The sequence below is a fragment of the Scardinius erythrophthalmus genome, assembly GCF_964197995.2.
Source record: "Scardinius erythrophthalmus genome assembly, chromosome: 6".
NCBI lineage: Eukaryota > Metazoa > Chordata > Actinopteri > Cypriniformes > Leuciscidae > Scardinius > Scardinius erythrophthalmus.
Window position 1 is genome coordinate 4,901,281 of NC_138226.1, and position 121,896 is coordinate 5,023,176.

General features: G+C 36.4%; 1 protein-coding gene across 4 annotated transcripts; it reads left to right on the top strand.

Moving 5' to 3' along the window:
• Positions 1 to 49,637: 49,637 nt before the first annotated feature.
• Positions 49,638 to 121,416, top strand: b3galt1b (UDP-Gal:betaGlcNAc beta 1,3-galactosyltransferase, polypeptide 1b). 4 transcript variants are annotated; one of them, XM_081367888.1, is made up of 4 exons: positions 49,638 to 49,658; positions 75,096 to 75,167; positions 114,767 to 114,799; positions 119,329 to 121,409. In XM_081367888.1, the coding sequence occupies exon 4, from the start codon at positions 119,542 to 119,544 to the stop codon at positions 120,535 to 120,537; it is 996 nt and encodes a 331-aa protein (XP_081224014.1). In that variant the 5' UTR covers positions 49,638 to 49,658; positions 75,096 to 75,167; positions 114,767 to 114,799; positions 119,329 to 119,541; the 3' UTR covers positions 120,538 to 121,409. The 4 variants fall into 4 exon arrangements, with proteins under 4 accessions (XP_081224014.1, XP_081224016.1, XP_081224017.1 ...); XM_081367890.1 differs by lacking the exons at positions 49,638 to 49,658; positions 75,096 to 75,167 and adding an exon at positions 109,147 to 109,214 and having other exon boundaries at positions 119,329 to 121,416; XM_081367891.1 differs by lacking the exons at positions 49,638 to 49,658; positions 75,096 to 75,167; positions 114,767 to 114,799 and adding an exon at positions 118,343 to 118,486 and having other exon boundaries at positions 119,329 to 121,416.
• Positions 121,417 to 121,896: the final 480 nt, after the last annotated feature.

Here is a 121,896-nt window from a genome sequence, read left to right on the forward strand (position 1 = left end):
AGTAATTCACAAATATGAGTTTCAGAATTTTTTTTAATGTATTTAATGGATAAAGTGGGCTAAATAAGTGGAAGAATTTGCTTTGCGCTGTGACAAAAATAGGAATAAGATGTCCATCAACTCAAGTGATGTAGTTTTGTACCAGATTTTTATTTTGAATGGTCCTCGATGCTGCATTTAATGAGCACATCATTCCTCTGATGTTACTAGTTCCTGGTTCAAGACCAGCATGCACCAGGTAGTCAAGGTTTGGCTTGTTAACAATTAATCATAAGGTCATTTATGCCTTCAAAAAAAAATAAAAATCATTAGCAGTTATTGCACAGCTCTTGCGTACTTTATACTGCACTAAAATAAATGCATTTTAATGTCAGTTGCTGATTTTGGTCTCAATTTAGATTAGGGTCCAATTCTCACAATTAGCTACGACCTTTGCCTCAATAAACTCTTTATTACTGCTTATTAATAGTTAGTAAGGTAGTTGTTAAGTTTAGGTATGGGTGGATTAAGGGATTTAGAATATGGTCATGCAGAATAATGCATTAATCTGTGCTTTATAAGTACTAATAAACAGCCAATATCCTAGTAATATGCATGCTAATTAATTAATAGTGAGAATTGGACCCTATATTAAAGTGTTACCGTGAGTCTAAAATGCAGGGGTCTTCACAGTTTGAAAAGCACCTATTATTCGATGGAGCGAATGCTCATCGGCATTCACATCCCTGCATGTCCTCTGCTGCATCGTGCTGTACACTATGACGACATCACTTCCTGTCCCTGTCCTCTTTCGCAGAATGACAAGCCATGTCTCTATGTGTCTCAACAGCTTCTCTGATAATCCTCACAGCTTTAGCTGCCTCAGCCTGTCTCACAAAGCACTAACACAGACAATTCAACACCTCCAGGCTCCTGCAGAAGCTTCATTCGGGATTAGGAACGGACTCAAATAGGCAGCGCTCTGGACAAAGATTAAGCCTAGTGCTGGATTAGATTTCATTGTTAATGGAGAATGTTTTTTTAGGTCAGGACAAAGTTTAATCTGAAAGAGAAACACATATCAGATGTCATCAAATAAACAGGACTTAATGGACATCCATTGGAAAAAACTTTAATCCAACATGAGGTTTAATGTAGCTCTTCAAACAATCCACAGGATTGTTCAAACTATTCCATGACAGCATTAGAGATTGGGATGCAATCAATAGTCATTACTGAGAACGCAATCCACAACACACCTGTCATTTATTTCATTACTTGTGTGTTTTTTTATTAAGAACCCAGTGTATATCTCTTGCCCATTATTATCAGTTATGCAGGCAAAACTTATTTATCACTCATGCCTTTTAGTGCCAACAGCAGTCCACATTTTTAGTTTTGCTTATTAACTTTTGTACTCGATGATCTACAAACAATTCTTTAAAAAAATAATGTGGCATTTAAAATTTTTGGAATATTATTTCAGATTCATTCCAGAGCTTCCATTGGATAAAGTTTACTTTTTTTTTTTAAGTGTGTGTTAAATATTTACTAAAATAGACTCCAAACATAATCACATAAAAAATGACATACTGTTTTTTTTGGCACAAATAAAGGCACAAAAAAATGGCACAAAACATATTTAGATATATAAACCGATTGTGTCCACTCGCACTGTTACTAGATCCCTATCCTCCGAATATTGAACTGCTGGGTTCTTGGACTTCATTTCCCAGAATCCTCCATATACAGGCTCATTATTTACATGTACATTTACATTTATTCATTAAGCAGACGCTTTTATCCAAAGCGACTTACAAATGAGAACAATAGAAGCAGTTAAACTAACAGTAGGACAACATGCAAGTGCCAGGACCCTTCTCAGTTTAATCTAACGCACTACATGTAAACACATTTTTTAGCGCAATTTTCCCCCGGAATTGCGCTTGTTAACTCATGATTTCTGTTCTGTGCGTCTGTTTATTTTATATCATTTAATAATTTTATCATATATATATATATATATATATATATATATATATATATATATATATATATTATGGGCTCCAGCTGTCTGTCATTGCCTTTGGACTATTTATACACCCTCTGTTCTCTCGTTTGATGCGAAGTATTGTTTTGCTGTTGCTACAATTCTGTGCCTGTGACTGTTTAGTTGGACTGCTTGCCTGGTTTCGACCTGTTTGCCTGCCTTGGACTATTGTTGTGCTTTCGATTACGTTTGCTGGTTATCCTGTCACCGACCGGTGTTTACTGTTTCTGCCCTTTCTGCCCATTTTCTGTCTTGAATTCCCAGCTGACAATCTCTGCCAGTGTGTCTATTGCATCGTCACAAAATATATATTCAGTATTAGGGCTGGGCAAAAAATATCGATTTCTCGATTTTAATCGATTCTCATTTTTTCGAAACGATATCGATTCTTAAATCCCAAGAATCGATTAGTCATCCTGTTTTCAGTTGATGAATGAATGGAGCATTGTTGCGCGCATCCAATCCAATAAATCGCAATCATCTTTGTGCTTTGTTATTATTGATATGAAATAAAGTCTCAGATTTCAAATTACGTACATTTTCTTACGAAATTCAAAAACATAATTACAGTTTTGGCGCTTTGGCGTGAGATCGCTCTGGCGCAGCTCAGCTCAAGAGAAGCAGCAGCACGTGATCTTCTCTTCCGCCTTAATAACACCAGTTACAGCGCGAAATAAACATGAATGAGCATCTGAAAGTGTGTTAAAAGATAGAGTAAAACTTATCGAAGTCCGTATCATGTCACATGGAATCGCTCAATCACTGTTTCAACCGTGGAAAGACGTTAGTAAACAATGTCATGTAACGTCACATTTACCTCAGAAAAAACATATCCAGTGACCATAAACTCGTTAGTCAACTAGAAAAATTAGCTCTAGAGAGGAGCATTTTGTTAAATATATGCACCAAATTACATATTCATTATAATGTTAAATGTTCTTCAATATTAATGCATGTTTGAATAAATCTGGAAAGTTTTTTAGGACAGCCACTATTTAAATTTTTATATAATTTCATATAACTTTATTATTATAAAAATAAATAAGTGTATTTTAAGTGTTTGTATACAAATCAGTTAATTTTTACCTTCAATATTATAGTAGGTTAATGAAGCCTATAGGCTACAACTGACTAGTTACAATAATAGTTAAGAGATTTGTTTTCCTTGAGAAAATTTGCAATGTATTATACCTGATATCCAAAATAATCGATATTGAATCGAATCGAATCGTAATCGAAATCGAATCGAATTGCAAGCTTGTGAATCTTTATTCTTTACTTTATTTAGTTATTTATTTTGAAGAACACCCTGAAGAAACATATATATGAATGAATATATATATATATATATATATATATATATATACATATTTAAACTAAAATCAAATGTAAAAGTTAATAAAAAAAAAATAAATAAAAAAAGGAAATAATAAAAACAAGAAAAAAAAATTACTAAAACTTTAACTAATAATAAAGCACATTTCTCTATATATTAACGCAAATTTCAAGTTAAGTGTTTTCTTTATAATGGTTTTCTATGGGAAAACGGTTAACATGACCTGCTTGCCTGCACATAGTATGTTTTATTAATGAGATGTATACTGAATTTGGTCTTTTATGTCACTGTCTTAGTGCATTTTAACTTAGTACAAACCTAGAAAAAAAATTATAATATTGACAGACAGCAGGACAAAGCCTTATTTTGCCCTCCAGATAGGCATTCCAGTAAAGGTGGGAAGTCACATGAAAATCATGAACTGACTGCTATTCAGATAACCATGTATTCTGACTAAAACTATGTGTCCAGAAAAGAGCAGCCATAAGCCATAAATCAATCAAACACTTATTTAAGCTGGACAGTGACTTTCTTCTAGAGCTGCTGTACAGCCAAAACAATCTTTGTTGCATTATATTTGTCCTGTCACTGTAAAGCTGCTTTGAAACACTCTGTATTGTAAAAAGCTCTACATGAAGCTGACTTAAGCAAAGATGTCATTCTGGGAGGTCCTACAACACTTACCTTACGGATAGCTTTCCCCTGATATTATAGACCATCTAGTTTCAACCTTACACTGTCAAAGATGTGCTGGACTCCAGTAGATGCTGCTTGCAGCTGAATGTGTTTCTGTTCCTCTATTTGAGCAGCTGTAACTTTGTTCCCCTGTGGTGAAAACTCACCAAACTTTGCATGCATGAAGGCTCTGCGACTAATTGCCTTTTGTGTAATTTTGGGATCGATGGGAGGTATAATTGCCTAGCAGCAGTTAAATTTGCAACTTTTAGAATGTCAGCCTCACCAACCAGTTTGAGCTGGAGATCTGAAATTTCCCAGGAGACTCCCACTCCTCAAGGGAAACAAAACTTGCCTCAAGCACCCTTAAAGACCCAGAGGCAAAGAAGAAGAAGACCCCTTGCATGCGCTAACAGCATATATATTTGAAATATTTTTTATTAACTTTTACTTTTGATTTTGGTTTAAATAAGTATATATATATATATATACAGTGCTATGCATAAGTTTAGACACCCATGCTAAAGTTGACTAAAAAGAGGAATAAAAAATCATCTTTTGGAAATTGAACTTAATGCCTTAATTAAAAAAATTAGGAAAAATCCAACCTTTAAGGACACCATTTTTCTTTGTGAATGAATAATGTATCGAAAATAAATAAATGTTCTTCCTTAAAATACAGGGTGCATAAGTCTGGACACCCCTATGTTAAATTCCCATAGAGGCAGGCAGATTTTTATTTTTAAAGGCCAGTTACTTCATGGATCCAGGATACTATGCATCCTGATAAAGTTCCCTTGGCCTTTGGAATTAAAATAGCCGCACATCATCACATAGCCTTCACCATACCTAGAGATTGGCATGGAGTACTTTCCATAAGATCATCTCTCAATGCAAATCAAACTAGCTATTAGGCTAACTGAAATAAAACCATGCCAATCTCTAGGTCGTGGGTTTGAATCCTGTGTGGGACAACTTTAAAATTGTGTATAAAGTTGTCATTTAAATTCCTTCTGGCTCTGCACTGCTGTTGGTGCTTAAATGCTATTGTGCTTGATGTACATTTACATGTATATTCAATTTGTGCTGTTTTTGTTCTTGCGGCTCCGCACTGCTATAGTAAGAATACTTTGGTTATTAAAGTTTCTTATAAAGTTTTGAAGGCAAAGTATTTTTAGCTACTTTTTGAACCCAGGGAACCATTGGAGGGCTTGGCCCCTTTGAGGCTGCTTGCAGCTTTAATCGCTTGTTGAAATTGCTAGCCAATTTTCATAATACATTTCACACAATTATACATTTATACCTTTATTATATTATACCTTTATTATATATAGTAGGCTAATAATACAAAAAATATTATTAAAATAATTACAAATATATATTATTAGTAGTAGTATTATTATACTTTTTATATTATTATTTATAACTTTATTAAATTATTACATTTATACAATTATATTTAACTCTGCTGGCCATTGAGAGGACACTGGTCAAGTCACTGGAAAAGACGCCTAGATGGTACGACAGGGTCACAGAGCATTTTCTTGAAAAGGAACGTAGAATTTACGTATAAATAAAGGGACAATTTTTATGATGTAGTCCGAAAATGAGCTTCCCCTCTTTGAAAGACCAGTAGACCATATTTATATTACTAATATTTCACTCTATATAGTAGATGTTTTACCTGTGCCTGATGTTTTTAGAGGGCTCTTGAAATGGACCCGTCTTCTTACTTTTACATCACAACTCGGGATTGTCATTAGTGAAAGGCTTGTTATTAAAATGAATTGAACTGTTTGTTTGTTTTTCTGATTTTTCATGTTGATCAGAAGGTATGTTCCTGTTAAGTGAGGGATTTAGGCCAGAGTACGATGCAACCTGGTCGTTATTAATTAATTATACCTGACACTAATGCATTAGAAACTGTGTTTTTTGTGATGACTGCAGACGTGGTTTTCAGCAGTGTATTCATACTTTATTACTGCACTTAAAGTCTACAGGAAACGCCATTCGCAACCCATTTTACTTAAAGGGATACTTCACCTCTGGAAAGATGAATGTGTATTTAAAATGGGTCATTTATGCTGTAGAAATGTGAAATTATTTTAGAAGTTGGTGCCTTCTAGACTGAGAAAAGCCAGAAAATGTATTTTTGGCTCATGTGGATGAAAGACAACAACTCCCAGAATGCACTTGCTTCGCTGCCCTACGAGGACACTCCCAAGCCACGCCTACCAGTAAGAGCGCATAGTTAAACAACTAGGCTAGGCTACTAGTTGACTCGAAACTTAAAAGACGGCGTTTTATCGTGAGTCTCCATGACGAGTCTGCCCCGGATTTCGAGATCGCCCAAAATGTCCGGGATTCGGCTTCTGCGTTCTACAGTCGCCATTCATTGTGTTTACTGTGGCGAGCAGGACGAGGCTGAGGGGCGCGGGAGAACGGCGCGAGGCCGTTGGCGTGATTACTGTTGACTTGAGCGACACCTGTGAGACATACCGGTCTCATAGGCTATCTCTCGCGGAGGAGCGGGAATTTTCTTAGCAATGCTAAAACGCACATCAACCGATCACTTGTTTAGTGTTCATGTAAACACTACATTCAGATTCACCAATCGGAATGAATTCAGTTAGATTGAAACAAAAGGTGTGCATGTAAACAATGAATGGCGACTGTAGAAAGCAAAAGCCGAATCCCGGACATTTTGGACGATCTCGACGGCCGGACATGTCCAGAAAAAAGAGGAATGGAACCCCTGCTACTCAGCTTTCTCCACAGAACAAGAGCCTGTTAGCTTAGCTTCCAAAAAAAATGGCTGACACTATTGTTGAAACCATGCTGAACGAGCTCCTACTACTGGCTGTAGTCTCTTTCCTCTGGACAAAAAAATCCTCAGATGACGCAAAATGACGATTTTTGCGTCATCGGAGGATTTTTTCCAGACAAAAAATACATAAATCTCTGGTCTCAGGGGGACATGAGAGAGGGAAGCACGGTCATTCGAAAGTACTACAGGTTTTCTAATGATACAAAGCTTAATGCTAAATGCTGAAGTATCCCTTTAAGTCATCTGATTCTTTTTTTTAAGTTTTGGATATTCAACAACTAAAGATGGCTGGACTTATAGATTGAGAAGTGATTTGATTGTGAAAAGTGGGCGTTGTTTACCAGAATGGAGTCAGGTGATTGGAAGGGAGGGAAAAGTACGAGGGATTTGTGATGTCAGCTATAAGTGTTTTCAGAGGCAGAATAATTTTGTGGAATAACGTGCACTTACTGTATGAATCGCTCACAGTAAGAATGTGTATTAAGAAAGTAAATGGGGTCATTTTGATTCATGATCTCTTTTGGGTCTTTGTACTTGATTATTGCTGAAACTGAATATTCTTAATTAAAATTTCAAGAGCAAAAATCCTTCATTCAATTTTAGTTTAATCTTCAAAGTACATATTACTTACATCTTTTTTGTCTGTTTTAGTGAGCCAACAAGCCAATTAAATCCTCTGACTTGACTTTTATTTAAAACATTCAGTGATCATTTATCCTTGTGAAGAGGCGTCCCATCAGTCACCGCAACACGAGTTTTTTTTACCTGAAGCAATTGCTTTAATTAATGAATTTATGCATTCTCATTATAAAAATTGATAGGTGAACTTGACTTTGAATTAATGATCACTCTTCTCTCACAACTGCTGCTGAATTTAAAGTTGAACATGTTCTGGTTACAGGTTTCAGGATGTAAGTTTAGGTTTAGTTCAACTCTGTCTTACAGTGTAAAAAAAAAAAAACTTATTTATCAAATAATAGTTTACAGTGTACAAAGTTTCTATTGTGATTGAACTGGTGATTGAATTTTCTTGATTGAGAAAATCCTTAATGCCTCTTCATTAGTCTGCTTTTGAAACTTGTGTGGAAACTTTTTACTCCCATATTTTTTGGCAAGATGCTTTGACTTTTAATTGAGTTAAAATTTGAAACTTTACATTAACTTTAGTAGAATTCCTCAGTGCTTTTTACACTTCTGGTAGTTTCATAACGGGGAATGTGCCTAAATTGGACTGAAATACACAAATCGCTGCAGAGGCAGAAACCTTTTTTTTGCTTAAATTAAAAAGGAAGTTGGAGTGTAAAACACACAGTGCTTGGATCTACAAGATTCATAAATTATTTCTTCAGTTCGTTCATTCATTGAAAAGCCACTGCTGAAACGTGCACTGTTTAATTTGAGCGCAGCACCCCGTCCTACAAAAGACTGACCTTCATTTGCTCAAATTCAATTATCATACAACTCAAATCACATTATAGAGTAATTATCCTCCTGTAAGCCTCCTTGAGGTACATGCAAAGATTTGACTTGGCCGTGCTTGGGACCTACTATACTGGTGTAATGTGAAAAATGGTAATGAATCAATTTGATCTTCCCATGTCCTTGAATACTAAGAAATGATGATATCCTTATTGTCTTTGAAAAGAAAAGTGTAAAGGATTCTGGGTAATGCATGCAAATGAAGGGGCAAACATGCATAGCCGGTCCTCATGTCCCAACACAGTGTTCTAAAGCTCCTGGGCTGTCATTTAGATGAGATATAAACATTTCACGTCGTTCAATTCATTAGTGTCATCGGAAAGACTTGGACCTTTCAAAGGACTCTCAGTCATCAGATTGGAAATTAAGAACTGGTTCTGAATAAGATTTCTGAATGCCATTTTTTTTTTTTTATAGTGGAACTGAATGATTGAACCATCTATGAGTGTGCAGTCTGAATTAAATGTCGAATTGAACAACATATCTTTATTTTGTCCTCATTGGTTGCAGGCAACAACAAACATAGTGTGGCCTGATTTGCAAAGAATTGACTCTAATGAATTGATTCTTTAAATGAATCAGTTAAAAAGACTAATGAATCAGTCTGGTTCATTGGTTTTATTTTAGACTTAATGTGATGAATGTTTCTTCAAAAAACAAAAATATTAAGATAATATATATATATATATATATATATATATATATATATATATATATATATATATATATATATATATATATATATATAAAATAATTTGTGTATTTTTCTTTAGTTTTTAGTAAATTGTTCAAAGGAACCAGAATCATCACAAGGATTTGCAATCAGAACCAAAATTCCTTATAAATCCCGTTCATATTCCCACTACTATTGTAACGTCTCAAGGTTGAAGAAGATGAAGTTCCAGGCAAAGAGATCCAAAATATTCAATATTTATTTAAACTGAAGAATATACGAAACAGTGTGCATGCACAGACAAAAGAGTGCTAACACAAACATTGACCGACAACTGAATGATGAACAGAGAGAACTTAAATACACAGACAGATGAACACAAGACAGGTGATGCAAATGATGATGATGATGATGATGATGAACAGGTGGGTAATGAAGGGAGTGAGTTCAGGTGTGGAAACAAAGAGGATTCTGGGAACTGTAGTGAAGACGAAGACAGAATGGTGAATGTGACAACTATATTTTTTTGTTAATATTTTGAATTAGTTATGTATATATATATATATATATATATATATATATATATATATATATATATATATATATACATATATATCATTTATTTTATTTTTTCCCCAGTTTTATCAGTTGATGTTTTAGTAATTCTTTTGTCATTATTATTAGTCTTTTGATTTATTTAAATAGTCTGTTTAGTTTTAAGTTGTTTTTAGTTATTAGTTTTAGTTTATTAACTTTTAGTTATTTTAGTACTTTAAGTTAAACTAAACAAAATTAAGAAATGTTAAACTAGCTGATATAACATAAAGTGTTTTATATATTTTTTTTTTAATCAAGTAACTAAAATGCGATAATAACCCTGTTCTGGATATGAATCCTGGATTTGACTTTGGATTTGCATCTCATAATGTTTGGAAAACAGAATCTGCATTGCTGCCTCTTATCCTTGGTAAAGGTCAGGGTTTAACATGCAGACTTCCACTCTCCATAACAGTAAACATCTGAACTTCTAGATGAGCTCTCCAAACATGCAATACCAGCATACGACTTATCGGCCGCTGTAAATATTCTTTGAAAACATGGAGAAATGCGATTATGCTGCAGCAAGGCTCTCAGCCTTTTGGTGGATTAACAGCTGCAGTGCTTTGTGTGTGTGTGTGTGTGTGTGTGTGTGTGTGTGTGTGTGTGTGTGTGTGTGCGAGCTCAGAGATCATGCAGAAATGACAAGCTTCTACAGAGTCCAGATGCTCAATTATGAGACATGTCCATAATGCACTCTCACCCATTTCAGCAAACGGCCCACAGGGTCAGCAAGTGTGCTCAATATCCAGCTGTCATTTTAATGAGGCAGGCCACATCTGCTCGCCCGTCTCACACACACACACACACACACACACACACACGCTCCCTCATCCTGCAGACACACGTGAGCATGTATGCAATGGGCTATCATGTTAAATTAAAGACCTTTGCCCAGCCTGCTCTGTTTTAATATGACTTCTAATATTTATTTAACCTTGTGTTCAGTTCTCATCCCGCCTGCATCATTTCCTTCCTAATAGACTCTCTAAATGTTTGCAGGATGATTGGAGTTAAAGTGTAACTTTAGCCGATGTTCAACCCGCTGTGTACTGTGACACTGTCAGTATTTTGTCATTGAACAATGTTTGAACTTTGTTAACTGGACTGAGAAATTCCCATTGATTTGTCAGCAAAATTTGATTTGACAGCTCTTTTGTGAAATCTACAGATTGTACTTCCGCATTTTTGTATCCTATCCAAGCCTATCCAATAGGACTGGGAGTGGCCTTGGATGGCAACATATGCTTAATGGGTGATACTTGCTTATATCTGATATTTTTCCCATCAGCCCTGTTGTCTAGCAACCCATATATTATGAAAACATGCATTTTAAAAGCAGTAGTTTAAAGCAGCATTTTACTAATCCTTTCCAGATGATAGTACAGTGCTATGCATAACTTTAGACACCCATGCTAAAGTTGACTAAAAAGAGGAATAAAAAATCTTCTTTTGGAAGTTGAACTTAATGCCTTAATTAAAAAAATTAGGAAAAATCCAACCTTTAAGGACACCAATTTTCTTTGTGAATGAATAATGTATCGTAAATAAATAAATGTTCTTCCTTAAAATACAGGGTGCATAAGTCTGGACACCCCTATGTTAAATTCCCATAGAGGAAGGCAGACCTAGAGATTGGCATGGTTTTATTTCAGTTAGCCTAATAGCTGGTTTGATTTGCATTGAGAGATGATCTTATGGAAAGTACTCCATGCCAATCTCTAGGTATGGTGAAGGCTATGTGATGATGTGGGGCTATTTTAATTCCAAAGGCCAAGGGAACGTTATCAGGATGCATAGTATCCTGGATCCATGAAGTAACTGGCCTTTAAAAATAAAAATCTGCCTGCCTCTATGGGAATTTAACATAGGGGTGTCCAAACTTATGCACCCTGTATTTTAAGGAAGAACATTTATTTATTTACGATACATTATTCATTCACAAAGAAAATTGGTGTCCTTAAAGGTTGTTTTTTTCCATTTTTTTTTTTATTAAGGCATTAAGTTCAATTTCCAAAAGATGATTTTTTATTCCTCTTTTTAGTCAACTTTAGCATGGGTGTCTAAACTTATGCATAGCACTGTATGTCTACGGTGGATAAGATTACTTTAGTCAAACAATATCAAACATGTTACACTTCGAAAATTGTCAGTGTGGCCAGTGTTGGATTGAATTTGAGTCTCTAGACTTCTCCGGCTTTCTCCATCTTTCTCTTTCCTTCATGCTATACCACTTTCTTTTTGAACCCGGCAGAGATTCATAATTAAGCTGGCAGCGACATCTCGTCAGATGTTTCGCAGTCATTTGTGAAGTCACAGAGCAAATGAGTGAAGCTTGTGAGAGCGGACGGCCCCGAGGGACTAAACACTCGCCTGTCTTCTCCTGCCACGGCCCCGCTCCAGCGCAGGGTCCCTCGGCCCCTCAGAGCCCCGGCTGGATAAATATTTCAGCCGCGCTATCGCTTGGTTAGAGCCATTATCAGTTACGCACCGCACCTCAAAGATTTGACTGCTCCTCGCCGGTCATTCTTTCATCTGCGTAAGGGGTGGATCACTCTCTCGCTCTGCTTCCGGAGAGATCGTTCTACTCTTTTCCTTTCTCACTAGCTTTATACCAGCATATTTGGTCTGACTCCCACATGGCGGGTGAGTTTGAGCCCTGCTGTGTTTAATGACTCTCTCTCTCTCTTACAATATCTGTCTCTGTCTGTCAAATGAATCTGCCTGGTTGAGGACGGGCGGCTCTAATTGCAGTGTGTAACGGTTTTAGATATGATCAACTCTCTGACAGCTGGGATTTGAAAGGTCAGGCGCTCCAAATCTAATGACAGCGAAAGCAAGAGCGAGCTGTCGCCTGGAAACAATAGAACTCTGCCGGTTGTGCCCAGGTTGCCGTGGCAAAGTCACGCGTTCCGTTTCAAACACTCAAACTGGATTCTGTTTGTTCTGAATGATTCTCACAGCTGGTTGGGATGTTTTGTGGTGATGCTGTGACACACAAGAGGCTCTTTATATCTGTTTATGCTTGACTGAAGCATTTTAATAAAGCAAATGATTCCCATTGGACGATGTTTTAGTCAACAGCAGTTCCGCAGAAACTTCCCCAATACGTATATCGCTTTTCCCCAAAATTGTCCAGGAGTTGTTATTGTAGATAGTGCTTGGAAGAAAACTATAGAACATTTTTCAAATGCATATAATTTATGAAAGCTTACTTGTACGTTTATGTAAACAGAGGAAAAAGTTGAATGCTGATCCATATGCCTTTAAGCTAGAAACCGTGTAAACATCAAATAGAACTGGAAAATGAATTTACACTGGACCTAATTTACAAAAAAACAAACCCTGCTTCTTCATTTCAGACGTCCACCGCACGCCACACAAGTTCCACAGAAACCTTTCCTCTACATCTCACTGTTTTTTTCTAAATGTCCAGGAGTTATTACTGTAGTTATTGTTTGCAAGCAATGTAAAAAATAGTTGGAAATGTCATACAATTGATGACAATTTTATTGTACATTAAACGGATAGTTCACCCGAAAATGAAAATTTCATTTCATTTACTCACCCTCAAGTTATTCCAAACCTGTATGAGTGTTGAACGCAAATTTTTTATTTTATTTTGAAGAATATGGGTAATCAAACAGTTGATGGACCCTATTGACTTCCATAGTAGTTTTTATTTTCCTACTTTGGAAGTCAATGGCTAGATTACCAACTCTTAACTGTCTGGTTACCAGCATTCTTCAAAATATCTTCTTTTGTGTTCAACACTCATACAGGTTTGGGACAACTTGAGGGTGAGTAAATGAAATGAAATTTTCATTTTTGGGTGAACTGTCCCTTTAATGTGAACAGAGAAAAAATATTGTAGTTTGCCTGTTTAGTCTAGTGTATAAGTTAAAAGCTGATCCATAAGTCTTTAGCCTAAACGCCACGTAAACATCAAATAAAACAGGAAAATGAATCGACAGTGAACTTGCCAAAACTGCCTCCTCAGTTCAGACGTCCACTGCATGACAGTCTAGAGAGAGAGTGTTTACTCAAATGGCCCTTTATTTTTATTTTGGCTGTGACCATGTTTGAGGTCTGTCGGTCAGCGAGGAGACGGTGTGTGAGAGTGACGCAAGAGTCCAAACACAGCCTGTAATGACAGACACCAGAAAGAGAAGCAGGGATAGAGGAGCTCTTTGAAAACCTGGAGAGCTGCCATTTCTGTCCACGGCATACTACTACTCTGCCTTTGTGTGCTATATTGGATTTAGTCTTCCCACTGAGCATGTCGCAAACTCACTGTGCATCATGGGATTGCCTCACGGTTGATTTGTTTGGCTAAGCTAATAAATTAGCGTATTATTATATAAATTAGTGTATTGTATAATACACTAATAAAGATACATAGTATACAAGTATTTATGAAATACTTGTTGAGCTTATTACAATGCATGTGCTATACAATTGATTTCAAAATCAAGAGTATTCAATATTTTGTTAAGCTAATGATGCAATATCATGTAAAAAATACACAACACACTTGAATATTGGGTGAAAATTGTGCATTTTTAATGAACATGTGCTGTTTTCTACATTTTGGGTGTTTCATTAATCATAAGTAATCCACCAACAACACATTATGGTACTGTCCATATCTGCAAACGATACATGCAATACCTGAATTGTGCAAAATGAAAGCGTCCTCATTTTTTCATAGTGGACCTATGATGTCTAGGCAGCTCACTATAGGTTTTGGAGCATTTTGAAATGAGTGTGAGAATGAAAGAGAGAGAATAAAGGAGAGACTCACTGAGTTAGTAAGAAAAGGTGAGCATATCGAGTTACGGTGGACTGATTGAAAAAAAAAAGAATGGAAAAAGAGGTGAGAATGAGAATAAAAAGGAGGGAGAGAGAGTATTTGATGTGAGGCGGGCAGTCTCCCTGCAGTCTCATCTCATCAGTCCGGTGAAAGAGAAAGGGAGGATCAAAGCTCCGGTTCTTGCCTCGGAGGCACCCGGAGAACTATCCCCAAACACATCCTACCTCACACACCTTCTCCCGCTTCACGCAACCACACACACATACAACACATCTGTCATCTGCTCCAGAACACACACAGGAAGGAAGAGCTCTCCCGAAAATAAAAACCTTCTCATCATTTACCCATCCTCAGTGTCGTTCCAGCCCTGTGTTATGTTCTTTCTTCTATGGAACACAAAAGGCGACAGGAATATCTGAGCTGATCTTTTCCGTACAACAGAAGTGGATGGTACCGCCAACACGCAAAAGGACCATAAAAATAGTCCATGCGACAATATATTCCAAGCCTTGCACAACATTTCCTCACTCAAAGCTGCTGAATTGCTTCAGAATATGTTGAGGAGAATTCCTTTTGTCCATTTTAGTTGTATGGAAACAGGGAGTATGAACAACATGAGGGCGAGTAAATGACAATTTAATGGTGAACTGTTCCTTTAAGGAGATGAAAGATTAATCCGCATTATCTTTGAAATCCTCTTTCTCAAAACTCCCATTAGAAATCCTTGACTGACCCAGAGTCTGATTTAGCAGAAGGCAACATCAGGCCGTATGCTGGCAGACGATCCTCATTGATCATTTAATGTTGTCTTTAGGAGGCATTTGGTGTGAATATTACAGTCTGTTCGAGGTTTTTCTGGCAGCAAGACTTACATTTCAACAAATCTGATGTGGCAGCTATCGGTTTCATTCTAATAGTTTGTGAAATTGGAGAGGCTGTGTAGAAAAAGCTTGGTATGTGTTACAAAACCATGCTGTACTTCAAGCTTTTAACTCCTAAAATAGTTTTTGATAGAATCAGACTATTCAGCAAGAGATAATGTAATTTTATTTATAAGGATTTGATCGGAATTGAAAAATGGGTCAATGGATATTCATGCAAATTGAAGTAGAATTTTAAATTGGTGTGACATCAAGAGGAATTTGCAATTCAAAGCAAGGGCGTAACTTTGGGTCTACCATTGGGGGGGTTAAACTCGCTGCATATTTATTAATTTATTTATTGAATAATTTTCTTGTGTAAAAGGTAATTTGCCGTTCCTGTTTTAGAAATACATTGTGATACTTTTACTGATTTAGGCTACTTAACGTAAATGCAGTTGTTCACTTGACTATTTATGCCATAATGACACAGTGTTTAAGCACTAGCCAGCAGTGGCAGCTTCCAATTAATTGATTTTTTGTGTGTTCAATATCTTATAAAAAAAAAACTAAAAAAAAAAAAAAAACTTAAAGATTAATCAATTGCATCACTGTATTGGCACCTACATGCAGCAAATGTATTATGCACAATTCAACTCTCAATATTACAATATAGGGTGGCACACTGGAGTGCAGCTTGCACCTTTATTCTGAACAGATTTCACATATTGGTGGGCATCACCAAAACTCACCATCCACTAACAAAATCTTTAAGTTTATCTGTTAAAATGTATTTTATTAACATCACATTTTAAAAACTTAACATCAAATAACAGCATTAAAAACTTTCAAAGAGAGAAAATGAAAGTGCAATTATATTATCACTTTGCATGAAATAAGACTCAAAAGTAGATAAAAAAAAATTGTGTTTGCATTTAGCCTCTGATAACATCAAATTCAGAAACTGGGAAAGTGTGGACTAGTTGTGCTTTGATTCATTTTGTCACTTTGCAAACTGCAAAAAGAACAAAAAAATTATAAAAAAATAAAAATAATGATAATAATCTCAAATTGAGCCGGAGGTGGTAAATTCCTAATAATTTACGTATTTTTGTTTTTAGGTATTTTAAGATAACTTACCTAAAATACGTTGCGCATACAACTAACGCGATCGTTATAAAGGTGTTTAAACAACAAAACACATCCACTTGCACATATTTGACAATCGGAATATCAGATATATCCTGCTATAGCTAACAAATTTGTGAAATTTTGAATAAAAAGAAATAAAAGCAGATCATCAGTCATTCATTCAGCGCTATTGTGGCTGCGGTGTGACAAGCAATGAATGACGCGTCTCCATGGGAACCATAAAGTGATAGCCTAGCTACTACTTTTAAACTTACGTGTAAAAAGGTTCAGCAAGGCTTACATTTAAATGTGTCTTTGTTTTGTTTTGAGTGTATGGTCAATAAATAAAGGAATTAAAAAGATGGGCACAAAACCTGTTTGTCGCGCCCCATTTGTCATGTCTCTATTCCCCCCCAGCAGTGGGCCGCGCCCGCGCCTCACACTTTGAGAAACGCACCTCCGTTTGGTCAGGATTTTTCCTCTTTTTGGCTGGTGTCGACCATAGACTGTAAAAAATGGTGTCGACCAACAATGAAAAATCGTTGTCTGGCTGCCTTTCAGTGTCCTTTTTCATCTTTCCATCCGTTAGCATGCACCGTCAGCTTTCTCCAACCATTCATCCCAGCGACTGCGCAATATAGTGAACAAACTTGGTAGAGAAAGCGGGTTGGGTAATACCAAGTAGTCGGCGGTGCGGTGGGCGGGAAGTACATTACAGATTATTTAAAATATGATACTATCTTTCTTGCTGGCAAATGAAATAAAGAAAACGAACAAAAGTATTCATTCGGAATATTTCATATTTATTTTAATATGGGGGGGGGGGGGTTATATTAGCTGGATCAGATTTTTGGGGGGGTCATAACCCCCGTAACCCCCGTGCAAATTACGCGCATGATTCAAAGACAGTCACACAACAGTGGAATTTCACTAATCCAGTTTTGTGCTGAAATAAAATAGACTTTATCAATATATAAAATAGAATAAACTGCTGTTCAAAAATTTGGGGTCGGTATGATTTTCATGTTTTCGATAGAAGTCTCTTCTGCTCATCAAGGCCGCATTTACTTGAATACATTAAAAACTTGAATTAAAAAATGATTACAATTCAAAAGAGCTGTTTTCTATGGGAATAGTTCAAATGTAATTCATTCTTGTGATCAAAGCTGAATTTTCAGCATCATTACTCCAGTCTTCAGTGTCACATGATCCTTCAGAAATCATTCTAATATGCTGATTTGCTGTTCCAGAAACATTCAGTCACTTTTTTATTAAATAAGTACAAACAACACAACATAGGGCCTCGTTCATAAAACACAAACAGAAGGAATTTTTCCTTAATTTGTTTGTAAAACCATTCTTGCATGAATGTCACATTGAATTATGATTGTACAAATGATTTCGTTCTGTTTGTGTGTCATGAACGAGGCTCATCACCTGAAAGCCGTGTTCGGTGTTGTGAGTGGCTTATTTGGATTGTAAACCTTTTTAACTCTTTCAATGAGATCAAGCTGTTTCTGATTGCTATCGGCAGATTTAATTCCCAGACCTCATCCAGCTCCATCAGATAAGAGTGATGCCTGTGTGTCATCCCGGCCCGTGGCTTCACCCCCCGCGGTCAGATCTCAGGCCAGGAGCGCTGTAATTGATATTCCGGCAGCTGTTTGGTAGCGCTGGGCCGACTGGACAGAAAATCTTCTTGGCATGGCTCACGGGGATGAGGAGGACTTGGCGTCAGTGACAGACGGTGCGCTGTAAGCCTCCATCATCCGCTCGGCGCGCCGGTCAAGCGCTCGCTGGATGAGGTTCTCTCTCTTTGAAATGGAGCTTGTTATCTCCGGCCTGTGATGGTGCCGTTCGCGTTTGCACCCTGAGGCCTGACTCTGCTCTCTTGCGTCGCAGGTTTATCAGTCAGATATGTTGTAGATAACCCTTAACAGCCTGCTGATTTGATTCTGCTGTAACAGTTTGCTTTTATTGGGTCTGTTATTTCCTGTGAATTCTCTTTTCAGTTGATGGTTGCATTATCTCAGCATAAACTAACCAGTATCTGTAGCTAGTGGTAATGTCACTGTGCAATTTTCAGTGAATGGCATATGAGCAATTCAGTTTAGAGGTAAACGGGAGTGATGCTGTCTGTATTAGCCAGAGGGTCTCGTTTAACTGGTTAGCATGGGCATTGCAACTTTTTTCCCATTGACAGCCATTCAAAAGTCATGCTATATATAAAGTTGGATGTACAGTATGTATATATATATATATATATATCTCTATATATATATCTGTCTATCTATCTATCTATCTATCTATCTATCTATCTATCTATCTATCTATCTATCTATATATATATATATATATATATATCTATCTATCTATCTATCTATCTATCTATACACACACACATACACATACATACATATATACAGTATATATATAAATATATACTGTGTGTATATATATATATATATATATATATATATATATATATATATATATATATATATATATAAAATTCATGTACAAAAATATTTTTTTATTTTGTTGAATATTTCATAAAATGTATCTACAAAAATGTGTCTCTCTGTATATATATATATAGAATTAATTCTATTATTATATAATTAATTCATTGACATATGTGACAAATATTTCATGATATTAATCTCTATATAAATATGTGTGTCTATCTATATATAATTCATTAATTCATTATCTATATAGTATTTAAATTAAATGTATTTCAGATAAATAATATATATTAATAATATATATTATATAATATATATTAAATTAATTAATAAAATAAATTAAATGTTATTTCATATACACATATATGATAAAATACATATTTAAAATTCATTATATATATATATATATACTGTATATATACATATATAATAAAAAACATATATAATGTTTTTTTTCCTCTTTGCTTTTTCCACATAAAACAATGATTTAATTATTTAATTAAAACAATGATTTAATGATTTAATTACTTTTTTCACATAAAACAATGATTTAATTATATATATATATATATATACTGTATATATACATATATAATAAAAAACATATATAATGTTTTTTTTCCTCTTTGCTTTTTTCACATAAAACAATGATTTAATCTCAAGTATATATTTTTATGTTCATGTATTTATTTAGTAGCCGTATAATGAGCAGGATAATGTGCAGTCAGATGGTCATTATCATAAAATAAACTCCTTCGGGATAATACAGATCAAATCCCTCTTTTATTTAGCTTTATTTGGCAATAATGATTGGCTGAATGTACCTTATCCTTTACTAACTGTGCATTTCGCCTCAGTCCATAATCCACTGTTCTCATTATTCTTCATTTAACAGACACATTATATAAAGCAACATACAGAATGCCTTGATTCCCCAGAAGCAATGTGCAGTTAGGTAGCTTATGAATTGCTCTTTCTATAGTTTGAAACTGCAAACTTCAGCATATCAGCCCAGATGTTTAACCCAGATGTAGTACATCAGAGGAGAATCGTGTATTAACAAGGCGCTGTAAACAGGCTCCGTTGTGATTTCATGTTGATTTTAAAGAGACAGTCTGTAATAATGATGAGTAACTGGGGAAAATCTGAGTTAAAGACTTCTGTCAGCCACAGACAACCCTAAAAGTAAACGCTGCTGTGTTTAGGCTAGTTTAAACAGCAGTCTTTGATTGAAATTACCTGGTGGCCTGGAATTGCTATTGATTTATTAAGAGATACTGTTAAAGGAATAGCGCTTAATGGAATTGAATTCAAGAGAGGAGTGCATCGCTGCTTATCTTCAAAGCCTCAGCAACCCTGTTTGGGCTCTGAGCGAAAGTAACCTTCGAGATCTTTCAAAGCAGTGAATAAAGTGCAATTACCTGCCATGTGAGCCCTGCGTGTTGTGCTAACTGTAGCTTCCACATAATGTAAACGCTAACCAGCATGTAGTTATCACTAAACTGCAAGTTATCAGCAAAATTTGCTAATTATATTGCAGCTATTTATTATTTTAATGTCTTTTAAACACATACTGTATACCTGTTTTGATGATATCATTTTTAGCAATCATCGCAGTGTTTATGCAACACAGCGTTAAGCAATAAGGTTGTCGATTTGCATTAAAGAATAATGTTTTACCCTAAGTAAGACCAATTAAGCTTGAAAACTGTATATTAGAAGTCGAAAGCATAATGATAGCATGTACAGTATTCAAATTGACATCCTTATTGTTTCTGTGTTGCATAAACACTGCTCTGATTGCTAAAAATGATATCATCAAAACAGGTTTAAAAGACATTAATATATATATAAATTAGGGCTGCAGGATATTGAAGACAATTGCGATATGCGATAACATTAAATAATGCGATATGCAATACGAAAATGCTTAAAGTGTGTAAAATAAACTTAAATTATCTTTAAAATATATTTAAAATTATATAACCTACATACATGTTTCACATTCTTTTTGTAACAAAAAAACATCCCTACAGCTTCTGAAAGTGAACATCAGTGTTTTACTGTAGTGTACGAAGTGTTATTTTAACATCAGTGTAAACCACGGGGTTTAGGGTTTCAGGTTATCCTACATTCGGTTTATTAAACAACAGAAACTGAATAATCAAATTAAGCATTATGATTCCTTAAAGGTCCCGTTGCATGCGATTCCATGTTTCAAACTTTAGTTAGTGTGTAATGTTGCTGTTAGAGCATAAATAATATCTGTAAAATTATAAAGCTCAAAGTTCAATGCCAAGCGAGATATTTTATTCAACAGAAGTTGACTACAAAAAACGGCTCGATTGGACTACATCCCTCTACATCCTGCATTGGTGACATCACCAGAACCGTTTCTTGACTAACCTCCGCCCACAGGAATGCTCCCTCAACTCTACTGGCTATTTGCGCACTTCTTATAACTTAGGCTACTGTGTTTACTCAGCTCTTACGGTGATTTTCTGAAGTAAAACTGACGCTTCATCTTTTGTGTGATGTACAATAAACTTTATTATACTCATCAGTACATGTTTGATCATCATTCAGACAGCAGACTTGTAGGCTATTAATAAATAATACAAGCAGATGACAAATACGTTATAATAACCGTAATTAAACTACTAAACCATACCTGTTTCATCTCTATACAGCACTCTGACTCTGTAGGCATTATTGTCCGACTCGAAATGAACACCGTTACTGAGAGTTTCTGATATTATCATCATTCCGTGAGATGAATTTGTCCTGACAGACTGAGCACGAGCTCATGAAGCTCCGCCCCCTGTGTCGTCCAGCAGCACCTCATTTGCATTTAAAGGGGACACACTGAAACGGCTCGTTTTTCTGAGCCCCAAAAAATGTCAATTTAAACATGCTGTAAAAAATGATCTGTTGGGTATTTTGAGCTCAAACTTCACATACACACTCTGGGGACATCAGAGACTTATTTTACATCTTGTGAAAAGGGGCATAGAACGGGACCTTTAAAACTGTCCTGTGGCGCTCCACTGCAAAAAAAAAAAAAACATCATGTTTTCGGTGCACTATTTCTATAATTTCGGACCAGTACGTCAAACCGTTCCCGTTCCTCCTCCGTCCTGCACACCTGCTTTTATCTCCCCACCGAACAGACGCTTCTGCTTTCCCCCACACTGTTACTAATTGATGCAATTATTGCTCTATTTTTGTGACGGTCTGCTAAAAGCAGGCACATTTTGACGGATGAGCGGTTGGTGAGGAGCAGGGCTTCACTGACTATCTTTATCCCTAATGAGAACAACACTTTATGATCTGGGTAAACTGCTTTATGCCTTATGTGGTTTGAGAGGGGAGAAACAAACTCAAGTTAGCGCCGCCACTGACTTAACAACATATTTCAGTAGCGTGACAGTGCCTTCACAGTTTTTATAACAGTGTACCTTTTACAGAAACAAGCAATAGCATAGCGTGTTAAAATGTCACGTTGCTGTTTTTTGTCACAGTGCCGCTTTACAGCCGAGCTGACGTAATAATCAAAGATGTTCTGCAGAAATGTCTTTTCTCTCTTTCATTTTAGTGAATAAGTTCTTTTGAAACAGTTACTATAAATAAACTGGTTAAAAAAGGTTCACAGTCAGCAAATTAACAATCAATAACAAACTATTCAACTACTATATCCAACCTTATAAACGGAACACTCGTGTTAAGTGTTATATACTATGGGCCCTATATCTTGCACCCAGCAAAATTGACTTTGTACACCGACGCATATATCATTCCTATTTTGCACCCGCGCACAGCGGACTTTTCCCTCCACAGACGCACGTCGGTAAATTAGGGAATGCACCTGCGCTCCCGGGGGCGGTTCGGCGAAAAGAAGAGGGGTGTTCCGGCACAAACGTTCCCTGGTGCTATTTTGCAGTTTCAGAAAACAATTCCGCCACTGACCGGGAGAAACCTAGTTTAAAGTCAGTGGCGCGTTGCTCATGTTATTCATATGCTATTTTAAGGGTGCATGCTTGGCCATAATCAATGTAGCGTGTGCACAACGTGCATACACTTTGATTCTCTCATCTACACACTACACAGAAGCAGCAGTTTTCATTTTTGCAAATCATAGGCTACATTATTACAAGGAAAAATATTAACACACGAGGGAAATCATTGTGGTGTCCATGAAGATGTGAAAAAATAGGCATAAATCTAGCTTACACATTTACCCAAATGATCATACGCCTGTTTAACCGACGCTAATTTGGGTGGGTTTCTCCCATCCCCATACAATGTCACTTCTCTGTCTTTTACAGCCCTGATGAGAACATCGGTCTCCTCAGCTGTGAACCGATCCTGGCGTGTGCCTGGCGAATCCGCCGTTATAATAGCAATCCGCCATGGAACAAGCACGCCTGCTCTTAAAGGGAATGTGAGATGACGAGTGATGAGTAATGTAGCTACTTCAGACCAACCCATTTTAGATTTGCATCGGGCGCAATTTATCCCGCCGGTATAATAAAAGTTACCTGAGTTTGATACTTGCATTTCAGATCGTTAAAATAGGGCCCTATAAAGCAAATCTCAACTGCATGATTGTTATATTGTCAAAACTATAGTAAAGCCTGTTATTATATTAAAAGTTTGATATAACTTTTCCTGTATAGATACAGCAAACTTGTGTAACGCAATATATACAAATCTTAACTGTTTAATTGTTTATATATTCGCAAAATGTAAGTTGCATTATCTCACAGCTCTATATATAAAGTTGGATGTACAGTATGTATATATATCTATATATCTATCTATATATATTTATGAAGTAAAAACAAAACACTAAACTTGGTTAGCTGGGTATTTATCTGACAAAACTGTAGGTGACAGGCAACAGGCACTGTTTTTCCATTGAGCCTGCATGGGTTGTTAAATTCTCTTCATGGTGTTCACAAACCTACATGACTTTTTCCCTTCTGCTGAACACAAAAAGAGATATTTTGAAGAAAGTTGGGGTCCAAAACAACATTTAACCCCTTTGACTTTCCTTGTATTGTGTTCCACAGAAGTCAGGCTTGGGAACGACAGTAAACGATGACAATCATTTTTGGGTGAACTATCCTTTTGTCAATGACAAATTTATTTTCCAATAACAATTCACATGAAATTTATCAATAGCAATGATAAATTTCATGTGGATTGTTATTGGAAAACGGCAGAATCATTCTTTAAAATTACTCCTTTTATGTTCCACAGACAAAAACGACTGGGTTTGTAACACCAACGGGGTGAGTAAATACAGGCAGAATCTTCATAATTGAGGGAACTATTTTTTGAAAAGGCTCTTTCACAAGTGCGCTGTGGTGGTCATGGATTGTCAGGGTTGGATGAAAGCATCCCGTTGCGGACTTAAGGGACCGGAGACAGAGAGATGGAAAACAAAAAAAAAGCAGAATGGGTCTGATCGGACCCTGCAGCAGAAGGCCAAGAGGCCAGGCTGTCTGAAAGCCAAATTGGCAGCAGAAGAAAGAAGCCATTTGGGACTTCAAAGGAAAGAAGCGAGCGATCCGTCCATCCTGAGAGAAAGCACGTCTGGTTCCTAGAGGCATGATGAGGTGTAGGTTTAATGACGGAAGAAGGTTGCCTTTGTACAGCTAGCGAGCTGGAGGGAATCCAGCAGAAATTGGATCTATCAGTGGCGTGTGAATGTATGCATGGGCTCCACGCGGGACGTCGTCACTTGTTAAAGGCTCACTGCCGTCGGAATGGGCTTTTATCTGAAAAATAAAATGAGGAGCTAAAGAGAAAGTGAGAAATGGCTTGCTGCACTTGTCCTTTCATTGAAAAGACGTGCCTTGCCAATAGGCTCCATTTAGCAGAAATGACTGCAAACTGAATGTTCCTCTATCAAGTAAAGCATCAGCGCGCCATCCTGTCGGAAGTGTTATTATTTGAGCCGCTGGAGAATAACGCTGCATTTTTAATAAATCTGAATTAGGACTGAATTTCTGCTGTGATGACATGAAAATTAGCTTTACCAGTAAAGCCCAATTCAAGGCCTACTTTTTTTTCTGTTTTATCTTTTGGGCTAAAACACTAAATATTTTTCATAGTAGAGTGTATATATGTATATATATATATATATATATATGTATATATATATATATATATATATATATATATATATATATATATATATATATATATATATATATATATATATGTGTGTGTGTGTATATGTATATATGTGTATATATATATTTCTAAAAATGATGGAGTGTAATCTTGGTAAATATGTTCAGCTATTTTCAGTCAGGCAAGTACAGTTACTGTCTACTTGGATGAGGAAATACTATAATCTCTGAAACCATTTGTGAATAAATAATAATATATTTTTAAATAATATTTTAGGAGAAATAAATGATAGCAGTTGCATTATATATTTGTCCTCAAATTATTCAAAAAGAGATATTATATTATATTATATTATATTATATTATATTATATTATATTATATTATATTATATTATATTATATTATATTATATTATATTATATTATGATTATTTTAATTCCTTCTCTATGTAAAGAACATTGAATGACCACTGTGTATGAAATGTGCTATAATAAACTTGCCTTTATTATATTATATTATATTATATTATATTATATTATATTATATTATATTATATTATATTATATTATATTATATTATATTATATTATATTATATTAGGCTATATTATATATTTTTTTAAAAAAATATATGTTTTGAGATATGCAAAAAATATTTTTAAATAGTTTCCTCATATTTTTAGACATTTTACAAATATTTTAAATCTAAATATATTTATATTATGCAAAACTTGTGAAAAAGGTTTTTTTTCAGCATTTACCAAAAATCTTTTTTTCACAATTTGAAATATAATTTATTTCCACTAAAAGTACATTTTTTAATATATTTTGCCATTCGAAGGTTTGAAAATGATATTTCCTTCCCTAGCTCCGTTCACAACATATTTTTAGGATATATTTCAAATATATTTTGGCCGGAATTATTTATTTATTTTCTGAATGGGGAAGACTCCAGCGTTACATGTGTGAACTGGACAGTAGATGGATTTATTTGAATCCTGCAGTTTGACTTAAACCATGTAATGTAGCGGTTCCTAATAAAGTTAGCGGCCAACTGGCGAGTAACTCAGTTTTTTCCGCCCGCTAAAGCCAATTTTAACTCACATTTGCTGGCGTCTGCGGCTCTCAGATAGTTCCCCTCAGACTGCAGGTTTCTTCCTCAGAGAGAGGTTATCCGTCTACCACAGCCACTGTAAACAACACTGACAGAGCTTCATTCAGAGATAAAGCCTATATGAAACGCTGAATCAGAGCTTACGGATAGCAGAGGAGGGTGGCCGTTTTCATCACACACCTCGTGTGCAGGAGTAGAACGGTCATAACACGCACCACTGCGCTCGAGAGAGAGAGAGATAGAGGGAGAGATAGCTCACTGTAATCATAATGCTATTTTCTGAGCTTCTGAAGCAATACCCATCTAAGCTCAATCACAGTTTTCAGTGATGGACTTTCACACACTTTACACAGTAAAAAGTTCACTCTTGGTTGTATGTGCGTGTGTGTGTGTGCAAACATTGCCGTGTTCACTAGCATTTTGGTGAGTTTGAGCTTGCTTGGTCTTGCATGCCAGACGCATAGGGTGATGCAGTCAATATTTCTTTCATATTCCTCCCTGAAATTGTCTGCCTTCGAACCCCTGACAAGATAGATGTGAATTTTTATTTTTTTTACTTTGTGACGTTAGGCAGATTGGCAGAATGTCCTAGCTGCTTTTTCTGTCAAATGAAAGCAGACTATGACAAAAAGCACCATATTAGTGCATGTGCAAGTCTTCTGAAGTGACTTAAATTTCAGTCTGTTCCCCGATCAAATCCATCAAATGACCAAATCATATGGAAAATAGTACAATATATTGGTATGGATTTTATGGTGGCTTAACAGCCACTGGTCACTCGCTATGTTTTCATCCAAGTTGTAGAGAATTTTCATTTTTATTTTGATCGTCGACTTTAGACATTCTATTAACCATGGGTAACTTTGTAACTACATGTCAACTAACTTTCATTAGAGTATTAGTAGACTGTCTGCTTAATATCTGATAACACTTTATTCTGGTGCTCCCCAACAGACATTATAATGACTAGAACATGTCAACTTATTCTACCAACCCACAACATATTTTGGAATAACAGGGGTGGGACCTAATGAGCTACCTTGCTGTCTACATAGTCAGCGACCTTCTAAGGTAGCATCCTAATCATTACTGAGCATCATTAGTGAAAAATCTGGAATTTACCAGAGCTTTTTACCAAAAGCTCACAAATCCGATGCAAATACATGTGCCATACAAAAAGTGCACAGGAGATTCAACTCTATTGATTACTGTCAGACAGGTAAAGGAGAAGGCTGGGAAGCGGATCCACAGGCAGGTTTAGGTTTATTAAAATAATCCACAAGGTCATAGAAAACAACTGGCGTAAACAAATGAAAACACGGACCAGGAAGAAACACAGTAAACCAGAGAATGTGCATTCAACGACTGACAGAGAACGAGTAAAACACAAGCGCTATATATACACAGGCAGACGAGATAAGAAGGGGGCGTGGATAATAAGAAACACCTGGGGAGACTAATCAACATGAAAAACTACAAAACATGGTGCGCAGGAACACAGGCTGGGATCATAACAATTACAGTAGAGTTTTGCATTAGCATCTGGATGTGATAAAGTAGCAAAAAAATACCTAACACAAAAACATTTTTGGTAAAATAGTCAAGTTATTAACTTAAAACTACTTTACAGTAATGTTCAAAAGTTTGGGGGTAGTTTTGTTTAGCAATGATGCGTTACAGGAATAAATTACATTTTAAAATATATTAAAATAGAAATTTTATTTGAAATTGTAATAATATATCTGCTTTTACTGTATTTTTATAAATGCTGCCTTGGTGAGCATAAGAGACTTACATTTTTTTTTCTTTTTTTTTTTATCTCACCTAACCTTGGAAGTCTGAAGTGCACAGTATTTTTCAGTATTTATAAAAGACGTTTATGTTTGTACAGTACAGTATGTGTGTTTCCTGCTATACTTTCTCAGCTCACTTATTAGCAGTTGACATCTCCCTCTTTAATAACCCTAAGGTCGCTCAAGGTCACTGAGGGTCATTGTGATTCACAGTGAGAAGGGCCAACAGGGGCACCGCATGCCTTCTGATTAGACAAATGTTTCCCCTTCAGCAAGGTGACCGGCTACGCCTGCACAGCCCAAGTGAGCAATTAGGAGACCTATGATTTATTGCCTTTACTGACGTCCTTTCAATCCAGCACATATATCACTAAACCATGAGTGATTCACCTTTTACTGATTGATTGTTCCTCAATATATGAAATAAGCTCATTAGAGTAAATGGGAAAATGAAATGCAGTTTAGAGCCTTCAAATAAAGCAGCATAGCAGCCGTGCCAACAGGGATTTGAAGACTGAATTTTCCTCAGTAATTGTCTTTCTCTATAAATGCTTTTCACAACGGAAAAAAACCTCAGACTGCTGCTGAATCACAGAGTGTTTATGCTTTGTTTTGTTTTTTCTTAGTCCTGTATTGTGGTACTTAGAGTATCATCCAAATTTTCCTGACTTTCAAAATTCCAACCCCATAGGAAAGCAAAATTCATAGATGAGATCTCTTTAAAGTGTCTTAAAAATATTATGCTTTTTCAAATTTTCCCTTTCATGTAGTATTAAATAGCTGTTTGTGAATGAAGATGAAATTGCACGACAAATACATGTAATGCCTCCTAAAAGAAAGAATCGATTCTGAATAGGTTCTGAAATCTATTACATACCTTCTTAGGTTTGTAACAAATTTGCATAATGCCAGCCTATGGTCTTAATTGGCTGCTTGCGAACAACGTCTGCTTTGCCCCGCCCTCAAACACTGGAGCTGTATCTGAGACTGGAAGAGTTTGGTTCGTGTTGACGAAGTGTTGAGAAGACGTTATTTTCAGCGCTGCAAATCCACTTTGACTCATTTCAAAAGGGTGAGGACTCAGACTGGAATTGATACGGAAATACAGACGCCATTTTTACTGGTTTTATCACTGTGTATCAAACTCTAAGGAAGATCTGGAGCTGAAATTCAGATATGGTTATCGGCGTTTGATTTCTGACACGTGGTAAGTGTTAGACCAATCACAACATACTGAGCTGTATGACCAATCAGAGCAGAGTAGATCGTGGAAAAGAGGGGTTTAGAGAGACTGAATCTTCGAACGAACCGCTTTCAGACTCTTTGAGAAATGAGGTGATGTGCAATGTATATAATGAGAAAATTAAAGTGTATTTTTTAGCTTGGATTCATGTAAACCTATTGTAGGAGATCTCCAAAATAACATTAGGAACATTTAAAATAGCATGACTTTAATATCTCGAGATTAAATAAGTGCTTTTCTCCTGTTTCACAGGTGTTTCTTCTGAGGAAAGACATTGATCTCAAATGTGTCTTCTCTAGAGTTTCAAAACAGATCTCAATTCAAATTTGTCAAGATACCGAAGTCTGGATTTAAAGTCAGAAAATTATGAGCTCAAAAGGTCTCATCAGATTCTCCTGAGAATAAATGAACTCGAGTCATGCTGTTCACATTCATTTTTATAACTCTATACTTTTGCTGTATCATTATATTGACTACTTTTATTTCTCCAAAGGAATTTTAGGAGTAACGTTCAAGACAAAGCTAATGAAACATAACTGAAAGACCCCAATGATCAGAAATCGGTCTCATCTAGACTTCCAAAAGAGGTCTCAATGTCTCGAGCTGTGCTGAGTTTTGTCAAAAGAGCAACGTCTGTAATCGAAAGTAAGAATTCTCGATATGAACTCAGTTGCATTTCTCTTTGCTTTTGTAATGTCAGCTATTTGTGTATTTTTGTACTCATTTGTGTATAGTTGTATTTCTCCAAAAGAAGTTTAGGAGAAACATCTGAGACAAAGCTAATGAAACATAACCGAAAGACTTGATCTCAGACTTTTCAAGATACCAACGTATGCAATCCAAAATAAGAAATTGAGATATGAAAGTTCATGTATTGCTTTTTGTATTTACTGTGTTGATGTAACGGTCTGGAACCGTCGAAAATAGGAATATATTCAAAATTGACTTTAATCATGAATGCAGGAGAAACACACTTTACAAAAGAAAAAACACCAACAAGGGACTGAACAAAACAGGGAGTTTAAATACAAGACGAACCAAATAACTGAAAGGTGATAATCATACTGTACATAATCATACAAACAAATGAGGAGATAATCAGTAACCAAAACTGAATGGAGAAGAAAAACAGCAGCTAAACAAAACACAACAGAGTATCAAAATAAGAGCCCAAGTCCGTGACAATTGACTGACTTGTGTCTATTTCTCCAAAGGATTTTTAAGAGAAACACCTGAGACGTTAACAAAACAACTGACAGCTCTTTATGTCTTGTTAGCCATAAACAAAGTCGTCTCTAGAGTTTTAAAATAGATCTCAATATCAAACATGCTCAGATTTGCAAAAGATTTCAGTACGAACAAAAAGATTTCAGTTTGTTCTCTGAACGAATCATCTAGTGTGCTATGCACATGACATGAACCCTATACTCTAACTGTATGTCAATAACTGACTCATTTGTCTCTATTTTCATGTCTCCTAAGGTATTTTAGCCGATTGATTCTTCAATGAAACATAACAGAGAGCTCCATTAAATCCCATGAGCTATGAACGAGCTACCTCTGAGCAATAAAATTTGCCTCTGGTACAGTATTGATTTTCCCCCCACCAACACAGGACCAAGGTATCCATAAAAGATAATTAAACAAACACCCAGATCTTTGAGGTCCACTGCAGGTTTCATAAAAGTTTAGTCGAACACTCATGCTTTTCTCATGGTTTACTAACTCCCTCTAGACCATTTGGTATCCGCTATAACAGGTTTCATAGGTGCGATTACAATATGGAACGGTGACATGAGCCGTTGAATTGCGAGAAGGTCTGAGCTGTTGAGTGTCATCCATCTTTGCTCCCGTCTGCGGCGTAATGATATCTGTCAGGCTGCAGCAGAGGAAGAGAACTGAAGGTTAATCTCTCCGTATCCCTTCGGTGTTCTGAATGCTTAAAGAGCCGTCGGGCCTAGCTGACCGCGCCGTGTTTACGGGTCCCTGTCTCCGCTCAGAGATCACAAAGACAGAGGTCTGACACCTCTGAGGCACTTTCAGAAAAGCAATGGAGAGAAAGTGCCAAAGAAAAGACTCTTTGTTTTTTATTTTCTCAATTAGGTCCGTTGCAACCCAGGCTCATTGGGAATACGTGCCTGTGGCGACAGTTCTGCAAAATGATATTGCGTTGCCTCTTGCACATTTCACCTCAATTTCAATAGTAAATGTCTGGTGAGCAACGCTAAAAGCGTGTTCGATTTTATGCAAGAGATGAATGTGAATCTGGCAACATTTTATTACATGGGTTGTTGTATGTATCATTGTATTTTGTAATGAAATATCAGGTAAATGGCGCCCTCAAACAATGTAGGCGCGTGGAAGAGTTTGGTTTGTGTTGTCAACATGTCGAGAAGATGCTGTTTTCAGCGCTGCAAATCCACTTTGCATGCATTTGCAAAGGATGAGGACTCTCGCTGTAATTGATATGGAAATGCCGACGCTATAGTTACTGTTTGTATCCCTGTGTATCAAGCGCCGAGGAAGATCTGGAGCTGAAATTCAGATATGGTAATGGCTGTTTTGTTTCTGACTCGGTAACCGGTAAACCAATCACATAAGACTGGGCTGTATGACCAATCAGAGTAGGCTCACGAAAAGAGGGGTTAAGAGAGACTGAATCTCCGAAAGAACCGTTTTCAGAATCTTTGAGAAATGAGGTGCAATGTATATTATGAGAAAATGAAAGTGTTTGACCTTGGACGCATTTAAACCTATTGTAGGAGACCTTCTAAACAAAATTAGAAACCTTAAAGGTCCCGTATTATGCCCCTTTTCACAAGATGTAAAATAAGTCTCTGATGTCCCCAGAGTGTGTATGTGAAGTTTGAGCTCAAAATACCCAACAGATCATTTTTTACAGCATGTTTAAATTGTCATTTTTTGGGGCTCAGAAAAACGAGCTGTTTTAGTGTGTGCCCTTTAAATGCAAATAAGCTGCTGCTGGACGGCACGGGGGCGGAGCTTCATGAGCTTGCGCTCAGTCTCTCAGGACAATTTCATCTCACGGAATGATGATAATATCAGAAACTCTCAGTAACGGTGTTCATTTCGAGTCGAACAATAATGCCTACAGAATCAGAGTGCTGTACAGAGATGGAACAGGTATAGTTTAGTAGTTTAATTACGGTTATTATAACGTATTTGTCATCTGCTTGTATGTATCCATTATTTATTAATAGCCTACAAGTCTGCTGTCTGAATGAGGATCAAGCATATACTGATGAGTTTAATAAAGTTTATTGTACATCACACAAAAGATGAAGCGTCAGTTTTACTTCAGAAAATCACCGTAAGAGCTGAGTAAACACAGTAAGTTATAAGAAGTGCGCAAGTACACTCAAAAAAAAAATTGTGTCTAAAAATAAGATTTATGTATTTAAATTGCATAACAAATTCCCATGCATTTGGATTACATAGTTTTAACATAAACCAATCAATAATCTGAATGTGATTCATATTTTTAAGTCATATCTAAATGAAACAGATAAGATGTATGTACTTGTATTAATAAACTGAATGTGATTTATATTTGTCAGTCGTATGTAAATGAAACAGGTAAGATTTATGTAATAGTACACAGAAAAACGCCCATGTTAAATTAGCACTGCTCAGTGTTCATATGTGTGCACACTACAGAGTTAAAGCGGTGTTGAAGTTATTGAGATAATTAACTGATGATTGAGCATTAATTATGAACACCTGCTGTTAACAAGCAGAATCACTGAAGGAAAGAGAAACACAAGAACTACAACTGACTTCAGCCACAGCCTTAGATGAAATCAACTGAAGAGAAAAGAAGACATTAAATCTGTGAAGATCTCAGCAGAGGAGGATTAAACAACTCCACAAACAGCATTACCAGCTTCACTTATTACTAACCAGACTGACTTTATTTCATTTCCGTTTGAATGAAATCAATAGTTGTATTTTAAAGTCCCCATGATGGTGTTTAGCGTTTGCTTTAGTTGGGCTCTTGACCATTGACTCTTTAATATAACATTTTCTCTGGCTGCTATAATTATGTGTTTATAAAACATGTTTGTTGCAGCGAAAAAGCCAAGAGAAAAAGAGATCAAGTGATTTTGGCTGTTTATTGATGAAGGTGTAATCATCATATTGTGGCCTGAATCACTTATCTTTTTCAGTGTCTAATGCTTTGATTATTGGGGTTATGTGATTTTGTTTTATTTATTATAGTAGCTGTGTGACCTGACAGCATTAGATCCAACAGTTAATCAAATAATATAAAGAATTTTAAAAACATTTAGTGCATTAAACTTTCTCTTCTACATTATTACTTAGACATCAAGAATCAGTGTATGACTCTCAACAATGGTGACAATCAATGAAATGCTTCATACTGCAGTGCATGCTGGGTACCACCAATCAAAACTCACCCATATCTCCCAGCATGCATTGCGGCATTAATAAATTATGCATCAGGATTTTTTGTATCTTTTGTCACCATTGTTGAGATTCATATGCTGTTTCTTGATGTCTGTGTGAGTCGAAGTAATGCCATAGATGAAAGGTTTATGTGCACTAACTATTAAAAAAAAAAATATTGTTTGATAAACAACACTGTTAGATTTCATGCTGTAAAATCAAATGGCTTCTGTTATGAATAAAACAATATTAAAAAACATTAGACACTGAACAAGATCAGCGAATGAGGCAATTACATGATGATGACTTTGTCGTCATCATCATCATCAATAAACAGCCAATTTCACCTGATTTCTTTTTCTCTTGGCTTTTTCGCTGCAAGAAACGTGTTTTATAAACACATAATTATAGCAGCCAGAGAAAATGTTATATTAAAGAGTCAATGGTCAAGAGCCCAACTAAAGCAAACGCTAACCACCATCATGGTGACTTTAAAATACAACTATTGATTTAATTCTAACGGGAATGAAATAAAGTCAGTCTGGTTAGTAATAAGTGAAGCTGGTAATGCTGTTTGTGGAGTTGTTTAATCCTCCTCTGCTGAGATCTTCACAGATTTAATGTCTTCTTTTCTCTTCAGTTGATTTCATCTAAGGCTGTGGCTGAAGTCAGTTGTAGTTCTTGTGTTTCTCTTTCCTTCAGTGATTCTGCTTGTTAACAGCAGGTGTTCATAATTAATGCTCAATCATCAGTTAATTATCTCAATAACTTCAACACCGCTTTAACTCTGTAGTGTGCACACATATGAACACTGAGCAGTGTTAATTTAACATGGGCGTTTTTCTGTGTACTATTACATAAATCTTACCTGTTTCATTTACATACGACTGACAAATATAAATCACATTCAGTTTATTAATACAATTACATAAATCTTATCTGTTTCATTTATGTATGACTTAAACATATGAATCACATTCAGGAGTATTGATTGGTTTATGTTAAAACTATGTAATCCAAATGCATGGGAATTTGTTATGCAATTTAAATACATAAATCTTATTTTTAGACACAATTTTTTTTTTGAGTGTACATAAACGAATTTCGGTAGAGTTGAGGGAGCATTCCTGTGGGCGGAGGTTAGTCAAAAAACGGTTTTAATGACGTCATTAAAGAAGGAAGTAGAGGGATGTAGTCCAAACGGGCCGTTCGATGTAGTCAACTTCTGTTAAATAAAATATCTCGCTTGGCATTGAACTTTGAGCTTTATAATTTTACAGATATTATTTATACTCTAACAACAACATTACACACTAACTAAAGTTTGAAACATGGGATCACGAAGAACGGGATCTTTAAAAATAGCATGACTCTCGAGAGTAAATGAGAGCTTTTCTCCTGCTTCCCAGACGTTTCTTACAATATGGAACTGATAGTGTTAACAAAAGCAAACGCTGGCTTGTTTCTAAGTCTTTGAGCTCTTTAATTGTGACTCGTACCTGAGCAAGTGCAATACTGTACAGGGTGAGCTGCTGAGCCAGTCTGCTAGGGCAGAAAAGCCACACATATTGATATACAAATGTGATACAAATGTCAAAATATACTAGTTTACAAATGATGTCCTATGATAAAAGTGTTTTGAGGTCATAAATAGCATTGTGCAAGAAACCATGTGAAAATAAGTATTTCTGCCCATGTAATCCTAATTTTGTGTGAAAAGGAATCAAATTTGTTGGTGTTTTACTGCCACTAGGCCTTACCAGTCTCGCTTTTCTGTCTGCTCTATTTTTAAGTTGTAGGTCTGCTACATCAGTACTCAATTAGTAAATTACAAGGTCCCTGAATGAAGACTAGTGAGCGTGTTTAACACCCATCTGACTCTTAGAACAAGAGGTGCGACATGACAAAACTACAAGGCTTCCATTAAGATTAATGAACATGTCTACAGCACGCATTCTAGATGGGTTTGTTTGATAATGGCTGGAGTGATGTTGTTTATTTGCGTCCCTATGCATCTTGTGTAGATTGAGCTTAAAGGTGTGTTGACAGCATTACTACAGTGGGGATAAGCTTCGTAATAACTTGCCTTAAGTTAAATGAATGTGTAAATAAGATTGTTTAGCAAACAGCTTGCATCTGTGGCAGTGTTCATATTTTAAACTTTATATATATATATATATATATATATATATATATATATATATATATATATATATATATATATATATATATATATATATATATATATATTTATGTGAATGTAGTACTTCAACTTAATAATAAACAATAATGAGAAATGTAGCCTTGGAAAGTTTAAGTTTTTTATATTTTATTTCAGTTTAATTTTAATTGCAAGTAATAAAAATGTTTATTTTATGGTTTTAGTTATATAATGATAATAACCCTAATTCGTGGCCACTGTTTTAGTATTCGTGACACATCGGATTGTCAAATGTTACGTGTTTCTTGTTTGGACGTTTATGTTTAGTTTGATGTAATTTCCTGTTTCCTGTTTCTGTTTTGTAGTCCTTTTTGTAGTTCTTTTGGTTCCCCTCATTACTCCCTGATTGTTTTCACCTATATCTTTTTAATCTAGCTATCCCAGTGTATAAGCCCCAGTGTTTGCTGTGTTAAGCCCTAGTTGGACAGTAACTGAGTCTCATGTGGATGTCTGTATAAATAAATTTGCATGGCACCTCAGTGATAAAATTCATGCACTTGAATGGCAATTTATTCCTGGTGAAGGAGCAAGTTTAGCTCACATGGTCAGTCGCATGATTGTCTGCTGTAAATAAAATGGCAAATGCTTGGATTAATAAGCATAAATTCATATTTACTTTAATAAAAGGAAAATGATATCCTTTATTATTTGATGATTTAATCTCCTGTTTAAAATAGCAAGATAGATGTGCTATACTGTATTTAAAATGTTTTTTGTCTTCTATTTTGTCTCAAAATGATGGATATCATTTTAAAAATGTTGAAACAAGATAATACAGCCTCTTATTTACATGAGGTTAGCATAAAGCTGTTTGGTTTATATTTTTAATGTATATAATTGTTACCTTAATAACGGCCTATTTCAAATGTTTTCAAATGTTTACGTGCTTTCATTCTCTTTCTCCTTTTAACGGTGATATGAAATAATATTGTTCTTCCAGCATTTCAGTAATAAAAGTGTAGGCTATTTTTTAAAATGCATCCAAAGCGCAACAGTTGTCGTACGTGCTCGGCAGTGGTCAAAAAGTGTCTACAGTTTTATATATATATATACGCTTTGGTACTGTTTTCACAAGCAAGGTGTACATTTTCAAAACTCTTAGTGCTATTTACAACAGATCAAACATTTCAGCATGTTTTCAGTTGTGTTAGTACAATACACAAAATCACAAAGTATCCTTTTCACAACACAAAATAAGTGTTTCATCTACATAAATGTTTTATTCACAGTAACTGCCTTTCATAAAGCTCTAAACTATCAAACTTTTGATTTGCATCCAGACAGTTTCTATTGAACTTGTTTGCAATTATCGATTTGTAGAACCAATTTATAATTTTTTTTTTACATAAGTGATTTATAGATAATAACCACCACTGTGTTCAAAGTGTGTGCACGCATGTGTGTGTGTGTGTGTGTGTGTGTGTGTGTGTGTGAGAGAGAGAGAGAGAGAGAAACCTGCAATTTGTGAACATATAGCAGGACAAGGGAGAGGAAACAGTCAATGACTATAACATCAGATTGATCAGAGATGAATCAGTGAGACAGACGGCATCAAACACAGCATGTTTACATTAGAGTATGTATGTCATGTGATACTATAAACAGATTACCATGGTAGAGACCGCCACATTACTGTAACTCACCCTCCATCTGTAAAGGTCAACTACAGATTCAGTCATATGGCACAGTGAAAACATTTACTGTATTGCCAGCAAACTCTGTTCTAGCAGAAATTGAGTTAGGTAATGTATTTGTATTTCTAATGTGGCAACTGTAGCCTGTATTACTGTAATTATTTCAGCAACAAGAGTGATTTGAAACATGTATCTTGCATTGTTTGCTGTTGAATGAACTCATTGTTAAAAGAACTAAATTGAAAGGAGATCATACTGTTGTGTTTCAGTGATTAAACCAAATGTTCTAATTACATATTACAATAATCTTGTGTTTGAAACGGTGATTATGTGGAATGAATTGTGTATAAATGTGATGAATGCATGGGATCAGGTTTTGAAAGATTGACCAGCTGTGTTACAAGTGAGTTTGGATTTTTGTACTAAGAGTTTTGAAAATGAAACAAAAAACTGTAAATAGTGAATTTTTTATTGATCTGTTGTAAATTCAGTGGTGTGGATAAATTGCCGCACGACCTTGGTGTTTTTTAAAAAAAAAAAAAACAGGAGATTTGTACGCGGGGGGGACAGAAAAACGGCAATACAATCACTGACTAGCCCCTGGAAATGTTGAAAATACCTTACAATCCCATGAGAAACAATTACTGTCTGAGTAGGACATTAGTTTGTCAGTTGTTTCTTGTATGCCTTGTATGTTCTATGTATTCCTGGTCTTCGTGTTCCCTGGTTTCTTGTTTTTATTTTGCTATTAAAATTCCTGCACTTGGATCCTCGTCTGTTCCTGCCTTCCTCGCTTTCCTTGTTACTCTGATGTTTTTACTTTCGTCCTTTCTGCTGGCCTCTGAGGTTTTGCACATCACTGCCAACAAGTTAACTTCCTCAGTGTCAGTCAAAACCCAAAGTTAATGTACATAAGAGGGCTGTTGAAGAATGTAATTGGTTTTTGAGCACTTAATTGCATACCGGAGCTGTCAACAATGTTTCAGTGTATGCCACACATCCATTAGGGTGTCTGTTTGGAGAGAGAAAGAGAGAGTGAGAGTGTGCAGAGAGTAAATAGTGTGAGAACTTTGCTGAGGTTCTGGTGAGGAGCCGCAAACATTCCCTGCTGTTATCCATCACCCCGATGTCATAAGAAATGCTGATGAAATCTGTCTCTCCTGTTCAATAGATCCGCTTAGAACAGCAAGATTCCACATGCTTGTCCAGGCTAGTTTGTGCTGGTTTGGTGCAGCTGGTTGACCAATAACTAAATATGTTCTATATGTGTGTGTGTACAAATTGAACATATCTATATTGTGTATGTACACAAAATTATATAATAATTTTTTTTTTCACATATTTTTATAGGGCTGTGAAATGATTAATCGCGATTAATCGCATCCAAAATAAAAGTTTGTGTTTACATAATATATGTGTGTGTACTGTGCATAATTATTTTGTATATATAAATATAAACACATGCATTTATTTAAGAAATAGTTGCTTATATATATATGTATATATATATATATATATAATTTGTATTCTAGATAAATATAAATATTTTATATATAAATAACACATTTTTCTTAAATATATACATGCATTTGTGTGTATTTATATACAAAATAATTATGCACAGTACACACACATATATTATGTAAACACAAACTTTTATTTTGGATGCGATTAATCGCAATTAAACATTTCACAGCCCTTATATAATTTTGTGTATATACAATATTTATGTGTACTGTGTGTGTGTATATATATATATATATATATATATATTGTTAATTATGTATAATTTAATATATATAATTTAAACGGTCAATACATAAATAATTTGAGAGAATATATATATACAGTATCTCATTTTACCTGAATGAACATTTCTAAATATTTATAAAAAAATTATACATAGCATTTGATGTATCCTAAATGCACACAATTAAATAATATGTTCGTGCTTTTTGCATAATGTGACAAAAGTACAGCTTGATTGAATCTGAACAAATGAATAAATATTATTAATAATATTCTTTCTAATACGCTAGTCAAAAGTGATATTCATCTGAATTGTTTTCTTCACACATCACAGGTCTCATATCAAGCATGCTATTCATAAAAGTGCCCGTATAGTTGAAGAACCGCCTGAATATTCGATATATATCACAGAGCCGCAGTGACAAGCTGTCCTGGTCTTTTCTGCACGGTCCACTGCTATTTATAGAGAAAGAAAAAGAACAGGACAAAATATAGTCAGAGAAAAAGAGCAAAAGGACAAGAGAGTCTTCAGTGTTGTGAAAGCACAGAACTCAGTGTCCCGTCCCAGCTGTGAACATAACTAGTCTCCGCTCTCCTGTTAATTTGGTGTCATTTTGATTTGTTTAGTTATCCAGAACTTGCATCTCTTCCGGGCATCTGCCTAATTGCACATTGAAGATGGTATAGTATTTTCTCAGGCCAAATTGAGGGAATAATTATTACTTATTAAATGCTGTCGTTTATTCCTTCACTGAGCACATGGTCAGGACCGATGTTTGAAAGTGGATGCTTTCAAGCAAACATTGCCTGTGTGAAGAGCATGCAAAGAAACACTCTTATTTTCTTTTAATGAACACAGTAATGACAAATTCGGTGGTCTAGATCACTTAATGAGGAGCATTAGTCTAGTCTGAGCATCCCTGTTCGCTGAGAAGAAAAAAGCGCATTAAAATCAGGCCTTTATCAGGTTGTGATTGGTCCATTTACCCCCCCGACCCCAAGCTCGCTTGCTAATTTTAAAGATATATTCCTATTGGCTTCTTCTCAAACGGCTCGCAGTGCTGCTGTGTGTGAGCGTTTGCCAAGTGTCTAAAGAAAACTGTTTGATTTCTGCTAGCGGATTTCTCAATAAAAGCTGCAGTTGTTTATCACCTCTGTGCTGACTTTTACTGTCTATTGATTGAAAGCTAAAGGAACGTTTTCACATGACCATCTCCTGTTACCTTATTAATTTACACTTACACTTATGCATTTGGCAGACGCTTTTATCCAAAGCAATTACATTGCATTTCAAGGTACAAACTATTATCAGTTCTTGTTTTCCCAGGGAATCAAACCCATGGCTTTGACATTGCAAACGCCATTACTCTACTGTTTGAGCTACAGGAAAGCTCAAATTAGGTGCGTGGCATCCAGTTTTCTCATAGAAATAACAAATATTAGCCGCAGGATTTGCTAGGATACCAAAGTCCGCAAATTATCTATATTATCTAAAGCTTTGCATCCTCATTAGCATAGTTTGTTCCTCGTTAGAGTTGAATGCAAACTGAGTAAACACACAATATAGGATGGATTTTGTTTGTTTGTTCCAGTTTTATTATAGATAAATTTATTTATTTTTTATATAAATAATGTCTTTTTGTCTATCTTCATTAAAAAAAGATAAGATACTGTTGTGTGCCAATGAAGCATCTGCATCATTAAATATACTTAGTTTAGCAATAAATTGTGCTGGCTTAATAATAATAATAATTTGTCACATTTATATAGCTTTTCTATGTATAGCGCTTTACATGAGGGGGGGGGGGGGGATCTCCTCGACCACCACCACCACCTAGATAAGATTCAGTAATGGTTTGATTAGAGATCTATTCAATGAAAGATCTGCTCAGCTATGATTTATAAAGATAATAATGATTAGGCTTTATTGAAGTGCTTAGATGTCTCACATAATAAATTGGAGAAGTACATCCTCATTATTATAATTTAAGTTTTTCTCTGCAACGGTTCCCAATTATCCAGTACCCAAATTATATTCAAAAGAAAATAGAAGTTTCTGTACAATGCGGGACAAAAATAATTGGCCACCTGTTTTGTTATTGCTCATGCTGTAATTGTCTTTTTAATTATTTGTATTTGGAACCATAAGTCCCTTTGACTGTGAAAAGACACATTTTGTGTCACATTGTTCCCGTTTCCTTAATTTTCCCTTGGTTTTGAACGTAAGAGAAAAGCCAGATTAATAATGCATGACAGGAAAGCTTAAATACACACATTTGTAGAAATAGGACATGATGAAGCTGGATCTGTCCCAGCATTACCTGCCAGGAACAGTTACTCAGCTGGATGAAATGGCCTGACGAGTGCAGTTTTCTTTCCTGTGTCGATGTATTTTAGGAAGGTTTGGTAACACTTTACGTAAAGCCTACGTATGAAGCATTATAAAGTTATTCATTTATGTTATAATGTGTTATATCTTTCAATAAATAATTGTAACCAAAGTTAAAATGCATTATAATATTTGTTGTCATGTGTTTTAAAGGGGTGGTATAATGCCCGTTTCACATGATGTAAAATAAGTCTTTGATGTCCCCACACTGTGTATGTGGAGTTTTAGCTCAAAATACCCCACAGATATTTTTTTATATACTGTAGCATGTTAAAATTGTAGATTTTTGAGGGTGAGCAAAAACGCACAGTTTTGTGTCTGTTCCTTTAAATGCAAATGAGCTGCTGCTCCCGGCACAGAGGGTTTAAACCTTTAGTTTACTAAACCTTTAGTTTAGGTCTCAGCGATAAAGCATGATTTGGTGACGTTATTAGTGGGAGGGGCGTTCTTATTCTAGAAAGCATTTGATTGGAAGAAAAGTTGGATTCACTGTCAGGCAAGATGAGTCATCAAATTTTGCTCTGTTTTTCCAGAAGAGAAACACTGTAAATGTTTAATGTGTATTTATGCTTAAAGTCAACTTTTTTGGATATTGCATTAGCATTTAGATGACCTTTAAACTAACCAACATGGACTAAAAGCCACAAAGGTCCAGTTTTGATTTCATGAGGTTTGGAAAGAATGAGCGGGAGGTTGCCCACCGGATGTGATTTTGCAATCCATATGTTGCATACCCCATTTTTGTGCCTCTGGCATTACGGCATGACTATTTAATATATTAACCATTTTCTCATTGACTTTCCAGTGAGCACAACTACATTGAAAGAAGTCTCTTATGCTCTCCACCAAGGCTGCATCTATTTGATCAGCAATACAGAAAATACAGTAACATTGTGAAACATTACAATTTAAAATAACTGTTTTCTACGTGTATATATTTTAAAACCGAATTTATCCATGTGGTGCAAAGCTGAATATTTAGCAGACTTCAGTGTCACATGATCCTTCAGAAATCATTCTAATATGATGATTTGCTGCTCAAGAAACATTTCTTATTTTCATCAATGTTGAAAACAGTTGTGCCGCTCAAATTTTGTGGAAACCGTGCCACATTTTTCAGGATTCTTTAATAAACAGAAAGTTCAAAAGAACAGCATTTATTTGAAGTAGAAATCTTTTTTTGTAACATCATAAATGTCACTTTTGAGCAGTGTCTTTTGAGCGTTAGGGTGTGCTGAACTATTATATAAAATATGAGCTATGTCATACTGCCCATCTCCAGGTACAGGTGCATGAGTTGCTGGCTGGAACATGGAAAGATGTGGAAATGGCTCTCAATTATTGGCCCAATGTCCATATGTGGATCCTCTGTGCTCTTGACAGCCATCCCATCATCTTCCTGTCCATCTGTCACCAGGCGGAGAGTAATTGTGTAGCTCAGAGCAGGTGTGCCATCCAGCACCCACTCCAAGCCTGTTTCATGCTTTTCCTTCTAAATGAGCTCTCCTTTGCCTTTTCCCTCTTTCCAGTCACTCTCGTTCTTTTTGTCCTTCTCTGTCAGTTTATCTGATGCCTTCATCACGGTTCTGACTCACTCCTTGCTGTCCGGTGCCTTTCTCTTCCTGTTTTCTGCATCGTCTCATTTATGTGATTTTTCAAGCTCAACATTCATTCAGGTCTGCTTGATAAACATAGATTTCTTTCCTTTTTAGACCTACTGTATAATGTAAGTTCTGTATTCAATATTTAAAAAGGTTTGCAGATGTCAGGTTCACAGACATTTAAAAAAAGGAAAATGCTTGACAAGTCACATCAACACAGAAAGATTGTTGTATTATTTACAAAGTAACAAAAAGCAGAACAGGTTTCTTAGATATTTATAATTTATGACTGAGTACCGTGCAGCTTTTACTTCTTATACAGGCCCGTTAGCCGCACTTACTTTATTTGCGCTAACGCACCTTTTCACCTGTGAATTCACTGTAATCATAACCACAGGTGGCTTGTCTGTTTCAATATAAAACAGCATCCATCCTGCTTGTTTTGACTTTCAGAGCATTGGCTTTTTGTTTGGATAGAAATCCTTATGTTCACTTCTAATTTGTGTGATGTGCAAAAGCATGGAGCAAAAAAAAAAAATCAACCAGCTGCAAAAAATGCAGAACCGCTAGTCAAGCGTGTACTAGTAAAGTGTTTTTTTTTTTGTAAAAATTTAATTGAGTCAGAAACACAGGAAAAACGAGCATGGAGTTGAGTTTGTGTGTTCATGCAAGCTCTAGCTTTTTACCTTTCTTTAGATTCTGTAGTGCATTGGTAATTTGCAGTCATTTGTGGCTTCGCATAAATGCCTGCTTTTTGTGAAAATCTTCTGGCATCTTTATTAGTCTTTTATGGCAGTGCAATCCACTAAACGACTTTGCTCGCACAGCCGTTTTACGTCCAAAGCTTCTGTCTACGTAGCGTATGTGATGCTGCTATCATTGATGTGACATTCAGGCCCATTGTGCATTCCAGCTAGGAGACTGTAAGCAGTTTAAGAGCCGATTTCTTCTCGGCGGGGAATGTCTGCCTATCTCTGGCCTGTCACTTAGATACCACCGGAACGGTAAATATGATTAATCTACCTCCTTAATTACCCTGCAGTTCCATGCCACTAGTTATCAGCTGTCAGGAGCAATTACTATCTCTACAATGACTCTCGATCTTAGCCAGGTTTCCAAAAGAATGAATATTTCACTCTTGTAATTCTTTTAATAGCTGTCGCCATGGAGCCGGTGATGCTCAGACGGAGAGGCGTAACGCTTCGGTTTTCAAAATGCATTTTCATCCGGTCCGCTTTTGTCTCCTAAAGATTGGAAGAAATGAAACACATTCATCATTTCAAAAGACAGTTGGTTTACAAATGAGTGCAGTGGATTTTATGGAAGAGGACAGGGATGTTAAAAGCCAAAAACTCGTTCTCTGTTCGCTGATTGTGAAATGATCAATGCACGTTATAGTCTCATTTGCTCAGATATTGGTGCAGCCAGAACAGATGCTGTTACCCCGCTATAATGTGCGTGTCTTCACCCGTCACAGGCGGAGATGTATTAATCAGGTCAAAACTGTTTCATTAGAAAAGATTCTATCTGACCTTTCTGCAACAAGATTCGCAGAGCTCTAATTTCCCGTGAAATATCACGCATCAGTAAGTCTGACATTTACATCGGCGGAAACTGAGAAACGCGTACGGATGCCAAAGACGTGATGTTGAAATTAAGCCGTGTGCAAAAGTGAGACCCCGGAATGAGGCAAATTAGACTTAATGGGGAAGTGGATCATGGATACCATATTAATTAACACTAAATATTGCTGCTGTTGCTGATCGCTGCGCCGTGGAATGAAGGGACCGAGTAGGATTAATAGGATTCGAGTAGAATCAACTAAATAAAGTCTTTAATGAGGTCATGAATATTTGATTTGCCAGCCGAATCAGATGTAATGTACTTTGTTTTGAACCAGAGGCCAATTATAAAGATGCTCGTCTCCATCATCTCTGTAATCGTCTGGAGGAGTGGTGACTGTAGATGTGCTTTGTGCTTTCATCATGCTGTCATGCTTAAGAGATGGGAGAAACAAAGAAGGCTAGGATAAATGCATAACTTACAATATGAGGAGAAACAAAAGGCTGCTTGCTGCTTCACTGCTCTGTCGGTCAGTGACTTCACAGCATTTTTTGCATGAAGGTACATCTTAATGAAACTGACTCCAGACTAGCTTCCAAAGCAGCATTACATCATGTCTAATGATCAAATTCTAGTGAGCTAAAGAGGATTTTTAAAGATCCCGTCAGAGTTTTGTGGCTTGCGGTTCGTGTCTTGATTTAAGGAACTAATGTGACTATATTAGCATTTAATAGTTATGTGCATTTAAAATTTACAGTCTTTTTCTTTTGACATTGTTAGGGGTTAACAGTTTAGGATCCAAGGACCAGATATTTGAAAGAAGACCCGGAGTCAGAATTATAAAAAATTGAAGAAAAGTTTTACTGAAGATAGTTTGCAGTTTCATCAGCAGATGTTCAGCTTCAAGACTCACACAGGAGTTCGTAGGCCGCCCCGCTTACAGTTACAAAGATCACAGCAGTTATACCATTTCCAAGGTCTAAGCTACGTCATTGCTTACAGGTTCAATGATTCTCATTTGCTAAGATATAGATAAACATAATCATTTTCCACACATATACAGATAGACTGAAGCATATCTCCATAGATTATGCAGCTGACACTCGGACTCTGAAGTCAGGCACGTCGTGACCTTCCAGGTCGCAGATTTGGGTTGCTGGGTGCCAGCATGTCCCGACTCAGTCAATCTCCAATAATACCAGTGGTTCCTTAACCTGTAAGCAAGAAGACTAACACACCGACACACAGCTTTTCCAAGGTTGGATTTGGCCAGGCTCTAACTATAAACAGGAGTCTCGTCTCAAAACATCAAGATAATGCGTTCTTTCTCAAGGAGAGGTACACTTTAGTCTACAATAAGTAAGGCTTTAACAAAGAAATGGTCCCTTAAACTATTGGTTTCAATGACCCCTATGTGTTTTAACATGTTGAAGATCGTAAAAATCGTAAAAAGTAAAATCTCCAGAGAAGTCATTCAACTCATTTGATATTTATAAGGAAAAATATTGATTAATACCTTGATTATAATCACTCATTACATATACATTGAAGCAGCAGTGGATTCCAATCCACCCCCTTCAACATCTTGTTTACAGGGCTATGCACAGAGTTTTGTCTTATAAAGTTCCTTAAAATTAGTAGTTAGTTGTCAAGGCAGCATTTATAATATTTAAGTTTACAGTTTTTCATCTAATTTTATTTCATTTATTTCAATTTACAAAAAAAAAATTAAGTTTAATTTGTATTCACATTCTCATTTGTTCACATTAGTTCATGCATTAGTTAACATGCACTAACTGTGAGCAATATATTTTTGACAGCATTTATGAACTGTTGTTAATGTTAGTTAATAAAAATACAATTCTTCATTGTTCATAGTCCAATAATCCATTAATTAATGTTCACAGATATACAACTTTTGATTTTAAATGTAGAAATTAACATTAACTAAGATTAATAAATGCTGTAGAAGTATTGTTCGTTCGCTGTTAGTTCATGTTAACTAAAGTTAACTAAAGTAAACCTTACTGTAAAGTGTTAACATTTTAGTTTTAAAATTGATTAGCAATACCAACTAATTATTTGGAAACTAGACTATTTGTTATTGAAAAACGAGACAATCTGAGTTTTGCATGGCTGCAATGCTTATTTAACAGTAGAAATCGGTAGAAAAACAGGATTTTTATGAAATAACTTGCAAAAAATGTCAGCGGATTTCTATGAAATAGGTAAACACACACACACAAAAGAAACTTAACATGAAACACTATTAGCCAAGTCTGCAATAAATTAGAGAAAGGGCTGTTTTAATATTATTATTTTTTTAAAGAAGTTATTCATAAATGATTTGACTTTAGATCTTAGGTGTGCTGTCTGACGCTGAGACCATCTGACAGGTTTTGGACAGGTCTTGATAGATTCCTACATCCAGAGACTGTCATGTTTAATGCTGGGTAGATGTAGAGTTATTATGAAATGCACATGGAGGATGGCAGAGAGCATATGAAATGCTCTTCCCTGCACAGCTCTCAGTCCTGTCCCTATTAGACGTGCATCACCTCTCTTAGAGCTGTCCTTATCCGTCAATGCAACTCGGACAGGCCACTGTGGACCTTCCAAACAAAGCGCCTCTAATAATCAATTCTTCCAGTCACAGAACCTGACAGACTCATAAAGGAATGCAACCGTTCATCTCTCATCCATCTTTTTTGTGTCATCTCCTCCTCACTCTATCACCATCCCCCTGTCTTCATTCTTTCTCCTTGACTTCTTGTTTCCTTTCACTCTTTTGCTTTTGATTATTGCTTGTTAGAGGCCGAAGGTGTGTAGGCACCTATTGTATTTGTATGGCAGCTTCTAGAACCGTATGGCAGAATGTCATGATATTTGGCACAGAGATAGGGGTGGGTGTGTACTTCAATCTCAGAAATCTTTAACCCTATAGCGCCATCAACAGGTCACAAATGCACTTACATTTCTGCTCGTAACTGGTTAATCATGTGGTCTAGTAACATAATATTTTTTTTAATTGATTACTTGGCTCACAATACTAGATTTTCTTTAATGGATTTTAAAGCACCCCTATTATGCTTTTTCAAATATTACCTTTTCTGCATGCAATATAGCTGTTTGTGAATGTAAAAGGTCTGCAAAGTTTTAGAGATCAAAGTGCACAACAAATTAAGTTACTCTCTCCTAAAAGATAGAATCGATACTGAACCACTGAAATAAGTCGTCAGCAATTCCAGCCTCACTTACTGTTACATATCTATGTATCAATATAACAAACTTGCATAATGCCAGCCTATAGTCTTCATTGGCTGCCAGCGAACAACGTCTACTTTGACACCCTCAAACACTGTAGCTGAGGCCTGGAAGAGTTTGGTTTGTGTTGTCGACATGTCGAGAAGATGCTGTTTTCTGCGCTGCGATTCCACTTTGCATGCATTTCAAAAGGATGAGGACTCATGAATACAGAAAAACCGAGCCATTGTTCGTATCTCTGTTTATCAAGCACAGAGGAAGCCTCCGGAGCTGAAATTCAGATATGGTAATAGGTGTTTAGTTTCTGACACGCTGTAAGTGGTAGACCAATCACAACAGACTGGGCCATCTGACCAATCAGAGCAGAGTAGGCTTGCGAAAAGGAGGGGTTTAGAGAGACTGAATCTTCGGACCGACCGTTTTAAGTGAAGTGAATGCCAAGTATGGCAACCCATATTCAGAAATTGTCCCCTGCATTTAACCCATCCAAGTTAATGCACACACATTAGGAGCAGTGAGTAATGAACACACACACACACTGCAAACCATGGACACACACACTCAAGGGCACCTCAGTCGTTTCCTGCCAGTATTGAGAATCAAACTGCGACCTTCAGGTTACAAGTCCGACTTTCTAGCCATTAGGTCACAACTGCCCCATTTAGACTCTTTGAGAAATGAGGTGATGTCCAATGTGTTGTTTGACCTTGGATGCATGTAAACCTATTGTAGGAGAGCTTCAAAACAAAAATAAGAACCATTTAAAAAGCATAACTTTAATAGTTTTTCACATACTCATTTTCCCCCAATCTTTACCAAAATGTGTGGCAATGATCTTCAGAGCAAGCCTTATAAATTGGATATCTGATTTTTAAATGCAAATGTAACAATGAGGGCGCCAAAGTAAAGCTGCATCTTTGCAGTTTTGATGTATGGAAATGAAACTTAGTTACACACCAAAGTGATTTATTTTATTTTTTTTACAGAAAAATTTAAGTTTGAACTGAAACCAAAAATGAAGTTTCGTTAATTTAATTTTGGTAATCAAACTCTGAATGCTGTTCAGAGTGTTGTGTTCACAGGTGATAAATTAGCTGTAGTAAAGTTCTCCATCAATGAGTTGCCTCTTGATATTTCAAGCAAATTTTACTCTAGCATGCTGTTTGGTCACAGTGAAGTGCGTCCACACTGCTGACATGTTTACTGTTGTAGCTTGTGTGCACGTTGTGTGCATGAAATAGATGCTGACACAGTCAAAACACGTCATTAAAAAAGCGCTAACTGTTTCGGTAAATGATTTTGGTACTACAAAACTATTTAATCCGATAACAATTTTTTTGTTGTTGTTGCCTTGAGTGCCTGGAGTCTCCCTGTGCATTTTTTGTCGGGGACAGCGTCCCCTGGTGGTCAATTGCAAATCATAATTCTGCTATCTCCTGCTTCTTTGCACGTTGGTAAAACTAAAGCATCTCTGCTGCTGTGCTCAGTCCCGTAATTGCTGCTCGCAGCTATATTTTCTCTTCCTTTTCTTCCTTTTCTCAGCCCCTCTCTAATAACCTCTTGTCTTCTTTCCACAGATGGTTGGAGAAGAGAGGAGAGACAATGGTATACTGGAAAAAGGTCACATCTGAGGTACGATATGGAGGGATGCTTCTGAAGAAGGTTGGATTGTTGTTGATTGCTGTTTTCTGCCAGAGTGCAAAGTTGTGCTATGATAGAAAACAAACTCTTGTTGGCTTCTATACTTTAAACTCTCAAATATATCAAAACCTTTTTCAATAGTTGGACCCAAAGTAGTTTTGGTTTATAACGCTGTATGCTGTTTATATGCCGTATATCTAAAAAAATATGCCCCCTTTAACCACAGTTTTTATTGGAAGAAAAGCGTTGAAGTTTGACCTTCAGATGTAGCCTTGTGATGTCTCGTACATTTTCTCTTGTGTTTTGTAGCAAGCGCACTGAGATACAGGAATTAATTCAAAGACCCTTTGAGTTTTCCACTATAAATTGAAGTTATTACCTCAGGGTACCGGCCAAAATTACTCCCTCTGCAAATTATTTATATTTTCCTGTTTTAGAAATGAGCAGCATTTGCAGACTAGTGCCTGATTAACATTCTTCAGGAGAGTTCACACATACAGCGACCGGAAGTCATTCATTTTCAATAAGTTCAAGAGTTTGATGTTCATTTTGTTCAGGATGCACTTCTGCTGTTTCTATTCAAACATTTCCCCCTGTAGAATGTAAACTTTTATTGCTGAGAAAACAGATTCCTTGTAAAACAAGAAAGACGTGCTATTTATCTAGTCGATAAGTCAAGTCAAATTTATTTGTATAACGCTTTTCACAATACACATTGATTCAAGCAGCTTTGCAGAAAATTCAGGATTTTAATGTTTATAATATTCTAATGTTATTATTCATTATGCGTTTAGCAAATTAGAGCTGGGCGAAAATATTGTTTACATTTTGTAATGATACAAGCAATCAAGCAGCTGAGATATGCTACTGTATATAAAGTATATATCGCCCTATACAAAAAAACCTGTATGTGTGCATACTTATATATCCAACTTTATATAGAGAGCTTAGTGATAATATAGTAAAACTTTGTGACAAGGTAAAAAATCTGGCATTTGAGATTTGCTATATAGTAGTATCGCTTTAGCATGTGATTTATCGGTTGTAAATATATATATATATATATATATATATATATATATATATATATATATATATAGATAGATATAGATATATTTATAGATATAGATATAGATATATAGATATATATAGATATATACGTATGTTGTATATAATTTTCAAAAGCTGAGGCAAGTTGAGTGATGTACATGTTGAAAGCCCACTCCACAATACAGCCAATTGCCAACCTGAAGCAATAAAATCATGGTTGCCCCATTAATCTAGTTGTATATGAAATTACCACAGAGTATCGGCTAAATTAGAGGTTCATGCATTTTGTATTTTATTCTAATGAGAGGGTAAGGAAAGATTTGAGATACTGAATGTGGCTTTGAGAGATCATATAGTTGTAATATATCAGGGCATATGTGATTCGGCTGTGTTCAGTGTGTGTGTGGACACATTTTTATCCTGTGCTTCCACTAAGGAGCAATTAGCATTCATTAAACCGTCAGCCACACTTTAAGCGCCTCACATGGGGAGTGCTCTCATTTCACCATTTGATTTTCCTTTGTCTACAAATAGAACAGCACAATGAGGACTCTGTGGTTTGGAGGCACAATCTGTCAGCTGGGAGTTTGGTGGAATCATTGGGCTACTAGTTGTGCTCATTAAAAACCCTTTGGCTTTTTGTCAATTGGTGGATTTTTATGTGAATGACGGACCATTGTAAGCAATGCCAAATGTTGCATACGTGCATATGTTTTGAGTAAGCTGGCGTAAATGTTTTGTGCACTGAAATGGTTAAAAGTTTGGGTGACATTCTTGACAGAACTTACCCGTTCTGCATTCTTTCATATTAGGAATATAAATGGTCTGCGTCCTGTCATTTCACTCAAAAGTATTGCTACACTTGTGCATGCCCTTGTAACATCACGAATCGACTATTGTAATGCTTTGTTTTATGGGCCTCCTTCCAAATCTCTTCATAAATTGCAGTTGGTACAAAATGCCACAGCTAGAGTGATTACCAAAACTTCCATTTCTGAACATATTTCTCCAGTTTTACAAAATTGTCATTGGCTCCCAATTAAATTCTGTGTAAATTTAAAAAAAATTACTTCTATCTTGCAAAGCACTTAACAACTTGGCTCCTTCATCTTCTAGATCTTGCTCACATACAGTACATACTCCTTCCCGCATTTTAAGGCTTCTGCACTTACACTTGTTCCTCCACGCACTCGGACGTCTTCCATGGGGTCACGAGCTTTTGGTTATGCGGCTCCCTACTTATAGAACTCACTTCCTGAAGAAGTTTGCAACAATTCTAGTCTTTCGGTCTTTAAATCTCGTCTTAAAATGTATCTGTTTAGGCAGGCTTTTATGTGATTTAATGTTTGTTGCTGTACTGTCTGGTTTTATTGTTAAATGTCATTGCTTTTATGGATTTTGTAAGGTGTCCTTGAGTGCCATGAAAGGCGCCTATAAAAAATTTTTGGGAAAAAATGTGCCTATCAGTAATTTCTGGTAATTTGATGTTACTGAAACAGATAATGGCATTAGAATGTGAAGGTGATATGTGTAGTTTCTGTTCAAACAGAATTGCAAATTTAATGACAAATTGCAAACACTCCTACCAGTAGTGCATTATGCAACGACATATGTTTCGAACAGTAGTATGCCACATTGCTGTCACATAACCTCATCACATTGCATTTTTAAAATCAGCAAGTGATGTCATTTTGCATTGTGTGTGTGTGTGTGTGTGTGTCTTGTGGCTGTCCACTCAAATAATGAGTCAAAATAGACACAGCTGACATTACTTCTGGTTCATTCACTACACTGGAAATGGAATGGTCTCAATTCATAATAGCATACTATCATAGTATGTTTGCTATTTCATATAGACTCTTAAAAATAAAATTTCCAAAAGGGGGTTTCACAGTGATGCCATATAGAAGAACCAAATTTGGTTCCCCAAAGAACTTTCAGTGAACAGTTCTTAAAATAATCATGTTTTTCTTAGTATGTAAAACATTTTAATAATCTAAAGAACCCTTTTTCAATGTAATGAACCTTTTGGAAAGGTTCTATGGATGTTAAAGGTTCTTCGTGGAACCAAATATGCCAGTAAAGAACCTTTATTTTTAAGTGTGTAGTATGCTGTAGTATGTGTAGTATGCAATGCAATGCTATACAAGTCAAGAGAACTGCATTGCATTTAGGGATGCAATTTTGCAAGCATTGGGCTCTGTTGTATACTACACATTTTGGCATTTGTAACAGGTATTTGCATTCTATTCATACAGAAAATATTACAACCCAGGCTCATTGGAAATACATGCCTTTGGCGGCATTTCTGCAAAATGGAATTACGTTGCTTCTTGCATGTTTTGCTAAGCTTTCAAAGTGAAATGTCCGAAAGCTTTTTATCCGAAACAGATGAATGTGAATCTGGCAACGTTTTATCATGTTTGTTGTTGTCGGGGCAGTTTGAAATGAAATATCAGGTGAGTGGTGCTAAAAAGCCACACATATGGAGCTGGTTATGTGATGCAAACATCAAAATGTATCAGCTAATGTATCATGCACCAAAAGTGTTTGAGGTCATAAAGTATTGTGAAAATAAATCTTCGTCAATCGATAATCTGTCACTGTAATCATAATTTGTGCGAAGAGACATGCAAGTCTTTTGGTTTTTACTGCCACTAGTGTGCATTTCAGCTGGAAACTGCAGTGATTTGAATGTATAGGTATGTTTTTGGAGTTGTGCATAAATGTATTATAGAGACTAGAAATATTATGCACAGTATGCACAAGATTGCATGCTAGACTGCTATTCTGAACATGTCCACTCAAATAACAGATTGCAGTTCCATTTGTGTTTCCACTACTGGTGTATAATTTATACCCTTCACCTTTAACTGAGCTTAGAGGTTTCTTCTTTGTGTCTGTGCTGTGGAGATAGAGGTTTTCTCGTATTGATCGTGTTCAGTGTTTCTCTCTGCTGGATTGTGACATTTGATAGGTTAAAGGGAAGTCTCATTTCCTGGGCTTGCTTCTCCATTCTTGCTGGGGTTTTTTTGCACTCTAGACAGAGGTTGCTTAGATGGCCTTCAGGACTAATAGTTTTAAAAAATTGGATCTCTTTGAATGAAGAAAGAGGGCCATTTCCTGGAATCAAGGCATTTTACGACGTATCAAAGGACTGTAAACACTCATATCCTTTCATTCGTGTATAAAAGTAAAGACAGTGAAGAACAGTAGGCATGCACAGTCATAATGATCTTCTTTTCAGAAACTTTACTTGGTACACAGTGATGGCCGTCCTATCATGGTCTCAAGAGGCTGATTTGTACTACAGTAAGAGTAATCATCAGAGACTTCATCTCCTGCTTATGCAGAGCTGCTCTGATCAAAGAAAAACAAATTAATGGCTCTCATCGCATGCATAGCCACAGAAATATATATATATATATATATATATATATATATATATATATATATATATATATATATATATATATATATATATATATATATGAGAGTAATGACACTGCTTATTATATTCCAGTATTTTACAAAACAAGCTTCCTGTCACGATTTGACTGGGAATCGGCTAAATGATAATCTGAGCAGTTGTACATTTTCATTTTTACATATTGTTTGAGCTTTTCTTCAACAAATAGCAGACCACTGTGCAAATCTGAACCACATATTGGTGTTGTCACGTGTCAGTGTGTGTTTGAACTTTCAGTTTGTGTTTTGATTGGTTCCTGTTTTCCTTTGTTCTTTTCCAGCCTCTCCTTCGTTTCCATGGTTACTGTCATTATCAGTTCAGTTGTATCACCTGTTTAGTCCAGCCTTTCTCAAACTTTTTTCAGTTAGGGCACCTTTCAAAAGTGCATAAAATCTCAAGGCACCCCAGTGTAAAATATAATTTAAAAACACTGCATAAGCCAAATGCAAATGCAAATTTTTTATATATATATATATATATATATATATATATATATATATATATATATATATATATATATATATATATATATATATATATATATATATATTTATCTAAAATGAATTGACAATTTTATTAATCCGTTCATAATATGTTTAACCCTTTCACACGTAAATTTAATATATTTTGGCTGACCCCCCCAGCGTGAGTTTTTCAAGGGGACCGTTATTTAGAAGTGTCACTTTATGGTTTCCATGGTGACGCGTCATTGCTTGTCACGTGACACACCGCAGCAACAACAGAGATGAATGAATTATGATCTGCTTTTATGTCATTTTTACTTTTTTATTCAAAATATTCACAAATTTGTTAGATATGGCATGAAATATCTGATATTCCGATTGTCAAATATATGCAAGTGGAAGTGTTTTGTTTTTTGAACAACATTATAACGATCGCGTTAGTTGAGCTGTATGCGCGATGGGCGCCGCCATGTTAGTTTGTGCCGCAGACGCAGTTCAAAGAATCGGATCTGTTGGATTTACAACAAGTGAATTCATCCACTTCTCCCGAAATACATAAAAGTAAGTGGCAGGTGAACTGGGAGAAGAATAGAGTAAATTTTAAAGTTACTTACACAATGTGTATCTGATATGAATAAAACTAATTATAATATAATTTATTATTATTGCCTCTTCAGTGTGTATTTTACAAACTCTAAATGTATTGTTTTTTTAGTAATTATGTCTGAAACCTAAAACAAACATTATGTGGATGAAAACACTGAAAAGTTGTGATATATGACAGCTGAGCGCGCCTGTCTCTGGCTCAGCTCCAGCCAACGCGCGAAAGCACATTTGAATTTAGCAGTTGATCACGTCATGCACTGACCGTTCTAATCACACCGGTGCTCCAGGGACCAGCCTAGACTGACCGTACGTGCGAAAGGGTTAAAAGAAGAAGAATGTATTTATGTAAATTCAAATATATTTATATATGAAATGTCAGATTTTTTTTAATTTTTTTTTAGCCTACGTAATTTTTTTGCGGCACCCCTGACACAGTCTATCCAGTCATTCTATCAACATTATATTATGAAGCTGCAGACTCGGAGCCTGCATCTACAGTCCCGCACCCAGAGTCCCGCTTTCTCAGACCCCTCGTTTTTCGAGACAGCGCCTTCTGCTGTTCGGAATATCGTATAACACCCTTATCCAAATGCCACTGAAAACAATAGGATGCAATATTACGGTCTCGTTTTATTTAAAGTTATCCAAATAAATATTTGCGTTCCCTGCTTTATGCATGTGCCAAAAAAACTCATTGTGTTCTCTGACTAACAAATGACCCAGTAGTTATTTTTTGAGCGTGGGTGTAATTGAAAGAAAATTACTGATGGAAGGGATACAATTACAGATTGAACTATCTTCTGAAAAAATATTATGTGATATTATATTGCTACAATGTTTTTTATTTTTTTTTATTCAAATTCCATTTTTTCTTTCAGTTCAACCTATAATGGTCTAATTAACATTATACCATGCTAACATTACAAAACCTGTTTTTTGAAATTTTGAATGCAAAGCAAAACTCAAATAAGAATAGACAAAACACCAATAATAAACAATTCTGTACTTTATTTAACGATCACCTAAACATCATCTTGCTGTAAACAGGACAAAGCAAAGGAAGAAAGAATTGTGTTAGTGACTTTACTTTTCGTCTTCAATTGCATTAAAAAAAACTCCTCATTTATAAGTCGCTTTGGATAAAAGCGTCTGCTAAATGAATAAATGAAAAATGTAATGTAAATGCATAAGGTAAAATAATTACTTTCTGGTAGGCGAATGTTCCTTCTTTTTTCATTATTTTTGCAATCGCTCTGTCAAATTCCTCGACTTCACTAAAATAAAAGATGAATGCCATTGTCAAAAATATTGTGTAATAATAAATACTTTTTTTTTTTTTTTTTTTTTTTTTTGCAAATGCAAATTACAAGCATACCTAAGGTGATAAGTAGGGCCACGGAGGAACACCTCCTCAGCCTCCTGCCAGGATAATGACTGCATCTCATATAGGCCATGAATGATGGCCTGTCCATATAAATAAATAAATGAATATATAAAACATTTCAGTCAATACAAATTAAAAAAAGGAACCCAAACAAAAGGCCAAATGACACATTCTAGCTCACATGTTAATACCATAGACTGGTTAATACATAGTGAAGGCATAGTAAATTTGATTATTAGGCAATTGTATGAGTTGTAAATAGCTGGCAACAACTTCATATCATAGTTAAATTAATATTGATTAATTTTAATACTTACATTTCTAATTTAAGTAGTCTACATAAATTATATAAAGTAAAATAATTACTCTGGCAATAATTAATTCAATTTATAGTTTTAGGAGAAAAGGTCCGGAAATTAAAAAAAGGTCAAAAGGTAAATCTGATTCTGATAAATCTAAATAGTTAATGATGACATTCTTTGATATTAACACACTTAAAGTATTTAATTGGTCTACTTTAATGTCAACTAATTTTAATCAAATTTTTAGGCTAATGTTAGCTATCAAAATATTTTCGGGGAAAAAAGGCTAAAAAACATACATTAACGGCTCAAATTTTGTTACAAACTATCTTTACAAATATTAAATGAACTATTCATATGTTGGTGTATCGATGAGCTATAAAGTAGTTTGATTAAAAAAGAAATCGAATGAGTATGATTCGCTAAATAAAATTGACGATACTCACGTTTCGGCTTAAGTTCTTCAAATGTTTATCCGATCCAATTTGATAGGAGGCGCTGTCTCGAAAAACTAGGGGTCTGAGAATGCGGGACTCTGGGTGCGGGACTGTAGATGCAGGCTCCGAGTCTGCAGCTTCATACTACTCCATTCTATCCACGACTTTCCCGAACTCTGACCTTTCCCGTGATCGCTATGGCAACGTAGAACAAGCCGGTAACGAACTTCCGGCTTACGTTATCCTGAAGATACCGCTAACAGAGAGCCTCAACAAGCCCAAACAATTTGCTTGGATAATTAGGAGTAGAGCTTAGATCGGGCCCAAAAAATCAAGCCCGACCCTACCTGAGCCCGTTGTGTCCGAGCCCGGCCCGACACATGAGCCGAGCCCAATTTAGACCCAATCATTTTTAATACGTGGGCCGTTATGGGGCGGCGCCAGATAATTTTTTAACGTGTGCTGAGGGGGTGCTATATATATTATATATATAAATACTTTTAATAAATGAGCAAAAAATTGCCAGTTGCAGTTTTTTCTAAGTAGAGTTACAAGAAACACTCTTTCTGCGTAGAGGGTCCGTTTATGTTGGAAACAACTCCCATTCATAAAATCCTTCAGTTTTCGCGTGTTGTTTGTGCACCTGACAACGGTACACGTTGAGCCACAAGGAGCCATTGCTTATCTGTCAGCATTACTACTTGTCAGTAATCAGTTTCACCCGTTTGTACCGCGACGCAAGTATCCCTTGTGTGCAAGCTTCATTGAGCGTTACGCTAAACCGGAACTGAGATACCGGCAACAGGAAGTATCGAGTGTCATGGCGACGCCCATTAAGACTCGCAGGAAAGTTGTGGATATAGATCAGTGGTTGCTACCTGTTCTACACACATAATAGTATCAAATATAACTGATAAACTATTATAATATTTGTTAGTATTGTGTGAATTAGGTTATATTTTTATTTTTTCAGTTTTAATTTAAGTTTTAATGATTTTTTGTGAATTTGCCATTTTATTAATTTTTATTTAGTTTTAATTCATTTTAATTTCAGTTTTAGTTTTTTTTTTTTTTTTTTTTTGGTTTTAATCAGTTAACATTTCTAATTTGGCTCTAAGTTTTTCATCTAGTATTTATATTTTATTATATTTCAGCTTTATTTCAATTACCAAAAGAGCTTTTTTTTAGTTTTAGTTTTAGATAACAATAACATAACGGAGTTAAGCTGTCAAAATGTGAATCAATACGTGAACCATATTGTGTGATTCACCACATACAAATGTATATATACAAGAATCATAATTACGAAACATTTTTTGATTCTCGTGCAGAGCTGACAGAAAACAGAGCGTGCTACTGGGTGTCATGACAACAGCAAAGTTTAAGATTTGATGAAGCATTTCATTTACACAGAATCACATTAAATTTCTGTTCTGTTCAAATCCAGTGCCACTTGCTGAGTTGCATTTTTTCTGCACTGCGTGGTACTGGACAATGGCAGTAGTCTTAAAGAGACTACAGTATTTTGATTATTTTTGAGGATTTATGATTTCAGACTTTTACAAGGCATTGTGGCTGCCACTCTAGAAATGTTCCATGAATCATAGACCATTCAATTGAAGTGGCTTCAACCTTCATTTACCATCTCAGCAGCCCTACAAAATTGTGATTGGCTCTTAGACGTGTGCTTATGGGGTCCTCACACTGTAGCAATAAAATCACAAAATAAAATGCAAGCAAATGTGTGTATACATAATATATGAATATAAGGATTATATGTATAATTCATGTGCATATAGAAATTTACATACAATTATAAAAAAATAAATTGCATGTCAACATCCAGTGAAATGGAAGTTGCGATCGTCTTCCCTTTTGTGACATATATCCGAGTGAAATGGCTTCTTGAACAAGGCCCCGTTTACTCGTACATGGTTATTTTGAAAAACGGAGACATTTCCCTTCGTTTGTGTTCTTCGTTTACACGCAAACGGAGAATTTGCGTCTGAAAATGATTATTTCTAAAAACTCCGGCCAGAGTGGAGATTTTGGAAAACTTAGTTTGCACGTTTGCAGGTAAACTGAGAAAAACTGTGTTTTAGGGAGCCAACGTCACAGTACTGTATGTGACTATTTTCGGGATTCTGATTGGCTAACGTGAGCTTGAGATTCTCGTTACACTGCTCTTGATGGCATATACACAGGTTCGTGTAAACTAACACTTTTCTGAAAACTGACAGGTGTGCACAATGTTATTTTTGAAAACGGAGAGGGGTGAGATGTCCGTTTATGAAAATAGCCGGCCACGTGTAAACGTAGCCCAAGACAAAATGTATGGCGGGAGCTGATTTGATTGGTTGGATTTTTGTCATTGCCTATTGGTTAATCTCGTTTGAGTGACAGGTTGCCCCGCGAGATGTTGCTTCAAGTGGAGGGGAAGTTATTTTGAGATTTAAATATTATGAGGGCACATTAATAAAAACAACAATGAAATGCATGGATACATTATTTATAATAAACGCTGCAGTATTCCATGAAAAGATAAGAATTGTCAATTTTGATTTCATGGTGACTCAAACTGTCCTGTTCATAAAACAGCTTACAGTACTACTGTATGAACTAATAACCAATTTTGGCGATAGCTGTGAGAATATAAAAGATAGATAAATACTGTACAAAAAACATTGCTGTTTCTGTGAAAGCATAATAAAGGCTGAAAGCTGCATGCCTCATCTGTAGCTTGGTCAATTATTCTCTCTTCATCCTTTGTTTTCTGCCAAACTGACTAGTGAGCACAAATTAAGCGTGGGTTGTGTGTAGGCGTGTGTTGCGTGAGAATAAGTTGCGAACAGTTAAGCGTTGGAGCATGAGGGCAGGTGTGTGGAGGCGTGGATTGTGTATAAATTACTAAGTCATCGTGGGTTGTGTGTTGTGAGAGTTTTGCTGTGACTGTGGTGGTGCTTTATGGCGAGTGATTTTCCTTCCCCTCTTACTCTGTTTCTCTGAGGTTATTCACAGCTTCTTAGTGGCATTCTCCTCAACACTGAATCCAATAATCAATATTCCTGATCAACTGGATGTGAATTAATATAGGTAATTAAAGAAATGTTGTATTATTGTGGTCCTGGCATAGAGAACGAAAGATTGATGTTGGCCAAATGGAAATCTACACTCACTCTTTATTGACTTCTATGGTTCCATGAAGAACCTTTAAAGGAATAGTTCACCCAAAAATGAAAATGATCCCATGATTTACTCACCCTCAAGCCTTCATAGGTGTATACTGTATGACTTTCTTCTTTCAGCCAAACACAATCAAAGTTATATTAAAAAAATATCCTGTCTGGGAGTGAATAGTGTCTGAGTCTGTGAAGCTCTATATAGTGCATACATCCATCATATAAGTAATCCATACTGCTCCAGTGGGTTAATTAAGCCTTCTGAAGCGAAGAGATGGGTTTTTGTAAGATAAATAGCCATGTTTAAAACTTTATAAGTTAAAACCATTGGTTTCTGGCAACGGAAGTATGACGTAGTAAGTATGATGCATGATGTACTGTACGACGTAGGCGTAGCGTAAGCTTAGGTGAGAATTTACAAATGCGGAAACGGTCAGGATAGAGCAAAACAAAACACAGGTCACAAATTAGAAGTCTAAAACAAGAAGTTTTAAGTAAAATTATCAGAGGATTTTAATATAAGAGAAGAGGAGCTACGTCATACGTCGGGTCAGAGGTCACTTTTCCGGCAAAACTCGACTCTCTCGTGAACGTGCGCCGTTGCCGGAAGCCAGTGATTTATAGTGAGTTCGGTTTATTCATCACACTGTACCGTTTAAGGTTGAATGCATTGCATAATGGAATACAGTATTGCTCGTGATCAGCTCTGCTGTTTGGTCATTTGTGTATTCTGTGCATACAGAAAATGTACATTCTGTAAGTATACTATATACTGATGCAAACTTGGAGTAGTGCAGTAGGAGTAACAAGATTATACATATTAAAGTGACCAGAAGACAGATGTAAAAGCATGTTTTGTCAATTCATATCCTTAGATGGACTTTTACAGGGTTCTAATCTGGGGTCACATACTTAAGTATTACTGAATTAGCTTTTTTGTACTATAAAACTCAAACGACATAAAAAGAAAATTTTGTAATGAATGTCTCTGGGATTTCTTAAACCCTAAACGGCTCTTTAAATTTTCTGAATAGAGTGACTTTGCAGAGCAATTGCCCTTGAAGTCAGATTACATTTAGCAGGGATGGAGAAAGAACAGTTGGCAACTTTCGACAGTCATAACTTGAATGGTTGATAAATAAATCAGTATTACCCTCTTAACCTCTGGAGTAGGAGTGGGCCATGTATGTCACGGTAACGGTTTATATATTCAGTAACCATGTGAAAAGGCCTGTGTTTGGATATTTCAGTAAATAAAATACTTGACTAATGAGAAGTACTTCATCTCATCTGATTGTTTTCTCTTTTCATTTGGAGCGCAAACCAAAAGGTAAGAGTAAACAGTAAAACTATTTTTACAAAATGAATAGTATTAAATCTATAGACCTTGTGTAGCTCCGCCCCTTTTCAGCCCCACCCCCTATTTCCACAGCATGAAGGGAAGATCTTACGGATTTATGAATGAATCACTCGTTTTAAAATCTTCCTGGTCTACTGACATTTGTAGTGAATGGTGAGGTTATGTAATTGTGGAAGCGGTGCATGCTATCTTACAAAAAGAGAGCAGGGCTAGTAGAAATTCAACCTCAACTCCTAGATTAGTTATAAATAGCTTGGAAAAAAATTATTACCTTTATGAAACTACTGCACTTGGATCCTTCTTACACTAAATTGTTTTGCGTTTCGGAGGCTTTCCAGACAAAGGAAATATGTCATTTGTAGATGGAAAAAAATCGCTACCTTGCATAATATACCTTTCTTGACAGCCTTGTAGATGTGTTTTTGTTGAATGTAGTTTACTGGGAGGTTAGGCAACAGAAAGAGAGAGATGTATTTACATTAGTGTTGTGTCGCTTTGAATTTACGGGTGCAGGAAAGCTCTGTGTATTTCTCTCAGGCAAAGAGGCAGTATGTTTAGGCTTTTATGACTGACAAATAACCATACAGTGAAAGAATCATTGTTTAAGCTTCGGATTAGAGATTTCAAATTGAGTCGGAAAGTTGAAAAAATAAACAGTTGTCAAAAAAAAGCCTGCAGTTCTCAACTCCAACAGATCTGGCTGATATGTGTTTATTCAGGAAATCGATATAAAGCGAAGGCAAAGGAGTAATTGATTTAACACATTCCATGCATGGCCATTACACTCCACTAAAGAAATCTTATATATATATATATATATATATATATATATATATATTCCACTGCATTTAATGCATTTTTTATTCCTTTAATAACCTGGATGTTTCATCTGGAACACCATAAATCTCTACTGTGCCAGTTTTTATTCAGTGAACAATAGGCGGTAGACTTTAGGATTTATATGTGTATATAAATACTAATTTCTACACAAAACCAGCGGATCATTTTACAAGAACAACTGATCATTTTACACAGTGTAGGCGAAAACACGCTGCACCTGTAAGGTTTGATTTTAGAACGTCCTTGCCAGTGTAATAAAACAAAACAGTTTTGCAGTCGTGCGATACACGGTAGACCTGTGCAGGGTCAGCCTGAGATCCTGGAGACTGCAGGGTCAAAGGAAAGTCAGAGAGGCAATAAATAGACTACAGTAGGTGGAAGAATAGGGGAGGAGGGGAGGAGGGGGGTGGTATGTTTGTGCAGAATAGTTCTCACTTACTCATTTAAACGGCTGGTTGATTATGATTTCACTTTTCTAACTTTAGTTAGTGTGTAATGTTGCTGTTTGTGCATAAACAACATCTGCAAAGTTACAACGCTCAAAGTTCAAAGCAAAGGGAGATATTTGCTTTTAAAGAAATTGCTTTTTAAGGACTACAACAAACGGCTGGTAGGGACTACACGACATTCCTCCCGGGTTAGTGACATCACCAACCCTAGAATTTACATAAACCTGCCCCCTGAACAGGATTTATAGATTATCAAGACAGAATATGCTAATCAATGACTAGACAATAACTACACATAAGCTACATAAACTCATCAACTAACCATTTAGAAATGTCCTGTTGCTTCTACATGTTGTCACTTCTTGAGTCTTTCCATCATTGACTCCGGTTTGAACATTAAAGGCTAAAAGTTTTTGAAATTTTCAGTGCATGTGTGTGTGAGTGCAAGCTGTTAAAGCTCCGCCCCCTGTGCTGGGAGCAGCAGCTCATTTGCATTTAAAGGAACAGACACAAAAATATGCATTTTTGCTCACCCTAAAAAAGTGACGACTTTAACATGTTTACTGACTCCAAACTTTTGAACGGTAGTGTATATGGGGAGCGGAGGTCCAGGATCTCAGTGTGGGCGGAGCAACAAAACCAGCAGAAATAGAAACCCATCCAGCAAAATGCAGTGTTGCTTCATCATGTGTCCATCGGTAATATATGCTTGTTTTGCTTTAATACGTCCAGCTGGAGGAGGTTGCTGATGAAACCTTCAGGCTAAATGATGTTGTGTTCCCATGCACAGGTGCAGAAGATGCATTTCTCAAGGAGAACGCGTTTCTCCAACACAAGCTGAGGTCACAGATCCTATGGCCGTGACAGTTTATGGTTGTTTGACAAATTGAAGTTGCTTTGAAATTGCACAGAAAGGTCACTGAGTGATTGTGTCGGTTCCTCCTCACGCCGTGTTGTTGTGTCTGCTCCGAGCCGTCTGAGAGCTCATGTGCCACAGGTTTGACTGGCTCTTATGGATATGGAGATGCTGTGTTCTCTGCATGCCAAATTGCAGTTTTTGTCTCTTTTGTCTGCATTTGAATGCAAGCTCTTCTCTTCTCTCTCGGCTGTGCATAAATCACCATTTTAGGCTGAGAATAAGGTGAACGTTGATTTTGTTGTAGCAGGTTGAGTGTGGAGTGTTTCTTCGGAAGGAGGATGAATGGATCTGCTGCAGATCATGGCAGAGCTGTGTGTGTGTGTGTGTGTGTGTGTCTCTCTTCATCTGTCTGTCTCTCTCTTCATGGTATCAGATGCTAATTCCCAGGGTAATTTGATCATTTCTTTTTTCGCCTCTCCTTTTCTCCTCTCTTGTCACCTTGTCTTCTTCTCTGCTTGTATCCTCTTCTCTTATCGTGTCTAGTCTTGTCTCGTCTCCTCTCAATCTGTCTTCTCCTCCCGTTTCATGTTCTCTCAGTGTTTGGCAAACTGCTCAAAAAGTGTAGCAAGATAATCCACTATACTACTAAATGGAATTTACACTCAAAACTATCCTTCAGAAAAAGGTTATAGTTACTCTAAAAATGGATGGAAATTGTAGCTTGAAATCGTAGCTTAGTTTGTAAGAAACCTTTTTTCATAATTTTGACATTTGCTCTCCTAAGCTGCATTTATTTGATCAAAAATACATACATACTAAATACTATACATACTATATACATACTACAGTTTTTCTGAATTGCTAAAACACTAAACCCCATTCTCTGAACCAAATTCTCAATAGTCTAAACCAATGAACAAATCACTCTTTCTGTAAAACATTAAACAAGATCAGGTAGTTAAAACACTGTTTGCAAATCTCATGCACTCTTTTTTCAAACCTCTAAATACATTCTCACTCACTAAAACACATTTTGCACTGTGATGCACTTAATGTTTCAAAATGCTAAACACAGGTAGGCGAAAGTTAAACACAACTGCAACACGGCTGTCATCGTTTACACACAACGACTCAAAACTGTTCACACTTATTTCTAATGATGCGACCAAACCAACTGTACATAATACAAGTCAGTTCATAGTCCCAAAATGTACTCAAAAATGTTGCACTGAATGTCGATACCAACAATGGATGGAAACTATATAAGAGGGAGAGAAGGAGGATGTGTAAGAGGAGGTGAACAAGCAGGAAGAGGAAGAGGACGAGGAAGAGCAAGGTGTGGAGAATGTTGTCAAGGCTGGATCTGCTTTAGGGCTTTTCCCTTTGTCTGCAAAGATGACATTGTCTGAGATGTGGAGAAACTCCTCCGGCCGGACCAACATGAAGACATGATGCTGAAGCAGAATAAAATCTCTCTCACTGACATAGATTTTTCGGTTGCACAACTCTTCTGAGTGTACTTTACTGTAACATGCTTTTCATTTAGAGTTTTTTACTGTAACCTTTTTGGCTTTTGCAGTTGGGTCACTGTATTTTCACAGTATGCAAGTGCTGAATATACAGACATTTGGTAGGCCTACTATTCAATATTCAGTACAGCACTATACTTCCAGTGGATACAGTATACAATTTATTCACCTTACTACTGTAAGTTGTCATTGCTATACTTTTTTACGTAATTGCAAAATGTGTTTACTTTGTTACAATATATATTTTTTGGATTGTGTGTTCTCCATTTTTTGATGCAGTGTCTAACGAATGATCTGTAGTGTTTATAATTTTGACTCGCTGTGTGTATGAGCATTGTTTGATTTTGAGCACAGATAAAATGGTTTTGAGGCAATTGTTTGATTTTGCCAGAAGAGTCAGAGGTTATGTGAATGTGGTTTAAAAATTTGGTTTTGTGTGAAATATTATAACAATTTAAAGTATCTTTTTTTTATGTCTATTTAAATCTATTAAAATTGTTTAAAAAAATTGGAAACAATTTTTTTCGTAAAAACTGTCAGTTTTAATCAATTTAATGCTGAATAAAATTATTATTATAAATATAATATTATAAAAACAAAAATCTGACCCCAAACTTTTTATATAAAGTAAATAAGTAGGCTACACATCAACTTTTGTTGTACTTCTTTTGGAGATGTTTTTCAAATAAACAAATCAATTTACTGACTATTTTTAATATTTCATATTTATACAAAATTCTGTCGTGAAACTCGAGATGGCGCAGGCTGATAGGTCCTTAACTCAATCTGCATTCACATTCTCTATAGGACACAGCTGATTGGTTCCTGGTGTATCAGTAGCCAATGATCTCACTCTCAAGTATTTTCAGAAACCCTCCTCCTTCCCCAGCTCCACCTGTATAGATCTGCTACGGGTAATTCATGTATGCAATATTGTACAGCAGCAGAGTGTCTTACTTGCTCACAGCAGCGTGTTGTGTATGTATTGGCAGTAGCAGCTGCAATAACCAACAGCATCAGGAGTGTAGCAGATCTATTCCGTCAAGACCAGACATATAAACATTGTCATATCCGTTACCATGCTAAACAGAATTGTCATGACAGAAATAAAGCCTGTGATACATCCCCGTTATAGCTAAGTAAAACAGATTCAGTACATTTCACCTACGTGTGAGCAATTCTTTAAAAAGAACTGACTCAAAAGGGAGATTCATTTGTGAATTGGGATCGCTAAGCATCGTGTCACATACCTTCAGTATATGCCGTATTTAGCGTTCACACTGTGTTCTCTGTGGCACATGAAAGCATCTGTCTCAAACGCACACTCCTCCCACTCACAGTAAGGTATTGTTGAGTGATGATAGGCCTCCTGTGTCTTCGTGAGCAACTCTCTGTCACCTCCTCATGTATGTGCTCTGCATGCGTGCTTGAGAGAAACAGAGAGTGTTTGTTTCCTCCAGGGTTTTGTCTTGTAAGATGCCCCGAATGCTGAAGCGCAGCTCTCTACCCAGGGCCTTGTGCAGTTGGTTTGGCCATCTGCTCATGGAAATGCTCTTTATCAATCAAAAGCAAGGAGAAACTGGTGTGAAGTGTGCTCGGCCACTCACACTGAACTCAATGGCTCCTCACTGCTGTGGGACTAAGGTACATGGAAATACAGTCGAATTATCAAGGCATGATTTCCACACTGTTTTTGATATGCACCAATAGAACAGCACATAGTAATAAACAGCAGTATTTACCTACATTTATTTCTACTAAAACATTTTGATGCATGAAAAATGCCAATTATAGACATCCATTAACAGTATTTGAGTGAGAGTGAACAGTTTTGAATCAATTCATTGAACCAGACAGAGAATTAATCAAATTGATCAGTTCGTATGCTATTTTTGCTTCTGAAGTTTAGATCAGAAATGCTATTAAAACAACATTAAACACTATAATAGAACCACAGAAAGCACATTAGAAGTGATATTCACAATGTTACCTAGCAAATTACAGTGAATTTATTGCAAATATTATATCGTCCAGCCCTAGTATGCAACCGTATAGGCACAGGCAATATATCTATGTTCAAATGTAAAGTAATAAAAGCATAAACATTTAATATGTATTCATGGGTTGGATGTTTTTGTTTTGATCTGTTTCAGTGATTTTTCCATAATAGTCTTTCCACAGCAGTGCAGCAAGAGCCTTGATGATGAACTGACAATTTTGTGTGTCCTTCAGCAACATTAGCAAGACGTACATATTTTCAACAACATTTGTGAAAAATGTTCTGCAGAAGAAGTTTGTTTATTTCCAGGTTTACAGTAAATTAGAGACTGAATCCCAGATTTTCAGACTTTTGAACTCCACTAGTTAGACGCATGAGGTGAAAAAGTCAGAAATAGACTGGACAATTATAAAGAAAGAGAATAATACTCTCTCTCTCTGTGTGTGTGTGCGTGTGTGTGGTCCTGGTATTCCCTACGTAATGGGGACCAAACGTCCCCACAATAGTAATACCAGTAAATTTTGACCTTGTGAGGAAAATTTTTTTTGGACCCCGTGAGGAAACAAGCATATAAATCATACAGAATGATCTTTTTTGAAAATCTAAAATAGCTAAAAGTTTTCTGTGATGGGTAGGTTTAAGAGTTAGTGTAGGGGAATCGAATATACAGTTTGTACAGTATAAAATTGCATATATGGAATGTCCCCATAAAGCATGTTTCTTTGTTCATATCTTCAAAATTGTCACTGAGAACAATGCCTTAGCGCACACCTACTGTTCGGGTTCGGGTTTTGATAGGCAACTGTTCCCCAACAGTTCTTATTAATAATTAATTGTGCTAATAATTAATTAAATAGCAAAAATGTATGACTAAACTAATAAATAATAAATAACAATCAAAACATGAATGAAATATTTTATGTTGTTTCCATTCACCAACATCAGAGAACCGTGAAAATGCGAATTTGTTGTTAAATTATTGAAATATCAGCTTGAAATATTAACAAGGGTACTTCAAAGTCAAAGGGGTTTGGATGACAAATAGGTTTGGAAATCTACATATTTTCCAAATCATCAGGGAAAAGAAGCTTTGTACTGTATATTTAGGTTGGTTTCGTATTCACCAAACTACTATCAGATGCATTAATGAGGGGAAGTTTGCACTGCATTTAGATGCAATGAAATGGCACAAAGTGTGAGGTGCATTTTGTAGTATTTTTAACTTGACATGACATTATAAAATGATTCAGATCATATTTGTGCGCAGTGTGAACAAATCCAACAAATTGCATGTCTTGAAGTTCCTCTATGTAGTGCCAGTAAGTGTTCTTTTGAAATAGGCCTACATTATGATGATTTGTACTGGGAAAAGGGTTTCCAAGTCCTGAGCTTGTATTAATAGGAACTGAATGTGAAAATTGACATCTTTTATTCAATGCAGTCAGACTCACAAAAGCCTTTATCCAGACGGGCAGCCTGCTGTGGCCTGTATTAGATTTGGCCCGTAGACAGCAGGTAGCAGAACAAACTCTGCACTCTTTGATTAGACTGGATCCAAATTTGCACCAATAAATCACACCCCTGAATGTGATCGTATGGTTTTTCTCTCCATTTTGTAAGAAACAGATTACTTTGTGGGATTTTATTGAACAATAATGCAATTATAAAAGAGTGAAGCTTCAGTCTTTGCTTGGTCTAAACCCAAGCTTGATTTGATCTGCCTCCTCCTGTTTGTGTCATCAATGACACAGTGAGACAATACAATACTGACATACAGTAAGAAAATAGAGCTAAACAATGAATTTGATTAGCATTATTAGCTTAGATTACCGATTCAAAAACTTTTTTTTGTCATCCAAGCCCCTTTGTGTTACAAACTCAGACATCCAAACACCCTTTGTTTGAATGTCCGAGACTTGAAGATCCAAATGCAGCTTTATTGGGACAATCCAGAATCGTAATCCATATAACAGGCAAAAGGTCTAACACACGGGCAAACAATCCACATAAAACAAGGTCCAAGAAACACAGGCAAAAAGAATAACAGGCAGAGAATCAAAAAACAAGACACAGGAAACCAGGATAATGCTCAGAATTGCAGTGTAACACAAATACTTCGCAAAGAATGATTAAAAACACAGGGCTTATAGGCAGGGCTTAACAAGCTGAACCTAATCACAACATAATGAGTCCAGGCAATGGGTTATGGGAATTGAAGTTCATCTAAGCGTATGGTCTAAAGTGCACAGCACAAGTGCAGTTAGGCCGTGTCCGAAAATTTGCTATAGTTTAACACCGTGAAAAATGGTCGGTGCGCACGGCGCATGGTCTAAAAGGGTTGTCCTATTCTCTTAATGAGTAATGGGTGTGTTTTAGGCGTAATGCGCAATAAACCAATCAGAGTGTAATTTCCCATTCCCTTTAAAAGCCAGTTGCGCTCACGGCATTGCGGATTCGCTATTTACATGGCAGAATTTGCAAGCGGAAAGACTGAACGCTTTTCCAGAGAGGAAACGGATCTGCTCTACGGGACAACCCGGATTTCACCATATCTTTATTTACACAATATTAATCTTTTACACTGTAATCCTTTTACTTTTAATATTTGGCATGTTTGTGTGCTGCTGTGCATCCCTGTGTGTGTAATAAGCAAAGTGTACGCATGTTGTGCACTCGCCTATAGGCTCATATTATAAAAATCATATAAAACTCATATAAAAAAATACTGCAAACTACCATTGACTTTAGACCAGGTTTCAGTTGGTCAATGGCGCAGTCTATTTCAGTTCCTCAAAATAGCAATGTGCCAACAATGCGCCTGAACACTCCTCGTTTTCAGACCAGAACTCCCATGGACGCACAAATAGGCGCAAATGCATTTGCTATTTAAACAACGTGGCGCAAGACGTGAAAAAGATAACTGCGTCGGGCTGAAACTAGCAAAAAACACTTGCGTCGCGCCTGGCGCTGCATTGGGCCGGGTGTATGATATGCTCCTAGACCTAAAAGTCCAAGATTTTAAAAATGAATGGGGAATTTTTTCTCAGGAGAAACATCTGAAAAGAAGGAGACTTAATCAGAAGTCCATTTAACCTCATAACCAGTCAAGGTATTATTATAGAGATCTCATATGTGCTTTTTTCTTTCCTGTGGGCCAGGACTTCACTAAATGAGTCACTAATTGTTCCTGCCCACGAGTCCTGCCCTACATAATGATTTATGAAAGGAAGGCAGTATGCATGAAATAGGCAGAGGGGAATCATGCAAGATTTACCACGTTTCTCTGATGGCAGAGCGCCAGTGAATTCCTCTGGGCTTTTGTGCTGCGGTGTTCGTACAGTGAAGGTGAGTGTAAACACATCCTCCATCACGATTCCAGATAGTAGAGGGCTACAGCAAGGTCACTGGAGAACAAGGATCTTCTCTTCATTGACATAAAACACTCCCGATAAAAGCCACAGCTCAAGGCGACCTGGGGCTTTACATTTCATTGCGTTCAGACCAAAAGTCAGTGTTGTAAGAAACCCCTGGAGCTTGTGTGATTACAGTAGTATTTGGAGAGCACTGGTACTGTATGGAGAACTATAATTTCTAGTCTGAAGATTTCCCTATTTAAGCTTATTGCATAAGCTCATGATAGCTTTTTTTGAAGATAATTTTATGAGTGTAATTAATCCTTTATGATTCACAGTATGTATGTTCAGCACACTAGCATAGTTTTTATTAAAGGAGTCATATGCTTTTTAAGATTTTCCTTTTCCTTTAGTGTGTAAAGCTCATAGTCTCCCACAAAGCGTTTTTTAATAAAGGACACTGATCCAGACCAAGCCTAAAACGCCTCGACCAATGTCCAGATATTTGAATTGAATTGAAGTGTTGTTGTTATATCGCGGAGACACTTAATAGAGTTTAGGATTTATTAATATAGCTGTTCTAGTACAACCCAAAAGTTTGTAAGTATTACAACGCAGGCTATATACAACGACTACTGACCTCTTTTGAAACCTTCTGCTCAAGTCGAGCTTGCAAAGTTGGTTCCGACCGACTGGCTTGATCATCCACATTATCAGAATCTGACTCGAACTGGGCTCGACATTATTATTAACTGTCTGTTTACAAATGCTTTACAAGCCCTGGAAGCTGTAGCTCGTGATTATGGTAAGGGGCATTACATATCCGATGCACGCTCTTCAGGTCAAGGAAAACATCTTGGAGCACTGCTTGCTGGAAGGACCTTTGTTAAGTAATCCCAGAAGGTGCTCTTTGGTTGGGTTTTAAACTTGTATTGATAGAAAAAAAGATTCAAGGCACTTCTTCCGGTTCAAAAAGTTAAAAAGCCCCTGAGGAAGGCTGGATTGCCTAAAAGCATCAGTGTGCAGTGTTTTAGCCATGGTTTGAATAAAGGCTTTTTTCTTTTTACTTTTTTGAGTGCCTTGGATCTTTTTTCTATAAATACACACTCTTGAGTTGTTTGGCCAATCACAACGCACTAGAGGGCAGATACACTAAACAGGGCAAAACAGCGCCGATGGGAGTGTAAAGTTCTGCGCGTGATCTACTGACGACTCACAAATTAAGGAACACAGATGCAGTCAGATGATTTCTATAATGACCAACGCAATCTACCAGCCCAGCAAACACTGGTCCGATGGCAACGTCGTGTCCCTGGCCAAAAATAGTCGCGATACGACAGCATAAATCGGTAAAAATATATAACATAGAACAGATAACAACAAGGACGTCCGTTCAACTTTCATTTTGGAGCTGTTTTTCAACCATGATGGGACGTGTTGGAGGGACGTCTTTTCAAGGGTCATTCAAAGTCCAAATGTTTGCTGGGAGGTAGCATCTGGTTTAAGACTTTTTTTGGGCACTAAATAATAGCGCAAAAACAAGCACATTGACTAGCGCAAACCTTAGTAAATCACCTTGCATGATTCATTTCAATACTCTCCTCCCATAAATGTTGTGTCTGAAAGGGAAACTCCTACAAACGCATATGCAATAAGATCAGCCGCAAAAATAACCCTGTCCACGCCTTTTCAGCGCTAATTTTTCACTGCGTGTCTTTAGTAAATTCTGACAGTAGTTTTTTAACGCCGTAAGAGGGTTTGCGCTGGAGCAAGCTGTTAGTAAATCTGGCCCTTGGTCAGCTAGCCAAGCAGAGCATTTCAGGAGGAGAGGCTTTGTAGAAATCAGCGTGTTTCAGACAGGAGCTGCAATTATGTACAGAATGTGAACAATTAAAGCATGTCATGGTTCAATATCAGAAGTATCAGTCAGCATCTGGTGTGGCCATCAGCTGCTACTGCAGTGCATCTCATCATCAAGGAATCATCGATATTATATATTCATTTACATCATTTATATGACTAATTTTAAGTCAACAATTGACTCATCTGTGTCTATTTTAATTTCTCAGAATGAGTAGGTGAAGCATCAAAGATGAAGTTGATACTGAAATGAAACGACTGGAAAGTCTCATGAGCTATGGACAAGCAATAAAATGTTCCTTCTGGATTGGATCCATCTCTGCCATCAAAATGTGATTGCTTCACCAGACAAATAAATCCTTGTAGAATGAATCAGTTGTGTCTGTGAGGGCTCAGCTGTCTAATGCTAAAAAAAACTTCTGCAGCCTCATCAGTGCATGTCTAAGTGTATATGAACAGGTGAGCTCTCGTTTCCACTTTAACAAGCTCAAGTCTGTGCAAATCAAATGTTCATATGACAAAGTGACATGACAGAACTTTACAGCAGAACTTGAGCGCGGCTGGATCTCTCAGCAGTCGTTCTGTCGTCGTCTCTGCGGTGGGATTCTCAGCACGGATGCTGATCCAGGCAGTTGCTGGAAGCCGTCTCTAAGGAGTCCCCCATCATTTAATCTCACCGCAGAGACGGAGGCAAACCAGCCACAGAAACATAAGCAGATGCCAAGATTTATTAAATATAGAGGAGTTTTGTATAGACACCGCTCTAGTGAACTGGATATATTAGTCTCTCGCATGTTACTTGTTTACTTTCTCTGTTGAAGCACACAAATACTTACAGAATTCAGACAAACTGCAATGTTCCTCAAGTCCCGAAAGGCTTATGGAAATGAAGGTCTGAAGTTTCAATTGATTGTTTGTTTTTGTGTTACTACATATGTCACATACAAAACTGAACATGATGAGTTGCACGCTCATGTTTTGCCTGGATGTTCAAAACATCATGTAATCAATATTGTATATAGTCCGTCTTATGGAAGCCCTGTATAAGTAGGGTCCAAAAGGTGCTTTTTGTATTGACATAGCATGCAATCTTGTTGTATAAAACAACAAAGTATGTTGTTGAGCACAACATACTGTTTTTTAGAAGTTGCATGGCTGAGACAAATAGCAAGATGCAACACGACAGCAAAAGACTAATGTCTGCATGTCTAAAAATAATTTATACCAGTGCTTCTCAAGCAGGAGTCCGGGGCCCACTGGGGGCCCCAACAAACGTCCAAAGGGGCCGCAAGATTTACCTTTAAAACACTTACTTAATTAAAATGCTAAATACATTCAAATTAAATCAGATAAACTGTGATATCTGATTTGTGCAACGCAGAACACACAGCCTTTTGACAGAGATATATTAAACTTATAAACAAGTGAATATCTATAGCCTTTTATTGCAAAAACTGTCCTCACAAAGCTAAGATATTGACAAATATCTGACTTAGAGGCAATGCACAACAACGGGAAAACAGCAGGTGATTTCAACACTGACAATAATTGTCTTGGAATGCATTATTGAAGGCTGTAGTGGTGGTCGAAGAGAATGAATCTAGAGACGAGACTTTTCTAATTGGCTGACGTCTGGATAAACTGATTGTTGCATCAAACCTGTTATAAAGCATGAATGTCATTGAGACCAGTAAAAACTGGTGTAATTTTTTTGGGTTGCAATTTACTTCAGCATCTCAGAAGAATTGCTGAATTGATTGTTTCCTGGTTAGGACACACTGTTAGATGGGCTGCTGGACAAGTTATGTTTAAACAACATCTGTGTATTCACAGAAAACATAAGCAAGGTCTCACAGGAAGCAATGAAAAGCTTCATTTGTTTTTGTAATATCTTGAGTTATGAGAGCTGTTATTCACTTGTATCCTCATTGGCTCATAGCGGAATCTGTAGGGAGAGCGAGTACATGATTATAATCATCAATATGCTCTAGTCCTGTTTTGTTTTTTTCGCAGCCACAGATGGCCAAAGCTTTGAGTTCAATAATGCAATATTCAAAGAGTCAATTATGTACATTGTAGAGCTGCAATAAATTAAAAAAACAAAGCTGAAGGTGTTTACTTTGCTGGTGATGTTTCTGCTTTTAGTATTAGTTTTAGTTTGCCACTGACAATCGAAACCAGTTTTCCTGAAGCAAAATCACTGCTATTCAGAATGTCTGCACACACCACATGTCTATATGAGTGTGAAACCTGATATTGAACCAATCAAGTCTTTTTTCACCCCACAGCAGGACACGTTCAACTTGAGAATGAGAGCCAAGCGTTTCCAGTTCAACCACAGCTGAAATGGCACGACACAAGTTAGTCCTTCAGGTTTTCATGTCCTTCCCTCTTTTGTAAAGCTCCTTTGCAAAACTGTATTTTAAAGTGCATTATATGGGGCATGCACATGAATTGACTTTTACTAGCTGACTAGATGTCCAAATAAGTAGCTGAGGCATTTACAGCCGGCTGGAGAGTTTGTCTAACACAGTTGAGATGATGCTGAGAAATAAGGCTGTCATGAATACACATCCTGATTTTGCTGAGTTATTATTTTGTTGATCCTGGAACAACATTCATGTCAAAAAATGTAATGCTAACCCTATTCCTACCCCTAAATCTAATTAGTTATCCCTAAAATCTGAAGGGAAATGATGGGTCAATAACACTGATGTAGAAGCACCTAACCCTGGTTGTAAGTCTAAACTTGACATAAACTGTAAACTTGTCCCTCAAATCTGATTGGTTTATTGGAATGTTGTTCCAAGAACATGTTGTTCTTTCTGCATAATGAACAGTGCAGAAACATTCACTAACAGTTTTTGTCTGTCTTTGGGCAAAATATGATTAGTTTTTCAGGGTTATTCAGAAGAATTTTGGCTTGTATGTGGAGCATCAGCTGTGTGATTTATTTATAATGTGCCAAATGTTTTTACACACTTTGCACTAACATTGTTTATAAACTGGAGACTGCTTTTAGAACCGACTTTATAAAGGTTCTAGAATTTTTCTTCTACTTCTTCATGGTTGCAATTTTTTCCTGCTATTTAAGTTTTTGAACGCCAATTTTCCATTGTGAGGAAAATCACAGAAAGACTCTCATACTCACCACAGAATGTTGGCATTAATGTCCTGGAATTGTCAGAGAGTTTCCAAGGTCGATGAAAATTTGATCAGGATTGAAATTGCCTGGCTTGGTGCATTTTAATTGCTCAAAAATGTCTCTGCTCCCTGGCACTGACCAGAACCGAGCTATTTGCATTTCGAGAGGTTGCTGTTTACTTCACCGCCAGAACTGAGGCCAAATGCAGAGAGAAAGCACAATTATTGTGTTCTTTACTCTGAATGAACCTTAGAATATTCCCACTGACTGAGGCCTTCATCAATGGGCTTGAGTTTTAATAATATTGCATCCTGAAGGCAGAGAGCAAATCGGTGCATAATTTTCATCATTTGAGAACTTTATTTGGGTCATTCCGTTTCTGCAGTACATTTTGAACTTTTTTTGAAAATGAATAGGCTTTTGTTGAAATTCAAGGTAGTATTTGTGTAAATCATACACCAGACTTTCAGACCAGTCAAAGAAATGATGTAAATGATAGTATAGGCAAAGCAAGTGTATTTATATAGCACATTTCATACACAGTTGTAGTTCAAAAATATATATATATTTTAAATCCCGTGTTTGCTTAATTGTGATACTGTAGTGAATGACATCAAAATATAATATTATTTCCATCTTTAAAAATTGCACGTTTATTATTTTATCCAATATGATGAGGACATAAAAATGTGCAGCCTGACCCATTTACATTATATTGTAGTGCTTGTACTTGTCACAGCATGATGAAAATGAATTTATGTAATGGGGTGGAGGGTGGTGGATGCTTTAGAAAAAGGACAGATGAGGCTTGAGGCAACAAAAAATCTCATTCTCCCTCCCTTTAGGAAAAATGAGAGGCAAGCGTAAACAGCAGGGTTGACGTTTCATACCAGAAATTCATTATACACAATCAGGATGGTAGCTAAATGACTGGCAATAAATGAGTTTCCACTTCAAGCTTTAGTATTCCATTTTAGTATATAATGCTGTAGTATTGTATGATATTGCAATTATGACACGGCATTTTTCAAGCAATTCTGGTTGTGCAGGATCTGTCAATGAGGTCCTTGATATGTTACATAAACAATGAAACAATTCAGATTTCTTAAAATGTGTCAGTTTTGTGAGAAAGTTCTAAATACTCATAAAAGCTCATTTGATTGAACTAATGTGTGTAATTTAAGTTGGCTCTACTCTAACCAATTAATTATTTTGAGCGTTAGGGACTATAGTGTGTGCTTGCGTGTACGTGTGCGTATGTGTGTGCGTGCGTGCGTGTGTCCAAACGTTTGATTGATCGTGTAATTTGAGTATCGCTGTCTCGCACAATGAATCTTGTGTACCTCTTGGCGTGTGTGTTTTATTTCAGCTGGGTTTCTTTGCTTTGGTTTTGAAGCAGAGGCGTAATCGTTCGTAAGAGTGCTGTGTACAGATGACCTTAAAATTACATACATCTCCTTTATTAAATTCTGATCTACACTCTGCAGAGGGCTGTAAGTCATGCTAATATATTTTAGCATTGCTTTTTCCAACCTCAAATAGACGCCATAAGACTGGTCTCAGATCAGCGTCATCCTGGTAACCTTTACCATTTGTGCTGTGACTCAGCTGCGCCCAGCTGTTTACCCTGAGTGAATGCGCTCTGCGTATCGCCAATGTGTGTGTTAGATCTTGTGTGTGGAGTGCAGGGCTGGGGAACAGAAGGCAATGAAACCTTAATTACATCCTCCCTTATCTTGCTTCCTTCTCTCTCGTCCTCTGGAGCTGCGCGCTATCAGCACTTTGAATTAGAGTGCTCTGCACGCCGCCATGGCTTCACCTGTGGATAAACAACGTTAGGGACCCATTGTTTGAGAAGGGTGCGCTTCGTCTGAACAATACGCAACCGTCTGCACCAACAATTATTTATTTTATTTTTTCTTGCATGTGTACATTCCTGCTTCTGGTGTTATCTTGAGTTATCATGAGTTCTAATAATGAAACAAACAAAAAAATAAAAATTACAGGGCTGTATGAGCAATCTGAAAATAATCATTTTGGTTCATGAATATTAATTACAAATTATTTTTTAATGTAATCAGCAATGTTTATTTATTGAATGTCAGCATATTTAAATATATAAACATATTAGGGCTGTCAAAATTTAAATAAAAAATATTACAAATATTTAACACAATTAACGCAGCATCCGTTTTTTTTTTTGTCATCCTTTGGCTGCGCTACTGTATGATCACGCTATCATTATGCTCTTGACTGAATAACTTTTGTAGCTTTAATAAGGATTAATCTGCATTCAATTGATCATTTATGCAATGAAGACTGTGCAGTGTTTGATAATCCAATTTCTGAATATTTAGACCTATGACTAAAAGACTAACTTTCAGATAGATAGATAGATAGATAGACAGACAGATAAATATATCGATAAATAGACAGACATACAGATACATAATGGATGAATGGATGAATGAATGAATGAATGAATGAATGGATGGATGGATGGAAGGATGGATGGATGGATGGATGGATGGATGGATGGATGGATGGATGGATGGATGGATGGATGGATGGATGGATGGATGGATGGATGGATGGATGAATGGTTGATTGGATGGATGAATGGATGGATGGATGGATGGATGGATGGATGGATGGATGGATGGATGGATGGATGGATGGTTGGTTGGTTGGTTGGTTGGATGGATGGATGGATGGATGGATGGATGGATGGATGGATGGTTGGATGGTTGAATGGATGAATGGATGGATGGATGGTAGTCAATTATTAAATTCTGAATTTCGCACAACCCTGTAAAAAAGTGGAATACTTGGCCCTTTGATGTATAGAATATGTGTGAGATCAAAAGCTGTGATGCTCAATCCTACATGCTTGACTAGCAGATTAAGATCACTTTTCCAAAAAAAAATCTAAAAAGTAAAGATTTCCAGACTTACTACAAAGACAAGAACACTACTGTTATAAAGTTGTATGATGCTAGATGGAGCTGGTTGCTGGTGTCCCGAAAGCAAATCTTCACCCAGCACTCCCTCGCCAAAGCCATGTTGAGGAATTTGCACTGACCATAAATAATACATTCATGACTGACTAGGGCAGATTCTCTTGGGTCCTGCACTCTCGAGACCTGAATCCTGGGAACATGGACTGAAGTTCAGTTGAGAGCAGAATGAGAACTTGATTCTATAAGATATGTTTTTGCTATAAGAGTTTCATAAGCCAGAGTTTCACCATGCAGCGCTCCAGCTCGTTTTTGCCAAAAACCGCCCACGTATACATTATCAATGCTAATTATGAAATCAATACTACCACAATAATAGACCCTGCTCAAACAATTGGTTGTTCATTCAAATGTTGTTGTAGCAGTGAAAGGCTGTGCAGAAATGAATATTAAAAATAAGTGCACACTTTGTTGTCTGTATTTTTGTTCCCTTACAATATTAAGCAATGTCTATTTACCCTAGCTAAGATTACAAAAGGTCACATTAAAAGGCCCAGACAATCAGTGTATTTCATTTAACCACTAGACATTAATAATAAATCCATAAAACAAATAAACTCACTCTCATCAGATGATTACAGCAAGTGTGTTGAACTGCTCTTGTAATTAACATAAGCATTCATAATAGGAACACGAAGTAGGGGAAAACTATAAGTGTAGCCTCAGTAAATAAAGAAGAAAATATTTAGAATAGTATTAATGGTATTCACATATCCATCCATCCATCCATCCATCCATCCATCCATCCATCCATCCATCCATCCATCCATCCATCCATCCATCCATCCATCCATCCATCCATCCATCCATCCATCCATCCATTCATTCATTCATTCATTCATTCATCCATTCATCCATTATGTATCTGTATGTCTGTCTATTTATCGATATATTTATCTGTCTGTCTATCTATCTATCTATCTGAAAGTTAGTCTTTTAGTCATAGGTCTAACAGGTAAATATACAGAAATTGGATTATCAAACACTGCACAGTCTTCATCTATCTAGACAAACTTTTGTTTACAGTTATAATTATAAATTAGTTATATGAATTTCTTTCCTTTTTAATTTTACTTCCTTGCATTTAAGCTCTGCATCCTGTTTGCTACCTCGTTTTAAATTCATGAATTGGAAAGGCATTCTCATTTCAGTTCTGAATGGCACACGACCATCTGCCAGTGGAATTGCAACTGAGCAGAAATTCACCATCCATTACTTGATATAAATCTTCTTGAACTCCAAAGTATCTTAATAATCACGATGACAACTGGTGTCTCCAGGTTCATTGTGTTCTCCGATCTGAAATATTCTCTTTGATGAAGTTACCGTGCGTCGTATTCCACCTACATATGTGTGGAGAAGCCTACTTAACATTCTCCATGCAAACGTGGCCCGAAAATGAGGGAACGCAGTTCAGACTCACAAATTTTCTCTGTAGTCTTAAGATCCTATTAGCTCTCTCCAGAGAATCTCTCCTCGCACAGGTTAGAGAGAGAAACCTAGCGGCCACAATCAAAGCCATATTCTAATCACATAGCTGATTATAGCCATCATCTTCCGCCAACAGATTTCAGGCATTCTGGGAAGTGTCCATCCTGATGGGATAGTTTAGAGAACAATGCGCATTTGAGACATATACATTTCGTTCAAACATTTTTCCATGTGCGTGCATTACATTATCATCACCAGAACTCATTACCGTAGGCCTGTAACAGCTCAGGCCAATTACAGTAAGACAATGTCTGAGATCACGGCTAGATTGAATGATGGTGATTGTGATTGTGCCTTGTGGGGATCGACTGTGCAAATCACATAATGCATTTACATGTTTTAACTTAACAGACTGTGAGCGTAGAGCGCCATAACAGCAGCTCTTCAGATAGAAGGTGAAACTATATCAAATGAGATGTTTTGCCGTGCACTTTCAGGTCTGCCAGACGAAATTTGTTAGTCTGATTGCTTTTCCTTTACAAACGTCTTGATTTCTAGTATCATTCACAAACAGTGTGGGACGAATTACATGCTGATATTTAGTACTTAGGGTTTGTTCAAATCACTGATATAATATGAGGAATGGTAATCATGATGATTGCATTTGCAAGAACCACAAAATGTGATCTCAAATGGATTTTTAGCATACCAAAGAGGAGCATGTGCAATGGGAAATGTAAAAAAATGTCTTTGAGTTTAGCAATCAGGAAAATTCTGTATTAATTCTTTGATTTATTTGGTCGTAAGTGAGGCAGCAGTTGTTTTGCAGCAGATAATGGTTTATTACTTTGTTTCCCCCTCTTAAATTCCTGGCTTGAAAACTAGCCGTTATTTCCACATTTTCATTGTAGCATGATGTGAAATTTCAGTTAATCTCCCGTGAAGAACTAGTTTTATTGGCTCGGAGCTGCACTGTTTGTTTTGACACGAGGCAGTCGCACTTTGCTCAATTACAAGTTCAATTCCTGACATTATTGTAACAGAGGATCATAGTAAACTTTCTTGAGGTTTTAGGCTTATTAAAACAAATTGATGTAAGATGCTTTGCGAGAGATCTCTCCATCCTTCAAGGCTGTGCTCTTCTGTTTGTTCGGAAATGCATTATACATTTGCTCCCAGTCTGTTTGATGGCTGCCTCTAAAGCCTCTAAAGGAAATAATTCTTCAAAAATATAAATTATGTCATTATTTACTCATTCTTATGCATAAAGCCATATGGAAAACTGTGTCTACTCCTCCTCACACTTTCTCTGCCACATCCAAAGCATTGAAATACAGCCTTTGCAATTTGTTTCCAACCTTACATGAATTATTGTAGTACGTTTGTTGTGTGCTCTTTCAATTCCAGTGAATGGCTGAATAAAACAGGGTCGATTTGTAAGACCAGATCGATTCCTTTGGTGTTCAAGTGCACATATTGAAAACTAGCATCATCTGAACAATAATGAGTCCACTGCGGTGAAGGAGGCATTGAAATGAAAAGAATTACTCTAACTCTAAATGTGGTTAAACAGTGTGAGAGACGTGTTAAAGGGATAGTTCACCCAAAAAAAATCACATTCTGTCATCATTTACTCACTCTCATGTCGTTCCAAACCTGTGACTTTCACAAAAGGAGACAATTTTAATAATATGCTGAGAGAAGCTCATGAGAACCAATGACATTTAAAATCGGCTACGACGCATCTAAAGTTGCTATTTTTGATTTGAGAGAAACAACTGAGGTCTGGTAGCCTGGCAAGCCAGACCTACATCAAGATGTTAGGTCTGGCAACTCACCATAGACACGGCTCAATCCGAGGGTGTCTTTCAAATTCACTCTGCACGCAACAGGACAGCGCTTCAACCAACCAGAGCGTTTTCCCAACAGCGGAGCTAACGTTAGTTGATAGATTCAACTTTTGAATCTGGCCGGCAAAACTACGAACACATCTTCCTTTTTTAAGAATGACTTAAGTGCCGTTCTTTGCTCTTTTCTCAAAAAAAAACTTAGCTCCAAGTCATCCAGAGTCTCCGCCAAAGCCGATTTGAAAGACTGTTCGCCAGAAGCAGCAACTCTTCTTTGTTTTCAAGTAGCAGGGAACCGTCGCAACTCTGTCGTTTATTATGTTAAGCCTGCCCCGCCTTCTCTATACGCTAGAGTCTAGACTACCCTGGCTGCAAAATACATTTTGCTGCCGCTAGGGTGCGTCTAGATTTCTAGGCTAGAGGTCTGGAGGTCTGGTCTGATTATCACACATAGCAAACTAGCAGAAGATGTGCATATATTGCACATATATGTATATGTATATGGATTACCGTTTTTGGAGTTCAGCATACATTTACATGCGCTTTCATTATACAGAAAATATTTCAGAATGTAACCTTTTATATTCCACAGATAAGAAAATAAGCAACTGTTCAAAAGATTGGGGTCGGTAAGATTTGTTTATGTTTTTGCAAGTCAGTTAAGGCTGCATTTATGTGATCAAACATACAGTAAAAAAAAAAAAAAAACCTTTAATGTGAAATATTATTACCATTTAAAATAACTGTTTTCTATTTAATACATTTTAAAATTTAATTTATTCATGTGATGGGAAAGTTCAATTCTGAATGTCACATGATCCTTTAGAAATCATTCTAATATGATGATTTGCTGCTCAAAAAAACATTTATTTTTATTATCAATGTTGAAAACAGTTGTGCTGCTCAATATTTCTGTGGAAACCATGAGAAATATTTTTTGATAATTAGAATGTTGAAAAGAACCGTTTATTTGTATTAAATTCGTTTATTGTAGCATTACAAATGTCGTTACTGTCACTTTTGAACAATTTAATGCATCCTAAATAAAAAAGTTAGTTTTACTTTTGAGTCTTACTGACCCAAAAATTTGAATGGTCGTGTAAATGAGAACAGAACTTCAAATATTGGGCTGAAATATACCTTTAAAGACACAAGGGTTGCACTTTATTCTTAATTTTTGCACTTGTGTGTACTTACAGTACAGTGTACATACCTGGGTAATATAAGGTAACTCTACATGGGTTAAGGTTCAAGGTTAGTACCTAGTTATTACCCTGTTATTATAATAACTATAAGTACATGTACATAGGAAACAGGAATGATAAATTAAGTGCTACCGACACAAGAATAATAACATGTATATTTCCAATTACACTGTTTAGTTGTGTATATTAAATATGCCCAGAACAGATTAATCGGAGTGTATCCAGCTCTATTTCCTGCTGATTTCAGCCAGGCTCGTTGATGGCGAATGTGTGAGCTAGTAAATCATTTCTCCACACACACACACACACACAGCAGCAGTCCAAGTGTGTTACTGTATGTCCATAGCCTCAGAGCCGTGTGGTGAGTGAAGAGACTCTCAGACACCAGACAACAGCTGCACCATCTGCTGTGGGTATAATGACTACCTGTGACGGACGACACAGCCAGAGAGAGACAGATGGAGCAAAACTGGACCTGGGAAAGGAGAAGAGAGGGACAAGGGAGATACAGAATGAGTACAAGAAGAGAGGATTAGATCAACTCATCATCTGAATGTGAGATGTTGCTGCTCAGAGGAATAGTTTATGCCAGGGGTGCCCAATCCTGCTCCTGCCGATCGACTGTCCTGCACAGTTCTTCTCCAACCCTAATCGAACACACCTGCCTTTAATTTTCAAGTGATCCTGAAGACCTTAATTGGTTGCTTCAGGTGTGTTTGATTAGGGTTGGAGATGAACTGTGTAGGACAGTCGATCGGCAGGAGCAGGATTGGGCACCCCTGGTTTATGCTTTGAACAAACATTAAATCAAATTGACCCTGTTGACTTAATGCACATTCCTGGTCTTGTTGTGCACTGTTCCAATTTTTGTTTGTTTTCATAATCCTATCCAAATGTAATAACTTGCTCTGCCTCTGAATCCTTTTTAGCTGATATCACAAATGAATATATTTTTTTTTCAGATTGAAATAACCTCTAGAAGTTAGGTTTAATAAACTGTATGGTCTTCAGGCAACTGAAGTCATTCATGAAAGCAACAAATTTATCAGATATTAGATTTCAGATGATGCTTTTCTAGTACCTAATTTAAGGTTTTGGAGGCTATTTTTATGGAGGACCACATTACTCAAAATTAAATCATTAAATAAATGTTGAAATATTGAAATAAATAATTTAATAAGAATTAAACTTTTAGTGAAACATTAAAAATATGAAATGAATGATTAAATCACCAGACAAATGACTTGCTTTTATTTTATTTTAGCATTTGTTTGTGCTCATTTTTAGCACTATTTTTGGATTGCGTTAGTCAACCTCTTAAACCCGAGTTCTTTGGTCTTCCTGAAAATGAAAATGAAATGAGACGAGCGGATACTTAAATCAAAAAGCAATCTAAAAATAATGCAAAGAAATTAGTGCAAACAAATGCTAAATTAAAGAAAAAGGTACATTTATTAGATTGTTTGGTGGCTTAATAATTCATTGAATGATTTGTATGTTTTATTAACAGTTTCATTATGTATTTAAAATATTTATTTGAATGTTTCATTGTTTATTTAATTTTGAAGCTGGCCCTCCGTAATTTTGTCTTTGTCTGTTGCCTTTGAAATCACAGGGGTCTCTTTCTTCTTCTTCTCATTTTTTAAAAGGGATATGTCAAATCAATAATGTATTAGTATCCGTGTAATGAGCAGGATAATGTACAGTCACCCGGGCATTATCAACTCATAAACAGAAAGACACAGACTGTGTGTGGCTTGGAGCCTGAAGCGTCAGTCTACATGTTCACAGACACAGAGCAGACGTCACAACTGTCTAGTGCACACACAGATAATGAAGCACGTCTCATTGAAAAACACACTGATATGCTGATACCACACACAGGCCCAGATGCTGATATTTACTAACAATCTTCAGTCGTGCCTTCTGGAGTGTTACGACATCTTACGGTACGAGACCAGCTGAAGAAGAATCATGACGGACTCGTGCTGTTTAGATGTTCTGTGCCGTTTTTGCTCTGTTGATTTCCTACCGTAAATATATGAAACATTTATTTTTGTGAGTGAATGCAGCACAATCGTGAACATAAATGGACAACTTTAAAGGTCCCGTTCTTCGTGATCCCATGTTTCAAACTTTAGTTAGTGTGTAATGTTGCTGTTAGAGCAGAAATAATATCTGTAAAATTATAAAGCTCAAAGTTCAATGCCAAGCGAGATATTTTATTTAACAGAAGTGGCCTACATCGAACGGCTCGTCTGGACTACATCCCTCTACTTCCTTCTTTAATGACGTCATTAAAACCGTTTTTTGACTAACCTCCGCCCACAGGAATGCTCCCTCAACTCTACCGAAATTCGTTTATGTACTTGCGCACTTCTAATAACTTACTGTGTTTACTCAGCTCTTACGGTGATTTTCTGAAGTAAAACTGACGCTTCATCTTTTGTGTGATGTACAATAAACTTTATTAAACTCATCAGTACATGTTTGATCATCATTCAGACAGCAGACTTGTAGGCTATTAACAAATAATGGATACATAGCCTACAAGCAGATGACAAATACGTTATAATAACCGTAATTAAACTACTAAACTATACCTGTTCCATATCCATACAGCACTCTGACTCTGTAGGCATTATTGTCCGACTCGAACTGAACACCGTTACTGAGAGTTTCTGATATTATCATCATTCCGTGAGATGAAATTGTCCTGAGAGACTGTGCGCGAGCTCATGAAGCTCCGCCCCCTGGGTCGTCCAGCAGCAGCTTATTTGCATTTAAAGGGCACACACTAAAACAGCGCATTTTTCTGAGCCCCAAAAAATGACAATTTAAACATGCTGTAAAAAATTATTTTGAGCTGAAACTTCACATACACACTCTGGGGACATCAGAGACTTATTTTACATCTTGTGAAAGGGGGCATAATACGGGACCTTTAAAGGTGATTTTCTCAATGTTTCGATTTTTTTGCACCCTCAGATTCCAGATTTTCAAATAGTTGTATCTCGACCAAATATTGTCATATCCTTGCAAACCATACATCAGTGGAAAGCTTATTTATTCAGCTTTCATATGATGTATTTAAAAAAAAAATACCCATGTGACTGGTTTTGTGTTCCAGGGTCACATATATATACACAGGGCTTGACATTAACTTTTTTTGCTCACCAGCCACACACTGGCTAGTGGTTTTCCAAAGTTACCAGCCACTCAACATTTTCACTGGCCACAATTCTGACATCGATACCATGGGGGAAAACTGCAATATAGATATTTTTAGTATTATCTAAAAATTTTCCAGCCGGTATATTAGGCTGCTGTCCCTTTAAGACCTGATACACGGATCCATTACACTTGTTACACGTGTTTTCTTTCTCAACTGTTTACATTCACTTAAAACATAACTCATAACTGACTGTGTTTATATGAATACTCGTCCAAGACCGGCATTTTGACATTATTTTGTGTGTATTTGACTGTTTAAGCGCAATAAGCAGCGAAAAAGAACTCAGAGAGGCGGCTTTATGCGGACGCACTTTGGTTGTGAGCACAAAATCTGCAGGAATGTGTAAAAACAATCCCACACCGAAATTCAAGCCCTGTAACACCAACATTATTCATCCGGAGCAAATTAAACGAGTGAGTGAGGAGAGGCGGGTTTGTATGTAACTCGCTGTCGGAGAGATGAGAGAGAAAGAAATCGCAGCTGGTATAATGTATATTCTACAGAAAATGAGTAGGGAGGCGCTTCAGATATTTCAGTATCGACATGTGTCGGAAAATCGACATGTTTGACTATAGGTGGTCTGTGGATGTGTGATAGCATATAACATACAACATTAGTGCCTTCTGAGATACTTCCTGAAATGGTTGAGAGAGAAAAGACTTGACCTTTAGGGCTTTAGTCATCTGTTTGACTGGAGCAGCTTGTGTAAATGAGCGTGTGAGATGTCCCTCGAGGGAGACCGTCCTCGGCCTGGAGAGTTCAGTACGTCTTGACACAGGCCGGCACACTCGTCTTTATTTAGAGTTCACTTGCAGATCTCACCGCCACAATGTGGGAGAATATGCAGTCGAGCCAATTTTATCAGTCCAGACCGAGGAAATGAAGCAATATTCCTGAGCCTGGAATGCATTCTCTTCTTTCAAAGAATCGTGTTTACTTGACATTTGGAATCTGATTTCGTCTCTGACATTTCCAGGGAGATGATGAGGATGTGCTCACTGTAGGGATACATTATTCAGAAGAGACGGCCGTGGTCATGCATTATTGCATCACACTTCTATCATGATATTTTGAGTGGATTTTCGTTTGTTACTCATGAGAAGTCATTTCAGTCCCCGACGCAACCTCTTCGAAGCGATGGCTGCCGGTGGGAATTGTTCCGGTTCTGGTGCATTAAGTAAAGACTGAAGCTGTTCCGCTTGCTCATGGGACTTTAATCAATCAGAAACGCACCATCATCGATATGTGGGTTGATTTGGGTTGTTGCTGGAATGTAAAGAGAAAAGAATAAAGTAAATCTTGTCATTTTTTCTTTGTTTAGCATACACTAACGGTCAAATTTTGGGAATAATTAAGATTTTTAAAAAGGTTTTGGAAAGGTTTTTTATGCTCACTAATGCTGCATTATTCCCGTGATCAAAGCTGAATTTTCAGCATCATTACACCAGTCTTCAGAGTCACATGATCCTTCAGAAATCATTCTAATATGATGATTTGATGCTCAAGAAACATTTCTGTTTATGATCAATGTTGAAAACAGTTGTACGGATTAATATTTTTTGTGGAAACCGTGATACATTATTTTTAAGGATTATCTGACAAATAGAAAGTTCAAAATAACAGCATTTATCTTTGGTAACATTATGAGTATCTCTTTACTCACATTTTTGAGCATTTTAATGCATCTTTGCTGAAAGTATTCTTTTTTTTATACTAACACTAAACCTTTGAATGGGTGTGTATATATATTATTTTTATTTTATTTTTTGTAATATTAGGAATGTTTTACAGAACTAATGCCTTCCTAGGCATGTTTATGTGATTTCAAATACTGATTAAAATATATATTTGGCAACAACTATATTAGCTTATATAGGTCTTATACAAAGGGTGGTAATTATCTCAACCACGTTGTAAAAAAAAATTTTGTGTACGTTTTACAAGAAAATACTATTTCAGTATTTGTACGTCAAAAGTTTAATTCATTGTATTTCTTTGTTATTATCTGTGAAATTTACTAGCAATTTCTGAAAAAGAGAAAAAATTCAGTGTATTCAGGTTGATACCTTAGTATTCCAGAAGTCACTGAATCCGTCTAAAAAGCTGAAGGCAAAATGATTTTTTTTCTGTGTCAGATCTCAGATCATTAATATAAATGGCCTGGTTGTTGGCCCAACAGGTCTGGGTCTCAAGGTTAGGTTTTGCTCCTCGACTGCTCTGCCTCTGGGTCTTGTTTTAGACAATTTGACTGGAAGTGTCAAAGCTGCACGTCAGTTATTCCTCAGACTGTCAGCTGTGAACGTCAGGACATTCTTCAGCAGCAGTGAAATATTCATTTCCCAATTTTTAATCTGATATCCATTGGCATATAAAAAATAGCTAATCAATTTCACAAATAATGATGGTATTGCCACAGCAACTGTAGCCTATATAACTAGAACTGAAGATGATTTACATTAGTAGGAGAGAGACCTGTCATGAAAAGCTGGTCATCATCATGTAGTGGTCAGAAATGATTTAAACACCATGTTTTATGTGTTGACATATTTTCATAGTGAAACTGAAAGTTTTTGGTGACATTTTGAAGCACTTAGTCTGTAGGGTTTGGATTTATTTTTGTATTTATTTTAGTCAAAAGACTAGTTGACATCACATTATTTATTTATATTTATTAATCATTAAAGTCAGTTGACTTTAGTTTAAATATTTCTTATTTATATATTTATTTATTTATTGTATTAGTCTGTAGGCTAATATGTTGATGAATCACGTTTATTTATTTATTTATTTATTTTAGTCAATAGACTAGTTGACATTATATTATTTATTTATCTTTATTTATTCATTAAAGTCATTAAAATTCATTAAAGTTTAGTTGACATCACAATATTGATATTGATTCATTAAAGTCAGTAGGCTTTAGTTAATGTCACATTATTTAATTATTTATTTATTATTATTAGATTGTAGTTGTCATCACATTGTTTATTTATATTTATGTATTTATTATTTAATTAAAGCTATAGGCTTAAGTTAATGTCATTTTATATATTTATTTATTTATTAGTCAGTAGGCAATAGGCAATAGTTGATGTCACAGATTTCAAAAAAAGTTTGCTACATGAATGCAAGACGAGTCATCAATATTTTTAGCCTAAAAAGTACATTTAAATATAAAATGAACAAAATACAGTTATATAATATATTAAATACAGTATATGAAGTATTGTATAAATACATTCATGTATTAATATAATGTAGAATATCTAATTAAAAACTGGTAAATACTGGTAAATAAAACCCTGACCAGAATGTCTCAATAGAAATGTGGCGTCTGTACACTACACACTGCACAACACATGGCCGTTTCCAGTGCAAGTGTTGTTGATTCACACCGGAGCAGTTTAGTTTGTAAGCGCCGCTTGCATCCAGTATAGAGTTAGTTTCACAGCACGACTGCACTTCCATCAACCTGTAAATCATCGCAGTTCTGTGAATAGACCACAGAGGTGGACGATCAATAAGCACATTCCTCCACACTTGCCCTCTCTGTCTCCGACTGATGTCCACGAGTGAGCCAGTGTCTGTTTGACCACTGCAATTACATCAGAGATCAAACCAACCCAACCCATAAAGAAACAGTCTCCATACGGCTTGCGTCTCTTAAGAACGGATGACACTCATTTTCCACAGCATCTGCACACATCTGTCCCCTCATATATCTGTTTCTCTCTGTTTGAGATGCGATTGTTTGTCTTGTAGACTCATCTGCATTCTGCAGCGACGCCGTGTAAGTATATATATTCCTATCACAGCATGTCTCAGACATTGGCCCAATCAATTCCTGTCATGCTTCATTCTCCCCAGAGCTTTGACTTATTAAAATACTTAGATGGAGTTTTGGAGCTTTGTTGTGTCACGTGTGATTTTGTGTATTTTTATTTTTAACTGGTGGGAAAGGATTCGCTCTCACCTTGGTTGACTTCCACTGGTGATCTGGACTCCCAAAGAGAAAACCTCTGAAGAGACTGTGTGAGAGCTCTCGGGCGTACTTTGAGAAGACACAGTCTCCTTATTTGAAATTGATCTATTCCTTTATTGTAGGAATTGCAATTATGATGACAAATCTCAGGCCTAGCTGAAGGAAAGCGGAAGACGGGCCTCGAGTGAGCTAATGTTTATAAAGAGGATTCAGTCTGTAATCAATCTACAAATAACACCTGTGATATTGGATATGAATGCAGCTGTGTTTTCATTTGCAAAAGGTTGGCTCTCCTTGTTGTTCATTAAAACTGGCTTACGCGGCATTAAGGCGCCCCAGATAGAGCGGCAACATTGATTTATTGTAATCTGCCTTTGTGCATAAGCGTTTTTGATTTCCTTTGTTTAAATTGTTGCCACAACATCCCGACGGATAAGACTCCTCTTATCTTCAGATCACCGAAATCTCTCTCATACTTTGCTTGCTCATGCCTTTACCACTGAAGTGAGTGATAAATTAAAAAGCAGTGGTAAGATGTTCTTTCTTCCTTTCTTTTTTTTTTGTAGCAGGTGCATGCTGACTTATCTGCAGAGAAGTGTTGTTTTTTTCTGTTGAGTTGAAATTAATATGCCATTTTCAGCGTACATAAAGCTCATATACTATCAGCCTTTCAGAATCCTGTGCAATCTTATGGAAAAAAATGTCATAATGCAGCATTCTTCTCAGACTATTGCAAGGTGTGTGTGTGTGTGTGTGTGTGTGTGTGTGTGTGTGTGTGTGTGTGTGTGTGTGTGTGTGCATCCCAGCTTTATCTGCAATCATGATGTCTTGCAATCAACCAGGCTTGCATTTAGTCATTGTTTTTCGACTTTTTTAATAGTTTACTTTAGTTTACTCCTTTGCATATTTTATAAAAAGCTTGATATGATTCACCATATGCAGTGTTTGCTTATTTGCATTTTGAGACAGAGGAAGAGTGGCACACTTAATTGGACAATAACTTGCAACTGTATGTTTTGGGAAGCTCCATCTGTCACTATTGTGTTTTAATTAGAGACAGTGTGAGTTTGATTTGTGACTCAGATTCTCAAGTTGTTTTTCAGTTTGTGTTTGTGTCAGCATGTACACTTTACCTTGCAAATAATATAATAATAATACATAATAATAATAAATGATACACTCAATTCTTGAGTTTGATAGATTATCCTTAGTAAGTGTCAAATCTGCGGTGCGGTGTATAATATGCAGTGTGTGTTCACCGGGACGAAGGTTCATATTTGGCTTGTCATTTCCCGATCCTGTTCATATTTAAGGTATGAGGTTCATTTAAGTATCATAGAGAGACTGTCTCGTTGTGTATTGGGTTTTGGTTTGCATTTATGTTTTCATGTCTTTTGTTTTGTAGTTTTCATGGTCATGGTTCCTTTTCATCATGTGATTCCCTTATCCCGTCATGTGATCATGTCATGTGCTTCCCATATGTGTAATGTTTATGATTGGTTCTTGTTTCATCAGTTCTGTTTTCTCATTGGTTCATTGTCTGATTGTTCACAGCTCTTTCTTGTTAGTCATTAGTCTTTGTGGGTAAATAGTTTATGAGTTTATGAGTTTATGTCCAGGCTCAAGTTTAGTTCAAGTCTGTGTTTGTATTTATAAAAGACATGAAAACATAAACGGGAACCAAAACCCAAAACCCAAAACGAAACTTGAAAGATACTATCAGAGTTTTAATTAATATTTTTTTTAATTCATACAGTATTTTTATTTATATGGTTTCATTTTATTTTTAGTTAAAGTTTTATTATTTAGTTATTTTGTTGTGTTTTTTACATTTTTTAATAGTTCATTGTAATATATCCAAATGATTTTTATTTTTATTTATTTCAGGTTTGGTTATTTTAGTACATCAAGTTAACTAAATTAAAATGAGAAATGTTGGCAACTAACTGAAATAAGTTTAATTTATTTCAGTTAATGTTTTTTTTATTAGATTTTCTTCTCTAGTTTCTTTCATTGAGCTATACTGCATGTATTCCTGTATCTCATGGTACTACCGCCAAGGTCATTGGTTTATTTGCATGAACAGATCAAATGTATAGCTTAAATGCAGTTGCTTTTGATAAAAGTGTCTGCCATGTACATACAGTAAATGTAAATGTCATGGCTACAGTACTTACCCTTTGTCTTCTTGTGATATGAGCTCTTAAATATTGCAAGGAACTATTCAGTAATAAATGATAGCCAAGAGCTGAATAGATGAATGTATAGAAAGTGTGAAATATTAGAGGCCAATGAATTATTTGCACTGTAGCAGAGTTGTGTGCTTTTAAAGATGGCAGCACTGCTGCTTGTAGGCAAAAACTCATTAGCATTTAGTATAGTGTTAATGGTTTCATTAATTATATATATATTTTTGAATTTTATACATTATATATTTGTGTGTGTGTATATATATATATATATATATATATATATATATATATATATATATTATAATAAAATGCATATATATAATATGAATAGATTAATATATTCATATTCATATATTTATATTCAATGTAAGAACTGACCATTGAAAATCTGTCCACCAATAACTGGAATAGCCTTATGTGAGAACTCATCCTCTTCTATCAAAACATTTTTGTTTAAGCATGACTGGCATCTTTTGCAGCATATTTGTAGTAAGACACATCTCATAACATTTCATAAACATACTACAACTCACTCGGGTAAAAATGACATTTATTTTGCCTGTAGATCCAGCAGCAGTAAACAGCACTGAAGAAAACACTGATCTATTGTCTGAAAGCCAATTTCAGAGGCTTTCAGGTGCTCTCTGTCCACAGGACTTTAATGGTTCTGGATCAGCCCTCGCCATATAGGCTGAAAGTGGCTGGAACTCACTGAAGTTATGTGCACACGACCAGAGGTGTCAAGCAACGAAGTACAAATACTTTGTTACCTTTACCTAAGTAGAAATTTTGGGTATCTATACTTTACTGGAGTAACTTCTACTCCTTACATTTTCACGCAATTATCGGTACTTTCTACTCCTTACATTTTAAAAATAGCCTCGTTACTCATATTTAATTTCGGCTTGTCATCGTAAAAAAACTATCCAGATAAATCGCGCCATCTGGAGAGAGTGAATTTGATTGTGGTTGGATGAGAAGTATAAACATATACCATTGCGACACCCAATTGGTTTGTACGCGATCCATCGCACCTGCATATGACACAAATCCTCTGAAATTTGACTTTTTGCACCATTACAATACTAGGCAACTAATCATCATATCTTCCGCTCCATGAAACACATGGTAATGCTCAGTAGTACACATATATGGTTCTTTAACCCTCTGGGGTCGCCGGCGTGTTTTGGTCGATTTTTTTCCACATAGCAATATGCAAACATAAACTGTTAAATGTCTACTTTTTTATGTGTCCACTTACAAGCGAAACAAAACATTGTGCTTTTGTAAAATAAAGAAAATAAACAGAGTGTGCTTTCTGGCTCTCCGTCACCGTGAACTTTTTTTTTTGGAGCATGTCTCTAAACTTAAACAAAACTCAGCGAATACTATTCACCCAGGCATGAGCTATATATCTTTATAATCATTTAATTGTCTGCTTTTAAATGATCTAATTCAAAACTAAAATAAATATTGTCTGTTTATGTAATCTGTATGAAAAGAGAGAGATGTCAGTCGTTCTCATTACAGCTCGTTACCTGCGTTAATTTTCAATGGGCATATATGCGGCTGAAACAGGTAGCCTAGTGCATCCCAAATTTTTCAACATTAACATTTTAATATAACATTATAGTAATTATGGCCTTTAGAAAAAAGTTTTTTTGAGGAAGTGGGGTAGTGCACTATAGGCCCCTGTGGTGCGACCTAAGCTTTTGTCCTTAAAGGGATAGTTCACTTTGAAATAAAATTTTGGTATGTTTTAGCTTACCTCAAGGGCATCCAAGATGTAGGCCTAGGTGTCTTTTTTTCCGCAGTAGTTTAAATTTTGATATTTTTAGGTCAAACCGTTCTTGTCTGTCAGTCATTTCATGCAGGTCTATGGTCACTGTCTCAAAGAGCATGCACAAGTCCAAATTAAAACAATTCCCCATCGTCCAAATTAAACAATTCCCCAGAGTAAGTACACATTGATGGCCTAAGACACGAAACGAGCGGTTTGTGTGAGAAAACGAACAGTATTTATATCGTTGTTATCTCTTGAACACAGCACACGTCCAAATGATCTGACGGCGCGGGCGGGTATAGATATATACATAGATGTCGCCTTGGCTACTGCAGTTCATCGGAACGAAACCGTAGCCAAGCGACATCTAGTGTATACATCTATACCCGCCCGCGGGCGGGTATAGATGTATACACTAGATGCCGCCTTCGCTACTGCAGTTCATTGGAACGAAACCGCATAGCCAAGGCGACATCTATGTATATATCTATATCCGCCCGCGCCGTCAGATCATTTGGACGTGTGCTGTGTTCAAGAGATAACAACGATATAAATACTGTTCGTTTTCTCACACAAACCGCTCGTTTCGTGTCTTAGGCCATCAATGTGTACTTACTCTGGGGAATTGTTTAATTTGGACGATGGGGAATTGTTTTAATTTGGACTTTGTGCATGCTCTTTGAGACAGTGACCATAGACCTGCATGAAATGACTGACAGACAAGAATGGTTTGACCTAAAAATATCAAAATTTAAACTACTGCGGAAAAAAAGACACCTACATCTTGGATGCCCTTGAGGTAAGCTAAAACATACCAAAATTTATTTTCAAAGTGAACTATCCCTTTAATGGCTTTTTTTCTTTTTCTTTAAAATACATTTACTTTCATACTTTAAGTCGTTTTGAAACCAGTACTTTTACACTTGAGTAAAAAGCTTGAGTTGATACTTCAACTTCTACAGAAGTCTTTTTAAACCCTAGTATCTATACGTCTACCTGAGTAATGAATGTGAATACTTTAGACACCTCTGCACACGACATGCACACTATGCCTACCACATGTGATCATTACGCCATGCTGTACCGACTGCTGCGTTCCCTCGCTCTGCCTTTCCTAGAAGATGACTGTCATTGTTTAAGACGTGTTTAATGATTTATTCACTGCTTGAGCTTGAGCTCACACCTAGCGTGCAGCAGCAATATGTCCTGGAAAGCTCTGTGCATGGCTGAGGCTTCAGGCCTGTTTACCTTCAGTTCAGTTCAGCCCAACGGACGGAAGCTCCTCTCCTGCCTGATTTTAATGTATTCATTGTCTGTTGTGTATTAGTCCCATGGCGTGGAAGATAGTTTGGGACGACCGCAAGCGTTCACCTAGCAGAACATGGGAGGGTTTGTGTTGAGGTGAACGCTGAAATGCAATGAAATGAGAGTTATCTCTGAATTCATTTTAGGGCAGTCTGTGTTGTTTTAGCACCCATTTCAGGTTGTGTTTTATCTCTGCATCATTTGATCATCATGAGAAGAATTACTGCTCCCATGAAAATGTGCATAAATGCAGTGTGTTTGAGATTTGTGTAGAAGACAGTGGGGCTGGAAAAAGAAATTTAATGATTCCGAGTCTTATTTTAACTTTTATGGGATTGATATTTTCCACAGGTTCTGGTGCAAAATTTTATAATGGAAAGCATTGATAGGTAGAGTTTTTCGCTGTCGAATTGTCCTACCTACTGTTTTAATGGGAGGTAGCAAAATCTAACAAGGTAGGACAAATCAGAACAGAACACGGAAAACAAGAGCGTAAACAAACAACGGTTGTATTAGCCTAACGCTTTTTTCCAGTACTCACCTGAAGCATCTCTCATCTCTCTTTTGTTTCGCCATGTTTGAAAGATATGTAAAGAAGAGCTTCTGTGCTCCTATTGGTCAACGTCACAGATGTGACAGAACCCGTCGTGAAGGACCGGAAAAAATAAACATGCTAGTCTTTCTGTCGGGATATCATGAAGCGTCAAAGTCACGGTGTAGGTTAATTACACGTTAGTTTCACGTTGGGCCCTTTTGGCCTTCCATAGATTATTGCATCCCAATGCCCATTGTCGTTTACAAATCACAGCTACTCTCTACGTCAAACGGATTGTACCAAAATCGGGCTGATATTGTGTAGTCTTTAAAAAAAAAACTTACCTTATTCACTATCCAGTTTCTCGCTGAAGATTCACTATAGCAGTGTTTCAGTGCTGTTGAGTAAGTAGAGCAGAAAGCTTTCTGAGCCGGTTCTGAAATGATTTTCACTCATGCCTTCTTCACCCCATGCGGAACACCGTAAAGTAATGAATGCAAGTGAGAACCATTAATGGAATGAACCATTTGGTTCAGAAAAAAAAAGAATTCCTAGAAAAAAAAAGAAAACTGTTCTGAATTTTAAATGCGCACTCAGTTAAACTGGATTATGGGGGTAAGCTTTTACACTGAAATAAAGTAATGCAACTGTTTTGATCGCATAATTGCACCCTATGGAACGTCATTTTCCATCATGAAAACTTTTCTGCCATTCTGAATTTTCACTTTTTCAAACTCTTGAACCAGAAATTGAACCAGATAATCTATAGTCCATGCCGACAAAAAGTTATGGAATTCAAGCTGATTAGTCAAACCGTTCTCGAATAACGCGCAAACAAATTTGACTAATTCTCCTTTTGTGTGTTCAGAAAAAGATGAGGCCATTCCGCTGTTTGCAATAACACACCCGTTATTGCAGTTTTGCCTCCATGCTTTAGGCACAGTTTTGCATCATGCTGCTCCATTTTGCTTCACAATTTTCACTTCTCTTCATGTACAATCCAATATGTACACCCACACAGAGCTCTGCGTGTGATTTGGGGCTCATCTCAGAAGTCCTGATGTTTGTGCTGTGATTTGGACTTTATTCTTAAAATTGTAGTAATAGTCAGACTGTCTGTCATTGCGGTCGTGACAATGAATCTTTGAAGTCTTTGTTAAGACAGTTTTACGACAGTACATTTATGATATTCCTATAGCTACATACCCCATTGATTCTTTTCCATTGATGAATTTCTTATTAAAAAGTATCGTACTGACCTCAAACCTTTGAACGGTACTGTGTATGTACAAATGGTTAAGTACTTATGGCTGCCAGTGGAAACAAACTCAATAAAATCGCCCAACAATAAAGAGCATCAGTGGCTTCGCATCAGTTTGTTTCGCTCCATATAGTGAGTCTGCTGTGAAGAGGCTCAGATGGTCCAGCTTACCCTCACCTGATCTGCTCAGGAATGATGTGGGTTGCCAGGTGCTCAAAAGTAATTGGTGCCTTGTGACAAAATCTATAGGTAAACATGGTCCTATTTGTGTTTGAATTCTCCTGCGTACCTGACTAATGTATATCTTCAGCAATTAGTTGGATTTCATCTTTGCAAGAAATCATTAGTATACTAAAGGCAATGCACTCCACCTATATCGAAATAATACATTTTGTTAGATTATGCTTAAAAAAAGGTCGCAACACTGCTCGGCCAAAGAAAAGTCACTGTTTGGATTTAAATAAGCGAATGCTTAAGAGTCAATGATCGGATCATTATTGCAGTGATTATTATGTTTCTATCATGTTATATGTTTTGCAACAGTTCTTCTAACCTTTATTTATGGAGTGTGTAGCTTTTCATTCAACCATGCTAAAACAGCTAAAACAACCATGTAGGAAAATACATCATGGCCATATTCCAGGATGACAATGTCAAGATTCATCAGATTCATGGTTGTGAGGAGAATGAAGAATCATTTTCACACACGAATCGGCTCCTCTGAGTCCGGAGCTTAAATTCATTGAAAGTCTTTGGGATGTGCTGGAGGAGACTTTGCAGAGTGCTGGACTCTTGCATTGACAATACAAGATCTTAACCAAAAGTTGATGCACTTGATGAAAATAAATGTTGAGATACACACTCCATCAATTAAGGTTAGAAGAACTGTTGCCAAACATATAACATGCTAGAAAAATAATAATCACTGCAAGAATGATCCAATCTAAAGCATTTGCCCATTGAAATATGAATTTTATTTGTATTTATATACAATATATATGATATATTTATATAATATATTTTCTTTTTTAATATCTTATTTGATTTTGCTTTTCAGCTAATCTTTTCAGGATGTTTAGAGATTTATACTAGATACTAATTACTACTATATACACTGTATATTTACAATAATAAAAAAAGATTGTGTATAAAATCATAGTGCTGCTTTAAAAATCAGATTCATGAAATAATCTGACAAAGGCATGTGTTAAAAGCATGTTAATGTTAATTAGGAAGCTCAGAAAATGAACACTGCCTCCATAACAAATCCCCACTGTATGGAATAATGTAACATTAATGCACATTTTATGAGCTTATTTGGCTTCCCCGCTTTTCTGCAATCTATCAAAACTTTTCATTCAGCTTAATGTAGCTGCACTCATTTAATCGTCTGATTGATTTTTTTTCTCTCTCTTGCCTGGTGCTCACAAAGCCCAATTTAGTTCAATCCCCGAAGCTTGAATATGTAAATGATGAGCGTGTGCTAATGTCACTGTGTCAATCAGACTGTTGCACATAAAAGCACATGTTGTCGGCCTTTGTTTTAGGTAAGATTGCTGATGCCGTTTTATTTTATCTTGGCACATTGCTGGGCTCGTTTGCATTCTGAAGGGCACCGGGTCCTGAGATGCTCCTCCAGGCTGCAAGAATGAATGGAAAACTATGTATTGCACTCAAATGCTGAAAGATAATGGCACACTAGGGCGCTGCTGTATCGATCTGTTGGTAGTAGCATTTCATATGTCCTCGTGGGGGGAGGTGGGGGGTGGAACACATTCCTCTGGTTTCACAGACAAGTCTTGAATCTAGTCCCAGACTAAAATGCATGTTTGAGCTGTTTTAACTGAAAGCAACTTGCACTGACATCTTAAAATATGTCAGTGTCATTGTTTTGTCCCAAGATGCACACCAGTAATGTTTTTTTTCTTTTCTTTTTCTAAGGCGTGTTTATAAAAGCTACGTAAATGTCCTAATTGAACTAAGGTCTAATCCTGGGTTAATCTAAACCCTATCTGTGAAACCAGGCCATTTTGTTTCAACATTTGTACGTGAGTAGTTTATGCATCATATATCAGTATGATAATCCCATATTTGCCTGCTAATAATTAAAATTAGTTTAGACGTCCACTTTAAACTGTGTCAGGTTGTCACAAGTCCAAATATGTTGTTTCAACCTGAGGTAACCCTAAAACATGTTTTACATTTTGTGCATTCATTTATAAATTTAATTAATTTATTAGGGGATCCGTTGGTGTTCTTCTTCTTCTTATTAATTTCTTCTGTACTTGAGTCTATGGCAGTCCATTGAACCGCTTGCAGGAAAGTTGTGAAATTTGGCACACAGATAGAGGACAGTCTCGACATTAACCACAGCGATTTTGAAGTCTCTAACTCAATCCCTCTAGCGCCACCACCTGTCTAAAGCTGCAGTCACGTTCATGCACCCTATGACGTCATTTTCCGTCATGAAAATTTTTCTGCCATTTAAAAAAACCGGATCATCTACAGACCATGCTGACAAAAAGTTATGGAATTCAAGTTGATTAGTCAAACCATTCTCGAATAACACGTGTACAAATGCACGCCAAAAGTGAACTAGAAGCAATATCTCCGCATCTTAAATGAACTAGTGATGAAATGGACATAAAGGTGGAGATGAGGTGGTGGAGGAACAAATGGTGCAGGAGTGAGATATGAGCATGTGTGATTGGCAAGATTAACTCCATTTAAAATCCTTATCCAGTAATGAGAAGAAAATGAATTGGTGAAAAATGCAATGGAAGTTAATTAGTCAAAAAGGAATTGCATTTTTTAAATTCATGCTTTGGTCCTCTGTTTGTTCATCAATAACAGGGGAGTTTGTGCTGAACAGATGTATTTGAGCAGGAAATATTTTGAAAGGCAAATTTGAATATAATAAGATATGACTGTGAGCCAGTGCTCAAGGCTACCGCCCGTGTTGACTGCTCTCGACGTGCTTTAGAAAAATTGCTGTTTTGATTCAGATGAGGCATGATGTGTTTTACATAGAGATAGAAAGAGGAAGTCAAATCAAGGTTGTGATCTCCGTTCTCTGGTTTTAATATAAATACAATCTAAAATGATTCATGCTCAGGATCTGTGAAGCCGAGAGAGGTAAAGGCACAGGAGAAGATTACTACAGTTAGGAACCCATTTGCTGATCTGCTTGGAAATCATCCTGAAATAAAGATAACCGTTTGAGCCGCGAGGGCAGATCAAACATTGAGACACACATGAGCTCAAACATTCAGCTAATTCTGTTTGATTGCTTGAAATAAAAAAGTACTGTAAGCCACAAAATACTACTGAAATCTGAGCAAAAGATTATGCTAATGTTAAAAGCATTTTGATTCTCTAATGCGTCACATTTTAGAGTGAAACAGGATACACTGTAAAAAGTGTATATTTATATTTAGACAAAACTCAAACCATCAAGTAAGCATTCTGAGATTTTATTAAGTAAATATACTTAATTATTATTGTGATATTTACAAAGCCACTGAATTACTTCCAGTGTATTCAACAGGGTATTTGTAAAAAGTGGGCGTTACCAGAATGAGTCAAGTGATTGGATACATTTTCATAAATTATTATGGGAACAAAAATATTTAGAATACAGTCTTTTCAAAAGTTTGGTGTCAGTAAGTTGTTTTTTTTTTTTTAAAGGAACCTGAATTCTTTAATTCAGTAAGGATACAGTACATTCAATTGCTCAAACGTGACAGTAAAGACATTTATGTTTCAAAAGATTTCGATTTCAAATAAATGAACTTTTCACAACTGTTTTCTACATTGATAATAGTAAGAAATGTTCAGCATATTAGAATGATTTCTAAAGGATCATGTGATACTGAAGACTGGAGGAATGACGCTGAAAATTCAGCTTTGCCATCACAGGAAAAAATACAATTTAATATATATTAACATAGAAATGCATATTTCACAATATCTCAGTTTTAATTTTCAATAAATGCAGCTTTGGTGAACAAAAGAGACTTCTTTCAAAAACATTCAAACATCTCACTGACCAGAAGCTTTTGAGTGGTATTGTATTAAGAGAATGAATACAGTCAGTTTTCATTTCAGTTGTTGGTTCTGTCACGCATTTATTGACTTGACAATTTAAAATGTGTGATTTCTCTGTTACGCATGACAGATCCTGCACTTCACGAGAAAAAAAAAGCCTCATGTCATCAGAAATTTTACAGCACATAGAGAGGGTGACTTTTATGACTTTGAGATGAAGTGCGTTCTGCTCCTGGTTCAGACAGGTCGGGTTCTGCCTGAGAAGTAATGTCACCCATTACCAATAATGACTACCGTGGGAAGGGCTGGTGACAGGCTTCACTCCTACACAGTTTTTTCATTTTTTCAGTCTTTGGCCAGGTTTCCTAACATTACAAAACACGCTCTCGAGATCTTAAGATCAAGTGGCCTACATTATTTTTGTGATGGAGCCAGCACTTGTTTCCCAAAAGCAGTACGTGGATGGCCTGTTAACAGCTGAAGTGCATCAGTATGGGAGCTGTCAGGCCCACAGAAGGCCAAAACATTTGCCAAATATCTTCAATATTTTCTCTCTAACATGAACATACTGCCAGATGGGAAAATCATTTCTGCATGCTGAAAGTTAAAACATTAAGCTCCTACCGAATATAGTTTGCATGATGAATAAATGTAAATGTAAGTTCGGTAAAACAAGGTTTTAGAAATATTTTGATCAACTTCACATGAATTTCACACGATGTGGATTATTTATTGCAATGGACAAAAGCCTGAAATCTATACAACAGTTTCATTTGAGTATGAGATACTATTATAGTTGTTATTAATATCTTGAATTAGGTTTTATTTTTATATTTTTCTAATTGTTTTATCTATATAGTTTTTATTCATTTTCATTTCAGTTTTAGTTATTTTAATACATCAAGTGAAACTAAATTAATATAAAAAATGTTGGCAACTAGCTGAAATAAAAAAAAAATTGGTTCAATTTACTTTAATAACCCTGATCCACAACCCTTCAATAATGATTAACTCTTTCCCCGCCATTGATGGAAATTTCCGGCTTTCCGTGTTTCTAATGTTATACGAAAGGGGGGCACTGTTACGCATGTTCTGAAAGAGGGCTGAATTTTCCAGATCAAAACACAGGCAAAGAATATGCAGAAATGAGCAATATCATATGTAATCATATGCATAAGTAAAATAACGCGATCATCAACATTAAACAGCATATAAATCAAAACTGCCTAATGTTACTGAATGGAACGTCGACCCGGGACGAGCTATAGGACTGTGAAGCTTTAGGGGTGTTGATGGACTCGATCTTCTCCATCTGTGTTTTAATCATCATTCTGAATCCTATCAGGATGTAGTCTTTGACAAAAACACGATTTTCTCAGCTTTTTGCTCAAAATCTTGCTTTTTTATGAAACTTACCCACATTCAAGTGTCAAGAATGCATGAAGATAGAATAAAATTATTTTGTTGTTGTTGTTGTTTAAAGCAGAGGGGCAGTTTTGATACATTGCATATTCAGATATCCAACAAAATGTTCAGGGAGCCGTGAAACTTTTGTGTACAATAATCAAAATGCATTAATATCATCTATTTAGTGTCTTCAAATAAACTGAAAGCAAGTGGAAAGAGGAATTAAAGTTGCATGTGAGTGGTCCAATTCTTAGATGCCGGTGCTTTTGGGAAACGTGTCTTTGAGATTAATAAGTACTTACATGCCACTAATATTGTAGACTTGGGAAAACAGTTCATTTCCCTCTTTCTTCCTTTCACATTTAATTGTGGTTTTGACAGCAGAAAGAGCTCTGAGCTTATTGATGTGCTTTAAATTTCTCTGAGAAGTACATTAAGCCTGGGCATCACACTGTGCTGTGTCAGCCTTTTGCCTTTATCTCCTTCAATTTGCATCTTTGCGATTCCAGAAAAAAAAGTGTTTGTCTGAGTTGTCTACCAGTAATCATTCAATTATGTGTTATCGTTTGAAAACACAAAGTCTGGCGTCACGCAGGGAGGTCTTATCGAGGCCAGCTTTAATTAGAAATCTGGTGGGAAAGGGACACCCTCACGAGGGGAGAAGACATCCTTTTCTGAGACCTTCATGCATCATTAAATGGCAGCCGGGATAAACGGAGCCTTTCAAATGGAAAGGAGATGAGGATCCGAGCCAAATGGGAAAACACAGCGCGCGTGTATGTGTTTGTGTGCGTGTTTGACGCTCCGTTCTGGTTTTATGGATTATTTAATAATCTCTCACTGTATGCTTTTCTTAATATGCGTTTTTCTTCAAACGTAACATCCTGAGGGGCCGTTCACGCGGGATGCGGTCATGCTTTCTGTCTGCGCTAATTGTTGGTTTGTGTAAACATGCACTAGATGGACGTCATTGGCGAGTCCTTCCTCTTATGCAGTACAGTTTTATGTCCCCTACATATACAGCATGTTTTAATAAACTCATGATTTGATGGATTAGTTACTGTGAACATAGGGGGGTAAATCATTTCCTTTGGTTTGATTGGATGTTCATTTTTGTCATGTCTCTGGTTGCTGCACTGACTTCTAACCAGTGTTTGGGGTAACGCACTACAAGAAAGTGAGTTATGTAATCAGATTACTTTTTTCAAGTAACTAGTTAAAGTCGGCATGAAACGGAAGTTGAGATTGTAATTTTTCCTTGTTGTGACGTATATCCGAGTGAAACGGCTTCTGAAATTAGAAAAAAATGTAGGCCGGGGCTTGATTTCGTCCTTCGGGAATTGATTGAATCGTTGGAGGTTGGGCGTTGCAAACAAAATGGAGGCAGATTTGAATGCCAGTTTACATTCAGTTGTGGAGGATTTTCACGAACTCCCCACCGTTACCCTCCCATGAAGGATATTTTATTTTATTATTCCCGCGAACCAAGATGAGTCAAGTCAAGTTATCAGCCTTATTAGACATTCTCTGTTATCAGTCAAGTTCACCCTCGAGAGCATCTCGATAGCCGCACCCTCATCGGCTCTGGCCGCACCCTTTCGCCATGGCACGTGACCGAAAGAGAAGAGAGGTCGTTTCGAGGGGGGAGGGAAGGGTAATGTATTTGATTAAAGATTATAAGGGTACATGAATTTAAAAAAAATAATGAAGTGCACAGATAAATCATTTATAATAAACACTACAATATTACATATAAAAAAAGATGATTTGTCAAATTTGATTTCATGCCGACTTTAAAGGTGCTGTTGGACATCTGGGAAAATGCTAACTTTAGCCTGATAGCAGTAAAAGCGTACATCCCACCCTCCCTGCAAACCGCCGTCCAAAGCCACGCCTCCTGAATGCATGAACGCGCACAGCCCAGAAGACCGGAGACAACGTCACTGCAATACATCACGTGTCATTTACCGGTGAGAAAACTTTATAGTACGGTTAGTAACACTACAATACCAAACGTAAACAATATAGCAAAAGCAAAAAGTTACAACGCTAGCAAAAGTTGTCAGTGTGTAATAATATTTCTTGCATGACAGGGTTTCCATGATGAGAGTCTGCTTGGCTCCGATGAAGATATGTAGATCGCAGATCGTTTGCCAGTGCCACTTTGTGGCGAGCAGGACGAGGTCGAGGAACGTGAGAGGGCGACGCGAGACCGGTGGTATAACGGTATAACAGCTCTCCTGTCCCCATGTGGAGAGAAATCAGGAGTAAAGGTGCAGAGGCGTTTGTGTGTGAACATGATGCTTATTGTAGTTAATAAATATGGATACGGATAAATATGTCATATAGGACAAAATTAATATACTTCATGTATTTAATCTCACTTTATTAAACTACGTCTTTGCTGCTGACCTTCGATGATCCAATTCAACCATACAAATAAGCAAAAATGCCTACAGTATATGATCATGCATATCATTCATTCAACTGCTATTAAACCATTCAAGCATGTTAAAACACAAAAACAGAACATAAATCTGTACTGGCGCACGTCTGTGAATCTCCTGTGTGTGTGTGTGACAGACACACACATGACTTGTGCGCACAGAGAGCCGTTTCAGACAGCGCGCCGGCCGCATTGAGTTCTCTTTTGCACTTGAACGGACAAAAACACACACAAGTATGCCAATGCCTGCTTTTTCAAGTATCCTCGTAAGCACAGTCTGAAATGAGTTCAATAAAGTCTGAAATGACAAGGGATGGGCATAGGATATGTGTCAGATCCAAAGAACTCTGTAAATCAAAGAACAAACGAGAATGAATCACTCCCTGCTCTTGACTGAACGACTTGTGTAGCTTTAATAAGGATGAATCTATATTAAATAGTGAAGATTGTGAAGTGTTTTTCAATTTCTGTATACCTGTTTGGTCAAATATTTGTCTTTGTTGTTTTACATTAATTTGGAGATTAACTGTAAAATGATTACAATAAAAAAAGTATCGACTTTAATGTTGTGATTAATTACAGAAATATGTGTGAATAAATATTTTTTTTAATCAATTAACTCATTACTTTTAGAAGTAACTTTCCCCAACCCTGCATTTAACATGAAAAACAGGTTATTTATTATTATTAAGATGATTATTTTATTAAGGTTCCTTCATATATTTATTTTTTAAATTACAACACAAGCATATTCTTTTTTTAATTGTTATCTTATTCCGCTGTGCTCTGCTTTTATTATAATAATGTGTCCTACTGTATTGTATATAACGTCCGAAAGACATTATTTACATCTAACCATATTTAGATTAAAGTTTTAATGACCTGTCTCATGAGAGTCATCCTGCACTCGTGCCATTTCGAGGATTTCTATGGAAATGCAGATTTGTACATTGAAAGTGTCATGTGTTAAAGTAGAAATGTCTTTATTGGTTAGGTGTCTGAGAACCCTGCTTTCAGATCAGTGTGGGACTATAAATCACCGCGTTTTCCTCTGTGATGTATAGAGGACAGTGTAATTGCTCTCTTTACTGAGTAGACTGCAGAGAGCTAAACCTAGCGGCTAGAAGAAATGGATGCCACCACTTTGATGAATAGGTGTCTTCGCGTTGTTCCTCTACAACGGATGTGCCCCCCCGCCAAAACATAAATCACCATATACATTGTATCTTATGGTTGTTTTGTGTAATTATTTCACTGGTTTGTAATGTCTCCCTGAGGTTCAAGATATGACTTGTATTTCCCTTTCATGAATATACATGGCTCTGCTGGATGATTTGCAATGCATGCCAAATGGGACAAGGGTGACTGCTTTCGGCAATGCAAGTCAAATTTGAATGAGTTCGGGCCTAGCTTGAATCCTGCCTGTAGAAACTGGAGGAAATGTTGTTTTTCAATATTTCCTCAGGAGTTTACCAGTGTTTCAGTGCATTAGCTCTCATTATATTTCAGGTACGGCAGTTCCTGTGCGAATGCTTATTCTGCTGAAATGTGTTTCGGCATGTTTTTTTTAACGTGGTAAATATATGGGATGTTGGTTGGAGAAGCTGATCTTTTATTAACATACTACGCAGATATTTATCTCACTGCCTGTATTGCAATTGTTCATTGCAGAATGTTGCTGGTAGTGTGTAGATAACCCATGGAATGACACAAAAAGGAATAGAATTTAAATTCAACAATCACGCAACAGAGGATTTATTAGTCCAACATAATTACATCTTTAATTTTGACTAATTGTGCCTATTTATTGCCTGTCATTTTTTGTATCCCCTCAACTGATTAGACATGTTTGTCTAAACCAAGTTAAAACAATACAAGTAATTAACAGCCATCAAAACAGATTATATTTTTTGTCATACAGCAGAACTAAATGTTCACACAAAAGTCTTCACATAACTATAAAATAAATACTGACATGAAAAATTTGGAAAATTACAGCATGCTGGAAGTGTTCTTCCATAGTCATCCATAATGTTAATTTGTTAAATGTAGTGAAATATGATGAAATTACAATTTAGACCTTGTCTGTTCACTTTTCTGATAAGAAATTTCTCTTTTTGCACTTTTGAAGAGTGCTTAATTGATAGTAGGAAGCACCGAAATGGAGACATTTTTATTGACATAAACAGTTGTTTTGATATATCATGAATTATATTTGCAATATACAGAAGCCAATTTCGCCTGTAGGAAATTGTATGTTTTGGTAAATCATAATTATGATATACTGGTTGAACTTATGACAGTAAAAAGTTGAAATGAGGACATACTAAATCGAAATGTTGACAAAAAGCCATAGAACATTAAACAGTCTACATAATTTCAACTTTTTAGCTCATAATTTATAATCTCATAATCAGAATTTAATGTCATAATTATGAATTGGTATGTCAATTTTGACTTATGTATTCTGAAATGATCTCTTAATTTCAGCATTCTATCATAATTATGGCATAAAAAGTCTAAATTATGTCTTAGTGTGTCATGACTTATTTAAGTCATAATTTCGACTTTTCATCTCATAATTAAGATTTATGTCTTTTTATATCACAATTATGATTTACCAAAGCATGATTTTTTATTTTATTTTTCTTATGTGGAATTGGGCAATATCGAGATAGAGTTATGCAAATTTACAAATTATTGATAAAACAGCTTTAGTCGCAGATATACACTGTAAAAAAATATTTTTTTTAAAAAGTTGTAAATAAAACAAAGAATATTGGAGTACACTTTACGAGAAAATACACTATTTCAGTCTTTCTACTTCAAAATTTCACATTTAACTCAATTTGTTACTTGCCATTTCTTTGTAATTAATTGTAAAATCTGATTTCTGAGTGAAAATTCTTCTACACCAGCTGATTGAAGATTGAAAATGCTATTATGATTAAAAGGCAATCTGCTGTATATTCCTGCCAATGGGTGTTTGGGCAAAATGAGGAAGGTCATGGAAAGAGACCTATAATAAACATTTGGCATTCAAAGCTGGAAAATACAAACAGCCGCAACAAACAGGCCTTTTGCATTCCAATGTAACATTTTGTGTTGTGGTACGGGGTACAAATGGACAAATCTACCAAAAAAATAGCATATAAATGGAATTGAAGGTTTGCTCACATCTGCTAAACATCTTCGTCTGAGTATTTCCTTACTCTTTTAGGCAATAATCACACTATTGGTGTGCATGAAAACAGTGAGTCATTGCTGCTGAGAATCGTTTTACTAGCGTTTAGTGAATTTGGATTGCCGTGTGTTTGGCAGATGTGTCGATACTTGTGTGTGTGTGACTGACAAGCTCTAAGTACTGTGTGGGATTATGTGAGTCTCTCTGGCTGTCATCCCACTGTTCTGTTGCCATGGTGATCTCCTGTCAATCACACAAATGAGCGCACCTGTTGAATCAATTAGCATTACATAAAGCAGTTTTTTCTTTATTTATTTTCCCATCAATGCTCATGATTGTTACATTTGGCGGTTGTGCTCAAGAGAGATTCAGTAACACTGAAAAGGTATTTAAAACAATGGCTCCGTTCCAAAACACGAGCTGCCTACACAGGCTTCATTGGTGTCACAAAGGCTTTGCTGCCTCTCTAAATTCACATAGAGAAGGAAATCCCATAAGGCATTGCGAATTATAATTAATTCATTATGCGATTGCTGTATTCGCGCCATGTCAAATAATTACTGTAGTGTCATAATGACAACATGTGACGCTGTATTCGGAGCTGCTTACGTGTTTCTATGTCAACACTATCAACACCGACATGAATCTGCAGAGGTCAGCTGGTACAAGTACGAGCTCTCAGATAATTCCCATCTTATAAAATGTAAAAATAACATCTAATTATAAAATATTAACAAAATTGTATTTTTTTTTATTTTTAAATGATATTAAAATAACGCTAGTTAGAGTACTGCAAAGCTTAGTAAAATAGCAACTCAAACTTCTATTGTAATCAATTGTACGTCGAGTCTCCTTTGCTCTTTTCGTGTGAGATGCACTAATATGATGCACAGCATCTGCGTATGTAGAGCGTTTCAAATCATTCACTTACGAGGGTCCATAATGCTGCCTAAGTAGACTGTAAACAGCAAGGCAGCTCACTAGGTTTTGGAACAGAGTGTGCATGTTTAATTTTCTCAATTGATTCAGCTTCGGACGGGGGTCCCTAAATAAATCAATTCATAAACAAATTAATCAGCTTACGAAACAAAAGCGATCCGTGTGCAGCTCACGGTTTCATTCTGTAGCAACAAAAACCAATATGAGTGTTTCTATCAAGCTTCTAAAGAAAGAAATTAGCAGATAACAGCCTCGTTTACAAGAGGAGCACAGCATATTGGCACTAGTAATTATGCAAAACTATTGATGAAAAATGTTTGAGAAGAGGTTAGTCGTAAGATATGAAACGGCTTAAATCAACGCGAGAGAGACTGAAAATGCTATTATGATTAAAAGGCAATCTGCTATTCCTGCCACTGGTGGGTGAATTGAGAAAAATGACTGGCCATAAAATTTCTGTTTCAGCCACAAAACTGCATAATAGGATTAGGATTTCATAGCTGTTTTCTCCTGCATTTGAGGCACACAGCGCAGGTGTCACTCGGGATGAGGCGGTCTCTGTGTCTGGGGGAATCTGCACCTGTCACTACTAAAACCTGAAGATGGATTGTGATTTTGTTCCTCATCAGATCTCAAATCTCTTTTGCTAACTGTATTCTATTTGTTGCAGGAAAATTCATTGAACATATTTTTTAAACTGCGCCATTTCCTAGTATTTCCGTGATCTTTAAGTGAGGTTTTAATTCAATCAAAAGATCAAATGTACCTTATTCCAATAGTCAGCTTGATCGTGTTGAGCTTCCATGTGGAATATGTTAGAGATATATATAGTGCTGTCAATTGATTTACATAGCTATAATTTAAATAGCTCTATATATATATATATATACACACACATACATATGCATGTATATATATATATATATATATAGAGAGAGAGAGAGAGAGAGAGAGAGAGAGAGAGAGAGAGAGAGAGAGAGAGAGAGAGAGAGAGAGAGAGAGAGAGCTATTTAAATTATAGCTATGTAAATCAATGGACAGCACCCTATATATATTATATATATATATATATATATATATATATATATATATATATATATATATATATATATATATATATTAGTGCTGTCAATTGATTTAAATAGCTATAATAACTAATTAATCACACATTTTTCTGCAATTATTTGTGATTAAATGCACCTAACATTAATTTTAATTCATTAATTTAATTAATTTAAATATATATATATATATTATATTGTAATAATTTCACAGTTAACCTCCAAATTAATGTAGAATAATAATTAAAGTTATCAAACACAGTCTTCACTGCATAAATTATCATTTAAAAATAGATGAATTCTTATTAAAGCTACAAAAGTTGCTCAGTCAAGATCAGGGAGTGATTTTCTCTTTGTCTTTAGTTGTTTGATTTACATTAATGACAGACAGCAACAGGTTTATTAGGCTGCTGTCACTTTAAGAGCTGACGCACATGACGCGGATCTGACACATATCCCATGGCCTTAACTTTTACAGTCATTTAAGACTTTATTTAACTCATTTTAATCGGATTCGTTAATTTTGACAGCCCTAAATATATTTATTACATGGCTTGGTTGAATTCTAATGTAGAATGCGGTGTGTTATTTCTTGATAACAGACCGCTGGTAAGTATAACACACCGTTGCCATGAAAAACAGAGCGTTTCTATGGACGCAGGATTCTAACCAACTTTTATTCAGTAGGTAGCCATGTAATAAGCGGGATAATGTAGAGCGAGGCGGTTGTTATAGCGAATACAACCCCTTCAGGCTGATTCAAGACCCCGACGCGAGTCAGGGTGGTATTCGCTGTAATAACCGCCTCGCTCTACATATAAACCTCTGATGATAAACATTTCACTTAGATATTTTTTTTTAGAATTGCTACTTTCAATAATGTAATGCATTCTGCACGAAATAGGATATTCAGACAAATTATAAGCCGGTTTTTCTTTTTTTCTAGGATGGATTGGATTGCAAGGTATTCAGAAAACATTTGAAAAGGAAAGTCATTGCACAAGCAGAGCAAAATTACTACAACCATTTTTCCCTTTAGAATGCAGGGATGTGCATAAAGATAGGCTCAGTTGTGAATCAATGCTGACTTGAATCGTGGAGCGTGTTTGTAGCGTTCCCCTCCTGGACTTATTTACAGCAATTTTAAACACGCCACAATTTCTTATTAAGTCAATCAAAGGCGCTTTAAAACCCCTCACGGCAAATCAATAGCATAAAATGCATTTGGTCCAAGAGTTAGCTTTGAATGTGTCTCCGGCTAAAAACAAGTAATAAATTGAATCCACACACAGTTTATCTGAATCGAGCCGAGATATGTTGCCGTTTCTTGTTTTAACAGGGGCATTTGGCCTTTTGAGGTCTTTATCTGCTTTTACCGACAGAATTGTCTGCCTGGTTTCCTGATAAACATGCTGTGATTGTGAAATTATCTTATTCAGTTGTGTGTGTGTGTGTGTGTCTGGTGCCGGCAGCTCATCTTATAGGCTGCCTGGAGAATGATGTTATCTCGGGACAAACCCGAAACTTTCATTTAAGGTTAATATGTTGGAGTTTGCTGCACTAGAATGTGGATATGAACACAGGATAAGACCAGTTTTATCACTACACTTTCAATATAGATGGTGTTTGCACCAAAGTAATGCCATCCTGTTCTTCATATAAAATGGTTTTCATGCCGTACCTTTGAGGAGAGAGATTTCAGAGTGATTTTAAAGTAATTTCATAGATTGACATTTACTTCCACCTGGGCTCAACTTAATGTGAGTTTAGCAGTGAAGGAACGTTTCTTTCATTTCTGCACAGCAGATGGTCACCAATCCTGGCAAAGTACTGTGAAGCTAATGCATTCATATCAGCATAAAAACCATGAAGAAAGTGCTGCGACTTTTGCAGATTTTGTTTTTTTGGGGGGATTTTTTGGTAAGATTATTGATGTTATTTAAAGTCAGCATGAAATCAACACTGACCCTATTTATTTTCTTAATACATGTTACTGAACAATTGTGAATAATTCAGGTGTGCGTGTGTTTTGGGGTTGGTAATATATACAGTATATATATGAAGAGTTCAGATGCAAAAGCCTCTAAGTGCCATCTGAAATTTTCTTCTAGAATGATCATTTTTATCAAGCTCGTATATTTAAGTTCAGTAATTTCAATTAAATGACAATTAATAGGTAATTTTCATTGCCATTTAAGTGAAATTATTGAACATAAATTTATTTCTATTCGTATATACAGTATATTTATTTATTTAGCAAGGAAGCTTTAAATTGATCACAAGTGACTGTAAAGACTTTTATAATGTTCTAATAGATTACCATTTCAAATAAATTTTGTTCTTTTGAACTTTTTATTCATCAAAGAATCTTGAAAAAAAAAATTATTATGGTTTCCCCCAAAATATGAAGCAGCCCAACCGTTTTCAACATTAATAATATTAAGAAATGTTTCAGCAAATTCGCTTATTAGAATGATTTCCGAAGGATCATGTGACACTGAAGACTGGAGGAATGATGCTAAAAATTATTTATGGATTGAAGTGATAATTTCCCTGCCATTTTCCATAGAATGGCTCTGCATAAGCAAATGTGCTTCTAAAAAAAATCTGCCTTTCATTAAGAAGTCATTAACAAACATTATAATACTTAACAGATCATTAGCTAAAGTACATTTAAATATGATTACGCATTAAAATCAATCAAAATTTCATGGCAACTCTCTGGACGGACTACATTTTTACATGTTATAAAGGAAATGCAATGCAGTTTCAGTTTCTGTGTTATTTTGGTCTCTGAAAGAGGAATGTGAGCCATTTCTGATGGGATTTTTTAATGCCTGACAGGTGAAAATCCAGTAGCTTAGAAAGTAATTTGAGCGATCATGCGTGTCCGGAGCACAAAATAATGTTAATTAGACGGCAAAGTTTAATACTTTGTGTTAGGGGTTTGTTCAAATTTTTGATTAATAATGCAACAATATTTAAAATATCCCCTTCAGGTGTGTAGTATTCCCAAAGATCAATACTTGAAACATCAGACGCTGGGTTTCCAGATCTGTCTTTTTTTCTTTTCTTGCTCTCGAGGAGCTCTTAATAGTGTCAGGCCGGTCCGGACAGTCGCGCTCACACTCTTCATCACTGCCAGATCTGTTTAAAGCGGACCGGCTCTGTGACGTCTGCCACACGTAACTTCTCTCTTCAATCTCCTTTATGAGCTGTCATTCTGTTTTCTCATCATTGAGCTTCATAGTCATGTTAACTAAAATAAAGCATTGCTGAACTGATTGAGAAAGACAGCGTTTGAAACGTGTCCAGTGAAAGGCAGATCAGGACCGACACAGCCGATAGAATCAGAGAAACTGGATTATGGAACAGGAGTGATGCTCCAATGGACCGGGGCTAGTCACACATGGAAGTTGTTGCAAGGACTTTGTCTAGTTGAGCAAGTTGTCCTGTGTATGTTTATTATATTGTTATATGCGACAGGTTTTACATTTAAATGTTGGAATTCTATACATTTTTTTTATTTAGTTTTTTTATTAATTGTTTTGTGCATTATAATTGTTTTATTGTTTAAATTTTGCTGAAAAGTCTATAATATGCCATTTTAATGTCAATTTCCAATTGTAAAATGCTCTCTATGTATTTATTTATTAAAAATATAAAATATAAAAAATATATAAATATGTACTTACATTATATATATATAGCCTATATATATATATATATATTTATTATATTAAATATATAATATATTTACTATTTACTTTTTTATACAATTTAAAATATATATTTTTTAAAATATATTTTAAATCCTGTTTTAATTTTTAAAAATGTATTCTTTAAAAAAAATACTTAGTTATTTTTTTTTTTACAAATTAGAAATGCTAATAATTTTTTAAAAATGATAATGATTTTTCATGTTTTCTTTTCCTAGATGAGGCATCCTCCAGCTATATAATGATAAATGGTGAGTAAAAGCTTGTTGATGGATAAAATTTATAATAATTAATATAGTGTATATATATATATATACATACAGTACAGTGTGTGTGTATGTATATATATATATGTGTGTATATATATATATGTGTGTGTGTGTGTGTGTGTGTGTGTGTGTGTGTGTGTGTGTGTGTGTGTGTGTGTGTAAATACATTTTGTTTATGGTTTTATTATAAAAAGCTATGTTGCACTATATTTATTTTTAGTTCACTTTCCTGTGCCTTGCTCATATTTATTTACGAGGTAACAGATTCAGTCAGATGGCAAACAGCACATTAGCCACACACAAAAAGTAGCAAAGAGTAATTCAGCCATTTCAATTTTGTTTGGATTATATTACAATAAATTATTTCTTTGTAAAGCATCCCCGTGATATTTTCTCGCTTCCATAAATGTGCTGATTGGTTATCTTCCCCACTGAGAAGACGATTTCGCTAGAAAGCCGCTATATGCCGACACAGCTCTCTTATCAAACGTCTAAACGGCTGCAAACTTCACACAGCGCTCTCATTTCCATACAGGCATCACAACAGATGACTGCTTTCAAACACACGCACATTCTCTCCACCTCATATTCTTTAATACTTTCTAGCATTAACAATCTCCTGCGATGCGGTGGATAAAAATCATAATATTTGGTTAACTGTCTATTCAGATGTTTGGTTGGGTGGGGGGTAATAAGCCAATGTGCTGACAGTCTGTGCTGTGTGCCAGCGGGAGGGATGCTCTGTACTCAAGTGCAATCTTCCATACGTTTGGTTTAATTCTTTCTTCTCCTCTCAAAGGGACAGTTCACCCAAAAGTGAAAATTCTATCTTTATTTACTTGTTTACTTTATTGCACGTTCATATGGGTTTGAAATGACCTGAGGGAGAGTAAATAATGACAGAATCTACTCTACTCTCAAGCATTTAAAAGATCAAAACAATACAAATGAAGCATGCACTCCAAGTCTCTTGAAGTCATATTTTATTCACACTCTTAAAAAAATATTTTTTTTTCTTTAATTAATTGTTGTATTGCCCTAGTTGTTTCTGTTTATTTTACTGTAGCGCTTTGGGTTTAAGAAAAGCGCATTACAAATAAAATATATTATTTATTTATTTTTAAAAACTATCTCATCTGAAATGTTCCAACTTTAAAAGGCAAAACACTACAGGCAAAAAAAAAAAAAAGAATTTGAGACTTTCAGAATAGAGGAAAGAAAAACATCCAAAACATTTAAGTGTTCATTGTATTACGTTATGTATTCTCATCTGATTTCAGTTCATTCAACAACAACAAAGGTTTCTTTGGGTATTTGTTCATATCCCATTCACCTGATTCATAGAACATTTTATTCAGAACATGGTGAATTTGTGAGTATTTTCTGATTCATGGAGTGATAAAAAGAGAGATCCAAAATCTTCTCTGTAAAAACATTTAATATATCAAAAAGATGAAAAATAGAATTGTGAACCTGGCTTCAGTGTTCAGATTTCTGTTCTAGAAATGTATGCAAATGAGTGCATATTTAATCAGATAATGCACAAAACGTGTAAGAATCCTAAACTTTTGTTTTTGCCACAGAACTTATTTTCTGCCATAATCCAAACGCCAATTGGAAAGTCCAGTTCGCAACAATAAAATGTTCTCAGGCTAAAATGACTAAACCCATATCTAACATGGTTTAAATAGTGATAAGACAGAGTATAACTGCCCACTCACTTAAAGGGATGGTCCGGAGTAAAATCAAAAAATGGTCCTTTGCACCATGACCTCGAGCCCAGAAGCCTTTTCCCCTTGGTTGAACATTATTAAAGTTAGAGCTTATTTAGAGATATCAGCCGGATGGTTTAGTGCAGGCGCTAATGGATCCAAATTTGGATCTCATAAATTACCCCACTAATAATGCCCAGAATGGTACCAGACTTCTACAGTAGTACAAATAGGTTCTGTACTCATAAAACGAGGCATTGGAAAGTTTGTAAGTACATCAGGAGTTTATTTAAATAACACTTGCCTGACGGCTCATGCTACCCTATCCCGGACGTCGACGTCACTTCAGTAGTTTGAGAAAAGCACGTAAAAGTCCTGACCGAAAGGATGTAGTGTAACAACGCCCAGTTCCAGGAATGCACTAATATTTTGTTGGTAGTACCAGTTTATAACAATTATTAGTGAACACTAATTTGTCAACACTTCGGAAAAAATAATAATTCTTCGTTACACTACATCCTTAAGCTGCGTTCACACTACACGCGACCAAGCGACGAGATACCATTCATTTTCAATGGGGAGCGGGCGACTTCCGGCGACACGCGCGGTCGCGACCGTTGGCGACTGGATGGGGCGTGTCTGGCGACGCGACAAAGTTGAGAAATGTTTAACTTTATGCAAATGAAGAGCGACTTTCGCGAGCGACAGCCAATAGGAGTGAAGTCAGTGGAGCCGTCACTCTTCAGTGCAGCGTCTGACCGAGGCAAGATGAATGAGAAGTTTATTTTAGCAGTCAGAAACTGTCCAATAATTTATGATATGTCTCTGTGTACATACAGTAGTACTCGTCGTGCTGACTCCGAGCCCGAATGGTTTCGTGAACTCAGAAAGACCAGTATTTGCCCTTTTTCTGCAGTTAAATAGCCGCGATAGCACAGGGCACTCACTGTTTCTCATTCATCTTTAATATTATGCATTTTATGTACTGATCCCATTTATATTTAGACTTTTCCTTCCAAAATGTTAGCTTGTAGCGGCAAGAAAACAGATTTGTTGTCTACAACACGTAACATCCGTGAATGTCACTCACAAACATTACCCTAGGCAACCAGAAGTGAGAAGGCCCACTAACGACCTCATCGCCAGCCACTGGCGACATGCAGCGATAAAGTCGCTTGTAGTGTGAACGGGGCTTTATGCATCACTTTCTGCCAGGACTTTTACATGCTTTTCTCAATTCACTGAAGTGACGTCAGTGTCCGGGTTAGTGGTAGCATGAGCCGTCAGGCAAGTGTTATTTAAATAAACTCCTGATGTATTTACAAACTTTCCAATGCCTCGTTTTATGAGTACAGAACCTATTTGTACTACTGTAGAAGTTTGGTGCCATTCTGGGCATTATTAGTGGAGTAATTTACGAGATACATCGTAGGGCCATTAGCGCCTGCACTAAGCCATCCGGCTGATATCTCTAAATAAGCTCTAACTTTAATAATGTTCGACCAAGGGGAAAAAGGCTTCTGGGGGGTGTTTAGCTCGAGTTCATGGTGCAAAGGACCCTAGGTTGAATTTACTCCGAACCATCCCTTTAAGTATTTTTATTATTTCCGATGTTTCGGCAGACAACCAGCCTTTGTCAACTTCTTACAAAATAGAGAACACCGTAAATTGATCTCACCTGTGAGTAATTGTTGGTTCTATGTCAGATCAACTAATTAATCCACATTCAAACCATATATGGGACCAAAGTTTTGCTGAGCAAAGCCATCCAATTACTTCATTACTTTATATAGGAATCAAGAAGGGGAATTACAAAGAAGAGGAGGTGATTTAGATCAACGTTTACTGAAACGAGAAGCCTTTTGAATGCACTAATTAAAAACTTTGGTGCCTTTTTTTATTTTGATTTGAGCCGTTTCTTATAAATGTGTTAACTTAATATGTATTGGATTAAAATGTATGTGCACTTAATGTGGGTTTTATTATGTTTGTGATAGTTGATGCTCAATTGTTGATGATGTATCCGTTGCTCTCATAATATAAACTTAAGAAAGAGTCTTTTAATTGTTTGCTGGCTAATTATTGTGTGTTGATTGTGATGTCATTGATCTCACCTGGGAGTAATTGTTGGTTTGATTGGTGTTCTCCATTTAGTAAGAAGTTGTATCTCAGAGTTTGCTTCAGCTATTGCTCTATTTAAAATAGTGATAAATCATGATACATTCATCTTTTTGGTTGTATTGATTTAGCTTTTTTTTTTTTTTTTTTTTATATAGGCCTACAATTGGCTTTGGGTAATAACCATGACCAACTGGCAGATAAAAAATATTCCCAATTGTGTCACTTTCAAACTTAAAAAAAGAGTATTTTATTTATTTGCAGGCTAATTATAGTATGTTGATTGTGATGTCATTGATGATGTCATCTCCATTTTGTAAGAAGTTGAACTTTGACAAAGTCTGCCGAAACATCTGAAATACTGCAGTTATACTCTAAGTTCTTTTAAAAAACTTGCACCTCAAAAAGGTGTGTGTTTGCTTCAGCTATTGCTCTATTTAAAATAGTGATAAATCATGATACATTCATCATTTGGTTGTATTGATTTAGCTTTTTCTTTTCTTTTTTTTTAATAGGCCTATAATTGGCTTTGGCCAATAACCATGACCAACCGGCAGATAAAAATCATTCCCAATTGTGTCACTTCTGCTATTTACCAACAGTTTTGTCAGTAGATACAGTGTTTCTGTTTTCAATCTGAAGTGTTTTCAGCAATTTAACTGTTGCAGATTTGTTTTTCAGATTTCCGTGGAACATGCAGAAGAGTGTCAGGGAGCATTCAAAACCCTGCAACAAAATCCCACCAATTTTATACGAGGAACAGACAGCTCTGACAGTTGTTGTCTAGCTGCATACAGATGCCGCTGCGCTCTGCATTTCTGCCTGAGGAACCATCACTAATGGCTGCGGGGCCGTTCGAGATCTACAGCTCCAAGTGCACGTAAATGCATCATAATGCCTTCAAAAGTGTCATGCCTCTACGTGTTGACGGTCGTTTGTTGGGCCAGCGCTCTGTGGTATCTAAGTATATCCAGACCCACGTCATCCTACGCGAGCCAGCTGTCCGTGCCGGCGCGTAAAACGGCGAAAGCGCTCAAGAGCAACGCCACCACCCCCTTCGGCAACATCAGGACGCGCCCGCTGAACCCGCACACCTTCGATTTCATCATCAACGAGCCCAAGAAATGCGAAACCAACGTGCCCTTCCTCGTCATCCTCATCACGACCACGCACAAGGAGTTCGACGCCCGCCAGGCCATCCGGGAGACGTGGGGTGACGAGAGCACGTTCAGCGACCTCCGTATCATTACGCTGTTTCTTCTCGGGCGCAGTACGGATGCGGTGCTCAACCAGATGGTGGAGCAGGAGAGCGAGATCTTTCACGACATCGTCGTCGAAGACTTCATCGACTCGTACCACAACCTCACTCTCAAAACGCTGATGGGAATGCGCTGGGTGGCGACTTACTGCAACCAAGCCAAGTACGTGATGAAAACGGACAGCGATATCTTCGTGAACATGGACAACTTGGTTTATAAACTCCTGAAGCCGGCGACGAAACCTCGACGGAGGTACTTCACCGGGTACGTCATCAACGGCGGACCCATACGGGACATGCGCAGCAAATGGTACATGCCCAGAGACCTTTATCCCGAAAGCAAGTACCCACCGTTTTGCTCGGGCACGGGGTACGTGTTCTCGGCGGACGTTGCGGAGCTCATCTACAAGACTTCCCTGCACACCAGACTCTTGCATCTGGAGGACGTTTACGTCGGGGTGTGTTTGAGGAAGCTGGGCATTCACCCGTATCAGAACAGTGGCTTCAATCACTGGAAAATGGCCTACAGTCTCTGCAGGTACCGTCGAGTTATCACCGTACACCAGATCTCCCCTGAGGAGATGCATCGGATCTGGAACGACATGACCAGCAAGAAGCATCTCAAGTGTTAGTCGAAGATGCCTGAGGACTTGTGTGTTTGTGCCCTTTTTAATACCCATGATGCAAAACTTGGAGCCTTGGGACGCGCCGAGCTCATATTGGAGTTCTTTCTTAAAAAAAACAAAACGGTAACATCATCCTGGGGAATTTCAACAACTCGTGGATCACTTTGTTTAGCAGTGGGATGAGAATCGTTTGGGGAAATATGCTATTCGTGTTAATATTATACCTGTGCCAGTCTGTAAAGGTTCAACATGCTGGAGTTTCTTTTAGTTGGGATGCACATTAAATGTGTCGGATGAAGAATGTCCTCGAGTGTTCACTTTTCTTTGCACATAACTCTGGCTGTACAAACGAAAGTTCCATGCAAACGTTGCTTTGTTGACTGTATGTGAAAGCGCCTGCATACTGTTTGTTTACATGTTCAAAAACATCTTTTCTTGGAAGAGATAACGGCGATGTACAGTTAGTTATTTATAAGAGGTATACAAATTATTTTCTTACTCCTAGAAGTTGAAAACACCATTGCTTCTGAACAGCTGACTCATGTTTGTAGTTCTACTGTAAATCTATATATCTAAAGTATCATTAACGCTTGGTATCTACTGTACATGGTCAACCCTGTAGAAACGTTGCTTATGGACCGCAGTGTTAATGTGGGATGTAATGAAGCACTTTGGGTGGGCTGGATTATTTTTATTTATTTTAATTGAGGCCAAAATGTGATTCACATGTGTTTCATTATTTTTTTGTTTCATTTTTAAATCGTCTGGATTTATTGAGGGGATGTGGCGTTTAACTGTGAAAACAAAAATGAACATAATCCCCATGGGTACTATTGTATTATACTGTGTATTTTTTACATAAAAAATATATAACAATGTACATTGATCTTTTTGTATACGTTTTGCTTATTTATATTCAAAGATTAGTCAAATAGGAAAATAAATTAATCATTTTATTCAGCAAGGACACATGATCAAAAGTGATTAAGACATTTAGAATGTTACAAAAGGTTTTCATTTCAAATAAATGCTATTCAAAGAATCCTAAAGGAAAAAATGCATCACGGTTTCCACTAAAAAATGTTAAGTAGCACAATTGTTATCAACATTGATAATAATAAATGTTTTTTTGAACAGCAAATCATCATATTAGAATGATTTCTGAGGGATCATGTGACACTGAAGACTGGAGTAATGATGCTGAAAATTCAGCTTTGATCACAGGAATAAATTACATTTAAAAATATATTACAATAGAAATTATTTATTTCAAATTGTATTTAGTACTGTTTTTTTTACTGTATTTATCAAATACAAAATTGATTTAAAAAAAACTAAAATCTCATAAACCCCAAACCCTTCAAC

Coding starts and splice junctions, on each gene's coding strand:
- b3galt1b (XM_081367888.1), top strand. CDS start 119,542: ATGCCTTCAAAAGTGTCATGCCTCTACGTGTTGACGGTCGTTTGTTGG.